General features: G+C 46.4%; 1 protein-coding gene across 1 annotated transcript; it reads right to left on the bottom strand.

The window, feature by feature from the left end:
* Window positions 1–24,109: 24,109 nt before the first annotated feature.
* Window positions 24,110–132,276, bottom strand: HAUS3 (HAUS augmin like complex subunit 3). The gene is made up of 6 exons (XM_078678604.1): window positions 131,894–132,276; window positions 94,220–94,352; window positions 90,567–91,585; window positions 89,304–89,746; window positions 45,648–45,876; window positions 24,110–24,553 (listed from the first exon to the last, which is right to left on the bottom strand). Exons 3-6 carry the CDS (start codon window positions 91,485–91,487, stop codon window positions 24,329–24,331), a joined length of 1,818 nt encoding a protein of 605 aa, XP_078534730.1. The 5' UTR covers window positions 91,488–91,585; window positions 94,220–94,352; window positions 131,894–132,276; the 3' UTR covers window positions 24,110–24,328.
* Between the last annotated feature and the right edge of the window lie 11,903 nt (window positions 132,277–144,179).

Raw genomic sequence — 144,179 nt, 5'->3', positions numbered from 1 at the left:
CTCGTACCTCCCGGTTTGTTTATGTAATGCATGGCCGTTGTGTTGCCCGTCCTGACCAGCACTGTTGCGTGTTGAACTTTCGGCCTGAAAGCTTGTAAGGCTAGGCGAACCGCTCCGAGTTCTAAGAGATTGGTATGAAGAAGACGCTCTTCTGCACTCCAGTGATTGCCGACTTGGAGGTCCTCTAAGACAGCGCCCCAACCTTCCACTGAGGCATCTGTGGTTAGAATTAGAGGAGATGGAGCCATTCTGAAAGAGACCTTTTGAGATGTTCTCCTTGATAGCCCACCAACCAGCAGCTTTTCTCATGAGAGGTGTGATCCTTATCTTGTCCTCCAAAGAACCTTCCACTTGGCGCCATTGTATGTCTAGCTGTTCTTGTAAGGGACGCATTCTCAGTCTGCAATGCGGAACTAATGGTATGAAAGATGAGATCGACCCTAGGAAAGACTTGTATTGACGAACTGTCAGGAATAGTCTTCTTCATAAATGGTTGGCAGACCAGATTAGCTTCTTTTTTTTTTCTTATCTAGGAAAAGCCTTGCAGCTTCTTGTATCCAGAATGGCACCCAGGAACCTGACCCTTCTGGATGGAACAAAGACTGATTTTTCCTTGTTGAGATTTAGACCCAGGTGATTGAAAAGTTGGATGCAACTTTCAACTGCCCTGGTCGTTGCTTGAGATGATGGAGCCTTTATTAACCAGTCGTCTAGGTAACTGAAAACCTCTAGCGATTGTTTTCTTAGGAATGCTGCTACCGGGGCCAACACCTTCGTGAATATCCGCGGCGCAGAACGGAGCCCGAACAGTAGTACTTGGAACCGAAAGCGGCTCTTAGCTACTGTGAAGCGTAAATATTTTCTGTGAGCTGGGTGGATCGGGACGTGGAAATATGCGTCCTGGAGATCCAGGGTCGCCATGTAATCCCCTGGATTTAGAAGACATAAGACGTCTTTAAGAGAGACCATTCGAAAAGAGAGTTTTATGAGATAGGTGTTGAGCTCCCTCAGATCTAAGATTGGGCGCCACTTTTCCTCCGTCTTGTGAATGAGGAAAAATCTGGAATAGAACCCTTCTCCTCTTTGAGAGAGTGGCACTGGTTCGATCGCTCCTTTGTTGAGCAGATGACAAACTTCGAGATGGAGAAGATGCAGATGTTTTGACTGTGGCGCGAGGGGCTCTAGGAGGTGGGAGGTTTTGCAATTCTAATGTGTGGCCAAATTGAACGATATTCAGGACCCACCGATCTGTTGATATGATCTTCCAGAAATCGAGACAATGTGTAATCCTGCCCCCTAACGATGTTACAAGGAGTGGAGGACCAGTAGGCAGAGCCAGGAAGCCGCTATTGGCGTTTTGAGGTGTCTCTCCCATGCCGTCCTTGTCTACCTCTGGAAGATTGGAGAGAGAAAGACGCCGATTGATTTTGCCGCTGAGAATATTGAGGTTTAAATGATTGAGAGGACTGTGAATAGGAAGAGTAGCGTTGATGATAACCTCCCCTATATGTAGAGAATCCTTTACCTCTCGCACCCCTGAAAGGTACTTTTCAATATTGAAGTGTGCCCAAAGATTTCGCTGTTTCTGTATCTTTTTAATGTCTTGTAAAGCATCATCTATATGCTTGCCAAACAGCATATCCCCATCGAAGGGCAGGTCCAGAATTTTATTCTGCTTCTCCGGGCGAAACCAGGTACATCTCAGCCAACCTTGACGCCTCAGGCCCGCTGAACCTGCTAAGGCGCGAAAAGCCGTTGTAGCAATGTCCATTGCACAATCTATAATCTCAGATGAAGATCGTTCACCTTCTTCTAGGATCTTCCTCGCTTCCGTCTTGGCGCTCTCAGGAAGCTGATCAATGAAAGGGGAACGATCGCACCACATTTGGCGATCATATCGTCCCAAACTCACTAGTGCGTTCGAGGCCCTAACCAGGAGGCTAGACAGAGGAGAACTTCTTGCCTGCATTGTCCAGGCGCCCGCCCTCTTGTCTGGTGCTGCTGTCAGGGGTGCCGTCTGGTTCCTTGACTTTCTTTGGGCTGCCTAAGAAATAACCGAGTCTGGTTTAGGTTGTCCAATAAGACAGGCAGGACTGTCGTCCAGAGCTTTATATTTTTACTCCAGGCACGGTCGAACCGGAGTTACAGTTGCTGAAGACTGCATTACCTTCTTGCCTTCATTCCAAACATGTTCTACAATGGGTATGGAACAAATTGATTTTTTGTAGGGCTCTTTAAAATCATAGAGAAAACAGTGTGATTGTAACACAGGAACAGGAAGGCCAAATCTTTTTGATGCCCTTTCCATCAGATTATGGAAACCTCCTATGTCCACAGGAGGCGAATCCACCGGGTCCGGAGATGGTGAAGCCGGATCTGGGATAACATAATCGTCCGATTCTGTGTTAGGATCTTGGGTCTGTTCCACATTCTGGTCCTCATCATCATCATCATCATCATCATCATCATCATCTACGGTCACTATATCATGCCCTTCTATCAAAGGTTGTTCTCCCTGCCTTTGAGAGGTTGATGCCACAGAAACAGGAGGTTGCTGATGTGGTGGCGGAGGAGGCTGTATGGTTCCGGAGGTTTCTGATGGGAACCTCCTCTTGTAATCCAACAACATTAGTTGTAGATCTTTTATTGAAGATGGCATGGCAACCATACCTTGTCCTGATGTTTCCTGATATGTCTCATGTGGAGTGAAATGAGTTTCTGGATGATGCTGATCCAGATAATAGTCCTCTGAGTCCGAGTCCTGGTACTTCACCTGAAGTTGTGAACGACTATAAGCATCTCCATATGGACTCATCCTCATCAGAATATTCCTCCTCCAGAAGAAGTGGCGGCGGCAATGGTATTACCCTAGGGGGTGATGTCTTTTCCTGGTGGAAATTTTCACTTTTTGGATCGTCGACTGTGTCGTCGATGAGGGAATCTTAGTCGTTGGAAGCGTCGTCGACGGCGGAGTAATAGTCGACGGAGGGCTGATCGTCGATGGTACCGCCGATGTCAGGATCATCGTCGCCGTAGCCATCGACTTTGTCCTCGTCGACAAGACTAACAACCTAGACGGTGATGTCGCCGGCGATAGTCTCGTCAACGTAGGATGTAACGTCGGAGTCATCGTCGATGATGTCATCGGCGAAGCTCCCGTCGACGGAGCAGAAATTGAAAGCACTTGAGTTTTTGAAGTCGACGTACCCGAGGAGATGGTCGTCGACGGTCGAATTTTCTTCTCGCCTTTTTGCTTCCTGAGGCGTACTCGGAGGTTTCTAGAAGATCTTCTCCTTTTCTGATGGCGAAAAGGCAACAGAAAGGCTTTGACTTGCCTTTTTTCCAGATGACGCCTCAGGAAGATGTTCCTCTTTCTCCTTTGGGTGGTGAGATTTTTTGGGACTATGCCTTTTAGACCTTTCAGAGGTCTTTTGAGAGGCTTTAGCAGGAGGTTCGCCTGAAGTAGAAGGGGAAGACCTGCCCCTTTTTGTAGACCTCCTCAAAGATGTAGCTGAGGAAGAATCTTCACTGTAAAGTAAAGTCCACATTTGTAAAGCGCACAATCACCCGTAAGGGTCTCTAGGCGCTGGGGGCCGTCGGGAAGATTAAGCGAGCTATTGCCCAGAGTCACATGGTGCTGGGCTAACCTGCCGGCGGAGCCGGGGATCGAACCGTGGTCCCCAGATTCCAGCGTCAGTCGCCCTGGCCGCGGCTCCACACCTCTTCCTCAGAACCTCCTTCCGAGACTTCATCTTCTGTAGCCAAGTCAGAAGTCTTCATTCTCGGTCTCTCAGAGTTTTGGTCGAGACGGTCCTGCAGATCTTACACTCAGTGGCTTTGTGATCTGGATATAAGCAATAAATGCAATCTTCATGCTTATCTTCGACATACAGCCTCTTCTTTGAGCAAGTAGCACAAGCTTTGAATAAAGCTTTCTTTTCAGTCATCCTGAAGAGAAAAAGATGTAGAAATCCAAAGTTGAAGAGAAACTCCCTTAGCACAACGTGCGGTAGAAAATCTGAGGCTCTCTCAGGAGGGTTCTATGGGGTGAGGCTAATCTGATTGGCTGTTGCAAAATGTTGGTCTCTTTTACAAAAAGAGGTAGATAGGCTACAAAATGAGATGCGGCCTAGGCCTTACTTTCTCTTTTGAACATACAAAGCATGGGAATCTATGAAAGTTCCAATACTGGGTCAATTTCCAGTTTTTTTAAAGCATTATGTTACAGAGGAGTCTATAGTGAATTAAAAGATGTTAAAATTATTTGCTCAAATAAACAAAGAAGAAAAATCTTGTCCACTATGGACACAGAATCAGCTGTATTATTAATGGTCTGAAGAAAAATGATCTGCCACATGGTCGCAACTGTCTACTTTCTCAAAATAACAAAGAATCCAATGATGGACAAAACTTTTTGGGTCAATTAACTCCTAGGAAAATCTAGAATAGTCTTGCAAAATATTTCATTTCATAGGTTAAACGAAGATAATTTGGTTTTCAAGAACTGAAAGGATTGGAGGTCAAAAGAAAAAATTATTTTCAACTTCTGAAGGTTGACCTGGTGCACTGGTGATTATGGGGAACTACGTGCAGTGAAACCTCTAACCTCAAAATGTTGATTTTTGGCAGCAACTGATCACTATAAGCTACTCCTAGTAAGACTTCACTTTAGTATACCCTCTCAGAAACTGACAGATGCAGTGGACCTGGGATCAGTAATTCTGAGTTAAAAAGTTCTAACCTAATACTAAGGAACACAAATTAAGCAGAACTAGAAGACACGTCACCAGATAGGTCCTTCAGAACTTTTGCATTGCTCTATGCAAGCAAGAAACATGATACATTGATTAGGGACTTTAAATACATCTCAATTCTTTTAAATCAGTTTTGAAAATATATCTTATATTTAGGTCAACAAAAGTCAAGGGAGGAAGACAGATGAGAACGTAAAAATTTCTTAGCTAATGCCAAGGAAAGCTAGGTTTATTAGGGACACATACACAGATTACTCATTAGTATAGTTACTGGAGTGCAACCAACATTTGGAATGAAACAATCAAACAGATTAACAATACAAACTCCAGAGTCTATGAAAGATTGGACTATCCATACTCCGCCTATTTATCTGCAAATTGACTAACTTTAAGGGAACTTCAGTCATTATCTATTTCCAAAGAACCTGCTCAGTTTTGCTTCAGATCAGTCCCTATGAGGACTGAGTAGGTCTGTGTGAGCTAGCCACCCCACATCTACAATGATCTCCACCTCTTGAGAACACATTAGGGATGGACAAAACAACTGTAGTGGGTTCCACAGCATGCTATATGACCCAAGTACTGAGAGTACAATCCAAGAATATTAAGTCTTCATACAGGTAAATATAAGGGTGCTCCCTCGTCCATCTTTAGTCAGAAAGAATGGATACCAGTCACCAGCAGTATTTGCAGTGCCATGAGTAATGCCTCTGGGAAATCTCCCTATGCATCCACCGTCTCAGAAGGGGAAGAAAAGGTTAAACCTGCTGAGGTCTTGGCCAAAACCTTCTCTTCAGGCTAGATAACCTCTGGTTGTCTCTGAAAGTTGCTGCAGCTCACTGGTCACCCAAGTGACTAAGTTACTACTTGGGCAGACATCTGTCCAGCTGCCTTTTCATGCACAGTGCAGTAGGGTTCAATGGCCAACTTAACTGTTCATATCAAAGGCAGGCAGAGTAAAAGGATGATCTCCCCAGAAAATAGAGTAAACCAGGATTATATTGGGCTACATAAATAATAGGATGCACTACACAAAATCAATATCTGTCCTCTCAGAAATAAAAACCCCAAAAAAACGAGAAAAGAAGTCTATGTGGGGACCGGAGGAGAGGATTATGCTCAAACTTTCTTTATTCCTCCTTCCAGCAGCTTTTAACTTTAGAACAAAAAACTAGCACTGCCATGGTGCGTTAGTAAGATCATGTACAGTCCACCAATAGACTCCATCATCCACAAGGGCGCGTGCTTCCTGTGTCAACTCCTCTTACTTTGCCTCTTGCTCGTCAGGGTTGTGGGGAACTTTTATTTTATCCTTTGTTTATTGCTGCTTGCTTAGGGATACTGCAACGCTAGGATTCTTTGTGCTGGTTTTATTAATGGTGTAGTGCGTATTCTTTTCAGTATGTTCGGGGCAGCGGAACTACCGTAGTAAGCTCTGCTTGCGGCCCCCTCACAGCCAGGCAAGCGGTGCAGTGTGCGTCGGGACTATCGGGAGGCGCATGTCTGACTCGTTGATCCGGACTGCTCCGGAAGGCGGAATCAGTGAGTTCAGTCACTTAGCACGCGTTTTCCCGGCATGCACGGAAGCCTGAAGAGTCTGGAAGCCCCGATGCCCACCCGACTATGGGTCCGTATATTAAACCGATCACAGCCAGATGCCCGCATCAAAGCGGATCTGTATTCACGCCATGAGGCACGCAAAGACACTGTAGGTGCTAAGAGGCGGCCCAGACTAGTGAGACACCCGCTAGAGTTAGAGTGAGTCGCCCCTTTTCCGGATACATTCCGGCTAGCTGCTTGGTGGCACAAAGCTTAGTGATTCATTCACAATAAAAAAATGGCAATATAATTCAAGAGGTTGGCCTACTAGCGCACAGAGCACTTGAAAGGGGGTTTAGCCTATAATTTTATCACAGCCACTCTAGTGTGTTTTCTAGTCATGGAGCAGGAGTATGCAGAGGAAGAGTCCCTGCAGGTTCCTCCCTTCGATGACGAATTTTGTGATGCAGTTGACGCATCCATTCACCAAGCAGTGGCAGAGGCTATGGGACCACTTGAGCACAGCATATGCTTGTCAGGCAGAACATCCCCAACGCGTCACGAAGTGCAAAAGCACCTCAGGCAAGGGCGTGGGTGCCTTTGAACATCTGAAGAAGGCCATCTTAGCAAAGCCAGCGGTAGGAGGGCAGGACATCCCAGAGACCCCAGGGTTTGTGCAGGATGACGAGGAAGAATCCTTGGGGGATTCGGCAGATCCCTCTAGACCCTGGCGCCCCATAGTGTCCCCTTCAGCACCCCCAAGAAGGCGGAGGAGCTCTCCGATATGTTGGTGCCGGAGGACCCTCGGAGTGGACACCCTCTCCCAACGTTTTGGTATTTGTTGCAGGAAGGAAAGAAAAGGAGGTACAGGCTTGCCTCAGAGCAGAGTGCCCTAGCCCTGCCCTTCCAGGCAAAGTAGCAACCATGCCGGAAGTCAAACCAAAAATGGCCACCTTCTTGCAAAAGTAAGTAAGAGACCCAAGAAAGGGGATAGATAGATGCTGGAAATCCTGCCAGGATAAACTTTTAGACATAACAGGATCCATCACAAAAATATTGGAGTTGGCGGATGAGGCCAAGATGGCAGGCACCAGTCTTTCCCTGGAGAGAATTTACAATTGGGCACAACGTGCAATAGTTTTTTTGGGCAATGCTAACTGCACCCTCTCTACAGAGAGGCGTTGCTCTTTTCTCCTGAAGGTGGACCCCACACCTGGGGACTTCGGACACGTGCACAGTAGCATAGGGTGGTCTCTTTGGAGACCCATACAAAGAGTTGACCAAGTTAGTCTCCACTTCTACGTCCTTAGATAAGGCGCAGTCATCCATTAAAAAGGATTTCCACCCTAGAGTTTTTGATGGGGCCGGTCGTGGCTGAGGGCGATTGACGCGTCGCTTTTACACCAAAGGCCCTCCATGGGGCAGCAAGAAAGCCACAGACTCAGGCAAGCAAGAGTTCTTCGAATCCCGAAGAGGCTACAGAGGCCACGTAGCCAGAGGCCAGCCCTTGGCCACGTCAGGTGAGCCTTTCTCCCTTTTACCATCTAAAAGGTGGGTGCCAGGTTGGCGGTTTTCGTGCACAATTGGAGGCCCGTTATCTCCGATGCTTGGGTACTTCAAACCATCAAAGCATTCCACGTAGAGTTTTACGGCACACCTATTCAGGCCTCCCGACCTAAACCTTAGCGGTACCCATCTTTCCCCCTCGCACAGGCGCTTAATGCAGTTTCAATGGAGAAGGCAGGTTTACGAGTTTGCATCTCATCCTTTCAGCCCCTCATCAGCCCTATGGTGCCTCAAGAAGGTTCCCAAACCGGTAGTGGATGTACTAAGAACGAGGGTCTCTTAGCAGTAGTGGAAGCACCAAGAACTAACCCTGGGCGAAGTACTATGCTACGCTCGCATAGTTTGCGCTACTTTGCACTACGCAAATTGCACATAGCACAGTGCAAACACGCATAGCGTAGCAGTCATTTTTGGCTTCCTTGCGGTCCTCAACGTCAAGTTGGTGACCACGAACGAGCAAAAGGACATCCTGGCGAGACTTTTTCCTCGTTCGCGATCAGCAACATCAAGTTGCCGATCGCGAGCGGAGAAAATAAAACTCCCGGCGAGATTCTCAACGCGGGTACGTCAGGTTTCTCATTGCGAGTGGTTGCGTATGCTCGCAACCGCTCGCGATGAGAAACTACCAGCCCGTGTTGAGAAAGCTGCAGTTCGAGTAGAAATCTACTCGAGCGGCAGAAAATGACTGCTTGCACTGTGCAAGCTGCAGTTTGCGCAGTACGGACAAGCATCCGGCACTGTGCAATCAGTGCGAACAGCATTTTGCACAGTGCACTAAGCAGTTCGCGTAGCTCTCGAAGTGCACTACGCAGTTCGCGAAGTGCACTACGCAGTTCGCGAAGTGCACTACGCAGTTCGCGAAGTGCACTACGCAGTTCGCGAAGTGCACTACGCAGTTCGCGAAGTGCACTACGCAGTTCGCGAAGTGCACTACGCAGTTCGCGTAGCTCGCAAAGTGCAGTTCGCGTAGCGCTACTACGCCCAGGGTTACTAAGAACCAGGGGTCTCGGCTCAGTTTCTTTAGACTATATCCTACTCTTAGAACAATGCCCGTTGAGCCTCTCACACCGATTGCAGGAAACAATGGATTTCCTTCAGAATCTGGGGTTCATGATGAACACCAAAAAGTCTCTTCCGACCCCATTCAGACAGGTGACCTTCTTAGGGTTTACCATAGATTTGGTGGCCCGCACTCCGTCTTCCAGTGAAAAAGATCACCAAGATCCGCAGGGAACTGAGGAGAATGTTAGCACTTTTCTCCCCTTCACTGAGGCAGATAGCTCGGTTGGTGGGTCTTCTCGCCTCTTCAATTCAAGCGATCTTCCCCGGGCAGTTCTATTAAAAGAACATTACAACGTTTGAAGGCCTCTCACCTCTGCAGGGGCCTGCAGTACTCAGATCAGGTTCCCATTACAGAGGAGGTCCGCATGGAAATGAGATGGTGGCTGGACCAGATGGAAGCCTGGAACAGCAGGTGGATCTTTGGCGGCAATCCAGATTTGGTAATAGAGTTAGACGCCAGGAAGCTGGGCTGGGGGGGCCTGTTTACGGGGACTCCTTTACAGGATGAAAGAGGTCCGCCAAAGAAGGCCAGCTCCACATCAATTGCCTAGAGTTGATGGCGGGCTCCTACAGCGATCCAGTGCTGAACGAAGGACCGTGTCCTGCAGTGTACTCTTGAAAATGAACAATGTTTCGGCTGTCCATTACATCCACCACCTTGGAGGTATAACGTCCAAGGAGCTAGAGGATCTGGCAAAGAACCTTTGGACTTTTTGCCAATCCAGCAACATCTCGGTAAAGGCGGAATACCTTTCAGGAGCCTCCAATGTGGTGGAAGTGGTGTTCCAGGAGCTGGTCAGACATGAGTTTGTGGCAACTGCACCCAGACATTTCAGAGACTGCACAACCAGTTGGGCCCGTTTTCAGTAGACCTCTTTACGTCCCAGTAAGACCATAAGCTACCAAAATTCTTCAGCTGGAAACCAGACCCTCTAACAGCCGCAACAGCACTTTTCTCCAGAACTGGTCCACAGAGGTGGGCTATGCCTTCACCCGTTCGTGATAATGAGACTCACGACGCATTTCCACAGGCAGCAAAGAAGGGGGTATTGATCATGCCATATTCAAGGTCTCAAGTGTGGTTTCCAGTTTTTCTGGAACTTTCCTGGGATTCTCCAATCCTTCTACCCACCAATCCTTTCCTTCTGAGGGATCCCCGGGCAATACCCATCCTCTAGTCCAACACAGGTAAATGCCCTTAGTGGCCTGGCGGATTTCAGGCAGTATCTGGACTTTCGAATGAGGCTCAAAAGCTGCTGGGAGCAGCTTGGGTGGGCAGCACAAATAAACTATATACAACAGCATGGTCCAGATGGGTCAGTTGGTGTGTTCGGAATGACCAGGATCCCATGGGGTGCGAAGTGGTAGCCATTATGAACTTCTTGGCATCAGCAGTCCAGGGACTGGCATACCGCATGGTTACTCTTACAGGTCCGCGATTTCAGCAGGCCATGCACCAGTCCAGGGTTGACCAGTCGGACAGCACCAGATGGTCTGTAAGTTGATGTGGGGAATCTGCCTCACGCTTCCTCCAGATCCCAGGTATTCATCATAAGGTCTTGCATCTGTTCCAATCTTGGCAACCCAATAAGTACTCGTCTCGTAAATAACTATTGGCTATTCTGGATATGCTTTTATGCCTGATTTATTGCCGAAGAGTGTAGGACGTTAGGGCACTGAACATTTCAGGACTGGTTTTCACCCCGTATGGAGTTACGCTCCGTACTGTTCGCAGGACTAAGTCAGACTATAGAGTGATATCTTATCCGTTTTTTTTTTTTTTTAAATGTTTTTATTAATAACATTAGCAGGGCATACGACAGACATAAGGTACACATAATGGATACGACTGTGCATTGTAATCAACAGTGGCAGTACATACTTTACGATAATAAAAACGTCAGAATTGCATGGAGATTCAATGGCAGGACCGGAGGCTTCAGATTATGCTTCTCAATCTTTACTAGAAGCTCACAGCAGCCAATGAAAATGCTTGCTTTTCATTCAATATAAAGTTAAACTACATATCCCATCATGTCTCACACATAGGCACGCCCCCCTAGTCCATAAGAGGCCTCAGCCTGCCGCCATCTTCCTCTTTCTTTGCTGCTCACAGAGCTAAGTGCACCTTCGTTTACTCCCTCTGATGTTATTTGCGCTAGATGTGTATGATTACTATATGATTGTTACGGTATTGAGCACTGTTTTTACCGGTATTGTGATTACTATATGATTATTACGGTATTGAGCACTGTTTTACCGGTATTGTATGCCTTAGGGTGATTGACTGTTTAAGGGGAGTAGCGGTGCTTCGGCGCCCGCCGTTTCTGTTCTTTGTTTTCCTCGATTGTGGCAGAGAGCGCGCCTAGGCGGCGCGAGGGTAGCTTCGGTCACTGACCGGAGGCAGACGGACGCCTTACTTCTTTTGAGCCTGTGTGTCTTGATCCCGGTGTTTCCCCACGACGAGCGCGTCTAGCGCATGCGCAGCTGGCATCCCTAATCGCTGCTGACGCAGGTACAGGCCGGGTGGCTCTCGGCCGCGGCGGGCGCCCAAGCGCGCTGAATTTGGGCTGCCTTTTGGTAGAATTCAGTCGCGTTTGGGCTGCACGTCGCGGCGCGACCCGCGAAGTTAGTTTCAATTACGATTTGCACTCGGAGTAGTTAGGAAGGTGTCCCTCTGCCTCTGTATCGCCTGGTGAGGTTGTAAATACAAGAAAGGCCGTTTGGAGTGCGCACACGCTCGAGGTATTGTGGAGGCCTGGGTCCCTGACCCATTTTGATTACAGCTTGGCTGAGGGGGTTGATGGTTGTAGAGGTTTAGTGTGCTGTGTGGGCTGACCCCCCCCCTTGACCCTCCTTGTGCCTGACCCTAGGTGTCAGCAGCCTATGGTGTGAGAATACATCACGCTGTCAGATGAACAGTGTAATGAGGATTGTAATGAGGAGGAGAACTTTGAGACCAGGCAGTCGGCTGCCTTGGGGGACAACTTGGTTAGTGCCTTGGACGTCTCGGTCCAGTCCTCCGTTAATAGGGCGATGGAGACTACGGTCCCACAGACGGTGCAGCAGGCACTTGCTTCAGCCCTTCGTCCCATATGACGACAACTAGTGGGTTTCGCCAAGCGACATGGCTTCACCAAACCGTGGAAAAAGAGAGACGAGGCTTCAGCCTCGGGTCATCCTTCGGGTGTCGCTGCCACTTGGCCTCTCTCGCAGGCCTTAGCTACCTTGCCGGCTATGGCGGACTGTTCATACACAGGGGGCTAGGCCTCCGCTGAGCGTAGGGTCCATGATACTGACACAGACACGGACACTGGTACCGGCACGGATACAGCCAACTATGAGGATCGCAACCCTCCTAAGAAAGCGTAATCGGCGCGGCCCAAGAGCCTTGCGCCGGCTCATACCCCTTTACCATTGTCCCGACAGCAATAGTACATCCCAGGTCACAGGACTGGGCGCCGCCTACGGCTGTGACAGCCTATATTCATGTGCATTTACGCATGGGTTTCCCCAGGGTAGTGCGGAATGGTTTGCGGTCGGAATGCCCTAGACCCGGCATCCCGTATCAAGTGGCGGAAACGCCGGAGATAGACCCCAACCTTCTCACCTTTCTGGAGAAGTTCACGGAGCAGGCTTTGACAGGGCTTGGAAAGGGTGTCAGGACAAGATGCTGGATGCCGTCGGCCCCTTGGCTAAGATCTTGGAGATGGCCTTAGTGGCCAAAGGGACCTCTGTCATCATGATTTCAGACCTGCTTGCCGGATGGGCCCAAAGAGCCATCTGCCTTTTAGGCAACGCTAATTGTGCCGTTTCGGCGGAGGGGAGACAGTCGTTGCTCATGAAACTGGATTCCAATCTAACAGAGCTCGCGGACGCGGAGCCGGGACCCTTGCAGAGGGCCTTCTGTTTGATGACAGGTTCTTCAAGTATGCCTCCAAGTACGTAGGTACCTTTACGGCACTGGACAATGCCCAATCGGGCATCAAACGCGCTTGAACCAGGGTGTTTTTCCCATAGAGGCGATTCGGAAGGGGCAGAAAGGACGTTGACTCCACCCGTGGAGGGACCTTCTACCCCTCCCGTAGGAGGTTCAGCGAGACCGGATACCAATTCGGTGGACTTACACAGGACGCCTGGGTCTTGCAGACGGTTCAAGGCTTTTACTGGGAGTTTTACTCACATCCTGTTCAGTCAGGCATACGCTTATCTCTCTATTCCGATTTTTTCCCCCCCATCGCAGGTTTCTGCAGTTCAGGTGGAGGAACCAATGGTACGAAGATTTGGTTCTGCCGTTCGGGCTCTCCTCGGCTCCTTGGTGCTTCCCCACAGTGACGGAGCCGGTAGTGGCGTATCTCCGAGAGAGGGGTATTCGCCTCATTATATACCTAGACGGTATACTGATAGTGGTCCAGTGCCAGCGGACTCTTTTGCGGCACCTCCAGCTGACCATGCCTTTTTTGCAGGATCTGAGTTTTGTGATAAGCTCCAAGAAGTCGGTCATGATTCCCTCTCAGGTTATGGATTTCCTAGGGTTCACGGTGAAATCGGTGATAGCCCAGTTGTGCCTTCCGAAGGACAAGCTGAAGGATCTAAAGAGGGAGATCAGGAAGCTGCTCAGCCACACTGTCTCTCTCAGGGCCCTGACAAGAATGGTAGGGATTCTAGCGTCCTCAGTTCAGGCGATTTTTCCGGGCCCGTTGCATTACAGGGCCCTGCAGCAATTGAAGATCAGACATCTTCAGAAGGGTCTCTCGTATTCAAACAGCATTCCACTCACGCAGGAGATGAGGACGGAATTGCAATGGTGGTTGGGACACGTCGATGCTTGGAACGGTCGAGCAATCTTAGGTTGCCTTCCGGAAATCACGATAGAATCCGACACCAGCCGTTGGGTCTGGAGCGCGCGTTGTGGCGACATCTCCACAGGAGGGAGATTGTCCCCGGAAGAACTTTCCTTTCATATCACCTGTCAGGAGCTGCTCGCGGGGTCGTTCGCGGGGAGAACGTGGTCCCTGAAGCAGACAGCCTGTTGTCTCCACCTGCGTCTGGAGAATGTCCCGGCAGGGGGATACATCATCAAGTTGGGAGGCACAAGGTCGTCCATGCTTGTGCAGATGGCCAAGGACTTTGGCATTACTGCCTTCGCGACCAGATATCGGTCATTGCGGAATGTCTCCCGGGTCAGTCCACTCAGGTAGCGGATTGGTACCCGAGGTACCTCAGGGACTTCAGCGACTGGAAGTTGATCCCGAGGATGTTCAGGTGACTAGAGGGGATTTGGGGTCCGTTCGAGACGGATCTATTCACGTCGAGGCTGCCGTTCCGAATCCCTCGCTTCTGCGGTTGGAAGCCGGATCCGTTGGCGCACGCGACGGACGCTTTTCTCCAGGACTGGTCACAGGGGGTGCATTATGATTTTTTTTCCCCCTTCTTGCTGATCCCCAGAGCGATGCCGCAGGTGTTCAGGCGGAACGCAGAGGTGGTCATGATGACGCCTTGGTGGACGTCGCAATCTTGGTTCCACAAGCTGAGGCTGTGGCGCTGCGACCTACCCAGACTCCTCCCGGAGTCGATGACGTTGTTGCTGGGCCCTCCTCAGGAGAGGCACCCTCTGGTAGCGGAGGGTAGACTTCGGCTGATAGCCTGGTGGCTTTCAAGCAACAGTGGCAAGTGCCAGGGATTTGAGCTAGGCTGCAGATTTCATCAAGCAGGCCTGGGCACCTTCCACGAGGAAACGATATTCCTCGGCCTGGAAAAGGTTGGGTGGCTTGGTGCGTGGAACGACATCTGGATCCCGTGGGGGCCGAATTACCCCATATGCTAAATTTCCTGACGGATGGGGCATCACAGGGTTTGGCCTATAGGTCGGTCAACAACTTCAGATCTGCCATTTCGGCTGGCCATGTCCAGCTGGATGGGAGGCCGATTGGTATGCACCCGATCGTTTGCATATTGCTGGCAGGCATTAGAGTGGAAAATCCTCCTAGACCGATATATTCCGGTTTGCGGGACGTTATTCGGGTTTTGGACCTTTTGTCAGATGGCCAGCGAATTCGCTTCTATCCAGAAAGCAGTGGTCGGCCAGGCTGGCCATGTTACTTTATCTCTAGGCTCGCAGGAGATCATCGGATGTACGGGCGCTGGCTGTAACAGGTAGAGTATTTTCTCCGGAAGGAGTTTCTTTTTCAGATTGTTAGGCACACTCAGACATTATCTACACATGTTTCTTATAATGCATTTCAGGAGATTGAAAAGTTGTGTGTTGTGCAATGTCTAATGACTATGAGGAATGTACTGCGGCTATTAGGCCTCAGGGCTGTTCGCAGCTCTTGATCGCATTACGAAGGCCTTTCAAAGCAGTGGCTGCGGCCACCACTGCCAGATGGCTTCGCTGGGCTATGAGTGAAGCAGGCATTGACATCACCATTTTGGTGCGCATTCTGTCAGGAGTGCCATGGCATCGAAGTCGTTCATGTTGGGTTCCAGCATTCATGATATATTGCATTGTGCAGATTGGTCGTCAGAATCGACCTTCAAAACGTTTTATTATGAGCCGGTGGGGGATATTACCTCTGTAGTCTTTAATAAGCGTTAAACTAGCATAATCTGAAGCCTCCGGTCCTGCCATAGAATCACAAATTTGCTAGCATTCGCGACAAGAATTTGCAATTCTATTAAGGACACGGAGGCGAGGATTATCCCACCCGGCATTTATATGTGTATATAAATGCTTGCCCACCCAATGGTTACGGTGGTTACGGTCTCATATCCTTTCTTTCAGATTCTGATAAAAAGAGCGACTGAGGCTCAAAGGAGGCCAGGATATTTCGCCTGATGATGTTGTTTCTTCCCGTTGGAAGAGTTGAGGAGTTAATCCACGTTTTCGTTGGAGCTGTTCGCCGAAAGAAAGAGGAAGATGGCGGCAGGCTGAGGCCTCTTATGGACTAGGGGGGCGTGCCTATGTGTGAGACATGATGGGATATGTAGTTTAACTTTATATTGAATGAAAAGCAAGCATTTTCATTGGCTGCTGTGAGCTTCTAGTAAAGATTGAGAAGCATAATCCTCGCCTCCGTGTCCTTAATAGAATTGCAAATTCTTGTCGCGAATGCTAGCAAATTTGTGATTGGTACATAACTCGATGCCCCGTACCCTCCCACCCCCTAATCAGAGTCACTTTCCCCATCTGGCAATGGTGGATCACACAGATAACCCCTATATTCATTCCAAGCCCCCCAGATTTTGTCCCATTTCCGGGGACACCCCCGGTTTAAGTACACCACTCTCTCTGCCAGCATCGCTGCATCAAGATCCTTATACCAGTCAGTAAGCACAGGCACCTCCCCGGATCCCCAGTATTTGGCTATATTTCGTTTGGCGTACATTACCCCCAGTGTCACCCAGTCCTGAGCTGGGTGGGTAAGGTTGTTTGGTTCCCATATGTTCAACAAACAGCGTCTCGGCTCCAGAACCACAGATTCCTTCACCACCTGTGACATTCTTCTCCTGACCGTAGCCCAATATGCCACTATCCCAGGGCACTGCCATATGGTGTGAAAAAATGTTCCCTCCTCCCCGCAACCTCTCAAGCATGGTGTGCAAAGTAACCCTGGTGTAATACACCCTATGAAGTATCTTCAGCGGTACCAGACGTAATCTAGAGGGTATGGCCACCTCCCGTGGGGAGGACAGTGCTGTCCGACAATCTGCCTCATCGAAGTCCCCCAAATCATTAGACCAACTGTGCTTTAGTTTTAGTGTTGGGTCCGGCAAGTTATTGATTAATTTACGGTATGTGAAGGAGGCCGCCTTTTTGGGCATGTGCTCAGTGAGTAATCAGTCCTCCAATGGGGTGGCTTCAGGCACATTAGTGCCTTGCGGGATGACAGATCCCAGGGCATGGCTGATCTGGAGGTATCTGAATCTCTCGACGGGCGCTAAATCGTACTGGACCTGGAGCTGATCAAATTATATTACTGCACCTTTCTTCCATAGGTCACCCACCGTAGAGATACCTATCAGGTCCCACTCCCTGAAGCCCTTGCTATTGCGAAGTTTACCCAGCTGTTGTGTGGACCAAATCGGTGTCATTTGGGTAATAATGTCCTTGCATTTAAGACGATCCTGGGCTTTGTACCAAATACCCACTGTGTGTGCCGTAGGGCCCAGGAGGGATGAAGTGCTTCTTTTATCATATAGCGCAGAAATAACTCCTGCCTCCCCCAGCTCATACCTGTCCGCCTGAAATGCCGGTTCCGTTTGGGGTGCGTGCAACCATTGGTTTATTATTTTAAGTGGGCAGCCCAGTAATATAACTGGATATCCGGAAGAGCAATGCCTCCGTCATACCAGCTCCTGATTAACTTGCCATGCGATATACGCGCTGGTTTACTACAACCCAGAGCAGGCTCGAGACCAATGTTTCTATGCTTTTAAAATATTTCAAGGGGACCGGAAATGGGGCATTTTCCAAGATGTACAACAATCGGGGAAGTGTCATCATTTTATAAAGGGCCGCCTTGCCCAGTAGGGTCAGGGGCAGGTTATGCCAGTGCTGCACATCATTCCGGAACCGCTCTAGAGGGGGATCTAAGTTTTTAAGAATGAAGGCACCCGGTTTAGGTGTCACCCACACACCCAGATATTTAAAAGACTCTTCCGTAACCCTTAAGTCTGCCGGGAGCAGCGGGGGCGGGCCCCTTAAAACAAACCAGATAGATTTGGACCAATTGTTGGTATAGCTAGACGCCTGTCCAAAAATTTCACAGATATTCAAGAGCACTATTATAGACCGTCTGGGAGAAGTCAAATATAAAAGGAAGTCATCCGCATATAAAGAGATGCGGTCCTCCCATGATGCATTCCAATTCAGTCCTCTAATCATGGGGTCCCATCAAACCCAGGCCGCCAGTGGCTCCAATGCCAACGCAAAAAGCAAGGGAGACAGCGGACAACCCTGGTGCGTCCCACGATTCAACTGGAAGTCCCTAGACCACGTGTGCCAGGGGATGCGAATATAACAATTTCACCCAGGCACAAAATTTGGGACCAAAATCCAGATGTCTGAGGACCGCGAACAAATAGGGCCACTCCACCATATCAAACGACATGCGGGCATCTAAAGAGGAGGCCTGCAGGCTCCTGGATACATGGCATGCGAGCCATCACTGCGTGCACCCTTCGTAGGTTAAGTGCGGTGTTCCTATTGGGCATAAACCCAGATTGGTCCGGGTGGATCAGAGTACTGAGATGAGGTGTTAATCGGACGGCAATCATTTTAGCAAGGATCTTGGCTTCGGCGTGGAGCAAGGATATTGGACGGTATGACGAACATTCATCTAGGGGTTTGCCCGGTTTAGGCAGCACAACTATAGTAGCCATACGCTGGTCTCGCGGCAGTTCCCCGGCTTCCAGGCTATCGAGATACATCGCCAGAAGATGTGGGGCTGTTAAGTCAGATGCACGTTTGTATAGTTCAATGGGTATCCCATTAGGCCCCACTGCTTTTCCCGACTGCAGAGAATGGATGGCAGACAGAACCTCATCTGTCGTGAAGTCCGCCTCTAGAGACATAGGCGCATCAGACAGTCAGCATTTGGATATCTTTGATGTATGTTTGCGCCTCCTTCATCGTCATACGAGTCAGAGGTATAAACCTGCTTAAAATTATCAGCTAGGGTGTCTAATATTTCTTCAGGGGCAGTAACGACTGTGCCAGCCAAGGTACGAAGCTGAGCTATTGTTCTCTGCACTCTTTCCCTCCTGTCCAACCACGCCAAAAGCCTGCCCGCCTTGTCTCCCACCTCATAGACCCTATGCCGCGTGGCCTGGAGTCGAAGTTTAACCTGTTCACTCTGGCATTCTCTGAGTGTGCTCGGTTTAAGATGCAAAGAATGCGCCGTCTCTGGAGATGGGTTTTGTTCATGCTGCGCTTGAAGCTCGGCCAGTTCAGTCTCAAGTATATTTAACTCTCCTCTTGCCGCACACCTATGGCCCGCTATATAGGCAATTGCCTGCCCCCTTACCACAGTCTTGTATGCATCCCATAGAACACCAGGGGATTGCACAGAGTTCACATTTTCCTGAAAATAGTGTTTATTAGCCACAACTATTTCTTTGCGGATCTTGGGGACCTGCAGGTAGCCTGGAGCGATAGGGAAAATTCTCTTTCTCACCTTTATGTGCACTGTGTAGGTCAGGATAACTGGTGAGTGGTCAGATATGCCCCGAGGACATATCTCCACCTCAGTCAAGTGGGATAAGCTTTCTGCAGAGAGGAGAAAATAATCTATACGGGAGAGGCTATTGTGCACACCTGACTGGAAAGTGTAATGTTGCTCCGTAGGGTGTCTGTATCTCCAAGCGTCTGTGAGACCCAATGCGTCAAGAAACCCCGTCAGACGGGAGCTGCCTGCACCCACTGTTCTACTTGGGTAGCGGTCCCTGGCGCCATCCACAACTGCATTAAAGTCGCCCCCCATAAGTAGTTCTCCCTCCGGGAGTCCCAGTAGGAACGTGCTAAGCGCCGGAAAGGCCACAGATTGCAGGGCAGGAGGGATGTACACAGACACAACATTAAACCTCTTCCCCTCCCATTGACAAGATATGGCTGCAAACCTCCCCTGAGTATCTGTCCATGTGTTATGTATAATCAGGGGGAATTGTTTACGAATCAAAATGCCCACCCCTCTAGAGCCCGATGAGAACTCAGAGTGCACAACCATTTTGTACCCCAACGATCCATGGCTTTACAAGCCGAAACCATCAGGTGCGTTTCTTGTAACAGTGCCACCACCGGTGCAGTACGCCTCAGGTATTGCAGCACCAGTCCTCGTTTGATCCTATCCCACAGGCCGTGCACATTCCAGGTAAGCAACGTTCAGGGAGACACCGGGGACGCCAACGGGACATCAGTACCAATACTAGAGCATGTCAACACTGTCTCCAACGCCATGAGTAATATATCTGACCACACCTCTCCTAATGCAGCGCACCCTTACAATGCTATCGTGCTTAATGTCCTTCAACCCAAACAGAAAACCTTTAAACTTTTAACAAACCGTAGAAACCCGCTCGCCCCAACCACCCCCCACCCTGCTCGACGGGAATACAACCCGCCACCCCAACAAAGCAGAGTGCTTAGTACCCATTCCCATTCTTCAACGATGCGGGGGGGGTATGATGGGGGGGGGACACTTCATTGACGAAAGCTTAAGAGGAATAGTCTTGTAAATGTCCACAGTCAGCATCTCGGCAAGACTTCCCCACAAAATTTAGCAAAAAGTACCTTAGAGCGACTTCTCAGCGTGACTACAACTACATCTCTTCGTAACCCACTGTCCAAAGTTATCAAAGCAGGCACATTCGAAAATAGGCGGATTACAGTTCCTTTCAACCACTACAATGTCGGCTCTTCATCTACAGCATAACAGAGTCCAGGGACCTGTCCTTACTACTACTCCACGTCGCCTTGATGCTCCTTCCCTCGCGATTCACAATGACCATGGCGACCCTGCCTCGACACCTTATGCCATCCCTCCAACCAGTCTTGTGCCTCCTCAAGTGTGAGGAAGAACCACACCTTTCCATCATCTTCCACTCTCAACTTGGCTGGAAATAACATGGAGTATTTTATCTCCCGTTCCTAGGGCCTCCTTCACTTCTATGAACCCCCTGCGTTGCTTCAAGACTGCCGCTGTATAGCCTGGAAAGATGGTAATGACGGCATTGTCAATACGGATCGGCGGAGCCTTCAGAGCCGCTTGTAAGAATGCATCCCGGTCTCGAAAATTGAAGATGCGCGCCAGAACATGGCGCGGGGGCGCCCCAGGTTTCGGTCGTCCACCCGGGACCCGATGTGCTCTTTCCACAGAAAAGAAATTGGATAACCCTCGCGGTTGGAGAAGGGTCGTCACCAATTCTTCCACAGAGAGGTCCAGGGCCGGTTCCCCCATCCCCTCCGGCACACCAATTAGGCGAATGTTATTCCATCTACAGCGCCCTTCTTGATCATCCAGGCGGGCCTTCAAGAACTTGTCCTCTTCCAGCTGATGCATTTGTTTCTTGAGTATTGAAGTGTCTGAGGAAAGGACCTCCGTTGTAGTCTCAACGTCTGATATCTTGGCAGACATTTTGTTGAAATCCGCTTGAATTAAGGCCAGGTCAATTGCGAGGGTCCCAATTCTGGAATCCAAGTTGTTCAGTGTTGCCATAATATCCTGCAGAGTGACCTCCTGCGTGGCCCCCACGGACGTCCCTGTAGACAAAGGGATCTCCTTGTCATGTGCCTCACCCTGCGATTTGGTGAAGGCAAATTTGTCCAACTTTATCTGGTTCACCCCCTTTATATTCCTGCCAGCGGTTGATGGGAGAACCGCACGTGGAATTGGATTCAAACAGTAGGCGCCCACAGGATAGAGCACAGTATCCCTCAAACCAGTAAACCCGGCGCAGGAGGGAGGTTGGTGTCTCCTAATGGCGCCCAGCGGTTGACAAAGGCGCGTCCCCTCAGTGGAAAAGGTGGGTGGCTAGACGTGAGGGTGTCGCACTCAACACGGTTTGCGCCCCTGGACCAAAACGACATGCAGAAGGCGGCCACAGAATGGTTCAGCTGTCCAGGGGGGGGGGCAAAATGTCAGCCCAGTGGTGATTTGCGCCGTTAGTCCTCACTGAACGAGCGTTTAGGAGGCCCGGACCGCTCCACCCAACTCCCCACAAACGCCCTCTCCAATTCAGGCGCTCCGGTCAGGCCCACACTCACTTCGCCACAATAGCGGTTGGGTGGGGAGGGGGGCCCCAACACGTTGCCGCTCCGGTCAATCACCGCTGATACTTGGGCCCCGTCGTCTGAATGCCGTCAGTGCTGCACCCCGCCAGCCAGGCCGCCTCTCACTATTTTACACGCACCACAGCCACTAGGACCAGAGGAGGGAGGGGGAGCGCCCTGCTTTCTCCCACAGCCGCTCTCCGTGGGGCCGGTCCTCGGCGCGGCTCTCACCACCCCAACATCAGCTTTCACTCAGCAGTATAGAGCGCGTAGTCCTCAGCGCTCCTAATAATGGCGGCCGGGGGCTTTCACAGTTCCCGCCCCTGCCGCGAAATAAATCAGGGACTTCACCAGGCTCCGCACAGGTCCGCTGGGTCTGCCACACATCACCCTTATTCACCAACCTCCAAAGGATAAACAGGGGGGGGGGGGCGGGGGGAGAAGCTTTCTGACCACCGGCACTTCCGCCCCCCTCCAGTCCAGCACCGGGCACTCTCCGCACTGTGGGTCCCGGCTATTGCACACCCGCAGGCCGCAGATTTCCGCCATCCGCCACAGGAACGATGATGGGACACCGTATTCGGCCACAGACGATGCCGCTCACTTTCCGCCACAGTCCTAAGATCCTTGGGTCTAGCGAGATCAAGGATTAATGCACGGATGGATTGGGCCCTCGTTTGGGAGCCCGGAGCCTCTCTAGGCTGCGGCCATGTTCTTCGGCTGCTAGCCACGCCCCCCGTCTTATCCGGCTTTTGATAACTCACCTAAGCGGTGTGTGATCCGATGTCTCAAAGAGTAGGACGGAGGAAACTCACCCCCCTGGGGAGCGCCAATTGTTGATTTCCTTAAGGAAGCCCTTCAAAGCGGTTACGCCACCAACTATACCCCGTTGGATCCGATTGGTAATGTAGGAAGCGGGGATAAACATCACACAATTTGGCGCCCATTCGGTACGAGGAGGCATGGCTTCAAAAGCTCTCTCCCTGGGGGCCAGGTTTGAAGGTATTTTGAACGCCGCAGACTAGTTGTCAGACTCTAGGTTCAAGAGATTCTACTTTAAACCAGTCATGGACATGGCATCACTGGTGGTGGATAAGCTTTGAACAAGTATAATCCTTGTCTCCGGTTCGGACATAGAATGAAAGATTTCCAAGTAAGCATGACAGAAAGTTTTAATTCTACTAAGGATGCGGAGGTGAGGATTACTCCCGTCCACGGTGCCCGTCAGGTTAGAAGTCTGCAGTAAGGTATAAGTATATACGTTAAGTTTGTTTTAATGTAGTGACAAATCTAGTTAGGAATGCAAAGGAAGGCACAGTGTCACTGTTCATATTGAGGTGTTCTCGCACTATGTTTGAAGGATATGTTAAGCATTTTTATTGGTTGTGTATAGAGATCAGAGTCATGGATATTGTCGTTTGACCTCTTACAGGTCCTGAAGGTTCCAAAACTGACTGACAGGACTCAAGGATTCAGTGATTACAGTCAAGAAAGAGGAGTGGACACAGGAAGCACACGCCGTTGTGGTTGATGGAGACATTCTATTGGTGGACTGTACATGACCTTACTAAGGCACCATGGGAGTGCTAGTTTTTTGCTATAAAGTTAAAAGCTTCTGGAAGGAGGAATAAAGAAAGTTTGAGCATAATCCTTGCCTCTGTGTCCTTAATAGAAATAAAACATTCAGTCATGCTTACTAGGAAATTTTTCATCCAGCTTACTTGAAGGCTGCTGAACAACACAAAGACAAGGAGTCTGGACAATCAAGGCACTTGCAACGAATGAGGAGCATTCTATTGGTGGTCACCAAGTCATATGTTTGGTACTTTCATTCTCAGGTGTTTGTTTTGGTATTGTAGGTTTTGTTTTGGTTACTGTTGTGATGTTATAGACACAAAGTATACACTAAGCCTTTGGTCCTGCCATATATTCTTCTTAAAAACGCCTTTATCAATCCTGGTATTATCCAAATTCACACCTGTTCCAACCACAGCTAAATTTAAAGTACATTGAGAGACGCAAGCAATATGGGTTTGTATTCAGGACAATCATGCAATGACAGATAATCATGCCCACAAAAAAAAAAAAAAAAAAAAAAAAAAAAGTAAAAGCTCAAATAGTAGGGGAAAAAAGCCACATCGTACCCAATACAGGACTCTAGTTTGATGACCCTTGGTGAGTGAAAATCGTTCTTAGATATGCACCCAATAAGCATCTCGGAGCGAAAGAGTTTGCTGATAGAAGATTATAACGATAGTGCAATGCTTAAACAGCAACGTAGACAGCAGTGGTTTTATTACCATGCATATATAGAAGCAAGGCCTAGTAATAGATTTGCTGGTTCTCAGTTTGGTGTTTATTAATAAAGAGCTTAACCTATAAATAGGCATGTTGCCTATGAACTCAGCCAATAAATATGTAAAGGAAGACCTGTTTATTTGAACATCATACATTTAAAACGGTGTATTTACCATGTGTGATATACAACCTCATGTTATTGTCAATATGTTAAATCCAATAAAAAAATTTTTTTTAAAAAGCTATCCAAAATTTGTAAAATTTTTAAAGTTTGCTGAAATTCCAGGGAATGGAATAAAAATCAGTGTTCTTAAAAATGTCACAAGCGATTAAGATCTAGCTATAAAGTTTCATGAACATTTGCTTTTGCTTCCACCTGTTCAAGAACTTTTTTCAGACAGCCAGCGTCTTGATAAAAATACACATACAGTTGTTTTTCCATCTTATGCAGTTTGTTGGTCTCCAAAATCTTTTTCTTGTTTTTCAGATCTCCCAGAAATTCTTTCATGAGCTGGTTTAAGCTGTTCATCTGTATCTCCAGTTTCTGAAACTGTTCGGTGAGCTCCTACGAAGAATGTAAAATAGTTTATTACAACTGAAGCACTGAATGGAAAGAAATGAACCACACTCAAATAATTCTTCGATGTGACTGCCACATGTTCAGAATATGCTATTCTCCCTCGCATGTTTTTTTTTAATAATTCATAAGAATTCACATATTTTTCCCCATTTGTAACATCTTAAGAGTAAATTAACAAATGCCCTACAGTTCATCAATTTCAGAAAGCCCCGAAAATAGAGAGAGCAATCTTGCTTTTTCAATTACATTCAAGTTGAAGCTAGGTTTGTACAAGCTCTTTGTCTGAAAATAAAGGATTTCAACTCTCCTTAATAATGTAGCACAAACTCGTCACAGATAATATTTGGCATTGTCACTCGAAAACCACAAAGAGGCCTACTATAAAGGAATGGAGGAGTGTCTGTTAGGGTCGTTCATATTGACATTCAATTCAAAATGAAGATCAAACTTCGCAGTCTCAGTTATGTTACCGTTTTTTTGGGGGGGGGGTAATTTTGGATGCAGATTTCAAAAAGCAAATGACATCCAAAAATACACATGCAAGTAGTGTTTCCTTCTCCATCATGGCATCTTGCTGCATATTCATAATATTGGACTTGGACCTTTCTGCAGGGTCATCCCCAAACTTTGTCTTCACCCTCCAGTTTTCTGAACCCATTTTTGTTGGCTTTCAGGACTGCGCAATTTAGCACTGCTAACCCTGGTAACATGTTTGTGCTCTTTCCTTTAAACATTGTAACATTGGCTTACACCCAAAAGGAACATTTAATTTACTGGTAAGATCCTAGTAAAGTTGTACGACTTACCCAGGACCTGCAAATTAAATACTACTAGTTGGCCTGAAGCACTAATTGTGCCACCCACTTATGTGCCCTTTTAAACAGGTCTCAGGCCTGCCACTGCAGCCTGTGTGCCGTTTTAAGCTGCCATTTCGACATGACAAAGAAAACATTTTGCCAGGCCTAAACATTCCTTTTTGCTACATATAAATCACCCCTAAGGTAGGCCCGTCATAAACGCCACATAGGGCAGGGTGCAATGTATTAAAACAATTTGGACAAGTATTTTGATAGCTGCCAAGGTTTCAGATTCCTATGAATTACATTCTAAATTTCTGTGTGATTATGAGTGATATTTCAACGAATTGGAGCAATACGATCTTGAGAGCTATATCGAGCAATGAAGACTAGGAAAGCAAATAAGTATCAGGCATTACACCCATTTGAGCTTCGAGAAGGTCTTTAGAATGATGTGTTTAAACACACGTAGTTAAGCTAAAGGTGTGCGCTGCAGCAGGTTTCTCGTCGGACTGGGGAAATAGCCATCCACGGAGCTAGAAGGCGATTTGCACAATGGTTCTAACTAACACACACCCCGGCGCAAAAACGAGTTGTGCACTAACGCAGCAGCAGAAAAAAACTGGGTGCTTTTTGCATCTAGGCACAGTTTTCACTCAACTCTTTAAAACTGCATATCTCCAGTTCCACGGATTAGATTTTTGTTGTTTTGATCTCAAATAATGTTCATAAATAATATTCTATTTTTCTAAATTGATGTGGATTTTTTCTTGTGTTGCGTTTTCAATTCATTACGATATGTAGTGCTGCAAAAATATTTTATACATTGCCTCGAAGTTAAGCATGATTGCTTTTGTGCCAAGCTACCAGAGGGTTAAGTACAGTTAATATGGGGTTGCTTGTAATTTCATTCTGACAAATTGTGGTTGCTGCTCGATTAGGGTTTCACCTCCCCTCAACTAGTAACCCAATTTACAACACGGAATAGAGATTATCAGTGCAGTAAGAAAGGTGTTAAACAGATTGTACAGAGAGGCTTGACCCACCAGGTATTCAGTCCTGGGGTCTGAATAGATGCATGAGTTTTTGGCGTCATTTGGTCTCCATGTGCCTGCTTTGCAGTTCTCAGTGATTATGAAATTCATAAGAGCAGCAGTAGCTCCTTTACCTCTAGCGGAAGGAGCCCTGGGTTGCCCCAAAATGAGCGTATTAGACTATAAAACAGGCTGCGATGCAGGACACACCCACCTAGTTATAAATGGTTTGAGGACATCAAACCAGTAGGACCTAGTTATTCTCTTGCACTGATGGATCAGAATGAAAACCTTGAACAAAAGGAGAATGTCTAGAAAAGTGATGCCTAGCCTGAAAGAATTCCCTCCTAAATTAATCTCTGGAACATAGATGCAAAGTCATAAAATTGTGTCTGTTGCAGCAACAAACAGGTTTATGAAGTACTCTGCTACCTGAAGCAGCAGTTACCCTTTATGCCAGGGATATGAGACTGGCGGTTGTTGCTTCATAATTGTAATGAAGAGTGATCTTTTTACATGTACCCCGCAAGGGGCAATGCTTACTGTCCGTTTCCGTGTAAAAGGTCTATTAAGTTGCCCTTAACCAGGGTCCAAAAACGTAATCACATTTGGGATGTGTGTGACTGGTGTATGTATACATCTGTATGAACGTGGTTTAGGGGGGAGGTATACGGGTACATGGTGCATGTGCAATTCTCATTAAATGAATGAATGAGCAATCCATTAGACTCTTAAGTGAGGCTTTCAAAACAATGGCTGGCTTTGTGCAAATACTGCCCAGGTCTCTTCACTAACTACCTCCCTTCTAACTTAAAGTACAATTGTTCCGGTCCTCTGCAGTAGTCGCAGAGCTTTTGCAAGCGCTTTAGCAACCCCTTCCAATCTTCCTGAAGCAAGCTGCAACAGAGGAATCTAGTTCCATGTCCGGAATGGATATACTTTACCCTAACCAATCTGAATCATTCCACAAGACACTCCAGTTGCATACACCACGTGCATACCTGCATCACACAGTCGTCATGCCCATCTGAGACTGGATAAGCTTGCAAACACCCTACAGATAAATACTGCGTCTGTTTAACAGTACTTTGTTCGATGATCTAAGAAGTTGTTCACCAGTGTTGCTTGGAAGAACCTTTGATCCAGGAACAGGACTCTGCAAGTCGCTATTTGCCCTGATAAGCAGAGACCAAGCACGGATCAAAGATTTGAGAGGAGTACTGCTGGGACTGGCCTATGTAAAAAGAGACTGCTGTCTGTTGAGCATATGCTGGATTGCATCTTTCAGGAAGAGTACTTGCCATCCAATGAAGCCTGGAGGCCTGTTGACCAAAGGGTTAAGGTCCTGATTTGGTGAGCTTGCCAAAGGAGGTTGTCCTGGGTTTGAAACCTGAATCTTTCCATCCAAAAAGTTTCCAATGTTGTAGGCATTTAAACCCCTAGTGCATAACTGGCAAGGTAGACCGTCTTCAGCTTTTCCTTGTTGTTGCCTCTGACTCGTGCCAGAATATCTAGTCTTGTATAGACCCCTGGCACCAAAATTCATTGGACCTGGATGCCCCTAAAAAGTGCCCATTCTGGTGCGCTTTATAGTCTACAAAAAGGTTCAGTCGGGTAGCGCCCAATTCCTTTATCCGTACAATCATTACACAGTAATTTTACAACAAACATTACTTGTAGAACAAACAGCTGGGGGTCACGTAACTAGTTAGCATGGAGGAGTCTCATTCTTTATCGGAATTAACCAAACAAATTGCTCCACCAACTAAAAACGGCCATGCACCACCACCCACAGAATCGAGAAAGAGCTATCACTCTGTCAATCCTTTTCATGTCCGGGAGAGGTTTCCCGTGCACCAGCATAAGAATCAGCCACCCCCCCCCTGACCGACTCATATGGCTAGTTGTTTCCAACGGACTGCTCAGACACCAAAAGCTGTCGCTGCATCCCAGAAAGACTGTTTTGCTTAGCAGACTTGGGTGAGAACTATGCTGTTTTGAAGTAGGCAGCGGGCAGTTCTTTGGATATTGTGCAGGATCTTGTGGTAGGTGCATCAAAACCCAGCCACATTTGAGCTCCAGCACATGAAACCAAATTCACTGCTGTGCAAAGTAGAAGTTTACCCTTTGAAGTCCAAGAATAGGATATTGGAATTCTGGTGGTACTGTTAACCTGGTCCTTTCACAAATCCAACAGACTGCTGTTCAGAGGTTGAGGACAACTCTGGCTTCTCAAACATTAAATTAATCTTTTTATAGCACCTAGCACGTTTAACAGAGTTTGGATAATATTTCTGGCAAGGAAGGAACCATCAGGTTTGTTATTATTTTACAAGTTGTACATTATTGTGCATATTAAAGGCTTTTCTTTTACACAGTAAACTACATCAGATCCTTGAGTACGCCTTGGAAGGTTATTTTTCAGTACCCTGAGGCATTTAAGTGCTAAAAGGAAGTACTTGGTTATCCAGTTTCTGGTTCAATAGTACTGTCCTCTAGTATACCATTGCAAAACAACTCCAATTGGTACAAATAAGATCACAGTAACCAAGAACTGCCTCAAGACCAGAGTGGCCGCTTTCAATAAGTAACTAAACGTTGTTTGAATTTTAGGCCTAGTGATCTGTTGCAAAAGTATATTGATCATAACATGTGTAAAACCTGAACTTTGGGTTCTGCTTAGAATTCCCATTTTTGCCCGCAAACACAATTTAAACTGATGTTTTGCAAACTATAATTTTTTTGGAAGAGGGAGTTGCTTACTACATTGAAGAACTGGAGCGGGAAATGTCTGCGAAGAGGGTGAATGTAGTTAATTCCAGAAAAGGATTACATCTCGACCTAAAAATCATTTAAAGGGATAAAGTATGTTGTATACCCTGCCTGACGGGAGGGCACCACTTCAATAGTCTAAAAACATAAATGGCCTCCTGGAAGGTTCAACGCTAGAAGAGTACAAAACTATTCTGGCTTATGGTCACTCCTTCGATTATATATTGCGCCAGTAAGGTGAGAGACCCATTGTTCTAATGTGGAAAAGTACATTTTGCCATGTTCTGTGTCCCTACGTGTCCTCCATCATATGTTATGTGTGCATGATTAATATGCATATGTATTCCCCATGTTCGATTTAAGACGCAATTACAGTTGTGTCCATCTCTAGTATGCCAGTTTCCAGTTCTCGTGAATACTACGAATATCAGGCCTATGTAAAGCTACGTTGCCACGTTTCTCAGTGTGCACGTTATTTCATTGTAAAGTCCCCGTTTTCTAGGCCTCAAAAGGGCCCGGACACCAGATTCTGCTTCTGTCTCCTGAGCCCTCGCTGAGGAGCGATACAGCCCCCACCTGTATCCCTGACCCTTCACTTACTTCCTGCCTCACAGTGCCCGGCTCAGCCTGGCTCTGCCTCTGAGTCTGCCAAGAGTATGTTATGATTCTATTTATCAGTCCAGCCCTCCTTCTCTGCATTCCTAAGCTACTGAATCGCATCAATAGTTCCCGTCATTGTCTAGCCTTTACGTCTCCATGTAAGAGAAATACTGTATTTATGGTCATTTAATATTCTTCATCACGCACTACATATAGAATAATGCATGCTCCAGTCTTAGAGTCTGTTAGCCTTTACCCCGATAACTTTTGGATTCTATCAACATGTTCTCTAAACATCAGATACTAGATATTGTTTAGGCACATGTCGCCCTGACTCTCCAGACTTCAGTCTCTGCTCCTAGCACAGAGTTCATAGCCCCCAGCTTCTCCTGGTAACACGTCATTGTCAGTTTGCGCGCACCATTAGGTTAGAGGTCCCGGCTCCTTAGGTAGCCCCCTCCATGTTTCCGCCCCATTTATGACATATTCTGTTACGTTTACATCACATGTCTATGTATACGCCTTGTTACACCCACTTTCACCCTTATCTTTCGCGACTGCTATTGACCACACCCACTGCTCCGCCTATTGTATTCACTGTAATGCAACTGTTTTAGTATATATGCTTGTGTACTGTTATTAAATGTTAGCGCGCTCATTCCCTGTCCCCCCTGCAGGGCCCTGCCATCCTGTTCCCGTGCAGGTTGTCCTGTTCCTGTCCTTTATGCTGTATTAAACCTGCAAACTCCTACTACCTCGAATCTTGACTCTTATTTATTGAGCTATCTGTTATTACTATGTCCAGACAAACCTAGATCCGGTATTATTTATTTATATACCACATAATGGCGCCCGAATAGGGACTTGCCCTTTCCCCACGCGCCGGTGAAGCCACGTATGCCCCCTGACCCTCTGCAGCCGTGACGGAACTCTTCTGCGCACCGGCAGATATTTCTGCTTCAAGTATCCCTCAGGCCCACGGAGGAGACGGAGGTTGCGGTCCAGCATCCAGACGAGGCGGTGGAGGAACGCGGCGAGTCCCGACCAGAGCCCAAGCCGAGAGTTCAAGGTCCGAGGTATCCGGAGGCCCACCCGTAACAGAAGTCCGAAGTTCGTCCGTCCGGTGTCGAAGCAGTCCAGTCCAGTCCAGTCCGAGGCCTTCCGTTCTTGCTGCCCGGTGAGTACCGTTGCTGGGGAGTATCTAGACAGGGTCAATCTTATTGTCTCTGGTCCGTGGGGTTTGGTGGTACACAGATCCCAAAACGAAGTGTCCACTTTGGTGGATGCGGGTTCTGACGTGTCTCTTTATGAGACCGGTGAGTTTCGTACTGTTTTAGCAGTGCATCTAGTTTCTGTTCTAGTCAGTTCTGTTCTCAAGAGAAAATTCATGTATTCTGTTTTCCGTATTCCAGGTAGTATTCTGTTCGAACTGTTATTTTAAATGTTCTTCATGTATTTTAATGTCGTGGTATGAATGTGGAGTAATTATCGTGTGTATTGTAATTGCGTATTGTGTCTAGGTTACAGTTCAGTCATGCCCTTATTTTCTAAACTACGTCAGTTAAAAACCAGAAAAGGTCTGCTAGAAGCAGCAGTTCCTGTCCCGCCTAGGGACAGTCCAGGTCATTTTATGTATCAAAAGCATGGCATAAGTGCCATATTGTATCTAGATTTATGGGTAGAGTATACCAAACAGTTAGAAGAAAAGTATAGATGGCCCGTATCAGGTACGTGGGATGCCGAGTGCATCATGCGAGTAGAAGAAGCATTATGGAAAAAGAAAGCCAGACAGTCACAGAAAGATGCCATCGAGTTATGGCGCAAAGAATCTCATAAAAGAACCGAAAAAGAAATCAGAAAGTCAGAATTAAGTAGAGAATCCTTAGAACGAGCCCAAGAAAGAGAGTATGTACAAGAAAATCCGTAAAGAAATAATAAAGTTACACGAACAACGTAAAGCAGCACAAGTAAGCGAGAAAGAGAATGACTCTCCTACGGAAGAGGTAGAGGACGAGAATCCCGCCAGAATAGCGTATGTAGGAAAATCTAGATTTCCAGATCGCCATTTACGCCTAGAACACAAGTCAGTTTTTCATCATCCAGCACCAGAACAAGGTTCTCTAGAACAAGTATTTCAAGCTACCGATCACATTCTGAAATCACGAATCGGTTACAGTGAGTTAAGTACTATGCATGAACAAGAACTAGTCCGATCAGCAGTCCGATGGATTACTGATTCCACCACTTTTCCAGATGAAATAGTGGCACAAATGTTTCTAAAACTGCCCCCAGCCGAGCAGCGACTGGTGGGTATGTATATGATCCAGCACCTCATTACATTGTATGAGGGTCAACATTCTGATCCAGGTCCGTTACACGATGTCCTGAACGAGTTACTCCAGTATAGATGGAAAGGTTTAGGTACCGATTTAATTAGTGTCATTTTAGAACAGCGTCACAAATATAGAACGTTTTTGAACCCGCATTTTGTTCATGTCTCACCCCCAGAAAGTAAACCCTTTTACATAGACAGACAGAATCCGTTACGAGAAGTACACCCAGTCAGGACAGCAGATGGTGAAATGCAACGAGTGTTTGTTTACACTCCGATTACAAAGATGGAACTCTTAGAGATGAAGAAATTAATTCCTTGTCACGACAAAGATCCAGCAGGGTTCCACCGAGAATTAAAAGACATGCTCCGTATGGGAGAATACACGTATCCAGATATTATTAAAATGTTAAAGGTCCTGTTGCCCGCAGGGGTATATGAGAAACTCAAGGAAAAAGAATGGGAGGTGGGAGAGAAAAAGATCGATTGGGCAGTTCTAGAAGCTGAAGATACGAGTACCAGGTACCGGTCTTGGAGAGAAATGTAAAGAATTACCAGAATTGTTAATACAAGTTTTGCCCAGATTACTAGCCACTAAAAAGGAAGACTGGGATGCAATCTCAGCCTGTAAACAGAAACAAGACGAAGACACTAGTGATTTTTATTCTAGATTTGAGAAATGTTTTATTATAAACAGTGGCCTCAAGACGAGTAGCGAGTCATACCCTCATCTTTTTGTTACCAAATTAGTCGAGAATTCAAGTCCACAAGTTAAGAATCGAGTTTTGAAAGTCGAAAGTACATGGCAAGCTAGTACCCCGTCCCAGATGTTACAGATGCTTCAGTACCACCAGAATAGAATCAGAGAAGAGCAAGAACACGAGAGAAAACGTACGAAAGACACGAAAATGAAAGTACTAGTTGCACAATCTGTTCCACAAGACAGTCAGAAGAGGGGTACGAATCAAGCCAGTCATCCTGCAGTTCCCGTTAAAGGGACATGCAATTATTGTAAACAGCCAGGTCATTATATAAACGAGTGTGCAGTTCTGAAACACAACATAGCTACCGGTAAGACTAAAGAAAGACCACGTCCGCCTAGACAAGAACAAGTTTCACAGACTTCTCAGCCACAGAATGCACAACAGACAGTTACAGCACCGCAGCCTATCGCTGCAACACAGCATGTTACACAGCAGATGTACCAGTATGCACAGTCTGAGTATCCAGAGTATCAGCCATATTCATGAAACAGCCTAGAGAGGGAGGTAGGCTTGCCTCTCATCGAGATTCCTGTAGATCAAGAAGGTCCCTATGTTCATAGTCAAGTACTAGGGAAAGACAGAAAGTTTCTGATTGATACAGGGGCAAGTAGGACGACCATCAGTCACGCCGAAGTTCCAGGGGCTCCGCTCTCAGGCTCTAGAAATGTTTCCCTTGGTTTTTCAGGAAAGCCTATTGTAAACGAGATTTCAAAGCCAGTTACTCTAGAAGTAGGTCCATTGTCCCGCACTACTGATCTGTTACTTACGAAGTCATGCCCAGAAAATCTGTTAGGTATTAAAACACTGAAAGAATTAGGTGCAGTTATTTGCTGCTCCCCAGAGGGAATACGATTGTTCCTACGTGACTTCAAGGGTCACTATGTATTACGAGATTTTGATCCAAGATTGTCTAATGTTCCGCAGCATCTATGGGCGCAAGGTCCAACTGATGTTGGTTATATGCAAATCACACCCCATCGTGTGACTCTCAAGCCAGGTGTAGTGTTACCACGAATCAGACAGTACAGATTGCCACCTGAGGCTGTAGCAGCCTTATCCAAAATTATTGACGAGCTCATCGCTCAAGGAGTAGTTGTAGAAACTGACTCCAACGTATGTAATTCTCCGATCATTCCCGTCATGAAACGTACTGATCCAAAAGCACCCCCAGTATATCGATTAGTGATTGACCTTCGAGAACTCAATAAATGTATTATTCCCCAGTACCCAGTTGTCCCAGATATTTCATCCCTATTGACAGCCATTGATTCCGAAGCTTCATTTTTTACAGTCATAGACCTCAAGAACGCGTTTTTCAGTGTCCCCATTCATCCAGACAGCCAGTTTCTTTTTGGATTTTGTTTAAATGGAAGGAGCTATATGTTCACACGAGCTCCTCAAGGTTTCACAGAAAGTCCTAGTATTTACAGTCAAGCACTTAAGAGACAACTAGACAACATTCACATGCCAACAGACACTGCCCTGCTCCAGTATGTCGATGATCTACTGATCACAGCCCGTTCTGAACGTGCTTGCGAGCGAGCATCACTTACAGTCTTGTATTTCCTTGCCGAGATGGGGCACAAGGTGTCCCCTTCTAAGCTTCAATTCTGTGTACAGCAAGTGATCTACCTAGGCCACTTACTGTCCAAGTGGGGTAGGCAGTTGACACCAGACCGTATCCAGTTAATAGCGAGTCTTCCACAGCCCAAGACACAGAAGGAGGTACGTGCTTTTATCGGCCTCACTTCTTATTGTAGACAATGGATTCCTCAGTATGCATTTCTAGCTAAACCACTGATACAGTTAACGACACAGGAGGCAGCCGTATCGACTGTCCTCCCTTGGTCATCTGAACATACACTTAGTTTCAATGAGTTAAAGAAAGCTTTATGCCAGTTCTAGTTAAGCTCCAGTTCTAGCTACACCGAACTACAGTAAGCCTTTTACACTTTTTGTCACTAAACGTGAAGGTACAGCATTATCTGTTCTCACACAAGATCAAGCAGGACAGTACAAGCCTTGTGCTTATTTTTCAAGCACATTAGATCCTGTAGCCCAGGCTCTGCCTGCGTGCCTCAAGTCAGTTGCAGCCACAGCACTAGCTATCAGACAAAGTGATTCCATAGTATTAGGACATTCCTTGACAGTACAAGTTCCACACTCCGTGGAAGTTCTATTAAACCGAACACAAACTCAGCACTTGACAATTGCACGTTTAACCCCTTCGACGCTCATGACGAGCTGGGCTCGTCATGAAGCAGGGCGCTCACACGCTCATGACGAGCCCAGCTCGTCATGAATGCACTGAATCCCCCATACCCCCAGCACAGCAGGGGAATGTGCAGAGCGGCGAAGGTGTTAACAGGTTATGAATTGACACTGTTCCAGCCACACATAGAAATCAGACGCTGCAACGTTTTAAATCCTGCTACCCTGTTACCGTCAGTTATTTCAAATTCTGCCACACACGACTGTGTGGAAATAGTTAACATTATGACTAAGCCAAGACAAGATCTGACAGATATTCCATTACCAGATCCCGACCTGACACTTTATGTGGATGGTTCATGTATGAGAACAAGTACAGGAGAACTAGTAGCCGCGTATGCAGTGACTACAGACACTGAAGTTATTGAAACACACCGTATTGACACCCTGTCTGCTCAAGCAGCAGAGCTAGTTGCTCTGACACAAGCCTGCATACACGCTAAGAACCTGAAAGTTAATGTTTACACAGATTCACGTTATGCATTTGGAGTCGTACACGACTTTGGAGTGCTCTGGCAGGAGAGAGGTTTCATGACTTCTCATGGAACCAAGATTCAGCATGGTCTCCTTATTCAAGCTCTGTTAGATGCCATACATTTACCGACATCTATTGCTATCATGAAATGCAAAGCACATACGAAAGTTACTGACACTATTTCCCAGGGTAATGATCTAGCAGATCGCACAGCCAAGCTTACAGCACAGACTCCAGACATTCCAGTTAACCCGACACCGACACACACTCCAGATCCGACTACCTGTATGACAGTGAAGGACCCTACTCAAGACGTCATAGATATCCAGTCACATGCTACTCCCGATGAAATCAAGAAATGGTCCGAACAAGGAGGGGTCCAGACAGATCAGGGATGGGTAACGAAGGGTAGAGCCACATGGTTTCTCCCCGACTCTATGGTTCAAGTCATTATCAATACCGCACATAGTCCAGCACATTTAGGAGAAAAAGCTATGTTAGACAGTATCCAGAACATTTGGTTCAACAAGCATTTACGAGCTGCAGCCAAGCAGAAAGTCCGTACCTGTATGATATGTTGCCAGTTTAATCCAGGTAAAAGTGTCCCGGTGGAACAAGGTGGATTCCAGCCCCCTGACCACCCTTTTGAAGTCCTCCAGATGGATTATATTCAGATGGAGCGATGTCGAGGTTTCAAGTATGTCCTTGTAGTTGTATGCGCTTTGTCCAGGTGGACAGAGGCATATCCAGTCCCAGATTACACAGCCGCGACCACTGCCAAGCAGTTGGTTCGTGAATTCTTCCCCCGTTATGGACTCCCTAGAGTCGTATATTCTGATAACGGCCAGCCATTCTCATCTGAGCTTATGAAACATATTTCCCTTTTGTTAGGGTACCAGTGGAAGTTCCATTGTGTACGCCATCCTGAAGCAGCTGGTCTAGTAGAGAGACATAATCAGACCCTGAAAATTCGAATTGCAAAAGTATGTAAAGAGAAAGGTGTGGACTGGTTAGTAGCTCTGCCAGTCGCTTTATTTTATATGCGCATGGTCGCACATTCCAGATCAGGTCTGTCCCCGTATGAGGTCGTATTCGGCCGCCCCCCTAACATGTGGGGTACACCTAGACCCCGAAGTATTACAGATGTTTCAAGTAATATGCTGACAGATTACCTAGCTTCCTTGATGTCTGCCCTCAACTCTTGTCGTTCACAGGTTGCTGCCGCATTTCCAGACAATACCGAGGTGGCACCGCATGAAATCGTTCCGGATGCATGGTTCTTGTCCGGAACTTTGATCGTTCAAGTCCGCTGGAGCCCCGCTGGAAGGAGCCCAAACAGGTCCTCCTGGCCACCCGTACTGCCGTCAAGCTGGAAGGCAGGAAGGGCTGGGTCCATTTGTCACATGTGAAAAGATTTTTTGGATTGAAGCCTGTTACCAAGAACATTTCCGAGGATTTGAAAGACTGCCAAAGTACTATTCTTAAGGACTGTCCCGCAAAAGACAATGATACTGAACCCTCCCTGTTAGAGAAAACTCCGCAACAGGAGTATAAGCTAAAATTAAGATCTAGTAAAATAAGTCAGCCAGTTTGATTGTCTAAGTCCTCCCCTAGGTGAAACGGTTAGACCGGTTTCTGACATGTATAAAATAGACCCCCATAGTGAGAGAGTTAGTCAAAACTCAATCCGATGTATCGTTTTTCTAAGTTTCATATTGTTTTTCAGCCTTATGTTTACCTGCACAGGTTATGCATTTTATTTGTATTTTCCAGTCTCTCATGTAAATAAGTCTTCTATTGCTACAGTAGAGCACACGTTTAGTGATCTGCCTCCTCATGAACTATCTTATCGTCTTGCTATGCGTAATAATTCCTTTATCCGCATGTTACATTATTCACACCAGGCCAGCAATGCCACTAATTGTTGGGTGTGTGGTCGACTCCCCCCTTTCCAGACACCGAAGGGAGTTCTGCCACTCTTTCCTTATCCATTTTCACATAATGGTTCGTGTGGAGCATGGTCCACGTTAACGTCATCCTCAACAGATATGTCTTTTCTTAACAGTACATGTTTTCCTGACAAGCAAGGTCTTCCCCACAGAACAGGGTTAGATCTAGAGAATGAAGTTTATAATCTAGGTAATTATTCTTCGAATTTTATGGTCCTGAATGTTCAGTCTGATACTACTCCAGACTTACCTGCTATGTCAGTACTACCAGTCAAAGGCGAATTATGTGTCCGAAATAATGGTTCCGTACATGTAGGACATAGTGATTGTACTACTATTGTCAAGTATAGTGACAGTAGGAAATCTATTTTCAAAGCTTCACGTCATTCCTATTTTGTTTGTGGTCAGACCGCATATGTTCGTCTGCCCCTCGATTGGGAGGGAACCTGTTACATTGCCTTCCTACTGCCACCAGTTTTCCTAGCCCCATCTGATTATCACAGAAACACACATCTAGTACAAATTAGACATAGAAGGGAGATCGAGTCCCCGATTGTCGATTATACTGAAACTGCTCTAGAACAGTATACAGATTTCAATAAAGGTTTCTTCTTCTTTATAGGACCTGTCCAGAATAGTAAGTTAATCCGTAGGTTAACCAGAACTCTTGAAGCAGTAGTGAATGAGACTGCCTCTGCCCTAGGTAACTTAACTGAAGAACAATCTGCTATGAGATTTGTCGTGCTCCAGAATCGTCTCGTCCTTGACGTCATACTGGCCGATAGGGGCGGGGCCTGTAGAGTCATCGGATCTAGTTGCTGCATTTTCATTCCTAATAACGCGCCGTCTGTTTATTCAGCTATAACCAGACTCCATAAAATTGCCCATATGTTACACCAAGATCCAGGCACCTGGACATGGTCCGGTTGGTTCTGGAATATGATTTCCGCCTGGGGATGGAAAGTATTGTCTTTTCTAGGTATTGCAGTAGCGATCATATTCAGTTGCTGCCTCTGTATACAATGTGGCCCTGTGATTTGTGGCATTTGTGCTACCTCTTGTATTCCTAGTCCCAAGTCCCGTTCTAAATCCCGTTCCAAGAAAATTCGAGACGAGCAAATGATACTGTATGAAATGATAGATGGTATCATGAATATTGATGTTTCCTGATGGAAACGTAGTGACAAGGAGGGAATGTGGAAAAGTAAATTTTGCCATGTTCTGTGTCCCTATGTGTCCTCCATCATATGTTATGTGTGCATGATTAATATGCATATGTATTCCCCATGTTCGATTTAAGACGCAATTACAGTTGTGTCCATCTCTAGTATGCCAGTTTCCAGTTCTCGTGAATACTACGAATATCAGGCCTATGTAAAGCTACGTTGCCACGTTTCTCAGTGTGCACGTTATTTCATTGTAAAGTCCCCGTTTTCTAGGCCTCAAAAGGGCCCGGACACCAGATTCTGCTTCTGTCTCCTGAGCCCTCGCTGAGGAGCGATACAGCCCCCACCTGTATCCCTGACCCTTCACTTACTTCCTGCCTCACAGTGCCCGGCTCAGCCTGGCTCTGCCTCTGAGTCTGCCAAGAGTATGTTATGATTCTAGTTATCAGTCCAGCCCTCCTTCTCTGCATTCCTAAGCTACTGAATCGCATCAATAGTTCCCGTCATTGTCTAGCCTTTACGTCTCCATGTAAGATAAATACTGTATTTATGGTCATTTAATATTCTTCATCACGCACTACATATAGAATAATGCATGCTCCAGTCTTAGAGTCTGTTAGCCTTTACCCCGATAACTTTTGGATTCTATCAACATGTTCTCTAAACATCAGATACTAGATATTGTTTAGGCACATGTCGCCCTGACTCTCCAGACTTCAGTCTCTGCTCCTAGCACAGAGTTCATAGCCCCCAGCTTCTCCTGGTAACACGTCATTGTCAGTTTGCGCGCACCATTAGGTTAGAGGTCCCGGCTCCTTAGGTAGCCCCCTCCATGTTTCCGCCCCATTTATGACATATTCTGTTACGTTTACATCACATGTCTATGTATACGCCTTGTTACACCCACTTTCACCCTTATCTTTCGCGACTGCTATTGACCACACCCACTGCTCCGCCTATTGTATTCACTGTAATGCAACTGTTTTAGTATATATGCTTGTGTACTGTTATTAAATGTTAGCGCGCTCATTCCCTGTCCCCCCTGCAGGGCCCTGCCATCCTGTTCCCGTGCAGGTTGTCCTGTTCCTGTCCTTTATGCTGTATTAAACCTGCAAACTCCTACTACCTCGAATCTTGACTCTTATTTATTGAGCTATCTGTTATTACTATGTCCAGACAAACCTAGATCCGGTATTATTTATTTATATACCACACTAAATTGCATCCAACAAAATTGGCATACAGTGCATTCTTGAAATTTGCAACAGCGGCCAAGGTGCTCCTCATAAGAAGATATGAGCTATACCAAGCGTAGTCTAGCTGATATCACTGTCACTTGGATCATTTTCACCTCCATCGGCTATACGTAGTAAGTTTAGCTTTTAATGAGCTAAACTCAGGAAGGGAGGTGTTGGCTCCTCAATATGTATCAAGTTCATAATATAATCATTAAAACTGACTGCAGCACAAAGTCTGCCCTTAAATCAACAGAGGTTTTTATGTGGTTACATGTGCATAAATCCCCTAATTTCAATATGCTCATCAGGTCCCATGATGGAAGTTCCATCAGTGCTGCGGTCTGAGCCAACTAAATCCCACGCTGCAAGGTCTCCAGTAAACAACAAGCATTGGCATTGCCAATAGGTCTCGCTTGTGGGACCTTATAAGTATTTAGTTTTGCAGCACAATATCCTTGTTGCATAATCGGATATTGTGCTGCAAAAGTAAATACTTATAAGGTCCCACAAGCGAGACCTATTGGCAATGCCAATGCTTGTTTGGTGGGGGAATGAGTGCGTGGTTGGTTAATGGTATTTGTTAGCAGAGATGAGTTGCATGCAATTTAGCGAAAGCAGCAGGGTCTGAATGGGATGTTGAGGTGTAAGGCGCTGCTCAGCTGCCCTACCAGAACCAAAGTAATTGGCTTTGTAAAGAAACGCCCCCGCAATAAATTGTGAAGTGTCAGTTTATGGGAATTAAGATGCAAAAATCGTAAAATACGCTCTTGCCATCAGTGCATGCCGCCAATGCACATACCCCTTGATATACCTATTGCGGTCAGGAGCAGGCTTGCAGGGCAGTCGCTATTAAGCACGTGCAGCGCTGGGGTAAAACGTGCTTGGCGGGGTTGGCTGCAGGCTGTGGCGCGGAGCGGCTCTGTGATGTGTTTGAAACTTCAAAGGCACATCTTATCTCTGAAAGGAATGAACTGAGGGCCTTCTTTCTCCCACCCTAACCGGGAACCTAATTGTTGTGAAGCGAGTTTATTGGCGTTTCTTTCTCTCAGTGGTGCCGCTGATCTTTTATATAGGTGTGGTGTAATGTCGGGATGTACAAAGGCTGCACTCCCTTTATCTATAAATGAATCTTTAAATCACAAGGTAGCAGTGGAGCAGGCAGCTGTGTGGCTAAGTCACTGAAATGATGCGGTAACCAGATGTGCACTCTAAAATTCTAATATTCCATTTTATTGTGAGTTGGAAGCACGACTATTGTGTAACTAGTGCCTCGTCGGTTCCATGGCGTGTATCCCACCTGACATAAGGTGTACAGCCTTGCACTTCAGAGACGGTAAAACTCAATCCGGTTACGGTCCAGTTTCCAGGAAATTATGCATTCAGGAGGAGGGCTGGAGCGTGTTTTGTGCAAATTATGTAAATCTATGGGCATGGTTGAAAGTATGTGATTTCACAATCACGATGAAAGAGACGAGATTTAGATGCAAAATGAAAGGTTCTTTGAAACATCCACTGCATTTTTTTTAATTGGGTAAGCACAGTGATTGCAACAGTCCTAGTGTTCAAAGGGAAGATGTTTACGCATGGAAACATGAAGGCAGGAAAGTTAGAGAAAGAGGGGTGAGGGGTGGCGAGGTCTGGCAGGGAACAGATGGCCTGGCCGTGAAGCAGGGGGCGGGGCAGCGCTGGGGAAGCCTGTGGGACGGTGATTGATGCCTTTGATGTGGGGAGGGAGGAGAGCCTTTTGCGAGCAGATGTCTGGGAGGAGTGCCTGATGCGCGTTCACGTGGTTCACGTGAACTGCATGAAAACGCCAGCAAAAAGCTGGTGGTTTCATGATGTTTTCGCTACTTGAATTCTCGCTCCGCTCGATGCGCATGCGCGCATCGATAGGTCGCGAGACCTAAAAATCTGCCATCTGAGCAATCAAACCGCTCACAAGAACAATCCAACAACAAAGTATAGGAGCCAGAGATTGGATTTGTGCACAACTCGATTCTGATCTGGCTGAACTATGGTTGAGACCACCCTTACACATGTATCATCGAGGGTCTTGGCTAGAATTTTGCTCTCTATGTTAAAGGGAGAAAATTAACACATGCACTACTTTAATTGTTGGTGTTTGAAGGACGTCAGCAAAGCCAGAGATGGTCACTTCCACTTGAGAAGCACCATTTTAACAAATTTATGAAACCAGGGATGGAAAAATTCGCCAGTTTCATAAGTGGGAGATCTCGGTTTTCTAACATAATAATGTCAGTTATGGCATACAATATTTCCTGTTAAAGGGAATTTGACGGCTGCATAATCACTGGCACCAAATATTTGTACTGGAAGATCACACACCAATTTCACTGCTGGTTCTTCGAAGCACTATGGTGTATAACTCAGCATTTCCCGACTAAATGCAGTAACAACTGATGGCCTACAAATCAATATTTGTAATATTTATTGACAATTTACTTTTCACTTTTACCCAAGGAGAAGTTCTTTACACGTCTTGTTGCAAGTACTTCTGTGACTTGATATCATGCTTCATTGCTTACTATGCTTTCTTCAGACTTGGTTCTTTCCAGTTTAGCGCACCTAAAATGGCGCATTCACATTTGGAATATTTAAGTTTGATACCTCCTTTCCTTGAACTCTGTAGGCATTCAAGCGAACTAGTACTGGAGATGGTCAGCTAAACCTGGATGCTGGTTTAATGGATCTAAATTGATGCCTGCCCTATCCAGCAGCAAAATGCTGCTGCATAACAGTAGTGATCTACTGACAGCCAGGTGAGGAAACACAGAAATGCTCACCAGCAGTATGAACACCACAGAGCAGTTTCTATTGATCTTCTATGGTTTCTCCGAGCCTGCACAGCATAGTCGTTCCAGTGTTGCTCCAGAACTTGTGTGGCATCAACAGTGAAGGCAATGAATTATGGCACATTGGCTTTAGTCCCTGGGGTAGAATTAGGGCTAAAGAGCTCCCTCCCTTTGACAAATGTTAAGCAGGGACATGGGAATGCGATGATATATGTTTGGAGGTCGTCGTTTTGCTTTTCTTGCCCCCAGGCTCTGGAACTCCCTTCCTCTGACTATTAAATCCAGCAACTCTCTTTTTCAGTTCAGGAAACTCCTTAAGACTTTTTTGTTTACCCTTTCTGAATAATTTTTTTTTCTGCTCATTCACATGTCTTCCCAGTTAGCGCCAAGAAACCTTCGGGTGTTAGTGCGCTCAATAAGCCTCAATTAACATAACATAACATATGTTGGGAGCATTTCAGCATAAGCAAAGGAACAAAGCTGCTCAGGTTTTGAACAATGCTCTGCCTGTAGTCCCATACCTCCAGATGGTCAAACAAGTTATTGTCTCATGGTGAGGATGATTAGGCAGGTCGGCTACTGAGATCTCCAAAGTTGACCCCCTAATGCTACTACGAAAGTGTCCTGGCACTTGGGTTATGCTCAATATGTACCACTGTCCCGAATGCTACTTGATTTCTAGTGGTATCTGTGGTTGCTACTAGAAGATTAGAAGATGCACAAAGCCTTAACCAGATTCCCTTATATGCCTCTTCAGGGTGATAGAACAAGTGCGAGGGTGTGTGAAGTGCACACTCGTGAGTAATGGGGATAGGGAAGAAGGGGGCTTTCTTGTGCATACAGCTCTATTGCAAATTCAAGAGAAACATCAGAGGTCAGTGGCAGGGATGAAGCAACAATACTGCAGGTCTCTTCAAAAGCCTCCAAATGCCTTCAGTATGGTGCAGTACACTTTTTATTGAATGTTCTTTTTGATTTTGTTTTCGATTTGGGATTTCTACCTAGCACCTGCGATTGTAGGCCAGGGAGGAGGAGAGGAAGAAGTTATAGTGAACAAACTCCGGACAGCCACGCAGCACACAAGGACGCCGTCTGCAACCATCACCACCTCATCAGGGCTGCCAAGAAGACCTCCTTCAAAGACCCCCTCGACAACAACGCACACGACAGCAAGCTCTTCAACATCGTGAAGGCACTCTCCAACCCCAGCGCCAAAACTAACGACATCTCGCCGTCGCAAGCCCTGTGCGACTCCCTCGCCACCTTCTTCCACCGCAAGATAGCAGACAGCCACAGGGATCCGAGACAAGGCTCTGGAATGGACCACCTCCTTCCTCTCCGGCAGAACCCAGAGCGTCCGCCTCCCCCCATTTCGAAACCTCAGAGATAATCTGCGGCATACCCCAAGGATCCTCCCTCAGCCAGACACTGTTCAACATTTACATGGCCCTGCTTGCACACGTCGCCCGACAGCATGACCTCAACATAATCTCCTACGCCGACGACACTCAACTGATCCTCTCCCTCACCAAGGACCCCATTACCGCCAAAGCCAACCTCCATGAAGGAATGAAGGCCGTCGCCAACTGGATGAAGATCAGCCGTCTGAAGCTGAACTCTGACAAGACGATGTTACTCATACTCGGCTCCAACCAGTCAGCCTGGGACTACTCCTGGTGGCCAACGGCACTGGGGGCAGCCCCGACCCCCACCGACCACGCAAGCAACCTGGGAATCGTACTTGGCTCAACGCTCTCAATGACCAAGCAAGTCAACGCAGTCTCCTCCTCCTGCTTCAACACCCTCTGCATGCTCCGCAAGATCTACAGATGGATCCCGACAGATACAAGAAAGACCTTCACCCAGTCCCTCGTCAGCAGCAGACTCGAATACGGAAACGCCCTCTACGCGGGAGTCCTGACTAAGCTCATCAATCGACTACAACGCATCCAAAACGCCTCGGCACGACTGATCCTCGATGTACCACGACACGGCCACATCACCCCCCCACCTGAGAAACCTGCACTGGCTCCCCGTCAACAAGAGGATATCCTTCAAGCTCCTCATCCAAGCACACAAGGCACTCCACAAGACCGGCCCAGCCTACCTCAACAGACGGCTCTCCTTCTACACCCCCAACCGCCATCTACGCTCCCCCGACCTCTCACTCGCCACCATCCCACGCATCCGAAGAACAACCACCGGCGGGAGATCCTTCTCCCACCTCGCCGCCAAGACATGGAACACCATCCCACTGCGCCTACGACAGACCCAAGACCTGCAGGAGGATACTAAAGACCTGGCTGTTCGATCAGTAGTGGCCCTCATCGCGCCCCCTCCAGCGCCTTGAGGCCCTCGCGGGTATGTAGTGCGCTTAACAAATGACTGATTGATTGTTAGTTCCCTCAAGGTAGATCTTGTAGATGGGGTTACATCAGAGGTTTCTTTTAATGTTTTTTTACAGGGACTTGGACTGTGTGATTTGCCTCTTTAGTATAAGCAATTCAATTAAAACTTCCATGACAGTGAGGTTGAACAAACAGCAAGGAAGGAGGAGTCACTGTTTTGCTTGGGAAGGCATTACTGCTGCAACGTAAAACCGTTGACCCCATCTACCTTTTGGATTTCTTCTGCATTATACCTATTTCTGTTATTGCTGAAACTGCCCTTGATGAAGTCAGGCAGGGATTTAGACTCTTAGGGTTATAACCTTAACAAAAATAAGTTAACACACAGAAATGTTTCCAAAGACATAAAGAACATCTCTCAAAACAGTAGCACATAAAAGAAAAGCTTTGTACAAAATAAACTTTCGATTAATATTTGAAGAGTCATTAAAATGCAAGCAATTTCTATATAAAAACTTACCTTGGCACTAAGCAAGGGACAACCCTCTCCGTAATACATTGAATCATGTAAAGTCTTTACATCAGCATCCATCTTAGACATGATTAAAGATTGTTCTTGACTCGAAACTGCGAACTGATCTTGATATGAAAGGATATTGTGCATTAGTTTCTTTGCAACTTCCTCTAAGCCTTCATATGTTTTGAACAGCTGCTGCTTCTCATTTTTTCCTTCGATGAGCTGATAAATCCTGAAAGAAAAATTTGCAACACGGCAAACACTTTCAAAAATGTTAAAAATATAATTAGATTAGTCCAAATCGATTTTTCCTATACAGAGCAGCGCTAATAGAAATAGCAAATGAGATGGGAGATTAACTGATAAATTGAAAGAAAGAAAATACAATTAAAATAAAGAAGTCCAGTTGATAAAAGAATTACTTTTGAGACAAATGGAGAGTAAGTCCAAGGTGACAGATATCCACATGGAGAATAGTCAGTTTCTCAAAAGAATTGCTTCCCTTATATAGGCATTTTTGGGGCTGCTTGAGAACTTAGGTCCTTAATGCACAAGTTACTTAGCTTTGGTAACAATATATCTGTAAAAAACAGAAGTTAGTATTAGATTCCTTACCTTAGAATATCCCCAGGTGTCAGACTGGATCCGGAAAATTTTGCGTAGCAGTACCCCTGCGCGTCGGTAGGAGTATGCAGCTCCGCGTCCGTCGTCGCTGGCGCCGGGATGACGCGGAGTACTTAGACGCCACCCTCGCGCGCTGACGTCAGTTCTTATAAACAGCTTTTCCGCGCCAGAAACGCAGAGCCATGATAAAAACCAATACTGGTGCCATAAAGACTAGGGCCCTGAAAGGGGATGACCTTCACTCTAGATATCGGATCGCACAACAGGGAGGATGGGTGGGGCGGTAAGGAATCTAATAGTAACTACTGTTTCTTACAGATATATCGTTACCGAAGGTAAGTAACTTGTGCATCTGAAAGAAACCGGTTAGTATTAGATTCCTTACCTTAGAATAGATACCACAGCAATACCAACCCCGGTGGTGGGACTGCGAACCAATGATCACACCAGAAAGTCCTGGAGAACGTAATGGCTGAAAAAGCCATCTCTCCGGATTTGGCTGTCCAAGCAGTAGTGTCTTGCGAACGTGTGCAGCGAGGCCCACGTAGCTGCCTGACAGATGTCCTGCAAGGGGACTCCCCGACCCAGGGCAGTAGTAGCCGCCGTGGCCCGAGTGGAATGGGCACGTAGCCCCACAGGAGGCTCTTTTTTAGCCAGAGAGTAACAAGCTTTGATGCACAAGACGACCCATCGAGAAATGGTCCATTTGTGCACTGCCCGTCCTTTCTTAGCGCCCACGTAACCAACAAAGACTTGGTTATCCACCCGGAATTAGCGTGTGCGATCCAAATAATATGAGTGTGCACGTTTTGGGTCCAGACGGTGGAGCCTCTCTTCCTCTTTCGAGGGATGCGGAGGTGGAAAGAAGGTGGGCAAGGTGATGGACTGCTCGATGTGGAAGGCTGTGACTACCTTGGAAAGGAAAGAGGGTCGCGTCCGCAACACAACTTTGTCCGGATGGACAGAAAGGAAAGGAGGTTGTGAAGAAAGAGCCTGGAGCTCACTCACTCTCTCCTGGCAGAGGTGATGGCAACCAGGAATGCAGTCTTCAGAGTAAGGAGACGAAGAGGACAGTTATGAAGTGGCTCGAAGGGAGCGCACATCAGATAAGTCGGAACAAGGTTCAAGTCCCACTGAGGCATCACGAAAGGAACAGGAGGAAACATGAGTGATGCCCTTCAAAAACCTATTTACAACGGGGGTCTTGAACAAAGAGGGCTGATCAGGGAGCCTTAAGAAGGCGAAATGGCAGAGAGGTAGCCCTTTAGAGAGCCCAGAGCAGAGCCCTGCTGGGCAAGAGAAAGAAGAAAGAGGAGAACCCCTGAAAGAGGGGAAGAAAGGGGATCCACAGCCTTTGCTTTGCACCATGCCACAAATTTGTTCCACCTGCAGGCGTATACCGATTTTGTGGAGGGACGCCTGGCTGCCAGAATCACATTACAGACTTCAGGAGGCAAGTCAAATGGCCTCAACTGCCGCCGCTCAATCTCCACGCATGTAAGTGTAGACTGGACTGGTTCGGGTGGAGGACCGTCCCCTGCTGCTGCAACAGAAGGTCCTCCTGAAGAGGCAGACGAATCGGGGGATCGACTGACATGCTGAGTAGCTCGGGATACCAGTATCTTCGTGCCCAGTCCGGAGCCACAAGTCTTCAGTACTCTGGGCAGAAGTGGTATAGGCGGAAAGGCGTACAACAAACCGCAACTCCACTCGCGAGGAAAAGCGTCTCTCAGCAAGTGCCGCCTTGGAAATTCCAACGCGCAGAACTGATGACATTGCGCGTTCTCTTCTGTGGCGCATAGATCTAACCAAAGCTCTCCCCACTGCTGAAAGAGGCCTTGTGCCACGTCCGAGTTCAGACGCCATTCGTGATCCATCATGCACCGACGGCGGAGTTTGTCTGCCCTGGCGTTCAGGGAACCTGCCAGGTGTTGAACCACCAGGGTCACGCCCTAATGTTCCAGCCACTGCCAGAGGCGCAGAGCCTCCTAAAAAAGGGTTCACGACCCCACCACGCCCGGTTTGTTGCAGTACCCCATGACGGTGGTATTGTCCGGGAACACCTGCACTACACTCACCCGGACAGAGGGGAGGAATGCCTTCAGTGCAAACCGGATCGCCCGCAGCTCCAGAAGGTTGATGTGGAGCCGGGACTCCGCCGGAGACCAGAGGCCTCTGATCTCCGCCTCTCCCATGTGGCCCCCCCAGCCCCGGAGGGACACGTCCATCACAACTATGTGCTCCGGTTGGGCTAGGGAGAGGGATCTGCCACTGACCCAATCGCGGTCTGTGAGCCACCACTGCAACTGTCTTGCAGTGCCCTCCGAGATCAAGACATGGTCGGACAAGTTGCCCTGATGCTGGGCCCACTGAAACTTCAGGTCCCACTGCAGAGCCCGCATCCGCCACCTGGCGTGATGCACCAGAAGGATGCAGGAGGCCATCAGCCCCAGAAGCCGCAGCGTCAACCTGACCGAGACTCAGGGTAAAGGCTGAAAGATCAGAATAAGAGCCTGAATATCCCGAACCCGCTGTTCGGGAGGATAAACCCGAAACTGCGCCGAGTCTAGAACCGCTCCGATGAAGAGGAGCTTCTGAGCGGGACACAGGTGCGACTTCGGCACATTGATGGAGAACCCCAGCAGGTGCAGGAGGTCGGCCGTAGTCTGGAGGTGGCTGACGATTGTCTGGGGCGAGCCTGCCTTCAACAACCAGTCGTTGAGGTAGGGGAAGAATGAAACCCCTAACCTGCGCAGATGAGCTGCGACCACCGCCATCACTTTTGTGAACACCAGTGGGGCGCTGGTAAGGCCGAAGGGGAGCACAGTAAACTGAAAGTGCTCGTGGCCTATCGTGAACCGCAGGTAACGCCGGTGGGCCGGCAGGACGGGGTTGTGGAAATAGCTACCATCCAGTCTCCTGGGTTTAGGGCAGCTAAGACCTGAGCCAAAGTCAGCATCTTGAACTTCTCCTTCCGGAGGAAGCCGTTGACGTTCCGGAGGTCCAAGATAGGGCGTAGGCCCCCTTTGCCCTTCTTGGGAACCAGAAAGTAGTGGGGAGTAACAACCACACCCTACTTCTGGCCCAGGAACGCGCTCGATGGCCCCCTTGGCCAAGAGGGCCAGAACTTCCTCTTGCAGAAGTTGCAAGTGATCCCCCGACATGCGGTGGTACTGCGGTGGCATGGCTGGAGGGGTCGCCTCGAAGGGGAAGGAGTAGCCCCTTCGGACAATTTGTTGCACCCACCTGTCCGATGTGATGGAGCGCCAGTGGAGGAGGTGATGGCGAACCCTGCCCCCCACTGGCATCAAATGGGCCTGAAAGCGCGGACTAGGAAGGCTTTGAGGCGGATGCTGCGGGCGTGGATGTGGACTGGCCGCGCCGTTGTCCCCTGTTAGCGCCGCGACGGTAACCACGTCCGCCACCTCGCTGGATGTTAGTCTGCGGCCCGTGGCTGGCAGGACGTGTGGAAGCACCCTTTCCGTGGCCACGAAAGGAGCGCTGGGCAGAAGATTGCTGGCACGGGCCGACAGGCTCAAGGAGTCCTTAAAGCGTTCCAGCGCATGATCTGCTTTGCCACCAAAGAGGTGGCTGCCATCGAACGGCATGTCCATAAGGGTTTTGGACATCAGCCGAAAAGTTGACGGACCTCAGCCAGGCGTGGCGGTGAACCGCCACAGATGTGGAAATCACTCTTACTAGCGAGTTCGTGGTATCCAGTCCACATCTAATAGAGTACCGCGCTGCGTCTCTCGCTTGAGCGAGTTTCGCCCGGGCTCCCTCCGGGCACTCGGGCAGCACGGCCGCAACCGTATCCCACAGAGAGTGGGCGTAATGGCCCAAGAGGCACGCGGTGTTGACTGACCGCAACCCCAAACTAAGGGAGGAGAACATCTTTCCGAACTGTTCATACCTCTTGGATTCCCGGTCTGGTGGTGCCGTCGGGAATGCCGATTGGGAGGTAGAGGCCTGGATAACCAGACTCTCGGGGGTTGGGTGGGTGGACAAGAAACTAGGGTCGCCCGGAGCTGGCGCCTAGCGACGTTCCTATCTACAGGAGGGCCTGTAGTGGGCCTGGACCAAGTGCCCAACAGGACGTCTGTGAGAGCCTCATTAAACGGCAGTAGAGGCTCTGGGGAGCTTACCTGCGGGTTTAAGGACCTCTGTGAGGATGTTGGACCTCACTGTTGCGACGGGGAGCTCAAGAGCCAAGGCCTTGGCTGCCCTCATCAGCAACACACTATAAGCTGCCCCCTCCTCCGTAGCCACAGTATGAGGGGAGACATAACCAGTGTCTGGGGAGGTATCCAGCCCACTTGCTTCCCCTAGTGCCTGTGTCCAGTCCTCATATGACTGGCACTCACATGTCAGGGGGTCCTCAGACCACCCCCAGTCTCCCTTGTCGTCCATGTCCTGAAATTCAGGGACAAAGGATGGACCCAGATCCTCAAAGAATTGCTCTTAGGCCGGCGTCTAATGCGGCGTCGAGCGACGCCGCTCCGACGCCAGATCCGGCCCGAGGGTCGGACCAGGGACGGCGTTGTCAGAGGACGGCGCCGGGGCGACACCCAAGGGGTCGACGCCGGCGGGGTCGTAAGGTCGACCAGCGGCGACCCGGATCCAGAACCAGATCCAGTGGGGCCTTGCGGCGTTGGGACCGAAGTAGCCGACGGTGCCGGGGCCGAGCACCCGGCCCGCTTGGGCTCCCAGTCGGGTCCGCTGGGCCCAAAGGCGCCGCGGAACCCGACGGAGGAGAAAGCGACCTCATGGCCATGAGGAAGGCATCCATCTCCTACGGCGTCGCGTCCTGCCCAGGGACCGGAGGGTAGGGAGCAGGCCGAGACGCCTGCGGCTCCGGCGGAGCCACTTGGGCGGTGTCACCTGAACCCCCGGCCGCGTCGCGCAAGCGTCGGGGGGAGTCAGAAGAGCGATGTCGCCTCTTCGACTTCTTGTGCCTCTTGCCGGAGGACTTGGAGCCCGACGAGTGGTGTCGACTCGCCGAGCTGTGATGACTCCAGCCCCTCGACTGGTCCCTCGACCTCCTTCCGGACCGGGACCTCTAGCGGCGCAGGGCCGACTACCGGAGCTCGAGACGCGTACGGGACCGCTCCTGCCTAGCCTTCGACGTCAAGGCCCCGCAGTCGGGGCACGACTTGTCATTGTGGTCGGGCCCCAGGCAATGCAAATTTGTCCCCCCTTCTGAAACTTATGTTACACCTCCGTTTTTCTAAACATGAAACAAACCCCCCCCCGTACCTCCCATTTCCTGATTTATTCCACACCCAGATTCCATAGTGTGTCCCAGGGCTTAGGCAATCCGCCTTTTTGATACCTGCCCCTCAGCACGTCACAGCAGGGCTTGGCCCTCCCTTTTAAACCAGAGCGTCCCCGTGACGTCGATAGACACCTACTACGCATGCGGTAGAGATCAGCGAGAGTTAGAACGCCGACGGATTTCTACGCGGCTCCCGAAAAGTTACTTGTCCCGGTAAGTCAAACTCCTGATCGGTCCTGCCTTGAAGCATGACTGTTTTCACCGCTGTTAATCCGTGTCTAATCACCCTGCTTCCTTATATTGCAGCGGTGGGACTGCTTCATTCATTTACACTCAAGCCGGACCCTCCACAGCTTGACTCAAGTCACCATTCACAGTCCGCGGTCCCGGGACCTCCCGGTAAGATCTCTTTGCACCGCTCTGTATTTCGAGCGCTTTTCCTGCCTATAAACAACTCGACATTAATTATGCACATTGTCCTTTAGGTCCCCCGGCAGCTACTTACTTACCACTTCCGGCCATCTAGGACACGCTGCTTTCACCAAGAGGTAACCCTCACAGACTATCCTTCATGATTCAAAAATGAGCTTTCATTTAGGTCAAATTATTGATCGATTCTTTTTACACCACTTTTTCTCTCTTTTCTCTTTTTTTCCTTTGATTTTGTGACTGCAGGACTCTTCTGTTAGGACTTCTCTGTTAGGAACATGTTCCTTTGGATCCACTGATTGTGGTAAGCTGTGTGACTAGAGGTGTTGTAGTGCTCCCTAGTGTTCTTATGTCACAAAATTGTTTTACATAGGTTTTCTTTTCCTCTTCTTTCAGAGTTGCTCGGCCCTGAGGGGAATCCCCAAGAGTGCTGGGGATTCGAAACGCGTAGGCCTTCCCTTGGTCTGCTATTGTTATTCTGGTGTTTAATTGTGTGACACCGTGATCTATAAACTACACATTCACTTCTGTTGAACCCCTAAAAAGTTGATCTAATGGAATTGTAAGAAGTGTATTGTCCAAACAAAAACCTATTTTTTTGATTTTTCGCTGAATATATAGCAGATCTTTTACTTTTCACACTGGTGCATTGAACCCCCTAGTTGTGCGAAGTATTCTGTATGAATGCGTGAATGTAAGTGGGATGATCGTGATATGCATGATTAATGATTGTATGATTGAGATTTTATCTTGTTTCGTGTCCTTTTTTAGGTCTCGGCTAAGCGCGCGCACGGAAGCGCGTTCTCGCCGAGAACCTTTTGTCGCCGTGTCTGCTTCCCAGGAGACAATCCTGGCCGCGCGCATCGCCTTGGAGGCGATTTGAAACTGTCCACGCGCACGCGAACCCGCGCTTGTGGCCAGCCGCTGTCTCCTGGGAAGCTCGAAACACCACACACGCATGCGCATACACACACGAGCGCCCATGCACGCACGCAGACACACACACCCCCCGCACACATTCACACACGCGCGCGCGCACACACACACACACGTGCACCCAGCCTCCCCCCCCCCCCCCGCCGTCGCACACATGCATACACACACGAGTGCACCGAGACCCCCCCAGCCCTTTTCAACTTACAGGGCCAATTTTGGGGGACTCCGCTCTCCGCACGCGGCAGGCACCGGGCTTGTGCAACACTTGCGCAACCTCCTTCTGGCAGCCCCGGGGCTCTCCACCGGTCACAGGAGCCCCGGGCCGCAAGACGCTTTCACTCCGCCTGCCTCCTCTTCCGGTCCGGACGCGGCCCCGCCCCCGTCACAGGCGACTTTGCCTGACTTCCGGTGAGGCTGCGCATCGTTCGTGGCGCTTCAACTCTGTGCCTTCAAAATAACCCCTCATTCTCCCTCCCATTGTCCGTGCCTTCCCCACCCACGCGCCCTTATCCATGCCTTCTCCGCCCGCCCTCCCGTTGTCCGTGATGTTATTTCTTTTATTTTGTATTTTTTTTTTGTTTTCTTTATTTTCTTTCTATGGCTTTAAATGACTTCCTATATATGCCAAGGCCCACAGATAGTGGGTTGCTAGGGGAAGGTGGTAGAGATGCTGTCACGCCTCATGGGTCTGGCACGGCCAATGCCGGTGCATTGCATGCACGACGTGTATTATTTCGGCTACCGAATGTGGCTTTCACCGAGCTTCACACAGAAATCCTTTGAATTGCTGCCAAATGCTGCAGCGTGGCAACACCCAAAAACCCACCAAGGGCCACGACAGAGCAGTCAAAAGGATCGAGGACAAGCGGAAGGCGAGAAAGAGCATTCATATTATTTCACAGTGCTTCAAACCAGCCTCTATGTGAACTGCAATCATGGGGAGGCTGTGAAACACTGTGCACGGTGGAACCTGACAGCACAGGCCAACAACGTCTTATTCATCTTTTCAATATCACACTGGCCTCCCACTGAAAAGATCATAATGGCATAACCAGTTGCTTACAGCTATGTCAAGGGACAATGCGCGTATCTAGATTTCATTGGATATTCCCAAATGTCGCTCTGCTTTTCCAGGCTTAAGAAAATAATGCTGGGCTGGTGAGTGAGTAACAGTGACTTACTTGGAGTACTCTGAAATTCCTTTTTTTTTCTTTTCTTTTTTTGGTTGTGGGTGATTGAATTTGTGATGTAGTTCCCCGTTTATACGAAAAGGTGACTAGCCTAACTAAGCTGGTGAACAAATGAATGATAGCATAGCACTAGTGAACTTGGGGTCAAAAGCGTTTGCGAAGATGCTGCTAACATGGTTGCTAAAACAGATTGATCAAAAATCCATCGTAAGTAAGAGACAGGGTTTTTGCTGGATGCTTTATGATGCGCAGTTGAATAGCCTGCTTCTTTATTAGTTAGCCATGAAGGCACTGAAGAAGGAAAATCCACTGCAGTTCTTAGGTCTTGCATGTGAGAGTTATTGTATATAACAAGGGACCTGAAGCAAGCTCATTGCTTGCATTTGTTGGCTTCATTGTCACTCTTACTATTTGTGGCATTCTAATTGGCCAGCGCGTGAAGGCTTCACTTCCTCTTCTTTCAGCAGGAGCATGGACCAAGTACTGACCTAAGTATACGTATTAGTGCTTCTCCTCCTACCGCCTTATCCATGTTGCTGCTTTCCCTGCCACCCCATTGTCTGTGTTGCTTCTTTCCTCTACCATTCCTCTTTGTCCATGCTACGTCTTCCCCTCCTACCCCTCACCCTCCTGTTGTCCGTACTACCCAACCCCCCGCCATTAGAAAAAAATTATATAACACAGCCAGTGCTGTCCTGTTGCCCTTTCCCTTCCACCCTGTCTCTTACTATCAGTATTGTTCAGAATCCTGTTGTCCGTGTTGCCACATGCATCTGCCATAAGAAAAAAAACATATTCAAAAGAAGTGGGTGACCCAATAAACCCTTGCAAGCATCCTAGGACCGGTTTCTGGCTATCAGCCATCTTCAGCCAGGATAGCTTGACTCTAGTGGCTTAGTGAGCAAGGGACCCACGTTTGGGCATATACCCTTCCCATGAGGCACAGGGTCCAGGCTGATTTGCATATGGCCATGTCTGAACTGGGGTGGTGTGGAGTGCAAAAAAACAATGGATTTAGGCCCAGATCTCTGTACTGGGGTGAATGTATGACATTGTTTTGCATTCTGTCCATCAACTGTTGTGTTGGGCTATGTGTGTGGCTCTGTGTGGGTAGCTTTTTAGGTCGAGCGACCTATCTCAATGCGCATGCGCATTGAGCGGGAGCGAGATATAAAGGGGCTTAAACAGAGGTTTAACTAGCTGGCAATTTGGTGCTGTGCCCGTGCGCTTTTAGGTCAATGCGCAAGCGCATTGACCTAAAATGTGCGTGCACAGCATCAAATCGTCAGCCATCTGTTGCCCAGCTTGGTGCCGCTCCACCCCCTGCGGCATCAAAGGCTTTCACGGCCGGCCGGCCGGCCGTGCTTTCAGTTTCAGGAGCGCTGCATTGTTTTCACGGCCGGCCTCCGGCCGTGACTCGCATTTCTCCTTCCTTCCAGCGCTGCCTTGTTTGCTATAACACTCCATTTATTTTGGTACACTTCATAGTTGTTTGCTTATCGGACACTTTCTATCTGGTACCTTTACATGTTCAGCCCCGTTTTTCAGTTTTTAGGATTGACTTTAACGTAACTTTATGCATGTGTTTTTCTTTGGACACAAAGCACCCATAGTCTTTCTTCTATGATCACTTCATTACGGTCTGTCACGCCTACCCGGGTTATTCAACATCACTTTGCGATGATATTGTTGGAAATGAGCTCGGTCTCCCGTATCACGCTTACGGTAAGCGCTCCATACCCACTTAACTTTGGGTATCGCACTACGTGCGCAATTGTTTAATCTACCGTTCACACGGACGTTGAATATACCCTTCACTGACCGCACTCACTGTGTTAGATGTTTCAAAGTTCTTGAAATCACTCGAAAGCTTATCTTCTGTGACGAAACTGGTGCTCATGTAAAGCGCTCTGATACCAGACGTCTCCGGTCCAGCTCTCCAGTCTAGCTCGCGCTATATAAAACTAAAAAAATAAAATAAAAAGAGCTGTTTGTTACATGTAGGGTTTCTGCCCCTAACATGCATGTCTTAGCTACAACTTCATGCTCTTTAATTTAAATATCTTTCCGTGTCACACGCGTTTGTCACTCTCTTTCTAGTTTAATGCAGGAGCCTATGACCTATGCCCTTTGCAACCCTCCCATTCCTTGTCTCATGTAACGTTCGTGTGTTTTTGTGCTCGGAAGCACACAAGTGCTTCACACCCTTCTGGGTGGAAGGGAACGCCCGCGGGTGGCTTCCTGGCAAACATTCAGTGCGCAGGCATCTCTGTTCAGCAGCTCACCTCTGACATTACTTTCAATCTCCTATCCTTCTGTTTGCAACCCCTGACCTTCTGCCTCTATTCTCTGCCCATCGCTCTTCTCTCTGCCCTTCCATCTCCCTCCCTTGAACTCTACACTCTCATCCCACTTACATTCTCTCTGCCTTTGCGCTCTCACTTCTATATTTCTGCACTGCACTTCTCATCTATCCTCATTTGACTTTTTTATTCTCTCTTTTTCCTCACTTCTCTCTCTCTCTACCTCCTTTCTGCACTTTCTTATTCTCTTCAATATGCCCAGTCGTGCTCTTTGCCTTCTACATTTGGTCTACGTTGTCATCTTACATGCATGCCTTTTTCCAGGTAACAGTGGTTATGCTTTCATTCTCAGACACATTTTAATGATTTGTTTTGTAGTTTCGGATGTTTGCTCAGTACCAGAATCTCAAGAGAAGTCGTTGCTTTGGCCTGTTCGTCTCATCCAAAGGCCTCGTTCACTTAGTCCTTGCAGCATGCATGGGATGTCTTCTCCTCCACTTGTGTGTGGCAAACCCAGCTGCGAGCCTGGGCAGGCCTGGCCCCCTGATCATCACCAACTCCTTTAGACCTGAGCTGACTTTCGAGGAAACCTGTATGTCGGCTTTAAAAATAAACAAGCATTTGCAATGCAATAGGTCTCGCAGTTGTGAGAGTTTGAGCTATTGGCATTTTAAATGCCAGTGCCTTTTATAATGCCAATATCATGTGTAAATTACAAGAACTTTTATTTAACTATTAATTATTTAAAACAATTAAAAGCCATTTGTGTTTGTTATATGAATACATGTAAGTCACGTACATACAAAACATGTGGCATTACAAATGCTATAGGTGTCACATTTGAAAAAGTTAAAAGTATTGGCATTGTAAATGACAAAGCAATTAATTTTGCTATTTTCAAGACCAACACATAAAAAAAGTTGTCATTTACGAAACCAAAGCTCCAAATTTTCTAATGCGAGACCTATTGCATTTCCAATGCTTGTTTTGTAGGTGGCTCTATGTGTGGGTGGCTCTGTGTGTGTGGGTGGCTCTGTGTGGGTGGCTGTGTGTGTGTGGGGGTGGCTCTATGTCAATGACTGAGTGCCTCTGTGTGGGTGGCTCTGTGTGTGTGTGTGTGGCTTTGTGTGTGTGGGTGCAAATGCAATAGGTCTCGCATTTGCGAGAGAATAAGCTATTGGCATTGTAAATGACAATGCCATTTATTTATAGGTTTTAAAAACAAAAACATAATGTCATGAGCAATGCCAATAGCTCTAACTTTTCCAATGCTGAGACCATTGCATTGTAAATGCTTGTTCATTATTGTTATCAATTCACAATTGTCATGATGTACTAAAGTTAATCCAATGTACCTTGCAGCAAACTTTGCTTAATAAATAGCATTTCCCAATCTCGAATAGAATTCTTTATCTGGATGATATATTGTTATACGAGTTAAAGTATCAGTACTGGCTTCTTTCTTCTGTTGTACCCAGGCAATGTAGGCACCGGTACAGGGGTTGAGATTCTAATTACAGCACTCCTGATAGTTAATATTGTAACAGTCTGGGCATAAGGCCCTAGATATGACATACTCTAGTTGTCATAGAAAATACCACAAGGGACAAAAACCACAGTTCTATTCAGTGGGGGATTCAAACAAATCAATAGAAGTTCAAGTATAGTCCAATTTTTTGGTTTCTTCAATCTTTTCTTTATTGGTATTCAAATTTCATAAAACATTCTCCCAGCACGTAAGTCGCCAACACTTGTTTCGTCCTACACAAGGACTTCATCAAGGCTGGAAAATTTGAATACAAAGTATCAATATACAGTCAAATATATACATTTATACATATTTACAGATTGCCATGCTACATTACTATGTGGGATAACAGTAGACCTCATACATTGTAATGCAATTGGTGTGATAATAGATTCCCCTGTATACATACACAAAATGTATTATATTTACAATCCTGATCACACACCATCTTAAAATCAGAGCACATGGGCATCGTGCATGATCAGAAACCCAAATGAATACAGATAAGCACACATTCCATATATCTGATTCAGACAAACAGTGTCACTGTGTAAAATTAAAATCTACACCTACCATACATGGGGTGAAGTGGAGTTTTATTCGTTCATCAAGGTAAGAAACGCGAACTGTGATGTATTTGAAGCAAAATACCTAAAAAGATGGAACATAGTTGTCATATCTACAATGGCATTAATAATCCAAAGGTTAGAACAACTGGTGGTATTGAGGAGAAAATGTAACACAAATCAATAGCGGAAAACATATTGTAGGATGGTAAGTGAATCCTCAAAGAGACATTGGACAGCATCAACATCTACATTAAATACAAGAGGAGCAAGAACAAACAGGAATATTCAGGCTACGGCGGTGTGAAAAAATATAGTCCACAATATACTATTTTAAACAGGACGGTTATGATGTCAATAAACTATGATTACGTAGAAGGAACACCTATCATCAAACTCACCAAACAATAAAATGATCGAGTAGACACCAGCAGTATAGCGTAAGGAACGGATTCAAATCTGTCAATCGTATCAACAGTCAGGTACGAAGAGGCTAATGTATTACTACGAATTAAAGAAAAAGAGACAATATGTATCAGTCAAACAAAAATTTATAACAGGTCTGTGATTCACAAGTTGAAGTTGATAAAATATATATATTTCGATAAGAATCTATAGCACGACCAGCAAACTAAGAATAAAGAAGTATTTATTCTGCTCGATATGGTACATGTCAACCATCATTACCCCACTCAAAGATCAAATTAGTTAATGTTCTCCATGTATCCTACTATAATAACAGAAGTCAATATACAAACGTATAAAGATGCATACAGGTCTAATTAAATATAATAAAAAGCAGCAAGATTATATGAGAACAGTAGCCGAGACACTACCTTGCTCCCAGTCAAACGAACCAAATACCGATTACTGTACTATTTGGTACTAGACTAGTACCAGATTTGTATCATAAGTAGGATTCACCAGATTCCACACAGAATGTAACAAAGGGTCCAGACAAGACGAGATATTCTAATGGCTCGCATAACTGACCGGTGAGTTTGTCCATGAGTGACTGGCCTTACTAACCATACATGTACAGATACATCAAATGTCCCAATAAGAAACATAACCCAGATTTAGGAGATTAGTGAGCGAACTCACCTCACTGTATACAGATCATTCTGACATTAGTACATATCCTGTGCAGTGGAGACCCAGGTAAATGGTCAGTGGCTCAACCGTTTTCGTAAGCTACTCGTTTTCGCAACCCTGATAAGTTGCTTCGCTAAAAAAAATATAATTTATACATGAAATGGTAAGTGAAAGGGCCAACAGTTACAACCGAGCCAGCTACCGCTACTGTTAGCGGTCCCCTATCCACTTACCCGTAGATTAAAGAGTAGCGTTTCCACACAGGTCTGTTCACGCAGCAGAAAACCTAGTGCATACCACGGCGGCATTGTATATACTGGCTGCTAAGTATCGCAAGCCGCCGTGTACGGCATCGACCACTCGGCATAAAAATAAAAGAGGGACTAGCCCTATCATAGATACCCAGCAATGATTGTGTCGGCGTCCATCTTGGAGTGTCTCAGATCTTATCGAATACGCGGCATTAATATCGTTTGTACATGATAAGTCAGAATCTTCTAAAGCCAAATATTCACTGTAAGCGCTCGTTCCTGCATTAATATATCGTTGATGCGTATCTGCTACAACTCAGCCTCATATTATATGAGGACGGGAAACATCAAATTTCACAAAAGCTTTTGGCAGACATGTTGGAACGGGCAAAGAAAGCTTGGCCGAAAATAAGCCCGAAAACTAACCTAATAATACAGTACGTTTCATGATCATAAGAGATTTGATCATATGCATAGGACACATAAGACATACAGCTTGTACATGAGAAGAAAACATTTTCAAACAATATGTGCAAAACCCAAAGAAGTAGATATTATTCAGTTAGCACTAGGTTTGCAGTGGACGGGGAGAGCGTTTAATTCCATAAATCAGTCTTTCAGGAAGACATGAAGTTCTCGATCAATATTAAGTCCTCTATCCACCGCCCTTAATTTTATTAACCATTGCGATTCACATTTTCTCAGTGCAGTGACTATCACCTCCTCTAGGATTGGCTCTTACCTCAGTGATGCCATGGAATTTTATCACAATTATTTGAGATCCTGCATGGGCCGTGTTATAGTGGACTGCCAGGGGATAACTTTTATTGTGATTGCGAATAGCTCCTACATGTTCCTGGATTCTTTCTTTGAGAGGTCTGGTGGAGCTCCCAACATAAATCTGACCACATTGGTAAACAATACAGTACACAGTGAACTTGGTGTTGCAGTTTATGAATTGATCAATGTGGTGGGTTTGTTGAGTGTTGTATTTAAAGCTCTTCTTTTTGTCGTCAGCAAACTGACATACACAGCATTGAGTGCATTTAAAGAAGCCTTTGGGTTTGTTAGGGAACCATTTGTTGATATTGCCGACTTGTACATGCTCATTAACTATAGAGGGACTTATGATATTTCTCAGAGTTCGTCCTCGTCTATACACGACCTTAGGTTTGTTGGTTAGATAAGTTTCCAAATCAGAATCCATTCTGAGAATACTCCAGTGTTTATTGATTGTCTTATACACATGATTGCTATGGGAGTTAAATTGGGTAATAGAGGGAATTTTATCATCCCTCTTATCCAATATTTTTTTAGGTTTACGTTTCAAGGTTTCAGTTCTAGGTATCTTATTGATACGATTATGGGCTTTGTCTAATATTGACTTATCGTATCCTCTTATGGAGAAACGTTCCTTTAGGTTGTCTATCTCATGTTGAAACTCAATTTCCGAGCTGCAATTGCGGCGCAATCTAGTCATTTCCCCAAATGGAATGGATGTAATCTGTGATGATGGATGAGCACTGCTCGCGTGTAAAACTGCATTGCAGGCAGTACTTTTTCTGAATAATTTACTCTCTAGTTTGCCATTGTTGACATATAGAGTAGTGTCTAAAAAGTCTACACTGTTTTTGCTGTAGTGTGAGGTGAAGCTTAGGTTGTATGTATTCTCATTTATGTACGTAACAAATTGGTTACGTACATAAATGAGAATACATACAACCTATCACAGATTACATCCATTCCATTTGGGGAACCAACAAACCTAAGGTTGTGTATAGACGAGGACGAACTCTGAGAAATATCATAAGTAATAAGTCCCTCTATAGTTAATGAGCATGTACAAGTCAGCAATATCAACAAATGGTTCCCTAACAAACCCAAAGGCTTCTTTAAATGCACTCAAGGCTGTGTATGTCAGTTTGCTGACAACAAAAAGAAGAGCTTTAAATACAACACTCAACAAACCCACCACATTGATCAATTCATAAACTGCAACACCAAGTTCACTGTGTACTGTATCGTTTGCCAATGTGGTCAGATTTATGTTGGGAGCTCCACCAGACCTCTCAAAGAAAGAATCCAGGAACATGTACGAGCGATTCGCAATCACAATAAAAGTTATCCCCTGGCAGTCCACTATAACACGGCCATGCAGGATCTGAAATAATTGCGATAAAATTCCATGGCATCACTGAGGTAAGAGCCAATCCTAGAGGAGGTGATAGAGTCACTGCACTGAGAAAATGTGAAGCGCAATGGTTAATAAAATTAAGGGCGGTGGATAGAGGACTTAATATTGATCGAGAACTTCATGTCTTCCTGAAGTGGAGAAGTGTGGCTCAATGGTTAGAGCAGCAGACCCTGATGCAGAGGTCTGGCCTGGGACCAGGGTTCAATTCCTGCCTCGGCGGGTCTTGGGCTCAAAAATTCCCCGGACCTGATAATTCTTGCCTCGGTGCCTAGTCCAATCATGGTTCCCACTCTGTGACTCTGGGCAATAGCTTGCTTAATCTCCACAACGGCCCCCACAACGCTAAGGATGCCTGGCCTACACCTTGGGGGTTCCCAGGAGTGGACACCTCACAGGGAAAGCCAGGATGGGTTCCACAGCGGTATTCGTACAGCGCCTTGAGACCCTTGCGGGTGAGTAGTGCGCTATACAAGTATCAATTTACATTTACAAAGACTGATTTATGGAATTAAATGCTCTCCCCGTCCACTGCAAACCTAGTGCTAACTGAATAATATCTACTTCTTTGGGTTTTGCACATATTGTTTGAAAATGTTTTCTTCTCATGTACAAGCTGTAGGTCTTATGTGTCCTATGCATATGATCAAATCTCTTATGATCATGAAACGTGCTGTATTATTAGGTTAGTTTTCGGGCTTATTTTCGGCCAAGCTTTCTCTGCCCGTTCCAACATGTCTGCCAAAAGTTTTTGTGAAATTTGATGTTTCCGTCCTCATATAATATGAGGCCGAGTTGTAGCAGATACGCATCAACGATATATTAATGCAGGAACGAGCGCTTACAGTGAATATTTGGCTTTAGAAGGTTCTGACTTATCATGTACAAACGATATTAATGCCGCGTATTCGATAAGATCTGAGACACTCCAAGATGGACGCCGATACAATCATTGCTGGGTATCTATGATAGGGCTAGTCCCTCTTATTTTTATGCCGAGTGGTCGATGCCGTACACGGCGGCTGGCGATACTTAGCAGCCAGTATATAAAATGCCGCCGTGGTATGCACTAGGTTTTCTGCTGCGTGAACAGACCTGTGGGGAAACGCTACTCTTTAATCTACGGGTAAGTGGATAGGGGACCGCTAACAGTAGCGGTAGCTGGCTCGGTTGTAACTGTTGGCCCTTTCACTTACCATTTCATGTATAAATTATATTTTTTTTAGCGAAGCAACTTATCAGGGTTGCGAAAACGAGTAGCTTACGAAAACGGTTGAGCCACTGACCATTTACCTGGGTCTCCACTGCACAGGATATGTACTAATGTCAGAATGATCTGTATACAGTGACGTGAGTTCGCTCACTAATCGCCTAAATCTGGGTTATGTTTCTTATTGGGACATTTGATGTATCTGTACATGTATGGTTAGTAAGGCCAGTCACTCATGGACACACTCACCGGTCAGTTATGCGAGCCATTAGAATATCTCGTCTTGTCTGGACCCTTTGTTACATTCTGTGGGGAATCTGGTGAATCCTACTTATGATACCAATCTGGTACTAGTCTATTACCAAATAGTACAGTAATCGGTATTTGGTTCGTTTGACTGGGAGCAAGGTAGTGTCTCGGCTACTGTTCTCATATAATCTTGCTGCTTTTTATTATATTTAATTAGACCTGTATGCATCTTTATACGTTTGTATATTGACTTCTGTTATTATAGTAGGATACATGGAGAACATTAACTAATTTGATCTTTGAGTGGGGTAATGATGGTTGACATGTACCATATCGAGCAGAATACTTCTTTATTCTTAGTTTGCTGGTCGTGCTATAGGTTCTTATCGAAATATATATATTTTATCAACTTCAACTTGTGAATCACAGACCGGTTATAAATTTTTGTTTGACTGATACATATTGTCTCTTTTTCATTAATTCGTAGTAATACAATAGCCTCTTCGTACCTGACTGTTGATACGATTGATTGACAGATTTGAATCAGTTCCTTACGCTATACTGCTGGTGTCTACTCGATCATTTTATTGTTTGGTGAGTTTGAGGATAGGTGTTCCTTCTATGTAATCATAGTTTATTGACATCATAACCGTCCTCTTTAAAATAGTATATTGTGGACTATATTTTTTCACACCGCCGTAGCCTGAATATTCCTGTTTGTTCTTGCTCCTCTTGTATTTAATGTAGATGTTGATGCTGTCCAATGTCTCTTTGAGGATTCACTTACCATCCTACAATATGTTTTCCGCTATTGATTTGTGTTTCATTTTCTCCTCAATACCACCAGTTGTTCTAACCTTTGGATTATTAATGCCATTGTAGATAGGACAACTATGTTCCATCTTTTTAGGTATTTTGCTTCAAATACATCACAGTTCGCGTTTCTTACCTTGATGAACGAATAAAACTCCACTTCACCCCATGTATGGTGGGTGTAGATTTTAATTTTACACAGTGACACTGTTTGTCTGAATCAGATATATGGAATGTTTGCTTATCTGTATTCATTTGGGTTTTTGATCATGCACGATGCCCATGTGCTCTGATTTTAAGATGGTGTGTGATCAGGATTGTAAATATAATACATTTTGTGTATGTATACATGGGAATCTATTATCACACCAATTGCATTACAATGTATGAGGTCTACTGTTATCCCACATAGTAATGTAGCATGGCAATCTGTAAATATGTATAAATGTATATATTTGACTGTATATTGATACTTTGTATTATTTAAATTTTCCAGCCTTGATGAAGTCCTTGTGTAGGACGAAACACGTGTTGGCGACTTACGTGCTGGGAGAATGTTTTATGAAATTTGAATACCAATAAAGAAAAGATTGAAGAAACCAAAAAATTGGACTATACTTGAACCTCTATTGATTTGTTTGAATCCCCCACTGAATAGAACTGTGGTTTTTGTCCCTTGTGGTATTTTCTATGACAACTAGAGTAGGTCATATCTAGGGCCTTATGCACTTTATGCCCAGACTGTTACAATATTAACTATCAGGAGTGCTGTAATTAGAATCTCCATCCCCTGTAGCTTATATGACACACATTTCCATGTATGTCAATAGCACCTTGAGGTAGTAGGTGCCCAGAGTTTCTTTAGCACCCTTTTCCTATAAACTTTATCTTGTGTGAACCAGACTGTAAAAGTGTACAAATTGCATATTGAATAACATTATCGTTTGGAGAGTTGTGCGGACGTTTCCCTATGGGAACACTACTACCTATTCTTTTTGTAATGTAGGCACCGGTGGTGGGGATCGGTAACGGACATCAGTCGTTGCAGTCGGCACAGGGCTTGAACCTGGGCATCCCTACCTGCACCGATGGAGTCGTAGACTCGAAACGGATCCAAAAAGGATCGATAAAGCTTAGTCAAAAAGTGACTAAAGGGTACCACATTATCCGGACCTGCGCTTGCTGGTGCGGAAAAAAGAACTGACGTCAGCGCGCGAGGGCGGCGTCTAAGTACTCCAACGACGTCATCCCGGCGCCATCGACTGACACGGAGCCGCAGACGACGCCTACCGACGCGCAGGAGTACTGCTACGCATAATTTTCCGGATCCAGTCTGACGCCTGGGGATATTCTAAGGTAAGGAACCTAATACCAACCTGTTGCTTTCAGGTTCAGTTCTTCACACTCGGGATTTTTCCCCCCCAAATAAAGCGGAATTCTAAAATGTGTGAAACACAATGGACAGCATGGCAGTGGCAATGGTCGCTTACCACAAGCAGATTTGTTAGCCTTTTCTTAATGTACTCTTCATATAGGAAAAACCGTCTGGAAAAATATTTATATATTATTAACTGTAGTTGTATAGCATTATTATGCTACATACCTATGTATGCTTTAAATATGGTCTATCAGGCTTTAATTTCCAGTACATAAATACATAAAAGTTTAGAGTGAACAGGAACATCACAGCTGCCTGTTTTCTGCGTATTCCTTTTTCGGACAGTGAAATAAATCTGTTTCAAGCTCCTCCTTGGAAGGCGAATTCATTGATTTAAAACTTCGAATGAAAGACATTCTAATGTCTTTCATTCGGAAGTGAAGGGTATGCTCAGACATGAGCATGTATGAGCATACCCTTCCACAGTGTGGAAGGGTATGCTCAGATGTGAGTCCCTTGCTCACTGCACCATCAGGATTCAAGCAAGCCGGGCCGAAGACTGCTGTAATGCCAGAAACCGGTCCCCGGAAGCTTGTTTCCTTTCCAGTAAAGAATTGGCTTGGTAGTTTGGTCTGCCCTGTTCCCATGATGCACTGGGCCAGGGACAGACTAATTTGCATGTAGCCAGGTTCTGAACTGGGATGGTGCAGGGAGCTAAAAAACGGTGATGGATCAAGCCCTGATCTTTTGACTGGGTAGGAGTGTTCTGCTTAATTCAGATACTCTGTCCATCACCACCCCCTGTTATGAATCGTTTTGGCAGATGTCAACCAGCGAAACTCCACACCCCAATGCAGATGGGGCTGCCGTCGCCATGGTAGAGTGGGTGCGCAGTCTTACTAGAGGTTCCTGTTTTGCCAAAGAATAGCAGATCTTGATGCATAGGACAACCCAGCGAGAAATGGTACGTTTGTGTACGGCCCGGCCTTTCTTGGTGCCCACATAACCCACGAAGAGTTGATCGTCCACCCGGAAATCTTTAGTGTGGTCAAGGTAGACGGACAGCGCACATTCTGGGTCCAGACATTGGAGTCTCTCCTCCTACTTGGAGGGGTGCAGGCGAGAAGAAGGTGAGCAATGTGAAGGTCTGACCCATGCGGAAAGAGTTAACCCATTTGTGCAGAAAAGAGGGCCTAGTACAAAGGACCACTTTGTCCGGATGGACAGCAAGAAAGGTAGGTCAGAGCCAGAAGCTCACTCGCCCTGCAAGCAGTGGTGATGGCAAGCAGGAAAGCAGTCTTTAAAGTAAGAAGATGTAGAGGACAATTATGTTGTGACTCAAAGGGAATACACATAAGATAAGTAATCACAAGATTCAAGTCCCACTGGGGTATTACGAATGCAGGAGGAGGAAAGAGATGAGTAACGCCCTTCAGAAATCTGTTTACAACAGGGGACTTCTAAAGAGGAAGCCGATCAGGGAGGCAAAGAAAGGTCGAAATGGCCGAAAGTTAGTATTTAAGGATGCCCAGGGAGGAGCCAAGATGGCGATCGGAACAGTCGCATAAACGCCTCGCTCCGAGATCCCTTCCTCCCCGCCACCTATCCTGTCTTTCATCCTGTTCGGGGTGTTCCGAATTCGGTTACCAAGGAAGTGCCTTCACTTACCGTCCTTTTCCGGGGCTCTGGCGTGCAGTGGTTTCTGCGTTCTGCCCTTGTCGCCTCGCTGGCCTTCCCGGCCCTGACGCCGGGGCCTCGAGTGCTGTGCCTGCCCGGAGGTGTTCGGAGTGCCGGCGGTCCGGAACCGGTGGAGAGACCCGATTGTGGGAGCCTGAGAGCCGCGAGCCGGAAGCGCCGGAGCGGACCCACCCCCGATGGTGGGCCACCCCGCATGCCCGATTGCCTGCCGGCCCGAAGAAGAGAAGCCGCGCTGTCCGGCACCCCTCGAGTGAGACGCCCACTCCTGTTGATTGTCCCGCCTGGGATCCGGTGCAGGGCTCCCCCGAGTGTTGTGGGGAGCACGCCCGTTCTTCTGGTGACTCTCCTTTCTCCGCCGAGCGCCATCCGCCGCGGATCGGCTGTGTGTCCCGGGGCCTCCGGTGCTCCTGGTGGACTTGGAGGCGGCTACGACAATGGCGGCGGGCGATGTGCTCAAGATGGCGGATGGCCCCTCGGAGTGTCTTTCTCCTGGAGACAGGGACGTTGCTACATTTGCTCTCTCCAAACCTCGTTTGATCCGGGCGGCCCCTACTCGGAGTGCCGTCTTGTTTGCCCTGGCTGCTCTGCGGATCGACCTGTCCTTGAAATGCCGGGACTTGGAGTTGCGGATCGCCGCCATGGTTGCTCCGCCATTTTGTGACGCGGTGTCGTCTCCCCGAGTTGTTATGGTTGAAACTTCTCCAGCTACTGTGCTGGGATCTCCGGCTGGGTGTTCGATTCTATGGGATCAAGTGGACCCGATGCTGCAGTGTTTCCTACATCCTGATTTCTTTGCTTCGTGCTTGACAGCCCAGATATTGTGCTTGGCCACGTGGATCTTTGAGGTACTTTTGCATTCTGACTGCTGCCGAGTTTTCCTGGTTGCTTCTTGTTGGCTGGGACGGTGTTCCGCGGAGATCCCACTTGCTTCCCCTGAATGGTATGGACCCACTGTAACATGCTGTTTCTTGGCCGTGGCGGGGTCTGGCAGCTCGACTCTTCATAGAAGTGGACAGGGGTGATCGTGCCTGGTTGCCTGCGGGACCTTTGTTTTGTTAAACGGCATCTCCGGGCCTCATTATTTGGACAGTTCCTGTCTCCATCCTTGTGTAGGCTTTTCTCAATATCCTTTTTGACCTCGATTAGTGATCCGTTGTTGCGGGGGGGGGGTGGTGTTCTGTACTTCGATCGCCGGCTCCTCTCCTCTCTCTTCCTTCTTTTTTCTCTCCTTCTTTCCCTTTCTCCTTTCTCTTTCTTTGTTATTATTCCCTTTCTCTTTCTTCTATATTTCGGGTGACTCTGGGCGACAGGCACGCTGTCTAGTGGGGTAGGCCATAGCCATTACAGTGATGTAGGGTGGGGGGGGTGTTTGTTATTTTAGTTTGTTTTATTCTATGGTCCCTTTTTGCCTTTTTCTAGGGGGTGGGCTATGTCCCTTTGTTTTTACTCCTTCGTTTCGTATGTGTCTGCACTTTCTCCTTTTTCGGGGCGGGAGGGCTGTCTATGTGGCGTCCGATTTGTTTGCTATGATTTGTCCTTTATTTTTGAACCTTTGATGGGCGTGGGATGTCTCTGGGCCTCGCCCTACGGTGGTTATCTGATTGCGTGGGGGGCTGTATCCCTCCCGCCCCCCCCCCCTCTTTTTCTGTATATGTTGCATGACGCCCTGGTAGATATGGTTGCTGCCTCCTCTATATAACATAAAATGAAACCTTTCTTATCCTGGCGCTGACTGTGTAACGACTTTATTCCACGTCTATCCTGTATTCATTCTATCGTACACATTGATGTTGCTCCTTTGTGCATCTCCTGATCTTGCGGCCGGCCCCTGTGGTTGTAGGCCTGCGCTTGTACTTATACGTGTCTCTCAATAAAGGTTTTAAAAAAAAAAAAAAAAAAAAAAAAAGGATGCCCAGTGCAGAGCCCTGTTGGGCAAAAGAGAATAAAGAGGAGAACCTCTGAAAGAAGGGCAGGAAGGGGATCCACAGCCTTTGCTGTGCACCATGTCACAAATTTGTTTCATCTACAGGCATATACAGTTTAGCGGAAGGGCGCCTGGCTGCCAAGATGACATTACAGACTTCGGGAGGAAGGTCGGAAGCCGTCAACTGTTGCCCCTCAATCTCCACGCAAGTAGGTGGAGGCTGGACAGGTTCGGGTGGAGGACCGTCCCCTGCTGCTGCAACAGAAGATATTCCCGAAGAGGCAGCTGATCGGAGGATCGATGGCCATGCTCAAGAGCTCAGGGTACTAAACTCTGAATGCCCAGTCCGGAGCCACAAGAAGGACCTGGGCCTGGTTGTGCTTAATCTTCTTCAGCACTCTGGATAGAAGTGGTACAGGTGGAGAAGCGTACAGGAGGGCGCAATTCCACTCACGACGAAAGGAGTCGCCAAGCGAGTGCCGTCTTGGAATCTCCAACATTCAGAACTGCTGACATTGCGTGTTGTCTTGGGTGGTGAATAGATCTAACCAAGGTTCTCCCCTCAGCTGAAAGAGACCTTACACCACCTCCAAGTGAAGACGCCATTCGTGATCCATCATGCACTGGCGGCTGAGGTGGTCTGCCCTGGCGTTCAGGGAACCTGCCAGGTGTTGAACATCCAGAAATATGCACTGATGTTCCAGCCATGTCCAAAGGCAAAGAGCCTCATGACATTGGGTCCACGACCCCACCCCACCCTGTTTGTTGCAATACCACATGAATGTGGTGTCATGAACACAGGCACTACTCTTCCTCTGACAGAAGGAAGGAATGCTTTCTGTGCGAGATGGATCGCCCGGAATTCCAGAAGGTTGATGTGGAGCCCGACTCCGCCGGAGACCAGAGACCCCCCCCCCCCCACCCCCCTCCATATCCACCTCTCCCATGTGGCTGGCCCATCCCAGGAGTGACGAATCGGTCACCACTGTGAACTCTGGTTGGGGAAGGGAGAGGGATCTGCCATTGATCTAATCCTGGGTTGTGAGCCGCCACTAATATCGACGTGCAGTCCCTCCAAGTTGAGGACGACATTAGAAAGATTCCCCATGATGCTACGCTCACTGGAACTTCAGGTCCAACTGCAGAGCCTGCATATGCCATCTAGCATGGAGGACCAGCAGCCTCTGGGGCATTCTCACCGAAATCCGGGATAGAGGCTGAAACATTGGTATCATAGCCCAAATATCCCGAACTCGCTGCTCGGAAGGATAAGCCCAAAACTGCACTCTATTCACAAATGCTTCGATGAAAAGGAGCGTCTGAGAGGGAATCGGGTGCAACTTCGGCACGCTGATAGTGAACCCCACCGAATACAGGTTGTCTGCCGTAGCCTTGAGGTGGGAGGCAACAGCCTGAGGCGAACCCGCCTTCATCAGCCAGTCTTCGAGATAGGAGAAGACTGGAATCCCTGATCTGCCCAGTTGAGCTGCGACCACTGTCATCACTTTTTTAAACACCCGAATGACTTTGGTAAGGCCAAAAGGGGAGAACTGTAAACTGGAAATGCTCGTTGCCTACCTTGAACCATAGGTAACGCCGTGGGCTGGCAGGACGGGAATGTGGAAATAGGCGTCCTACAAGTCCAACGCTACCATCCAGTCTCTGGGATCAAGGGCAGAGAGGACCGGAGCCAACGTGAGCATTTTGAACTTCTCCTTCTGGAGGAAGCGGTTGAGTGCCCTGAGATCTAAAATAGGACGCAGGCCTTTGTCCTTCTTGGGTACCAGAAAGTAGTGGGAATAGCAACCACAACCTACTTCTGGCACAGGGACGTGTTTGATAACTACCTTGACCAAGAGAGCCGTAACTTCCTGCTGGAGAAGGGCCAAGTGATCCTCCGACATGCAATTGATTGTTGGTGGCATGTAGGGAGGGGTATTCTCGAAGGAGAGGGAGTAGCCCCTTCGGGCTATCTGCAAAACCCACCTTTCCAACGTTTTGGTTTGTCAGTGGGTAAGGTGATGGCGAATCCTGCCACCCACTGGAATCTGGTGGCCCTGAAAGGTCGGTTTAAGAAGGTTTGGAGGCTGCTGCAGGGGGGGGGGGGGGGGGGGGGGGATTGACCCTTCTGCTGGTCCCCAGGTCTGAATCGCTGGGTCCCACATGCACGGTCACACACAGACTGGGTAGCTTGCGTGGTCCTGTGGCTCACTTGGGTGGAATGTGGTGGGGCACCCCTTCCGTAGCTACAAAAAGGGACAAAAAGCAAACTGAGTGGGGCAAGAGGCTGCCACGAGCCCCAAGGATCTGGCCGTAGCCCTAGAATCCTTGAAGAGCTTGAGCACCGAGTCCGCCTTACCACCAAAGAGGCGACGGCCATCAAAGGGCTTGTCCAGAAGGGTGGATTTGACATTCCCTGAAAAACCAGAGGTCTTCAACCAGGCGTAGCGCCTCAGTGCTACCGACCTGGAAACAGTTCTATCCAGAGTCGGCGGTAACCAGCCCACACCGAACTTTGCTGCATCTTAACACACAGCCACTGTGCGGGTGAGCCTGGCCCAAGCCTCCTCCGGGCACTGTGACAGCACTTGCGCAACCGTATCCCACACTGTATGGGTATAACAGCCCAAGAGGCATGCAGTGTTCACCAACCGCAGCCCTAAGCTGGCAGATGAAAACCTCTTCCTCCCAAGGTGGTCCAGCTTCTTAGATTCTCTACATGGGGGAGCGGTAGGGAATGCATCTTTTGAGGACAAGGCTTGGACCACCATGCTCTCGGGGGTGGGGTGTTGTGAGAGGAAAAGTGGGCCGCCCAGGGCCGGGCAGTGGAGTCTGGCAATCATCCTGACCAGCCCCTGTGCTGGGCTTGGACCAAGGGCCCAGAAGGAGGTTGGTGAGAGTTTCATTATAAAGGTAGCAGGAGCTCCAAAGAGACCGCTGCCGGCTGAAGCACCTCTGTCAGGGGGTAAGTCCTGACTGCCACCGTAGGGGGGTGTGGACACATGCCAAGGTCTGGGGAGGTATCCAGACCACTGGCGTCACCAAACTCCTCTCGCCTGTCTGGTTCTTCTAGCTGGTCAGCTAGAGGGCCAATAGACCCCTCCCAGTCCTCCTCACCCTCCTCTGTATGCCACTCAGGGCAATAGGGAACACCAGGGATGAACAGCGATACAAAAGTACCCACTGGCGCTGGTACAGGCGTTGAATGATGTTGGTCCGGCACCAGGTTAAAGTCGGGGTGAGGCCGGGGTTGGCGCAGGTTGGGGGCACTGCAGGCGTCGGTTGCTTCATCACTGGAATCGGCACCGAGGAAGGTATCGTGAGGTCGACCGGCGCCAATCCGGATCCAGGCCTGGATCCATAGGGGCCCTCCAGCTCCGAAGCCAGAGCCGCCGGCATCGAAGGCCCAGGGCCCCCAGCGGAGTCCGTGGGGCCAAAGGTGCGCCTACAGAATCGGGCTGCCCAAAAATGCTATGGAGCACTTCCTTAAATCCACAAAGCTGGGCAGGGACTCTGTGGGAAGGCGAGAGAAGCGCATAGCCATCCCAGGGGGCTATGGAGCTGGAGAGCGATGGCGCTCTAGGTCATGCTTCGCGTCGGCCGACGAGAAGGCGAAGAGCGACGATGCTTTTTCCCCTCTACTTGTGCTTCAACTTACCAGGAGTGCGAAAACGTTGACGTTTGGTAGTGATTCCGCGATCAGTCCTGCGACCAGGACCTCGAATGACGCGGAGCAGACTCCCGGGCCTCCAAAAGCTTTCGGTACCGCTCCCACAAAGACTTCGGGTTCATGGCCCGGCAGTCGGAGCACAACTTCAGTTGGTGGTCGCGCTCCAAGTATCAAAGACACACAAGGTGCAGATCGGTGACCGACATCAACTTGTGACAGGAGTCTGAGGGCTTCAATCCGGTCCGACGATGGGGCATCCATCGTGCACCAGGAGTCGAACACTTGAAAAAGAAGTCGACAAAAGTCAAAAAACGTTTATAGTTAAAAACAGACCAAGGGGCACGCTCTCTCTGGATCTGCGCTGGCTGGCGCGGGGGGGGGGGGGGAGCGTCCAAGTAGACACTACAACGCCATCCCGGCACCCACAACGCCGACGACAGACACAGTCAACTGGCACCATCTACCAACATGCAGGAGTACTGCTACGAAAATATCTCTCCGGATCCAGTCGGACGCCTGGTGGTAATTCTAAGGTAAGGAATCTATAACTGCAGTCTCTTTCAGATTCTTAATTTGGCATGGCAGAAATGATAGGAAACAGTCTTGGACAGACAGCTGTCAGATAAGACATAGGAACTAAATTTACACTAATTTTTACTAATTTTGCAGGAGCACCATGTGGGGAAGGAGGCACCTTTTATAAACTAATATTGCAGTGTACAAAAGTAAAGCCAAGGGAATGGATGGGCGCAGGTCTAGTTGATGTTAAAGAAGATGTGGGGCAATGGGAGCATTACAACACATATCCTAAATTGATCTGTTACTGGCAAATGGTACTAACAGGACTGAACAGGATATAGGATGTATCCATATAAAAGACTCAGGAGGTGGCTCTTCTAAGAAATCCCAGTTCTGGAAGAATTCCTACTGCTCTTGGAAGAGGAAGGCAGATGACACCTCGTACTGGCAGCGTGCCAAGCCATATCCACCCAATGGGGAACACACATGGTTCAGACTACTACTAATAGGTTGGCCAAAGTGTGGTAACCCCTACTAATGAAGATATTGATGTTTCATTATTAAAGAGACATCCTTCACCTTGACCTGTGACGCTATCTTAAGATTTCTGGCAAGTGATTTTAGTCAGTGGTATTTAAATGCAGTAAGAACTATCCATGCAACCTGCTCAATTTCCAGATAGGTTTTACATGGAGTAGCTCGACCTCCTCTTCTGACGGCACAGAGACAGAACATCTAGCTGTACGGCCTCCAATTTACCAGTGGGTAGGACAGGGCAAGCAACAATGTTGATATTCCTCTTGGTTGTGGAAAGGGTTGGATTTTAAAAGGGGGCCTGTGGAAGGAGGGCCTAGGGGGTTACTGTGCAATTAAAAAATTACTGAATAAACAAGTGTTGGAATAGCCAATAGGTCTCGCCTTTGGAATGTTAGAAGTGTTTAGCCATGCAATACATCATCCTGGGTGCGGTGCGGCCAGGGGTTAAAGTGCTATACAATTACTACACACAGGGTCATGCTGTGTGATTCAGGAATAAATGGTTGCCTCAGTAACATTTATGGACACAAGCCAAGACCTTAACGCACAGACAAAAAGACAAGTACCTTGATGCAAGTCAACAGCATAACAACACTAACATTGTGTGTGTGACTGCATCACTAGAGTATTGAACAGCCTATGAAAAGAAAAAAGCATAAAAGTACTTTTCAATGGCGGAGATCAGGCACCCATCTCTAGAGTTTTCCATTCAAAACACTGCTAGCACCATTAGATTCCTAGCAACCCCACGGCCTCGCCCTCTGACCCAGCCCCCTGGGTATAGGAGTACTGGAAATAACAAAATGCTACCATTTGTCAGGTAGAGGGGAAATAATGAATAAACACCACTTAAAATCTTTGTGCACCTAAAATAAAACAATTAAACTGACCGTGTGTAATTTAACTGGCGCTTTTGTAAAGTGCTTCCATACCTTTGGGTCAGTAGAGTTTGTGCTCTATAAAAATGCCCCAAAAATAAATCCGACATTTCATACCATAACTAGTGCTCATGTAAAGTGTGAAAATGTGACAGTTGCCCATGCCTTCCCCTTAACTGTGCAGCAAGATGGGGCTGCTGAAGGTCCAGTTACAGAGGCTTGGTAAAGCAACAAGCAGCGAGGCAGAAGGGATTTCGCGGAAAAAAAACACACTATCAGAAAAAAAAATAAAAAAGGTTATTTCAAACACAGCGTCTGACGAGTCTGACATTTTATCTCAGTATTTGAACGGAGAGATTAATGACAGGTGCCAAAGCTGAACCACCCAAGACTAGCAAACAGTGACACTAGCAAGAATCAAAGGAAAAACAGCCTCCCAAATCAACAAACACCGTAATGTTAACAGAAATTGGGCGGTGCTTTGTGGTAAGAAACCTAAACACAAGGAGGGATAAAAAGGAAGGATTAACCACAAGCAAGTATGCATTTTTGAACGACAATCGAAGGGGCGAATAAAAAGGCAATTGGTGGGCTGTAAGTCCACAGAGTGAATACAGCATGTCTCGAATAGACAGCGCAGGCGCTGCCTAGGCTCGACCTAAAGAAATTAAATCAATAAACAAGATGATTCACTCAGACTTCTTTGCAGGGCAACAAACTTTCTAGGTATTACTTCCTCATGCCACAAATATGAAATCATACTTCTGTTTAATACTTATCTAGTACAAAAGCAAAGAATGGTTTCTTAACTGTAATACTAGTTCTCCCTCAGGGGAATCTCCACTGAAATCATAAGCATCGAATAGTCCCGCCCAAATGCAGGAATCCAAGAGCACTTCTTAAAAATACAACTTCTTAAATGTAAACATTGGCCTTACTTCAGGAAGGTCAAGAATAGGGCATAGTTTGTTTAAAATGTTTTACAGCCTATAAAAGAAAGAAAGCTATATTGGCCAATAACTCATTTATATTTTAAAAAGTCAAAAAATCATTAATAAAAAAAAAAAAAATTCCAGGAGCAGGTTAATTTCTTCTTATAAATATCCTTCACAAACCGTTTTCTTGAAGAAAATGAAGAAGGTGGAATAGGGTAATGTAGACATATAGGCTGCAGAACTTTAGTCATAAAAACTGACCCTGCATCTTTAAGGCCCACAGACATCCAGTGTCCCATCATGCCCCGCAAATAGCAGTTATTTCAGTATTTTTTTTCCTGGAGTACAACTAATCAAAACAGAATGTGCATTAAATAATTTTGTCTCTGCCACTGGAGAGGAGGGCGGGTTGCTAATGATTTCAATGGAGATTCCCCTGTAAGAGAGCTAGTATTACAGGTAAGAAACCATTCCTTCTCTCGAGGAGGGAGGGGGAGTGGGAGAGGAGGGGATCTCCATTCATACCCATAAGCATTGAACAAAGTAGCAAGCCCATCACTACCAACAACAGTGGAAAAGAAAAAAGTTGATTCAACAAAGCAGCCAAGCAAAGAGATTCCTTAGGGTAGCTGGTACTCTTGAACATCTGTTCTAGCAGACAAGTCTAAGCAATAATGTCTCGTAGAAGTATGAGCAGTCCTCCGTGCAGCTGCTTTACAGATATCTGTAATAGGAATGTTACAGATTAAAACAGCTGTGGCTGCTTTCCCTGTAGTAGAATGAACCTCCAGTTTACCAGTCAGGGTTTCGTTTGCTTTCTGAACAAAAGAATTGTTTAGAAGAGGCTAGACCTATATGTAAAGGACCATAATTTACAGACCATTGCTTAGATTTGTGTTTTTTTTGCCTAGACAAACCTTCAACACCGGTCTCACATCTAAAGCGTGTAGGGATTATTCCGCTGGAGTTGACGGATTATGAAAGAATGTTGGCGGGGTAATAGTTTGATTAATGTGAAAATCTAAAACTACTTGCGACACAAATTTTCGATGAGTGCTCATAATTACTTTGTTGCTATGAACTGTGTACAGTACATGGAAGCATAAAGCTTGAATCTCACTAACCCTACATGCTGATATAATGGAAACTAGAAAAGCCGTTTTCCAAGATGCTATAATGAAGCTTTATGGGTAAGTTTGAAATGGTCCGTCATGTGATGTGAAAGTACGACATTCAACTCCCAGTGAGAAGGACAGCATACAGGGGAAAAGACTTTTATGCCTTCTAAGAAGTCGTTAATAGCAGACTTTGAAAAGAAAAAAAGTTTTGTGAATGACATTTTCTGTAGGCAGTAATAGCTACCAAATAGACTTTAATAGAAGACTGTAAACCAGATTTCGCCAAATAAAGTCAGTATGGAAAGTAAAGCTTCTTCTTAGCAAGTGGTAAATTAATGTTCATGTCACAGCACCAGATACAGAATTTCTTCCATTTGCAAACTTAAGATGTATGTGTTGATGGACGTTTTGCCTCTTTTAGAATGTCCATGCAATCTTACGGTAAATTCAATTGTCCATATTGTACGATGGACCCTCCTGATGAAAGGGCATCCATTGAAGGAGATTTTTCTGTTGAAACCACCATTTGAGAGACTGTCTCGCTGGTGATCTGGGTCTTCCCAATTACCAGAGTACTGACTACACTAGTCTTCCGGACACCCTTGTATTGGCCTCATATGAAGATAGGCATTTGGTATCAGAAATATGCTGGATGCCACTGGCTCAGAAGAGAAGACACTGGTCTCACCGCTGGATGGAATACTTTCATGAGAGATTAATATGTCAGACATATGAGATAAAAGACTCCTCTGAAGGATATACTTTTGCCTTTATGGAGTCGATATTTTCTCCTAGATAATAAAGAGACTGAACTGGTGAGGTCGATTTTTTGTTATTGATGTGTGAACCCTTCGACAGAGTAGACACAGCGAGTTAATAAAGCTAGTCACCTAGATAGGGATAGACTAATATTCAAAGTTTCCCGAAACATGGACAGTCCCTGCCATGCACTTTGAGAAAGTTCTGGAAGATGATTTGAGGCCAAAAGAAAGTACTTTGTACTGGAAATGGTTGCCTCATTATACACATATTAAGAATTTTCTGTGCCTACTGGCTACTGGGATACGAATGTACCCATCTTGAAGGTATACGGAACAGAGACGGTGCCCTTGATGGATGTGAGGATACATTAATGTATTGCAAGCATTCAAATTTTTCTCTCCGTATCCATTTTTTTGTGATTTACACCTCTTGCATGGGTCTGTATTTGATGTCTGGACCTTTCTTTTTCAACAAACATTAAACAGGATAAATTACTTTTCCTCTTTGGTGGAAGGGTACAGGTTTCAACGTATATATTTGCAGAAGACATTTCACTTCTGATTGGAGCATCTCTAGAGGTTAATTGATGATTTAGCTTGACTGTTTGGTGGAGGAACTGTAAACCTGAAACATTAACAATTCTATACAATATTCAACACCTAATCACCTATACAATATTCATGAGCACTTGCTTCTCCCACCAGCCAATATATAAGTTGGCATAACTGGGGGCGAAGTAGGTGCCAATGGCAGTACCCCTGACTTGTCTGTGTCTTTTCCAAACGTGAAGAAATTATTCTGGAGACACCACTCATTATTAAGAGATGGCTCTGTGCTGGTGTAAAGGTCATCAACGTAGAACCTGCTTCACACCCAGTTATGCCAATTTACATATGGGCTGGTGGGAGGAGCAAGTGATCATGATGGATAAGTTACTTACCTGTAATCCTAGTTCTCTTCCAGGGGTATACTCAAAGTCATAAGCACTGAATAGTCCCGGCCACGTGCGGGACCCCGGAGCAATAGCCAATAATATGCATATATCTACATATCTATACTACTATTATAAAGAGAGAACACAACCCTTTGAGCCAGGTAAACTCGGGAACCACAGCGCCAATCCACACACCTGATACATCCTTGAAATTGTCAGGGTGTGTAGATGGACATAGGCTACATATAATTAAAAAAACGTAAATTAAAAAAAATTAACTTTAAAAACAAAGTAGTCCCCTGAAAGAAGCGCCGAGAGGAGCGGCGTTCAGGAGCAACAGGAAGAGCGGAGGACATGATCGCGGGGAGGAGCGGCGGACAGGCGGGGAGGAGCGGCGGACTAGCGGTAATGACCAGCGAGAAGCGGAGGAGCAGTGGAACGGTAAAATCAGCAGCGCGAGGAGGAGCGGCGTGTAAGGTAAGTGAACCATCCAAGAGCCGCGGTAAGTGAACCATCCAAGAGCCGCGGGTGCGCAACGAGGGGCGGGAGGGACAGGCGGGAGCCATGGGTGCACGCAAGCCTGAAATGCTGCCCCCAGCCCCCTTCTGCCCCGGGCAACGCTGGGGCGGGCTGCTAGTATATATATAGTCCAGCACTGTATTTTGCACTTTATTTTGAACCCACCCTAAACAATATGGTGAAATCTTACTATGGAGTTTAAACGTTCTTTTGGCCTCTTTTTTTGAATTTATCCTGGTATATTGCATTCTTCAGATGTATATATATATATATATATATATATATATATATATATATATATATATATATATATATATACATATACACACACACACATCAAAAAAGGCACTTCCGCCGAAACGCGTCTGTTTGCTGTAATAAACTAGACATTTGCAATCACAGCTGCCCGGAGTGCGGTTTCCTTTGTGCACGTCAAGTGCGATTTTGGATTTGAGAGAGATATATAGATATATATATATATATATATATATATATATATATATATATATATATATGAGAATTTTGTATATATATGAATTGCAATTTAAAATAGTGTACATAAAACTATTTTTATGAATGAAATGATAAATGCCATCTGTCAGGAACTAACTGACAAAAGTTTAATTATGCCAGACGTTTTTTTGCGTATTTGCACAGTGAATAACCTTTACTTCTTAGTAGATGTTGTCTACGGTCATGTGACCAGGAGAAGGGCGGTGTTTAAACTGGTCACTTGAGCATTATAAAAATCAAAAAGCTGCACTAGTTCTTTGCATGTGAACAAGGGCTCTTGAAGCCCGAAACGCGCATTGGCCTCCTGTTTTTACCAGATGCAATAAAGTGAAGAGCCTGTGAAGTACGTGGTCCGCCTCCTACTTTGCCTCGCCGGTCCTGGGTGGATCAGGAAGTGGCGTTTGTGGATATATATATCATATCACATAAACATTATATATATATATATATATATATATATATATATATATATATATATATATATATATACAGCCTGAAAAACATACTAGGCTCAAAACTGCCATTATTGCATGTAAAACGTTTACATTTGCTAGATAAAGACATATACATTACATTATAAGATAATGTAAAGAAGAAACACTGCCCTGGGTTTCTTTGAAACACACAACCTTTATTTTCAAAGGTAAAAACAGGCAGGATCATAGAGGCAGATTTAGCCAAGATAGGTTGCATAGTAACAACTGAAAAACTTGGCGCCGTGCCTTTAAGACCTCCATGAGCCTCCAGGCTCCCATCATGCACCACAGGTGAGTTAGGTCAGTTCTTTTGGACGGCGTATAACAGTGTGATAACAGCATGGGTAACATGTAAAATAGACAGTTCTGGTATTCGCCCGGTGAGGAGGGTGTGTTGCTTATGACTTTGATGAGTATACCCCTGGAAGAGAACTAGGATCACAGGTAAGTAACTTATCCTTCTCTTCCAGGGGATACTCATCAATAGTCATAAGCACTGAATAGAATAGCAAGCCCATCCCATACCCTGCGGACGAATAACAGTCTCTCTAAACAGTATACTAATATATATTACCCAAACAAATTTCTCAGGGATGTTTGACCAACTTGAGCATTCGCCGGAGTATCAGAATCAAGGCAGTAATGGCGTGCAAAGGAATGAACCGAAAGCCACATAGCTGCCTTACAAATTTCATGAATAGGAACTTTTTTAAGCATTGCTATCGTAGCAGCTTTTACTCTAGTTGAATGCGCTCTCGGCTTGCCCGGGAGCTGTTTCCGTGCCAACTGGTAAGATAACATAAAACAAGACACAATCCATCTAGAAATGGACCTCTTAGATGCAGACAAGCCTGTATTCAGAGGGCCGTAGTTCACAAACAAAATGATCAACTATCGAACACTCTTGGTTTGATCAAGATAAAATTTCAAAACTCTTTTTAAGTCCAAAGAGTGTAAAGCTTTCTCAGCTGGAGTGTTCGGATTAGCAAAAAACGTAGGCAGTGTAACTGACTGGTTAATGTGAAAGTCCGAGACTACCTTAGGAAGGAATCTCGGATGAGTCCGAAGCACCACTCTATTCGCATGGAAAACGAGATACGGTTCTGTAGAACAAAGGTTCTCGCTCACCCTGCGCGCAGAAGTGATAGCTACTAGGAAGGCCACCTTCCATGACAGATGTTGAAGGGACGCCTTATGAATAGGTTCGAATGGAGGGCCCATCAATTTGGATAAAACCACATTAAGCTCCCAAGGAGGAGAGGGAGCCCTCACCGGAGGATACACTTTGAGACCCTCCAGAAAATCCTTCACAACTGGCATTTGAAAGAAAGAAACCCGAGTGGAGGACTTTCGATATGCTGTAATTGCTGCCAGATGGACCTTTATAGAGGAATACTGTAAACCTGCTTTGGCCAAAGAAAGTAAACATGGTAACAGTACTTGTTCTTGACCTCGAATAGGGTCATGACCTTCAGCAGCACACCACATGAAAAAACGCTTCCACTTGAAAGCATACGACTTTCTTGTAGAAGCTCTCCTCGCCTTTCTCAAAATGTGCATACAGTCCTGCGAGAGGCCTAAATGTACATATTGTATGAACTCAGGAGCCACACTGCCAGCTTCAGGGACGGCAGGTTGGGGTGGAACACCCTGCCGTTCTCTCTGGTCAGCAGATCCGGACAGCAAGGCAGCCTCCTGTGCGGTACTTTGAACAGATACAGGAGATCCGGGTACCACCATTGGCGAGGCCAATCTGGAGCCACAAGGATGATCTCCGTCTTGGACTTGTACAGTTTCTTGATCACCAAGGGAAGGAGTGGAATCGGTGGAAAAGCGTAGAGTAATGTCTCTGAGCAGTCCATCCAGAGCATTCCCCTTGGATCCTCGTTGTGGGTATCTGGACGCGAAGACACGGCATTTTGCGTTTTCGGCGTCCGCAAAGAGATCGATTTCTGGTGTCCCCCAGGCCTGGATGACCTCTCTTATCACTTCTTCTTTTAAGACCCAGACGTGCGCTTCTGCGAAGTGTCTGCTTAGGTCGTCTGCTTGGATGTTGAGGACACCCGGCAGATGGACCGCCGATATTTTCATACCTCGAGCCAGAAGCCATTTCCAGATTGCTTGCGCTTCGAGCGAAAGAGGTCTGGATCTCGTTCCGCCCTGCTTGTTTAGATAGTACATCGTTGTTGTGTTGTCCGTTTGAACAAGAAGGGAGGATGTCTTGATCGCGGGAAAGAAAGCCTTGAGAGCTAGGTAGAGAGCTCAGAGTTCCAACATGTTTATATGATACAGTCTTTTTCGGACCACACTCTTTGAACTTGAAGCGATCCCAGATGATCGCCCCATCCCTGAAGGGACGCATCTGTCACCAGCGATTGTCTGGGCATGTCCTCTTGGAAAGGCACTCCCACTACCAGAAGACTCCGCTGCATCCACCATCGAATGGAGATCCGTACTGACAAGGATAGTGACAGTTTGTCCTCCCAACGATTTGAAAACTGGGACCACTGATCCTCCAGAGACTGCTGCAGAGGTCTCATGTGCAGCCTGGCGTTTAGAACGAGGAAAATACAATAAGCCATGGACCCTAGAAGAGACGAGATCTGTCTGGCTGTGGGTCGAGGAGTCTTCAGTAGAGTTTGACACTTGAGGAGAATGGAGGATAGTCTCTCCTCCGAAGGATACGCTTTTGCGTCCTTTGAATCCAGAAGTGCGCCCAGATAGTGTATCCTCTGCGCGGGATGGATGATAGACTTTTTGAAGTTTACGTGTAGGCCAAGTCTCCGCAGCTGATGTATGCAGAACTTGAGATGTTGCTGAAGCAAAATCGGAGACGCACTCTTTAGCAGCCAATCGTCTAGGTAGGGGTAGACGAAAATGTGCCTCTTCCTCAGGAAAGCCGCTACGACTGCGATGCACTTTGAAAAGGTGCAAGGAGCGGACTTTAGCCCGAAGGGCAAAAGTGTGAATTGGAAATGGCTGGTTTGGATGCAAAACCGTAGAAACATCCGATGCTTTGGGGCGATGGGGATGTGAAAATAAGCATCTTGAAGATCTATGGAGCACATCCAGTCCCCTTGATACAAAGTGTAATTATTTGATGTAACGCCAGCATTCTGAACTTTTCTCGCCGAATGAATAGGTTGAGACGCCTGAGATCTAGTATGGGCCTGAACTCCTTGTTTGGACCTTTCTCTGGAACTAGAAAGTATCGGAGTAAATGCCTTGTCGACGCTGTGTCTTTGGGACCTCCTCGATGGCATTCTTTAGGATTAAGGCAGACACCTCTTGTCTCAAAAGATGAATTCGATGGGTTACAGTCTTTTGAGGAGGAATGGAAGGTGGAGGGGACTTGAATCTGATGGAATATCCATTCTTTACAATATTCAGAACCCATTTGTCCAGTGTGATGTTTGTCCACTCTTCCAGGCAAAAACAAACACTTCTCCCCACCGGAGTGGGTAACGGGCTCAGGGGAAGCAAAAACTCACTGCTTTTGTTGCGGTTGCTTGTTTCCAGGTGCAGACTGCCTGGAAATGCCACCTCTTCCTTTACCAGGAGGACGCTGGGAGAACTGAGATCTTCCCGGATTCTGCTGAGACGACCATTGAGGGGTTTGAACCCTCTGCTGGTTCTGTCTCTTGTCGTATGGACGGTATTTTTTCTTAAAATCCTTCCTTTTCTCAAGACCAAAAGCTATCACTGTATCAAGCTCCGTCTTCATTCGCGACATCTCATCGTCAGCATGAGATCCGAAGAGCGATGTTCCATTAAAAGGCAGATTAAGAATCCGGTGTTGTGCCTCAGGCTTAAGACCTGTGAGCCTCAACCAAGCTGAGCGCCTGGCGCAGAGTCCATGTGCGTAGCCATGCGTAGATAAATCAGAAGCAACAGCGGCTGCACTAATCACCTGGTTAGCCACTAGCCCACCTTCGTGTAAGATCAAGAAAGTCGTGTTTGTCTTCTTTAGGAAGCTTTTCTGCGAAACGAGACATGGAGTCCCATAGTGCGCGGTCATAGCGACCCAGCAAAGCAGAAGCGCTGGCGACTTTCATGTAGGAAGCAGAGGTGGCACACATTCTCTTCCCTACTGAGTCCATAGCCTTACTGTCCTTATCTGGCGGCACAGAAGATGATGCCGCTCCTGTTTGATTTTTGCACGACGCCGCTCCCGTTTGATTTTTGCATGCCGCTGAGACAATCACAGAATCCGGTTTTGGCTCAGCCCTCAGAAAGAACGGATCATTGTCCGGTGCTTTATACTTCTTAGCGATCCGAGAAGGAACCACTCCCAAAGCTGCTGGAGTCAAGAACTTGTGCTGCGCAGGCTCCAACAGACCTGGTATCAGAGGATGTAAGGGCCTTGACATTAGCTTTTGATGCAACATTTCGAAAATGACCGTTGTCTTGGTGGTAGAGACAAGCATTTCGATATTAAGCTTAGCCGCTCCACGACAGAGAACCTCATTAAAGGTAATCACATCATCAATCGGTGATATCCTACTCGGAGGAGTTGACGACAGTGTCGGTGAATATCCCCTCTTCGAATTTGTAGACCTCGTTGAGGGTGAAGAACGCCTCCACACCAACGGGGTTTTCTCGGAGGAGTACGCTCACGTCTTTTTAGAGAACGCACCAACTGTCTTGGGGGCGATATTGATCTCGAAGCAGGTCTTGCCGACACAGGCGACCTGGAATACGATCTTGGAAGATTAATCCTCCTTATATTATCTTATAATAATCTCCCCCAGCCATCGTGGCGAGATATTAGTCGCTGGCTGAATAGGTGAAGGTGCTCTTGAGGGCGCTGGAGAGATCTGCACAATCTGTAGTCCAGGGGAGGAAGAAGAACTCCCAGAAAACACAGTAGGAACCTTAGACCGGTCTTTAGACACCGTCCTAGGCCTCTTAGCTGCAGGAGACACCGACTGAGACCTCCTCGACGGCGATCTCCTCGACGGCGATCTCGACGACGACCTCCTAGGTGTCGACCTCCTTGACGGCGATAGTCTCAGCGGCGACTTCCTCGGCGACGACGATGGTCTCTTAGGCGTCGACGCCGTGCGCCTCGACGGCGATGGTCTTCTCAGCGTCGTGTGTCTCAACGCCAAATGACTTGGGCTCTGACGTTGAAACCTCTGCTGGTCGGTTCGAAGTCATGGCACCCCTCGACGGCGACCTTGACTTATGTTCCGAGCCTCTCGGCAGCGACCGTCGACGTCGAGTCCCGCCCTCTTGCAGTCGTAGGCGAGCCAGACCTGGACCGCCTACGCCTTTTCTCACCTTGCTTCGACGGCAAAATCTTCTTCGACGGTGTGGGATGTTTCGACGTAGACGGTCGTCGCGACGGTGATTTCGATGCCGAATTAGAACACAGAGGTACCTTAGAAGAAGATCTGGTAGGAGATCGATGTTTTCTCTGCTCCCCTTTGTCTTAGCGCTCTTTGTGCTGAGAAGAAGGCTTCTTGGAATAAAATTCTTCTCTTCCACTCACAGTATCTCCTATATCATACAGGGACTGAAGGCTGCTCTTCTCTCTCTCCCTGAGAATTCTGTTAGGCAACTTACTACAGTGGTAGCAGAGTTCTGGCTTGTGAGAAGATGGTAGACAAGCTACACAGACCGAATGAGGGTCTGTCTTGGCCATTTTTTTTTACCACAGGCCGGACACTTAACAAATAAGGCCGGCATTATGACTGGAAAAATAGTCAAAAACCAAGAAAAAATTGTTGAATTAGTTAAACAATGACTAAAGACGTCGAGTAAAGACGAAAAAATTTGAGTAATACCAGAAGAAAGTGATAAAATATCACAAACTGGCGAGCTCAATGCTCCAGGATCCTCACAGAAGGAGCCGGAAAAAAGAACTAACCTAACTGTGGTGCATGATGGGAGCCTGGAGGCTCATGGAGGTCTTAAAGGCACGGCGCAGTTTTTCAGTTGTTACTATGCAGCCTATCTAGGCTAAATCTGCCTCTATGATCCTGCCTGTTTTTACCTTTGAAAATAAAGGTTGTGTGTTTCAAAGAAACCCAGGGCAGTGTTTCTTCTTTACATTATCTTATAATGTAATGTATATGTCTTTATTTAGCAAATGTAAACGTTTTACATGCAATAATGGCAGTTTTGAGACTAGCCTGGTGTTTTTCAGGCTGCATATGTATAAATATATATATATATATATATATATATATATATATATATATATATATATATATATATATATATATATATATATATATTTTATGTGTATTTATATGTATTTGTAGATATATGCATATTATTGGCTATTGCTCCGGGGTCCCGCACGTGGGCGGGACCATTCAGTGCTTATGACTATTGAGGAGTATCCCCTGGAAGAGAAGCAGTATGCCACAGAGTGGGTGGAGAACATGGTCCTTTGTACAAGTTTTATTGACAATATATCTATTCTCTGGAATGGAACCCCTGAATCTGCGGAGGCATTTGTACAAAAACTGAATTTAAATCTGAATTTTACCTCCAATATTAGTACCACAGAGAAATGCATTCTTGGTTTCGTTACGTTTGTAAAAAACAATAAAATACACACAAACACACAAAGCCAACCGTAGAAAAATCCATTTTGCACTCGATGAGGTTTCAATCGGAGTAAATTAAAACAAAGCATTCCATACGCTGAACATCTTCGGATGAAGAGTAATTGCAGTGAAGAAACTATATAGAGGGAGGCACAGATAGAAATTAAGAACAGACCTGCTGAAAGAGGGTATAGTACTCTGGTATTAAGTTAAGCAAAAAGTAAAGCTAAGAGGGTGTCAAGGGAATCTGCACAAAATGGAACAGGAAAAAATATATAATAATCAGGTGACAAAAATGATCTAAGGATGATCACAGGGTACCACACATCACCAGAAATTGAGAGATATTCTAACTAGGCATTGGAACCTTATTAAGAGTGATCCTGTGATTGGCCATGTGGTTCTCAAAAAGGCCCTCTTCGTGTTCAGACGTGCAAAGTCTTTGCGCCAGAAATTGGTAATCAATAGTCCAGACACAACAATCGGACACCTGGCTCAGAGGTAATGCCGGGTTCCAAAAATGTCATCATGTAAACATGGCCTGAATATAAAAGAAGTCCCATCACCATTATTGAAAACTCTGCTCAAGATACGCAACCCATATAATTGCAGGAGTGATCATGTGGTCTACATATTACAGTATTACATATTACAGTGCCCCTGCCCTAAGATGTATGGAGGGAGTACCATACATATGGTGCATGTGAGGATTCAGCAGCATTTGAAAGCGGTAAAAAATGAAGACCGAGGTTATCCACTTGCTCCACATTTGCATGAATCCCACAATGGAAGATGTAGTGCATTACTGTATTTTGTAATGGATTTGGTTCCTAAAGGTAAGAGGATAAAAGGATTGAGGCAGTTGGAGTCCAAATATATCGTCATCCTTAATACAAAGATTCCAAACTGATTGAATTTGATAAAGATTTATACTTTCATCTATGAATTTAACATTTAAGACTGTGATCAATCTTCCCTGTTCTGTAGAAGACCAGCTTTAGATGAATGAATCTACTAGTACAATTTAGTTTCAGAAATAGTATGCACTGGTTTTGCACTTTATGGTTAGAGTGAGTGTTTATGTACTATACTGTGATTATGTGTACATTTCGTTCGGCTTATTTAATGACATTTGATAGATATAGAAGTGTTTATTAACAGATTAGAAAATTGGTATTATGTATTTAGAACTACAGTAATAGAAGAGGTAGAGTCGTGGTGGAAATTTGACCAAGAAACGTATTCCCCTTGAAGTGAGCTATGTTAGAAGAGGGCGGGGAAGTGCAATTCAAAATCCCACTGGGGGAGGACTTGCCCCAACTTAACTCTTTTAATGAATGCATCCCACTTGGGACTTAGAAAGATTGTTTTCCTTGTACAGACTTGGACTTCGGTTTTATTATAGATAGAGTGTTAAGATTCATTTAAACTAATGTTGATCTATTCCATCATATTTTAAAGAGGTTAACTTTTTTTATGTAATTAATCTCTAGTTTGCATTTATGCACCTTTGTATAATGAAGGATCTAATTTTGCACTTTCATAGCTCTTGCACTTTGAAGTGATAAGAGCATTACATGTATTAGAAAGAAAAGAAAGAAAATGAAATAAGAAAAATAATATTTCACTAGGCAGGCACGGAAAAATATTTTAACAGAAAAATATTCAACAGTCTCACTTTATGCACAGCGTGGCTACGTGTAAATAAGGGTGTAAAAATGGTGTCCATATTGTGTGAGCAAGGCAGTGGAGATTGCCAAAACGCATAACGCCAGATATCTGAATAAATAAAAATTATTAATAAGACTCAAGTGGTGTCAGTACTTGTTTTTATAGAAGCAGGAGGTGGAAGGGATCTGGCGGCGATTTATGCCGGACTCGGCTGAACCGACACACCCTCGCCTTGGTGCAACGCGGATCCCAGCAGTTATGGGAAATCGAGGAAGTACATCTATATCTCTTGCCTCGTGTGAAGTCGAAGGGAATTGGGGCTGTTCTCGTAAACACTATAGGATATAGCTATATATGTGTGAAGGACATTTATAAGAAAGTTACTCTGCTCCCAAAGCCTTTTCGGAGTTTTTTTAATGATATTTTAGTCTTTATTCAAATATAAATGAAAGTAAGCGAGCAACAGTCTTTATAGCTGCAAAATATTTTTAACAAATTAGGTCCTAGTCTTTCTGAAGTAAGGCAAAGGTCTTCATTTATGAAGATGTGTTTTAAAGAAGATGTATTTTAAAGAAGTGCTCCGGGATCCCTGCACATGGGCGGGACTATTCGGGCTTATTATCAATGAAAATCCCCCAAGAGAGACTAATATTTCATAGCCATTTAAACATCAAAGACAAAATAATACATTTGGTTTATTTATTGCTTTAAGTCAATAATCCTTGGAGTACATTTTTTTTTTAAATATGATGCAAATTGGTTACTAAATGAAAGAGTGAGAGATAAACAGAAAAGTGATTGAAACTAAGCATGAGTTTAGAACGTGTCAGGAGCACAAAGTTGTGCTTGATAATGATAATAATCAAAATGGGGTGAGGGTTCAATGTCTATCCAAAGCAATACATACCCAGTAGAAGTTCCATCTTTGGAGTCAATGGAGTGTTTAGCTTTTGAAAACCGAGAGATGGTTGGGTCTTTCAGCATTTCCAGACTTTGATACAATGATTTGCTGCATTGCTTCAAATTTTCAAGGACTGCCTCCAGTTGGCGGTGAATATCCCTGTGTTTTCGCAACTCAATTTCATAAGCTAGATGAAGCAGCTCAAAAGAGGATTTTTGTTTCATCAACTGGCTGCACACCAAATCTTGCCTAGATGTATAATAATCTTGCCGTGCAATCTGAAGATCAAAATCCCCTTTTACAATTGGCATATTTAAGAGCTGTGCATTCTCTTTAACTAAATCAGGAAGAGTTTCACTTTGTATGCGTTTCACTTGATTTCTCAGTTGCAGGAGTTCATTTTCCAAGCTAGCATTTCTAGCCTCAATGATTTCTTCTTTTTCATTTGTCTGTAGTAAGAAACGTAGTGTCAATATGTGTTACCTTAGCGCATTCCTAAATATAACAACCAAAACGGGTTAAGCCACTAGGATTTAACAAAATGGTAAAGATTGGGCACAATATACCTCAGCTAAAGTGACACTTTTTTGAATCAACATGGCATATCAGAACTATCACAATTCATATCATAATGCTCAAATATCTGCCATTAAAACTTCTCTGGATAATGTTCATTGTGATGATATTGGATAAGGTGTTTTGACTGATATAAAAGCTAACCTATCGTACATTTCATGACTGTACTGGATTTCTTTGCATGCTGCAAATCTTTATAAATAACACATCATTTGACCCTCCAACTTGAAGAATCATGAGGAATCGAAGAACAAATGAATATTATGAAGGGTGTTTTCCAAATTAGACTTCACATTCTGCTATAGTAATACAAATTAAAACCTTGTCATTGGTCAGAATTTACAAAAGGGGAGAGGCTAAACATAGTACATTGTAGTAAGTGTGTGGTAGAAGCAAAATGAGATGGCTAATCAAACATTTTATCCTCCTCCATTTAATGGCAACATAGTATTTCTAGTAAAATATTTTAAAACTGCACAGTGGGGGTGAGGATAGGTTTAAACTAACTTACTAAATAGCAATTTTGAATGTTAACTACTTAGCATTTTACGGACTAGACTTTTTAAACCGATATATAATGCTGCAGAAACTCATATGTACTTTAAAAAAAAAAAATCACAAAAAAAAAAAAATCAGAGAATGCAACTTTGGTTATACATACCAAGGTCTTTTTGAACAACAATGTTCACTCACCTTATTTCTTAATGAAAGAAGCTGCTCCTTTGCACATTCTAGACCAGCCTCCAGACTATTGTCATTAGCTTTTAGCTGAACCAAATGTTGTTTCGCACAAATATATGCCAGCTGCAGCCGGGCCATCTCACTTGTTCTCTGTTCATATAGCTCACTGCTTTCATCATGAATGCATGACCGGCTCTCATCCAACTCGAGAAGTTGAAAATTCTCTTCATTTGAACTGTCAATCAACTCTGAGATCCCTTCAAAAAATTGCTTTTTTGTGTATGAAGTGAGGGCAGACGTTCTTTGTTCTTCTTGAGACAAGTAGCTCTCAAGAGAAAGTTGTGATAGTAAAACTGCTGGTAATCCAGATCCAAGAACCACACTAGAAGCAGCGAAAAATGAGATCATCGTTGTAACTGCTTCAATTAGTTTCTTCAGTTCCATATCCATCTTATTGTTCTCAGCACTTAAAGCTTCTTGAACAGCTTGTAGATGTGTTGTTCCCACTTCCTCTTCATCCCTTAATTTTAATGACATGTGGCTATTGGCTGAAGCCATTACTTGAAGCTTGTTACATCGATTAACTTTTATATTTGTTATCTTTTGCAAGAACCGAAGTTCTTCCTGTAGTTTCTCAAGTTCTACCTCATCTTCAGAAGTGTGCCTTGATTCAGCAGCTTTACATGTTTTCAAAACTTCCTCAAGATCATTTTCGTCCAAAATATGCTTTCCTGACTCCTTGAGAGAGGTGAACGATTTCAGAGTATCTCCAGACAAGACTTGTTGCTCAGTAACATGTCCACAAAACCACTCTAGGAAGGACTTAGTGTCAGTTGTCTCAAAAAGCCAGTCAAAATCTTCACCATTCAGTTTTTCAGCATTGACATAACCAAGTTTCTTTAGTTTTTCAACAAATGTCTTTCCGCAATTCATGATTACAATATTATATGTTGCAGGTAAAATATTTTTTTAAAAATCTAAAAATAAAAAAAACTTACATTCCAGAGATGCCACCACAGGATATGCAGAGCCTGCCGTTTTCCAATAGGAAACAAAATTAAAAAAATATTTAATACTATTGCAAATGTTCAGTCAAAACAACACTAAAGGAAGCATAACGTGTTCACTTCCTCAACACTTGCACACATTAGATTCCGCCACATCCAACGGTGAACCGAGGATAAATCTGTAGGTAACCCACAGCAGAGAGCGCTTCGTTTTCACCCTTAGAACTGCACCATCCTGCCTAGTAAGATAAAAGCGATCCCCGGTTGTCTGAAACTGAACTGCTCTTCAAGTGGCTGTGCTAAACTGCACTTCAACACAGAAATACCAAGATGTATCAATCCACTATCCTCCAGCACAGGCTAATTGCTAAATCTTAAATATGGAGGCCCCATGGAATTCTGTAGCAGGTGTCTCAAAGACGCTTTCTGTGCAATCCGGAATCGAATATGTTATGGGTCAATACACTTTATCTTAACAGAGTACAAAGATGCTAGTCGGACGGAGGTTGGTTATTAAAAGTCTTTGAGCAAAAAAATGTAGCTTACCACCTGTAGACATGCCCACCCCTAACCCTTCGCATACAAAGCATGTCTCCAGTTGTAACATCCTCTACTCTATTTAAAACAATATGGAATCGCGAAATAAGTACACTACTCTGCCTCCTTCCTTTCACAATATTGGCATTTCAAGCTAATAAGACCTGTCTGGAGACCACAGCAAGACACTTACCAGTGCAGAGCCCCATCACAATCCAATCGTACAATATAGATTTAAACAAAACACCAATTGTGAATAACAAAATCTACTTTACCCAAGCCACTGAAAACATGCAGCTTGCTGCCTAATACTGGAGTAAAAACGAGACAAGCAAAGCGAACTAGAGATCGGAGAAGAGAGAAAACAAATGGAAAAGGTAAAGTAGTAAAAGAATAACTGCATTAAAAAAAGTATAACTTTTGGCTCATATTCGCAAATTCCAGGCACCCAAGTTCTAATCAAGTGAGCAAAATGCATCAAAGTTACTGTTCCAAGCAAATTTACAAGCGTTTAAGCGGTTAACCTGAAAAGGTAAGTGAGCATCAAACTTTTGTAGGGGTAATATTTACAAATCCATCCAAATAACTAAAGAGCCAAACATAAATGGCATTAAAAATCATAAAATCTAGATAAGATCAAACGTTACCACTGACAGAGGGACAGCTTGACAGACAAGTTTACTTTTTTACTAAGTACAAATGTCATACCTTTACAGTTGCAAGATAACTAGTATCTACTGGAGTCTCATGAGGAAGTCAACATTTGGTCCTAATCTCCTTTTCTGATCCTCTTTGCCTTTAAGAGTAAGAGCTTCAACTGCAACGTTTTATCTTTTGTGAAACGGTTCATATGATTATCTGTATTATAATTTGCTAAATTAACTCATAACTTACAACTGAGCAGCGGGGGTGGGGGGTGGGGTGCTGACTTGCTAAGTAAAAAAGCACAGGAAGTGATCACAAATAGATCACGAGAATTCATACATTTGAGTGGACTATAAAACAGTAACAATAATAAACAAATGTTTAGCCAGGAATTCTATCAGACTAAAATGGAGACCTTAGGTATTATTTCATAATGTCCTTGCAAGGCTGTAGGGTAAGGAAAAATTGCTTTAGAGAGCTTGAAGCCGTAGTCTCGTAGGAGATGTGATGAGGAATGCCATGGGAGGCTTTCTGTGACCTACATTTAAAAAGCACACCTTTTTGTTGAAGTAAGCATTTAATACCTTCAATATGAAATAATGAACGTATTGGTTAGCAGAAATTAATTATATTTTGTGACTAAATGCCAGCCAGTCAAAAAAAATTAAGTGAAAAGCACATCCTGCCCACCCACAGTAATCGGAATCATCCGAAGTAAATGGCGAAGAAATAAATGCAGACACCTACAGCTGTAATATGGTGATCTTCCCCTCCCATAAAAAGGATGAAACACCAATACACCCTCGAAACTTCTTCTAATTTAGTAGCTTAGGAAATGGCTTTGTGGAAGATCCTATTATACAACAATGTGGGATTCCCTGATTTAATGTTATACTCGATTTGATTAACAAAAGTCTAGGCAACTTCACCGGGCTTGTCGAACCCAATTAGAGCCAGATAAGTGTAGGCTGCTTTAGGTTATTTTATAAACTACACATTTGTCACCTGGAAATGAGGGAATGAATCCACCAAGCAGATTAAAAGTAAATCCTGTAAAGACACAGTTTTGATCTCTTGCTAGCAATGTGTGAGCTTCGTAGATGTTAGAAACGCATTCATGAGTAGGACATTGGAGCGCGGGCTGATTAAAAATCAAGTCGATCTGTCTTTTCAGCATGTATATATGTTTTACTATAATGCCAATAGAAACTAAGTTAAACATTTTATATGACATCAGGAAGACCCAACATATAGAACATTAAAAAGTGTACTCTTTGTAGTGTACCAGTATGAATCTGAACTTGGCAGTCTACACAAAGTTTAGTAGCTCCCCGCCTCTATTATGAGGCTCCACTCCCAAAGCAATATGATAGTGAGAAACACTGTTCAAAGACTTCAAAAAAAGTCTATTACGGAGCAATATTTATCACTGCAAGATTCAGACAGGAAGGCAGAATATACTAGTCAGCGACATACCTGAACAGAGACTTCAAGCACAGTAGACAATCAACAGTAGCAAGACTTCCCTGAATACAAAATTCCGATTCCTTCCTTTTGTGGGGCTGTGATCTTTTAAGGCAGGTTTCAGTTTGGTTTCTTGTTTGCCAACCTGGGTAAAACAGATCCTGTTAGTTGGTCAAGATACCACTGTGTCAATTTCTCTCCTCTAATCATATTTGCTGTGAAGAATAAGCAGAGTCAGGGCTTCTCACACTGTTGGATTCCCAAGCGAATGGCGACCTCAATTCTGTTACTATCTGATAACCATAATAGAGGAGCAGTACCCATCTAGGATGGGGATTCTTAACTTTGACTTCAGTGGGCCGCCACTTAATCGTTACTGGAGCTCAGAGACCCCCACTGAATAATTAGAATCCATTGACCCATCTCACCTCCCCACACTCGCAGTACTTAGCCTGGGACCCTGTCCTAAGCATTTTCCCCAAATTAAAATGCAAAACAAAAATTTTGAAATAAGCATTCAAACAAATGCACAAATGAAACATTAATATTTAACTTGCAAACATATATTTATTGACAACAATTTTAATACGATGGTTGGAGGTTTTGTTTTTAGTTTTTTTTATTCAATGGAGACCATTCATCGTCATACTATATTCCGTTTGATACACTTGCACTGCTCCCACAAATCAATTTGAGGGTACAAATTTACCCTCAAATTTACGTTTTTGCATCCTAGTTCAAATCCCTTCACATTTACAGGATGTTCTAAAATGTTCAACTGTACATTTTGCTTATTCATCAACATATACTTTATTCATCTGTTAATATTTAGTTTTCTAACCCCCTGAGTAGACACTGCAGACCCACAGAGGTCCCCGGACCACAGGTTAAGAAGCACTGTTGCAGGATGTCAACTGATAACAAATCAACACTATCTACAACAAAGTGACATCACTCCCTTCACTTCAGACCCTACAGGGCAGAGCAATTTTGCATTATGTGCACAAAGAAACCCACACACAAAATATGTGCTTTTGAACGAAAAGTTCAGTTTGTTAGTGGTCCACATTTTTGTCAACCATAGCTGTAAAGATATCGGACACTGTGATTTCCACATTTGCAATATCATACGTCTAGCCACTACATGCATGAAAGTAATCAAAGAGCTTCATCTAAACAAAGAAAATTCACCATCATCACATGTAAAACATAGCAGTAATAGTAAGAGATCAAGTAAAATCATTCCAGTCATCTTTCATACAAATAGAACTACTTAAGAATTTTTTAGCTGAACATGGAAATAGGGCTATCATATATGTTCTAATGTGCTCTTTTGTCCACAACCACTAATTACTGCTGTACGTAATTCACAGGAAATATACCATCACATCAAAAGTTTGCAGGACTTTTCTTAAAATCTCACAGAAAGATGTATTTGCTGCTCTGTTCCGTTTAAGGACCCATGTATCTGCAGAGATTACAAGACATAATTCTATGTCAGGACCGGAGGCGAGGATTATTCTCTTCTCTCTCCACTTTATTAACATAGCAGCTTCATTTATTTATTTCTCTTTTTTCAACTTTACATTTGAAGGCGAACTAGTAGTTCCATGAGTCACTGGGAATATTGCTCAAAACATAACCAATCACAATGCAACTGTAGTCGGTTCAAAAACTTTATTCGATTCATACAACGAATCATAAAAGTACATTTAAAAATTTACAGAACGCAATTTGTCCATATAAAAAGAAACCATCTATTATTACACATTTTTTTAAAAAAGATAAAACATATTTGATGCAACTGTAGTCAATAGGGTAGCCAATCAGGATGAAGTTGAACCTGTAATAGTCCTCTCTCTGCTCTGATCGCCCTCTTTCTTCGCTGCCAGCAGCACTCAGATAAGTCACATTTTTTGGTCTCTTGAGATGTAGGTATACGTGTGTTCGCTTAAACTCCACGTGGAGCTGCGCATGTATAACGCATAGCGCGGACCTTGACACGGCCGTGTTTCGCGGCATATATCTACTTGGTGCAGCACGCTCAAGCCAGAGGCGCTGCCTAGCAACACATGATTCCTGTCCGCTTCAAATCTGATAGGATCGCACTTCCGTAGAGCACAGTAACCACCGAATCTAAAGCCTGGAGAAAGATGCCTCGTTTACAGGGTCTGTGCTGTAAATTAGTGTACAAATTTCGCCTTGACGTCCGAGTTGGGTCGGGTCGGTATTGCCTGTTTGACGCCCCCAGGTGTCTGTACTATTTACAGTGATCAACTAGGTCCCATCAGGGAACACACTCCCAGGTGCTGAGCCCCTTCCATGCCTTTAACACCAAAGGCAAAGTGTTCCCAGGGCCCAGAACCATCCCCAGTGCGGCTTTGCCCACAAATAAACATTTGACTGCATCTCCCCAGTCCCTAAAGTGCAGCCACCTGTCTGCCCATATTCCCTGCCTGTGGGGGGGTGCTGCATTAGTAGCATTTAACAGAATATATTGCTAAGATACACTACCTTGTTTAAGTGCAGCTCCTGCTATTCCCACAGAGACCTCAGGAGATGTGTACCAGGACCCTTTAACTTATCTCCCTTGGGATTAAGAGTTTGTAACAGGCGATGGATGTCTATCCACCACGCAGTAGATGAAGCTATGGGCCCGATGGAAGAGTGCCTCGCTCAGCTTCTTGCACAGAGTGTGGCAAGATACTCCAGTCTGCGCCAAACCTACCCCTGGCCCAGCCTGCTCCAATACCAGCAGTTAACCTGAATGCCTTTGAACAACTGCAACACGCCTTTATAGTGCAGTCTCCCTGCAATGCCTCTCCACACCCCAGAGCCCCTGCAGGAGACTCCAGCTCCGCTATCCCTGCAGTTGCAGGATGATGATGCATCAGATGAGGCAGGGCCCTCTAAACCCTGGCGTCCATCTCCCCCAGCCAGTGAGATCGGGGCAATAGTAAGATATGTTAGACCCCGATCAAAATCTGCATTCACAATCAGCGGAGGGGGTCCCATGAGACAAGGTGGGTCAATATGTGGCCCATCACCTACACAGGTTTTTTGAGAAAGTGGCACATAGCTGTCTCAGAGCGGAATGCAACAGGCCCACATTAGAGAGTTAGGTAGGTAAAACACCCAAGTTAGATCCCAAGATGGGCACATTTTCAGCCAAGTTTAAGGATCCAAAAAAGGGGATTGATGGGTCTTGGCGAAATAGCCAAGACAAGGTCTTGGACGCCATAGGTTCTTTGACCAAGATCCTAGATATGGTGGAAGACACTAAGGTTTCGGGTGGCCAGATTTCCCCCTAAGGGTCTGTCTGGGTGGGCACCATGGGCGGTTATCTTTTTGGGTAATGCCAACTATGCCCTCGCTACAGAGCACAGATGATCATTGCTGATCAAAGTGGATCCGAAATTTAGGGATCTAGCAGTCTTGAAGGGGTGGGGGGGGTGAGAAGAGCGGTTCTCAAAGAACTTGGGAAGTTCATGAACACGTTCATATTCCTAGACAAAGACGAAACATCAATAAAGAAGAGGTTTTCAAGGGGCCAGTCGCTTTGCTTCCCAATCCTATGCCAGAAGGCAAGGCTCCAGGCGAGGCTATGGTACCAGGACCAAACCCGCTTCACAAACGTCTACCTCACCTAGGTTCAGTGATTCAGTGGCCGAGGTTCCCGTTCGGGTGAATTCCGGTCGATCAAGCGACAGAGTTAACAGTCAAAGACACACAGACTCTGGGTGGTACAACCAAGTTTTAAAGTTCAACCTTAAGGCGGGTGCTGTGAAAAGATATATGACGGCTCAACACAGAGTCAGAAAAGGGAAGTGGTTCGTTACAGATCAGATCTTACTCACAAAGACCTACATAAGTAAGGAATTGAAAACAATGAAAATACTGTTATGAGAGCGGTTAGTCTGGTTCAGAGCTAGATGACCCCATTAGTTGGGCCACATGACCTCAGTCTCTCCTCTGCAAAAAAGGCATCACAAGACATAATTTGACATAATGAAAGTGCTTGAAATTGGTGAACAGTGCTATACAGATTTCAAACTTGAGAATAATCCACCTATTAAGAAATTTCTTGACCCAATGAAAATGAAAAAAACTAAAAACCTTCACTAACCTGTCCAAGAAGAAAGAAGGCAATGTACAGCAATGGCGTGCACAGCAATGGAATGACACTCATCATGAAAGCAGACAAAACACTATCTGGTCGAATATTTGTGACAGCACTGAAGCTGAACCATCAAAAAGCGGATGTACTCATCCCTTGGGACCTTTACCATGGGCTTAAGCAAATCTAGGTCTGCTGTGAAAGACAAACAAAGTTGTTTTAGCAACAAACTTGCAGAAAAAAGTTTTCCCTGCTGAGGAAATATCTGGAAATTCAGCCAGGCTGATCGTAAGGAGAATAAAAGACGAGGAATCAAACTTTGGTGAGGTGGCTAGGTGTCTTGAAATAGGATATAGGAGTCAAAGAATTGGATGTGGTGTTTGATATGTAAAATGAAATGCCTATTAGGAACAGCGAAAGCACAATATGAAGGGAAGAACTCTGGCACCAACTACAGAGCATCTCACCTCCCGAGATTGTTACAGCGGAGTATATCCCTAAGTCACACAAGGAATAAAACTACTATCATCGCATTTCTTGTAAACAAAGGGAGGAAACCAGAGTATTTTGTAGAACTTGAGAATAAAACACTCTTCGCGAATGTGAAGATAAATGCTACAAAATCACATCTGAAAGGAGCCACGAAGTGCCCAGTTTCAACAGTATACACGAAGAAGCAGATGGTTGTTTGTTGCTTCATGCTGCACGAGCTGCTAGGAGGATTATGAGGCAGCACTAATAAGCAGTGTTTCAGGGCTCGAAAAATCCACTCGCCTGCTCGCATTTGCGAGTCAGATTCAATAAGGACAAGCTATTTTTAGGTCCTACGTGCCCTTTCTGGCGAGTAGGAAGACAAACTTGACCTCTGCCTCTGGAAGCAGAGCAAATGTGACACTATAGCAAGATGTAAAGGCATCTTTATTGCTCACAAAGTGAATGAGGAATAAAAATGCTTTTAGGGGGCGTGGCTTCACTGCAAAACGCAATGGCCACCAACTGAACTAGCTCCGTAGAAAACCCGACCGCCTTCCACAAATCCGCTTACTAATCAGTCGTCCGTGCAGTGGAGGGGCCGAGTAACCACCACGGAGGCTGGAGAACCGAAAAACAGCGTTGTGCTGCAGCCAGATTGTGCAGAAATCTGCATCCAATGCTGTGGGATTCGAGACCGGGAGCTGTTGCATCGAAGAGTTGGGCGTGGCACACGGTCTGGTCCAGCCCCTCATGAACGCGAGGCCGCAGCGTGCCAGCTGTCGGACCGGAGGCTGTAGGAGAGGCAGTCCGGGTCCTGAAATCCTGTCCCCGACGCGGGTGGCCATGGCATGATAGTCCACGATTGGCGGGGAGGTGCTCCTGCTAGAAGCACGTGATCGGAGCCCGCGGAGGCGGCTGCAGTGGGGTATGCCGTCTGGGGCCCGACCGGAGTTCCCAGCCTTGCGGTGTCCTGGGCACGAGTTTTCTGACCGATCAACTGCAGTGAAGGAAGGATGCGGCCTGTTATGGGACACTGAGCGACAAAGAGGCGGCAGAGCGCCTAGTACGGACTTGGGCCGCTGGCACTTAGAGTTGAGGCAGGGCCCGCGAGACAAAGCCGATTGGGTCTTCCCGAACACTGTGGGGGGCCAAAGACTGGCTGGGTGGCCCAGTGGAGTAAACTAACACAGAAACAGTACTGTAACTGCTATTGTTACGGTGGAGAGGGAAAGAGGATGCATTGGCCCCCACCAACCGATAATACGCACTTGACCAGGTGTCTGGTGCCCCTTTAAACACCCCCCCACCCCAACCCCACAGCCTCCGATGCTGGTGATAGAGAAACATCACAAGTGAACCTTAAGACAAGGCTGGGCGTTGAGGGGCGGAGGGAATTGCCACTGAGGAGGGGATGACCTGGAGTCTACTGGAGGGCTGATCCTAGCTGCACCAGTGAGAAAATGTCGACTGCCAAGGGTGCGAAAGGGACGCAACAGACTAAATTAGATAAATATGCGCTGCCAAAGCAGGCTGACCCATACCACGGTGACAAAGGGAAACGGATGACTGGTTCTGAAGGGGAGCTTCCGGACCAGGCATTAAAATAGGTCATGGACGCCATCTCAGGTGTACGCTCCTCCCTTGAACAGAGGATGGACACCATTACGTCTGAAGTGATGCTGATCCGAGCAGGATAGAAAGTGAAGCAGTTGGAAATAGTCAGTGCCAGCCTCATAGGAGAAGAGACGCAAATACAGCTGCATTTCAAGGACCTGTAGGCCTTTCGTAAATTTGCAGAGGCTAAGTTGGAGGATTATGAAGGACGCACCAGAAGGAATAACGTAAGAATGATAGGTCTGCTGCAGCGGTCAGAGGGCCCTGCGGCGGACTTATTCGGGGAAGAACTCATACTTAAGCTTCTTCAGCCTAAGGGATCGTCCAAATTCTTTTTGGTAGAAAGGGCGCATAGAGTTCCCGGAGGACTGCCCAAACCAGGGCGCATCTCCGCCCTATGTTGGCAAAACTTTTAAATTTCAGGGACAGGGATGTCATATTGCAGACCTCTTGTATGGGCCCCCCTTCAAGTATGATAGCTCAGAGATATCCTTTGGTCCAAATTTCATCTTCAATGTACAGTGACAACTGCAATCCTTTTTGGAGGTAAAGATGTGACTTTGAGACAAAGGACTCAAGTATGCCATGTTATTTCCTGCACAACTCCGCGTCGAAGCAGATGGCAGGATCTGGTTCTTTGATGCCCCTGAGGCGGCTGCGGCCTGGCTGAAGGTTGGAGAGCTGCGAGAGACCACTAAGTGGCGGACCGGGCCGGTTCATCTAACGGCTCAGACTGAGGAGTGTGGTGCTGGAGGTTGATCGCTGCACCTCGCCGGGCAGTGCCTTCGAACGGATGCGGTGGCTGAACTTATTTGGCAGACAATGGCTTGACATCATTGATTGATTGTCTTGTATATCCTTTTTGGTGTTGGGTGGGCCCCTCTTAGCAGGGCACATCGCTTTTTGGACTTCAGGAGGTGGTTCGGGGACTCCGCTTACACCCCCGATTCTATTCTAGTTTTAGTTCTAAGTTTGAGCGACAGGCACTCTGTATAGTTAAAATATGGGCAGTCCCCCCCGTACCATCAGTCCCTCACAGAAATATGGGCTGTCCCCCCCCGTGTGGAAAAGTAAATTTTGCCATGTTATATGTGCCTACGTGTTCCCCATCTTATGTTATATGTGCATGATTAATATGCACATGTATTCCCTTCTGATCGATTAAAGACGCAATTACAGTTGTGTCCATCTCTAGTATGCCAGTTTCCAGTTATCGTGAATACAACGAATATCAGGCCTATGTAAAGCTACGTTGCCACGTTTTACAGTGTACACGTTAATTCATTGAAATATCCCCGTTTCTAGGCCTCAAAAGGGCCCGGACTCAGATTCAGCTCCGGTTTCCTGAACCCTCTCCGAGGAGCGATACAGCCCCCACCTGTATCCCTGACCCTTCACTTACTTTCATGCCTCGCAGTGCCCGGCTCGGCCTGGCTCTGCCTCCTAGTCTGCCAAGAGTATGTTATGATTCTAGTTATCAGTCCAGTCCTCCTTCTCTGCATTCCTAAGCTACTGAATCACATCAATAGTTTCCATCATGGTCTAGCCTTTATGTCTCCATGTAAGAGAAATACTGTATTTATATTCATAGAATATTCCTCGCACACACAATACATATAGAATTATGCATGCACCAGTCTTAATGTCTGTTAGCCTTTGCCCTGATAACTTTTGGATTCTATCAACATGTTCTCTAAACACCAGATACTAGATAGGCTTTAGGTACATGTCGCTCTGACACTCCAGACTTTTCGTCTCCTCTTCTAGCGCAGAAGTCATAGCCCCCAGTTCTCCCTAGTAACACGTCATTGTCAGTTTGCGCGCACCACTAGGTTAGAGGTCCCAGCTGCTCAGGTAGCCCCCTCCATGTTTCCGCCCCTTTTATGACATATTCTGTTACGTTTACATCACATGTCTATGTATACGCCCTGTACACACCTCTTGTTACACCCACTTTATGCCTTATCTTTCGCGACTGCTACAAACTCCGCCTACTGCTACGCCTACTGTATTGAATGCCATGTATTTGTTTAACTATATATATTGATGTTCTGTTATTAAAAGTGGTGCGCTCCTTTGTCCCTGCCCCAGGCAGCTGCCATCTCATCCCCGTACAGGCTGTCCTGTTCCAGTCCTTTATGCTTAATTAAAGCCTGTCAACTCTAGCTACCTCGTATCTTGACTCTTATTTATTGAGCTATCTATTTGTATGAGTATCCTGAAAAATAGTACCGGTAATTAATTATTTATTTACCACACCCGTACCATCAGTCCCTCACAGAATTGGCTCCCAGACTTCATTGAAGCCATTGGCCTTGTGGATGCGTGGAGAATGTTCCACCCAGGACGTATCCAACACACTTTCCATTCCAGGGCTCACAATAGCTTCTCTCGTATAGACTACCTTCTCACTCCGGCGCCCCAAGCGGGGAACATTAGGGAAGTCAGACACCTTGCCCGAGGCACATCTGATCACTACCCACTATGGGCAGAAGGGGTCATTGGCGAGAGGAGAGTGGCACATATCAACCCATGATACTTCAGAAAGCCAGTGGTTAACGACAAGGTAGTAACAGCTATGAAACACTCCTTTCTAGAGAATAAGGAATCTGCTGGTTTATCCCAAACCATGTATGAAGCCTTTAAAACCGTAGTACGTGGTCAGGCACTCTCGCTAGTCGAAGGACCTAACCCGTTTGGAAGACTAAATCCTCCTCATGGAAGAAGATGGCAGGGAACTAATGACAAGACAGACTGCATGGCCTGAAACTACACGAACAGAATATAAATCCATAGCAACGGACAAGGCTAAGTCACAGGGTAGAGACAGAGGGTAGGCTCTATGACCTAGGGGACAAGGCTGGTAAGCTACTGGCATGGCTGGATGAAAAAAAGAACAGGCGAGCAGACTGGTTCCGGAACTGCTGAAGGGATATGGGGAAGTTATAACTCACCCACAAGAGATCGCTAATGAGTTTGCGGATCATTATCGCTCCATATACAGCACGAGCACTTACTTTACAGAAGAGGACTCGCAAGCTCTGACCAGGGACATAAAACTTCCCTCCCAAGACGCAGAGGACAGAGACCTGCTAGACCGCGATCTTACCAACAACGAGGTTGCCCAAGCGATTAGAAGCCTCCAATCTGGTATGGCTCTAGGCCCTAAAGGCCTGCCAATTGAGCTTTACAAGTTGAAGCCGGATTTGCTTGTCTCATACATGCGAGCCATGTTGGAGGAAAGCCGGGAATCGGGGCTTCTCCCTCTAGATCGAGTTGCCACATTGGTCACTATACATAAGACTGGCAAGCCCAGAGGTTCACGCTCGTCCTACAGGCCCATCTCACCATTTAATGTTGAGCCCAAAATACTCGCTAAAATACTAGCCAGATATCTGGTCCAGGTAGTGGGCAATCTAGCACACCCAGACCAGTCGGGCTTCATGCCCCACCGCGATACAGCGTTGAACCCAAGGAGACTGCATGGTGTGTTGGGGTGCCGGGGCACGATTTAGGAAGCTGCGGTCATGGTCTTGCTTGATGCCGCGATGGCTTTTGATACCATAGAGTGGCCATATTTGTTTGCAGTCTTTAGCAAGATGGGATTTAAGCCTAATTTTATCGGGTGGGTACGCCTTTTGTATGCAGAGCCCTTATCGCAAGTGGTCGTTAATAAGAAATCGGAGGTATTCAAACTAAGCCGGGGACACGACAGGGTGTCCACTATCTCCCCTCCTCTTTGCTCTTACCCTGGGGCCACTGCGGCGTGGATTCGGGGAGACCCAGTAATCCGGGGACTAAAGTGGGCAAACACGTGGGATGGCCGCATTTCTCTGTGTGTGGACAACATCCTGCTTTATTTTATTTATTTATTTGAGGTATTCGAACTAAGCCGGGGACGCGACAGGGTGTCCACTATCTCCCCTCCTCTTTGCTCTTACCCTGGGGCCACTGCGGCGTGGATTCAGGGAGACCCAGTAATCCGGGGACTAAAGTGGGCAAACACGTGGGATGACCGCATTTCTCTATGTGCGGACAACATCCTGCTTTATTTTATTTATTTATTTGAGGTTTGATATAGCAAGAACATGACCCATAAGGGTATCAGAGTGCTTTACAGGAATAAACACGTTGCATACAGTATAGGTATAGGCAAAATACAAGGATGGGGTTAGGGAATCGACTACAGTGGGATAAAAGTCAGAGCAATATACAATACCCAGTACAGCACCAAAATCAGCGAACGACATGTCAGCAATAAAACAAGGAGAACAATTTATACATGAACAATTCATGGACGAAGTTGAACCACCTTTGGCTAAAACTATCTATCTCCAATATAGATATGGGGTTCTTCAAATAAATGCTAATACTTGCCGGTGGGGAAACAGTAACTCCAGTGGGGAAGATGCATACTGTAAACTGTGTGAATTGAAACAAAATGAAGACGAGGCACACATTCTATTCTTCTGCCCATTATATGAACCACAACGCAGGAAATGGATCAAACCTCTTTGTAGAAATTTGGGTACACGTTCTTACAAAGAGGCTGAAAGATTACTTAGATCTTCGTCTGTTCGGTTGATAACCTTTGGGGTCAGTCGGTACCTCCATAGTATCTGCTTTATTAGGAAAAAATATGGACTAAAAATATGAATTTTAGCATTTTTTTACTTCTGGCATTTTTTAAATTATTTAAATGATGTAAATAGCCGTTCTTTTTTATGATCAGGTCTTAAAAATTAATTACAAACTGGAACAATCCCCTTTTTTTGAATGATGTTAAATTAATGAATCCCAATGCAAACTGCAAATAATTGTATAATACTATATGTACATACTGAATTTTGTAACAAGTGATATTCTTTGTTTTAATAACTATTATGTTTATAAATGTATTCTATGTGTTGGCTTTATGGCATGCATGTCGAATAAAAGCTTTACAAACACATGGAGAGGGCCAAGCAAAACAGGAGATTATGCACAGAAACATAGGCCATGAGAAGGGGAATGTGCAATAAAGGTGTTAATGGATGAATTCTCTCATTAGGAAGGTTTTCGCTTCCTTTTTGAAGAGCGACAACGTAGGAATTCTTCTGGTGGAGGGAGGTAGCGAGTTCCAGATTCTTGGTGCGGCCCCAGAGAATGCTTGGTTATCTGCTTTTGCATTACGGAAGCGGGGTGGCTGGAGCACACAGTCTCTGGCGGACCGGGAGTCTCTGGTTCTCCCAGATAACACAATTCCTGGGCGAGACACTTTGGAGTGTTCGTGTAGAAGACTGAGCGATGCAGGACAGCTTGAGGTGGATTCTGCCTTCAAGAGGAAGCCATTTCAAGGCCTTCAGATGTGGTGAAATGTGGTCACATTTTTTTGAGCCACATAAGTCTAGCTGATGCGTTGAGGCAAGCTTTTACCAGGACCATCTAAGTCTTTGGTAGGCCAGATAGGGTGGAGCAGCCGTATTCAATTCTGGAGATAACCAAAGGCCGAACTGTGGTTTTTAGGTCTGCAGTAAGGAAGGGTTTTAGTTTTCTCAAGTAGCTCAGATAGAACCTGGCGGTTTTTGGCCATTGAGTTGATGTGTTCACGCATTTTCAGGTTGCTGTCCAAGGTGATCCCAAGTGATTTGGCAGAATCCACTATGGTCGGGGTGCAGTTGAGTGCGGTGATCGAGTTAATCCATTCAGGGATGTCATTGGATTTTTGTTGGGGGGTGGGGGGGATAGATGAGAAGGGAATCCGTTTTTTGGGCATTCAATTTGAGCAGGTTGTTGGCGAGCAATTCAACAGTCAGAATCAGGGCATTGTTCAGACAGATAATCTCCTCAAGAGAAAAGAGATTTTTAAGAATATCTGAGTCATCGGCTTACATGTGGAAGGAGATGTTGGCCTGGCCGTGCGAAGAATGTCAGCTAGTGGTTCAAGGTAGAGATTAAAGAGGGTTTATCTTGCATCCCCCAAGCCATCGCTCTATGGAGTACTGGATATATTCACCACCAATGGGAAACACTCTGGGTATACGATCAACTGGAGCAAGTCCCTGATGTATGTCCTTCATGGTGAGCCACCTCCACTACCTAGAGGGTGTCCGATGAAGGAAGCGAAAGAGGGCTTTCAGTATTTGGGGATCTTTATCACCGTAGACCCCAAAATTAGCTAAGATTGAAACCTATCCCCCGCTACCGAGACTAAAAGAAGATGGAGCCAATTGGAAGACCCTACCACTCATTCATGGGGAGGGCGGCATTATTCAAAATGTCTCTGCCATGTTTTCTGTATGCGCTCCAGAACTTCCCAAATCCGGTCCCGCCGACATATTTTAAAGAGGTGGAAAGTCTCCAGAGGGAGCTGATTTGGGATGGTCGCCTACGCATAGCTCTTCCCAAGCTAGTTCTAAGTTGGTATAATGGGGGATAGGGCTACCAGGCATTAGGAAGTATTACTGGGCAGCCCACCTAGCATCTATAAATCAATGATAGTCAGTGGGACGATCCAGGTTACAGAATGGATAAATGGTTATTGCCGGGGGGTAACTACAATATGGCCCAAGAGATTTTCATTAACGGGACCAACCGGACATTCGGTACACGTATGGCACACAGTAAAAAGAAGCCTGGGGTGGGAACGAAAGCTCACAATGGTGACTCCTTAGTGGCATTCTGAACAATTGGGCGCCTCGAGAAGTTCGAACGGGTTTGTTAAGTGGGACCTGAAAGGGAACACGAAAATAGGGGACCTGTGGCACAAGGGAGAAATGATCCCCTTCGCCACCTTGCAACAAGAATACGAACTGGTCAGCACCGAATACTTTCGGTATTTACAGGTGAGGCATGCACTAACCTCGCACTTGCAGAAGGGGGAATCCCCCCCATGATGCCTCGCCTCACGAAGGCAGGTTGCTCGATGGTACCTACAAATGAAAGCAGTATCCCTGACATAAGAAACTGATCAATAATGCACCAGACCCTCTCAAAGTGATCCGGGAGCGCTAGGGGAATGGTGGGTTGGAACTTGATGACGAAGAGTGGCTCGAGGCAGTGGCCTCCCCCGCGGAAAGTTGCAATCTCCTCCAGTTGCGTCTGGTCCAATTGAAAATCCTCCATAGAATCAATGTCACGGGGACTCAGCTCGTCAGTATGGGAAGAGCAGATGAGGCCATGTATAAGAGGCACTGTGGTCAAGAGGGCACATTTATGCATACCTTGTGGGAGTGTGTGTATATACAGAAGTATTGGAAGGGGATACACGCCTGTCTGGAGGAGGTTCTCGGACTGGTGGTGGGGATCGAGGCTAAGAGATGTCTTTTAAATGTATGGGAGCCCACAGATTTAGGTAGAAAAGACGGTATATGGGTCACGCTGGGACTGATGGTCGCTAAAATAAACCTGGCAAGATTGTGGGTAAAAGTAAAAAGTCCACATTTGTAAAGCGCACAATCACCCGTTAGGGTCTCTAGGCGCTGGGGGCCATCGGGAAGATTAAGCGAGCTATTGCCCAGAGTAGCATGGTGCTGGGCTAACCTGCCGCCGGAACCGGGGATCGAACCGTGGTCCCCAGATACTAGCGTCAGTCGCCCCGCCCGCGGCGCCACACCTCTCCCCTAGATGGGGCACCGTCCAAAGTTGTAGAGTGGAAAGCAGACATGGATTGGTGTAGGCTATGGGGAAAAAACTGTAGGTTTCTAGAGGGTTTCAAAACCAAATGGGAGAGTAAGGGTATTTAAACAAGATATAAGGTAGGAACTCCTGGTCCCCTGCTTCAATATTAAACAAATGGAAGAGTACCCCCTGGAAGAGTGACAGAGAAAATCTCTACACCCGGAGCTTAAGGCTCAATGGAGCACAGTGTGTCCAACCTTTTGTCAGGACAAAGCATGTCCTTTTTGAAGACCCCTCACTCACCAACCTGGTTGGTGACATGCTTCATCATCGGGGTCCCACCCCGAAGGCCGAGTGCCAACAGGGTGTGCTGCGACACCTGATTACAGTGGAGCGGGTTTTCTTTATCTTTTATATGTACAATGATTATAAAAGGTGAATAGGTGGATTAAAAAGGGAACAATACTACTCACTGCAAGACTTTATTCTTGAGTGATTGTACCCCCATAAAATTAAAGTGTGACACCTGTGTCTAATTAGGTAGACTTTGATGTAGAGATTTTCTGTCACTCTTCCAGGGGGTACTCCTCCATTTGTTGTTTAATATTGAAGCAGGGGACCAGGAGTTCCTACCTTATACCTTGTTTAAATACCCTTACTCTCCCATTTGGTTTTGAAATACTTTAGGCAGCGCACAGCTGCGAGAGTTTCACATAATTATTCCACATAGCTACTACACTCACCTTTTTGGCACTCTCCGCAACCATGAGCGAGAACCAAGGCCTCTCTTACACCTGAGAAGAGGTTGAGGAAATCATGGGCGATCTGTCTATATTTGCGGACGCAAGTATAGCACAGAGTATCTCACAGACGACCGAGTGGGAGAATTTGACAGAGCTTAAACGGAACAGGATTAGAACTATCCTTCATGGTACTATTTTAAAACAATATCTAAATAACAATATGGCACCCAAAGGCTTGTTGGTAACAAATGCACCTTGTATTTTTCTGGAAGATGCTACCTTTCGCAAGGACTGGGCTTCCATAGCGTGGCACTGCACGCATGACTGGATAGTCCTCATATTAAAAACTGCTTTGAGACTATCCGAAAAAATCCAAGTGGAAATCCAAGTAGCAGAAAGCCATATAAAAGCCACAATCACTGGCTACAAGAAAAAATTGGACGAGTTAAACAGAGAAATGAATGATTATAAGGACAATCTAACAGCAGAAAGTGCAAAAATTCCAGAAAGACCTTAAGAAATTCTCGATGGTAAAGGCTTACCCTTACTCGGATCCCGAATATGCACCACCATCAAAACCTGATGATAACTCCGATGCCTCTAGTAATGCCTCCAGCAACGCTTCCAATGCTAGCAGCAGTTCAAGCACTGGAAGCACAAAGCAAAGAGGAAGAGGACGGGGAAGGATGCAAACGAACTGGCCATCCTTTAACCCAATGCAAGGCTACCCAGGCCCTTTTGAGTATCCTCAAAACTTCCCTATGTATGGATGGCAGCCGCCATTTCAACAACCCTTCTACCCACCTAATACCTACAGACCGCCTTTTTTAGCCAGGGGCGGAAGGGGAAGAGGCAGACGCAAGAACGGCAACCAGGGCAATCAAGTACACTGGGCAGCGGAAGATCCGAATGCAGGTGAAGCACGGACCAAGACTCCACAAGCAGGTACCAGCAACCGGAAAACCTAGTTACCAACCTATCCACAAGACCCCTTACTGAGGATGAGGATCGAGTCTTGAATAAAGGACTTGGCTATGTACTAACTGCGAACCTGGATAAATTCAAGCTTCATTGCGAGCTTTCCTCCTTCTTTAGGAAACTAAAGCTGAAGGCTTTTTTTGATAAAAGAAATGATACAGACTCGAATGATGACCTGAACGAAACAGGGCTGCGGCCTAAGTCAGCCTTTATACCACCTCCGCATACAGTCCCAGTAGAGGTAACTACATTTGAGCAAGCTGTTTTCAATGAGGTTGAGTCACTTACCCCAAAGAAACCATTTATGAACCTGACTAAAAGAGAAAGGATCGCTTTGGACCAACTGAGAAACTGCGACAACATCATAATAAAACCCGCGGACAAAGGCGGTGGGTTAGTGGTGCAAGATAAATCAGCATATCAAACAGAATGCCAGAGACTACTGTCTGATGTAACAAACTACCGCAGACTACCTGTGGATCCTACAGAAGATCTACATAGCAAAATTAAGTCGCTTGTGGAATACGGAGAAACTGAGGGGTATATCTGTAAACAAGAGGCAGACTTCCTGTGTAAGAGTGAAGGGAAAATACCTTACTTTTATACAATACCGAAGATGCATAAAAACAAAACCCCCCCACCAGGTAGACCAATAGTCTCCGGTCTAGGATCCCTGTTGGAACCTCTCCTTTTTTTGCGATACTTTCCTGAAAAAACTGGTCCAAAAAACCAGTACGTATCTTCAGGACACGAAAAGCCTGTTACAACTTTTGGATGGACTCAATATGGAAGATGACACCATTCTGGTAAGTTTCGACATTGAGAGCCTATACACTAGCATTCCACAAGATGCGACTCTAGAAGTACTAAAAAAGGCTCTGGAGAAAGAGGAATGGACCTATAGAACTCCCAGGGAATTCATACTGGAATGTGCTAGGCTGGCTCTCAAACAAAACTATTTTGAATTTGAAGGAACAATATACCTCCCAACTGGGGGTACATCGATGGGGAGCACTTTTGCCCCCAGTGTGGCAGGGCTCTATGTCCATGATTTCGAAGAAAAATTTGTATTAAATGACAGGAACCCCTACAGCTCAAATGTCATTTTGTGGAAGCGAAACATCGACGATGTGTTGGCCATCTGGAAGGGACCTGAGGATCTACTAGTCTCCTTCTTCAATTGGTTGAATACTTGCGATGACAATCTCAAGTTCACCTACGTTAAAGATCACAACACCTTGGTGTTTCTGGATCTCACAATCAAAAAAGAAAATGGTAAGTTCAAGACATTGACACATTACAAACCAACGGCAAAAAACAACCTGCTCAGTTTCGTAAGCTTTCACCCCAGACCGTTACGGGAGAACTTACCCTACAGACAATATTTACGCATACGTAGAAACTGCAGTGAACTGACTGACTACAGGAAACAGGCTTGTGACCTCACCAATAAACTCAAGGATCGAGGTTATCCTGTAGGGATCCTACAAAAAAGTCAGAAACGCACTCGCAACCAGCCGAGGCAAGCCCTTTTGATGAATTCTGAAAAAACAACTGAGAACATTCCCCTAACCTGTGTTACTACGTACAACACGATCTCCAATGAGGTTGCCAGAATAATTAATAAACATTGGTCCATTTTGAATTCTGGCAAGATGAGATGGGAAAACCCTCTTTTTCCCTACAAAAAAGCAAGGAGTATAAAAGACGCAGTAGTGAACACCAGACCGATCCAAAGAGCAGCAGAAACAGAATCAGTGCTGAATGCATGGGGCTTACCAAGAGTGACGGGCCACTACAAATGCGGCAGTTGCAGTGTGTGTCCCTTCACTACCAACACTAAGACATTACAACTTGAACCAGGAAAAACCTGGATTATTCGAGGATATACAAATTGCAACGGCGTAAATGTAGTGTATATGATAACCTGCCCCTGCAACCTACATTACGTAGGTATGACCAACCGAAAGGTCAAATTGAGAATCGGCGAACACAGAAGCACCATCAGGTGCAAGAAGTCAATGACAAGACTCACAGAACACTATCTGACAGCCGGGCACACGCCCGAAGACATACAATGGACAATCATTGAGCAGATCAGTGCAGGCAATAATCAAAACCAACGCCTCTTTGAAAAGGAACAGAGATGGGTGTATAGGCTGGGCACCCATAGGACTGGTCTGAATGACAATATTCCATGGAATTCTATCATGGGATGAGTCCGACACCCCCTTTCTGTGTGCATTAAGATTACCTTTAAAAATATCTGGGCGATATATACATATATATATGTGCAAAAATATATATATCATGTTGCCATCGAAAACCCAACATAGAAGCAGCCTGCCTCAAATCAATTGCAAACATTGTAAAACTACTGCTTCTTTATATTTATTTTTATTTTGCACCATTGACTCATGTAATTGTGAAAACTGTCAACCGACAACTAAACCTTGGTATGACTCTCACCAGACAACTACTCCCATTACATTCAGCACTCCGTGCTTATGGAGTTTGCCAGCACGAATAAAGATAATTTACAACTCTTCCTGAGATACATACAATATGGATCTCTAGTGATTAAATTTCCCTAAGCCAACGGGTCATGTATAACCTATCCAACTGTTTTCTGTCTTTTTCTCCCCTCGGTCACTCATGTTATATAGGTGTCGCCAACTGGGATACACCTCCCTGTGTCTCACGCGTCTGTCACATTGTGCAATGAATGCAATCTCTACCGAGACTGTTTGCCACGATGTTTCCGTGGCAACCATCACCAAGCCTCGTTCACACATGTGGAACGGGGATTGGCTCCCTGTCCCACGTGACGATGGCCACGCCCCCCTCCCGCCCCGAATCTAGGAAGTACAGAGAACTAGATATACTTCTACACGAGCACGGGCAGTCAGGGACTTCCACGGGGTGTACCGATTTGGAACCAAGTAGGTTTCCGGTCCGATGAGCAGAAGCCACGAGTAAGTTGCTTTTTCTTGGTATTTCGGGACTCGGCCGAAACACGCATTATGGATACAAGCCTCCTCATGCCGGTATGTACTCGCTTCTGTTTTTATCTCAATCCAGGTGACGTGAGCATGACTCTTGGAACCAGGACACCCATGTAGCGGCTTACACCGCTGTCTCAGTAAGCCGAATGCGCCCTTACTGGGCCACTTTTTCGAACAATCGTCCGAATTACTGGATAGATTTAGCTCTGTGTGTATGTTAGACATATACTATATTCCACGAGTCTGTAATATCGTGGCACGTCCCTGAGCGCACTCTCAACTTTTCGCCCACACTTTCCCTCTCTTGGATAGCCAACCTCTCTAGGCGGCATGCTAGACCCTGTGTTTTTAAGTTGCCCAGGGGTAAAATCCACCGATGCACTGCGAAGTATACCACTGCACTTCCACTCGGCATCGATGTATGTTCTGTTGGCACACCTGCAACAAGCATGGGCCACCATCAAGGCAGCTATTTTTGCTACCCACTTTATGAGCACAATATATGTTAAGTGTACAAACAATTGTCTGTCTACTTATGTACGTGATCCCAACCCCAATTTTTCCCTTTACAGGTTTTTCTTCCGGAGTGGGGAGAAGACTTTTGTATTTTTGTGTAGGTCCATAATTTTGTGGACCAACTTTTCTCACGTGATCGAGGACTGGGCGCACCTTAGCGTGTGCGTACCACCCAGATCACTACCTTCGGTCCTGACGAAAACCCACAATCGCAAGATGGTTGAAACATGTAGACCTCATTTTAATATCACATAGCACACGTCGCTATTTAATTAAACACTACACGTCTCTGACATCAAAGTCTACCTAATTAGACACAGGTGTCACACTTTAATTTTATGGGGGTGCAATCATTCAAGAATAAAGTCTTGCAGTGAGTAGTATAGTTCCCTTTTTAATCCACCTATTCACCTTTTATAATCATTGTACATATAAAAGATAAAGAAAACCCGCTCCACTGTAATCAGGTGTCGCAGCACACCCTGTTGGCACTCGGCCTTCGGGGTGGGACCCCGATGATGAAGCATGTCACCAACCAGGTTGGTGAGTGAGGGGTCTTCAAAAAGGACATGCTTTGTCCTGACAAAAGGTTGAACACACTGTGCTCCATTGAGCCTTAAGCTCCGGGTGTAGAGATTTTCTCTGTCACTCTTCCAGGGGGTACTCCTCCATTTGTTGTTTAATAAGGTTTCTAGAGGGTGCCTCAAAAAGTGGATTGGCATATAGTGCAAATGGAATAGCTACCGTGGTAATATATATGTGAACCTCCAGTTGTTTTCTCTTTGGAAGATCCTGTAACGCCATAGAGAATCGCTACATTATTATTTTATACGATATATTGTACAACGGTGTCAATTGTGATTAAAACCGTGTAACGCGACTCATCTCATCAAGTAAATGAAAAGGTTGCCTTTTAGTTATTTATTTAATAATAAAAAAAGCTTTTAAAATCTTCTTGTTAACTTGTCATATTTGCTCAGCGTTTAGAGTCGGAGGTCAAATGCATTTCAGTTGGCGAGAGTAGATGTTTCAGGTTACTAGATCTGCAGGTCTAGTGCAATTTTTGTGATTTTTCAAGCCCCATGTTTATTATGTATATAACGTTGACTGGAAGAATTAAGATTTATTTTTCCATATATTATGATGAATTTGTATGCCATTTATCAAAAACGTGAAAACCATTCTTTTTTTGGCTATTGCTGCTAATCCAATAATATCAGACAAAAAGCAAAGAGTGATGACTTGCTATCACATATTTTCAATCTGTAGGCATCCAAACTTTGCAAAAAAAATCTTGTTAGTACCCCTCCCCTAGGAAGTGGTACCACTGGCCTAAATTTGGGGTCCTGGCTCATGGCATAGTAATGAAGATCCTTATTTTAATTCAGCCAATCACAAAGATGTATTGTTATCATGACTACGCACATTATTAAACACATAGGACTAGTTATCCTAGAGAAATTTACAATTACACACAGTGGGAACATTGTGAGGCTCCGCCTCCTGACAGTCACAATAATTTCTTTAAAAAATGTCCTTATTTTCAGAGTGCTGACAGATCACACCATTCAGCTTTAGTTTTTATGAAGCCACAACAGCTTTCAAAGAATCTAAATCACTACCAACACACTGATTTAGTCCACTGAGTTTAGTTGAAATCTGGTTATCCAGGGATGGGAGTATTGGAAAGCAATATTGACAAAGTATTTAGGGAATCAAATCTTGGCAGATCCATGGCAAAGAAGCCTTATTTCAGACTTGCGTAAAACCGAAAGAATGGATTTTTTTTAACAAACTATGCAGTAGACTACCTGTCTGGGACTTGGGACAATGAAGGACTTACAGAAACCTTCCATACCAAAAGTCAATTTAACAGTATAGCGATTGGCAATTCCAAATGAACAAGTCATACTCAAAAGTAAATGATATACTACGAAATGGAACCTATAATTCAACTCAGTTCTCTACTGAGGGTTTAGCCAAATGACTATATGACTCACCTGTTTGCATGGTTTTCTTTACAACTCCTGGACCTAAAGCTAATAATTCAGACTCACAGTATAATACAGACACTTGTAGTAATTCGATGTCAGGAATGGAGGCGAGGATTATTCCTTCTTTCTTCACTTAATTCTCATAGCAGCGAAAGGTTAACAAAGACTACGTTTCCCATGAACCATAGGGAAAGGTAGCAAGAAAAACAACATAGCAATATCTAATCACAACAAGGTATCAAAGTTCAATCAGGGGCCCTTGAGTCCAACATAGTCCTTTGCTAGGGTCACCTCCTCATTTGCTGCTACGCAGCTAAATAAGTACTCTTCAGTTATTTTACTGTTTATTGCTTTGTATGCGAATTGTCTGTTTCGTGCTGTGTTGACATTTATGCCAATTTCCATTTGTGGGTGCTTGTGCTGGGTTTTTTGCCTAAATTGTTGAGGATTAATTAGGCACGATCGCGATGTGTCCTTTACTTGATTCGGTCTAGGCAGCTTGTGTTCATGATTGCGCTGCATCCTTTGATTTCTGTTGATTTCATTTACAGTGCGTATCTGCGCTTGCAGTTTCTGTGGTGCCGTAGGAACGGGTTTCCCCGTCGCTAAGCAGCGCCTTGCTAGCTTGTGCTCTGCGGTCCTCCCACCGCCAGGAGGTCGTTCCCAGCGCGTCACAGTGTCTGATTTCGGGGATTCAAACACCACGCGCGCTTACAGCAGGGTCTCTGGTCTGAGGGGAATGCCCGGTTTTGGGTCGGTAAGCGGCGGTGGCGGATATTAATACTACGCTGATTACCACTTTGCATTTTTACGCTCGGTTTCCCTGCCAGACCGTTTTAAACAGAAGGGATTTAGAGTCCGGATTGGTTGGCAGAACGCCTCGTGGGGGTCTTGTATGAACCAGTGACAGCCTTAAAGGGTACACGGCCCAGACATGTAATAATCCCTCAAGATTGGGGATTTGGAAGTCCACTATATTTGATATTGCAGCCAGCAGCTTTGTCCACTGGGGCTTGAACGCTGAATAAATTGTGGTATATCCGCCCAGAGTGTAGGCTGACACCCAGCCCTTAACATCTTAGCCCGCATTGTCGGCGGGGGGGGGTTCACCACTTTAATAATTAGTCTTTCCCCCATTTTGACCAATACCATGGAGTACTATGACTAGTTCCAAGAGGATGAAGACCCCCTTGCAGAGATACCTGGGGGGAAGGGGGGGGGGGGGGGGAACTTGAGGGGGTAGATTCTTCTATCTACCAGGCAGTGGGCCAAGCTATCACTCCCTTGGAGGACAGGCTCTCGCGAAGATCAACTAGGTATTTGAACATCTTGAACAGCGGATGGCTGCACCCCCTACGGCCACAGTCCCTTCGGACCCAGATACCCGTGGCTCTTCACCATCTAAACACCCCCGAGTACCTGGGGTTGATTCGAACACTTTTGAACGTTTGATGCCGGCTTTTGTGGATAGCCAGGCAGCGCTGCCTGCAGGAAATCCCCCACCCACAACAACATCAGAGCCGCCTCCAATGCCCACCACCAACTCATCAGAACAATGAGGAAAAAGAGATTGAAGACAGAATCTCCACACATGCACACAACAGGAAAGAACTCAAACATCATCAAGGAGTGCGCCCAACCCACCAGCGAGTCCACCAACATCCCTCCCTCACAAGACCTCAGCGACAAACTCAGCACCTTTTTCCACCACAAAATCAAGGGCATCTACGACAACTGGACAGCCCTCACCACTGAAGACCCAATGAAGACGATGAAGTCAATCCACTCCGGGGCCCCCACAGACCCCTGCCCCCACCACATTTTCAACAGAGCTGCCGACACCATCGCACCCATGCTCTGCCACACCATCAACCGCTCCCTGGCAACCGCCTCGTTCCCCGACGACTGGAAACACGCCGAGATCAACCCCCGTTCCTGAAGAAACCCTCGGCGGACGCCACCGACCTCAAAAACTACAGACCAATCTCCCTGCTCCCGTTCCCAGCGAAAGTCATCGAGAAAGCCATCAACAACCAATTCACCACATTCATCAAAGAGCACAACATCCTCGACTCCTCCCAATCCGGCGTCAGAAAAACACAGTACGAAACCCAACTCCTTGCCGCAACAGACGACATCCGTACCTTACTGTACAAAGGAGAAACAGCAGCCCTCATCCTCCTCGACCTCTCAGCGGCGTTCGACACAGTCTTATCACCGCCCCCTAATACGCAGACTCCATGACGCAGGGATCCAAGACAAGGCCCTCAACTAGATCCGCTCCTTCCTCTCCAGCAGAACGGAGCAGGTCAGACTCCCCCTTTCCTCTCAGACGCTATACCTACCGAGTCCCCCAGGGGTCCTCCCTCAGCCTTATGCTCTTCAACGTCTATATGGCTCCGCTCACCCCCATCTCCAGAGCCTATGGACTCTGGATTGTGTCATACGCAGACAATACCCAACTCATCCTCCCCCTATCCAACAAACTCAACACCGCCAGACAACTTTCGAGAAGGCATGGAAGCAGTCGCCAAATGGATGAAAAAGAGCTGCCTACAACTAAACACAAACAAAACGGAAGTACTCATCATGGGCCCAAACCAAGACGCCTGGAACAACACCTGGTGGCCCCCGCCCTCTGAAGCCCGCCTACCCCAACGGACCACACACCAACCTGGGAATCATCCTGGACTCAGCTCAAAATGGACCGCCAGATCAACTCAGTCTCGTCCTCCTGCTTCCACACCCTCTGCCTCCTACGTAAATGTAAATGTAGATTGTGCTTATATAGCGCACGGCTACCCGCAGTGGGTGTCCCGGCGCTTGCATAGGGAACCCGTCCTGATATTCCCTTGTGAGATAGCAGGGTATCCACAAGGTGAAAGTCAGGCATCCCGCCGCGAGGGGCCGTTGTGGAGATTAAGCAAGCTATTGCCCAGAGTCGCAGAGTGTGAACCCGTGAGTCGAGGAGGCACCGGGGTGAGAATTATCGAGTCCGTGGAATTTTTAGTCCAAGACCCGCCGAGGCGGGGAATTGAACCCTGGTCCAGGACCGATCTCAGCTTCCGGGTCTGCCGCCTCTAACCCCCGAGCCACACTTCTCCACAAGACCTTCAAATGGATCTACCACACACATTCTGATGCCACTGCCCTGATTACAGACCTTTCTAACTTAGGTCTTGAATTACAAAATCATGGACCCACCCACAAAGGAGGACATATGCTAGATTTACTTTTTTGTAATTGTGCCAAAGTAATCTGCTCCCCGGCAAAAGAAATTTCATGGACAGACCACTCCATGCTTGAATTTCTTTTAGTAACTCCTGTAAGAACTGTTAAGAGTGCTCCTCTTCCCCCCACTTGGCGACGACAGTGGCATAAAGTCACTGCCAATAAAATTCAGGAATTCTGGACAAATCCGGAAATTTCAGCAACTGACACCGCTGATATGGCCTTAACTAAGCTCAATGTCTCTATTAAGCAAGCTATTGACATTGTAGCCCCATTAAAAAAACACAAACAGTATCCTGTGCCTAAACAAGATAGCTAGTATACCCACGAACTGAGGGTAGCAAAACAAAACTGCAGACGAGCTGAGAAGGCTTGGAGGAAAGGGAAGACTGAGAGCAGCAGAGTAGCTTTCTTAGATACTCAATCCAAGTATTATAAAAATATAAAGCAAGCCAGGAAACAACATCTAACGCAGCAGATAGCACAGGCAGGCAACTGCTCTAAGGAGCTTTTTAACATCCTGCAGAATTTTATTAAGCCGACTGCTTGTGATAGCTCTGAGGACTTCTCACAAGACCTATGTGATGAAGTCTCGACATATTTTGAGGACAAAATAAACAACATCTATGAAAAAATAGTAGCAGCCAATGGCGCTATAAAAATTACTAACAAAGGCCATCCCCATCCTCATTTTCCGGTATCTAGCAACAAACCCACCCTTTCTATTTTTCCCTCCGATCACCAACACAGAGCTCCTCTCTTTCTGCAGTCACATTTAATCTGGGTCGCCTAATGACCTTATTCCAACTAAAATGGTTGGCCCCATGATCTCTTTTTTGGGACCTCACATGTTGGATGTGATTAACATCTCCTTAACGAAAGGCCAGGTCCCTGCAGACTGGAAAAGGGCGGTGGTGAACCCGATTAGAAAAAAAGCATCTTCCCCTTGGACAGACCTCTCCAACTTACGACCTATCTCCCTCCTACCCTACCTGGGCAAGGTTACGGAGAGGCACGTGAACACCTATCTCTCTCAACATCTTGAAGCGACGGATGGCCTGGACTATTCACAATTTGGTTTCAGGCCAAACCACAGCACAGAATCAGCCCTTCAGACAGTGACCAATAACATCAGAATGGCACTGGATGATGGCAGCTCTATGATTCTGGTGCTGTTGGACCTTTCCGCCGCTTTCGATACGGTGTCTCACACGGTGCTTCTTGACCGCCTAGGTGAGGTGGGTGTGGAGGGAGAGGCTCTGACATGGATGAAGAGCTTTTTGACTGGTCGTGTCCAAGAAGTTAGGCTGGGCTCCCACAAATCCACACTAAGGGAGCTCAATAAGGGAGTGCCACAAGGCTCATGCCTTAGTCCTACACTCTTCAATGTGTATGTGGCCCCCCTAGCCAACTTAGCTAGATCTTTCGGGTTCACCCCGGTGTCGTATGCCGACGACACCCAACTCCTTTTCCCTTTCAAAACTCTCATCTGCAATAAAAAGATCTTTTGCAGATGGCATGAGAGCCATTGCAGACTGGATGTCAACTAACTGTCTGCAGTGTAATGTGGGGAAAACGGAGGTCATGTGTTTTGGACAAGCGGCAACATATTGGTCATCTGACTGGTGGCCCGTGGAGCTAGGTCCTGTCCCCACCCCCAAGAGTTCTGTTAGGAACCTGGGAGTGCTCTTTGATCAGCAACTTACCTTTAAGGGACATGTAAATCAGGTTGCTGGTACCTGCTTCCGGGCTATTGGGATGTTGAGACGAGTCTTCCCCTACATACCAGACCATCACAGAAAAACGCTTGTGCAGGCTCTGGTCATCAGCAGGGTGGATTACTGCAATGGGTTGCTCCTCGGAGCTAACGAGGAGCAACTCAGTAAATTGCAAGTAATCCAAAATACAGCAGCAAGGATTGTCCTGAATGTTCCATCAAGGACTCCTTCCGTTCCCCTGCTGGTGAGACTCCACTGGCTTCCAGTAAGGAAATGAGTCCAATTCAAAACTCTATGCACTATTCATAAGAGTATGATAGGGGAGGGCCCTAAATACATGACCGAAATCTTTCAGTCCTACATCCCTGGGCGACCTCTGCGCTCCAGTCATCAGCAGTTCTTGCAGATACCAAGAGTAAAAAAGGCCAGACAAGGCGGCCGTGCATTAGCTTATGCCGGACCAGCACTCTGGAATTCTCTGCCCCCAGAACTCAGATCTATTTCCAGTCATCTGAGTTTTCGGAAAACTTTAAAAACGTATCTGTATCCTGATAAATAATTGCCTTCCAGCTCTTGCACCCTTTTACTGGACATACTCTCAGAATTAGTACACTCTTGTGTTGCAGCAATAGCGCGGAGATACCCCTTCGGGGGTCTAGTCTGGCGCTTTATAAGAATATAAAATAAATAAATAAATGAATAAATCCCCCTCGAACACAGAAAGACTGTCACTCACACCCTGGTCACCAGCAGGCTCGACTACGGCAACGCACTCTATGCCGGAATAATCAAAAACCTCACTGCAAGCTACAGGACATCCAAAACGCTACCGCAAGACTGGTACTCAACCTGCCAAGCCACTGCCACATCTCCAAGCACCTGCGCACACTCCACTTGCTCCCCATCGAAGCTAGAGTCACCTTCAAGATGCTAACCCACGCTCACAAGGCCATCCACGACACGGGACCAGCATACCTTAACAGCTGACTCAATTTCCACGTGCCCCAAAGGACCCTGCGATCAGCCCAGCTCTCCTATGCTGTGGTCCCCCGCACCAGCAAGACAAGATCGGGAGGCCGCTCCTTTTCCTTCCACGCGGCCAGAGCCTGAACAGACCTTCTGCTCCACCTCAGAGAGATAACATCGCTCCCCATCTTTGCAAGAAACCTCAAAACCTGGCTCTTCGACAGACCCCCTCCTTGATACACACACACACACACACACACACACACAGACAGAGCCACGCACACACACACACAGACCGAGCCACAGAGACACACACACAGACCGAGCCACAGACACAGACAGAGCCACGCACACAGAGAGCCACGCGCACACACACACAGAGCCACGCACACAGAGAGCCACGCGCACACACACACAGAGCCACGCGCACACACAGAGAGCCACGCGCACACACAGACACGCGCACACACAGACACGCACACACACAGACAGAGCCACAGACACAGACAGAGCCACGCACACAGAGAGCCACGCGCACACACACACAGAGCCACGCACACAGAGAGCCACGCGCACACACACACAGAGCCACGCGCACACACAGAGAGCCACGCGCACACACAGAGAGCCACGCGCACACACAGACACGCGCACACACAGACACGCACACACACAGACAGAGCCACGCGCACACACAGACACGCACACACAGACAGAGCCACGCACACAGACAGACAGAGCCACACACACGCACACACAGAGCCAAACACACGCACACACAGAGAGCCAAACACGCACGCACAGAGCCACGCACACACACAGCCACGCACACACAGCCACGCACGCACACACACACACACAGCCACGCACACACACACACACAGCCACGCACACACACACACACAGCCACGCACACACACACACACAGCCACGCACACACACACACACAGCCACACACACACACACACACAGCCACACACACACACACACACAGCCACGCACACACACACACACACAGCCACGCACACACACACACACACAGCCACGCACACACACACACACACAGCCACGCACACACACACACACACAGCCACGCACACACACACACACAGCCACGCACACACACACACACACAGCCAGAGCCACGCACACACACACAGCCAGAGCCACGCACACACACACAGCCAGAGCCACACAGACAGAGCCACGCACACAGACAGAGCCACGCACGCACACACAGAGCCACGCACAGAGCCACACACACACACAGAGCCACACACACAGCCACGCACACACACACACAGCCACGCACGCAGAGCCACGCACACACACACAGAGCCACAGAGCCACACACAGAGCCACACACACACACAGAGCCACACACACACACACAGAGCCACACACACACAGAGCCACACACACACACAGAGCCACACACACAGAGCCACGCACGCACACACAGAGCCACGCACGCACACAGAGCCACGCACGCACACAGAGCCACGCACGCACACAGAGCCACGCACGCACACAGCCACGCACACACACACAGCCGCGCACACACACAGCCGCGCACACACAGCCACGCGCACACACACAGAGCCACACACAGAGCCACACACACAGAGCCACACACAGAGCCACACACACAGAGCCACACACACACAGAGCCACACACACACAGAGCCACACACACACAGAGCCACACACACACACAGAGCCACACACACACACAGAGCCACACACAGAGCCACACACACACACAGAGCCACACACACACACAGAGCCACACACACACACAGAGCCACACACACACACAGAGCCACACACACACACACACAGAGCCACACACACACACACACAGAGCCACACACACACACACACAGAGCCACACACACACACACACAGAGCCACACACACACACACACAGAGCCACACACACACACACACAGAGCCACACACACACACAGAGCCACACACACACACACACACAGAGCCACACACACACACAGAGCCACACACACACAGAGCCACACACACACAGAGCCACACACACACAGAGCCACACACACACAGAGCCACACACACACACACACACACAGAGCCGCACACACACACAGAGCCGCACACACACACAGAGCCGCACACACACACAGAGCCGCACATACACACACAGAGCCGCACACACACACAGAGCCGCACATACACACACAGAGCCGCACACACACACACAGAGCCACACACACACACACAGAGCCACACACACACACACAGAGCCACACACACACACACACAGCCGCACACACACAGCCACACACACACACACAGCCACGCACACAGCCACGCGCACACACACACACACAGCCACACACACACCCACAGCCACAGCCACGCACACACACACACACACACACACACACACACACAGCCACAGCCACAGCCACGCACACACAGCCACGCGCACACACACAGAGCCACACACACAGAGCCACACACACAGAGCCACACACACAGAGCCACACACACAGAGCCACACACACAGAGCCACACACACAGAGCCACACACACACACACACACAGAGCCACACACACACAGAGCCACACACACAGAGCCACACACACAGAGCCACACACACAGAGCCACACACACACAGAGCCACACACACACAGAGCCACACACACACAGAGCCACACACACACAGAGCCACACACACACAGAGCCACACACACACAGAGCCACACACACACAGAGCCACACACACACAGAGCCACACACACACAGAGCCACACACACACAGAGCCACACACACACAGAGCCACACACACACAGAGCCCCACACACACAGAGCCCCACACACACAGAGCCCCACACACACAGAGCCCCACACACACAGAGCCCCACACACACAGAGCCACATACACACACAGAGCCACACACACACACAGAGGCACACACACACACAGAGCCGCACACACACACACAGAGCCGCACACACACACACAGAGCCGCACACACACACACAGAGCCACACACACACAGAGCCACACACACACAGAGCCACACACACACAGAGCCACACATACACAGAGCCACACATACACAGAGCCACACATACACACATACACACATACACACATACACACACAGAGCCGCACACACACACAGAGCCACATACACACACAGAGCCACACATACACACACAGAGCCGCACACACACAGAGCCACACACACACAGAGCCACACACACACACAGAGCCACACACACACACAGAGCCACACACACACAGAGCCACACACACACAGAGCCACACACACACAGAGCCACACACACACAGAGCCACACACACACAGAGCCACACACACACAGAGCCACACACACACAGAGCCACACACACACAGAGCCACACACACACACACAGAGCCACACACACACACACACAGAGCCCCACACACACACACACAGAGCCCCACACACACAGAGCCCCACACACACAGAGCCCCACACACACACACAGCCACGCACACACACACACACAGCCACAGCCACGCACACACACACACACACAGCCACAGCCACGCACACAGCCACAGCCACACACAGAGCCACACACACAGAGCCACACACACAGAGCCACACCACACACACAGAGCCACACACACACAGAGCCACACACACACAGAGCCACACACACACAGAGCCACACACACACAGAGCCACACACACACACAGAGCCACACACACACACAGAGCCACACACACACACAGAGCCACACACACACACAGAGCCACACACACACACACAGAGCCACACACACACACAGAGCCACACACACACACACAGAGCCACACACACAGAGCCCCACACACACAGAGCCCCACACACACAGAGCCCCACACACACAGAGCCCCACACACACAGAGCCCCACACACACAGAGCCACACACACACAGAGCCACACACACACAGAGCCACACACACACAGAGCCACACACACACAGAGCCACACACACACAGAGCCACACACACACAGAGCCACACACACACAGAGCCACACACACACAGCCACGCGCACACACAGCCACGCACACACACACACACAGCCACAGCCACGCACACACACACACACAGCCACAGCCACAGCCACGCGCACACACACAGAGCCACACACACAGAGCCACACACACACAGAGCCACACACACACAGAGCCACACACACACAGAGCCACACACACACAGAGCCACACACACACAGAGCCACACACACACACAGAGCCACACACACACACAGAGCCACACACACACACAGAGCCACACACACACAGAGCCACACACACACACACAGAGCCACACACACACAGAGCCACACACACACAGAGCCACACACACACAGAGCCACACACACACACACAGAGCCACACACACACACACACAGAGCCCCACACACACAGAGCCCCACACACACAGAGCCCCACACACACAGAGCCACACATACACAGAGCCACACACACACAGAGCCACACACACACAGAGCCACACACACACAGAGCCACACACACACAGAGCCACACACACACAGAGCCACACACACACAGAGCCACACACACACAGAGCCACACATACACACACACAGAGCCACACACACACACACAGAGCCACACACACACACACAGAGCCACACACACACACACACAGAGCCACACACACACAGAGCCACACACACAGCCACACACACAGCCGCACACACAGCCACGCACACACACACAGCCGCACACACACACACAGTCACGCACACACACACACAGTCACGCACACACAGTCACGCACACACACGCACACAGCCACACACACGCACACACACAGCCAGAGCCACGCACACACACAGCCAGAGCCACGCACACACACAGCCAGAGCCACGCACACACACAGAGCCACACACGCACAGAGCCACACACACACACACAGCCACGCACACACAGCCACGCACACACACACAGCCACGCACACACACACAGCCACGCACACACACACAGCCACGCACACACACACAGCCACGCACACACACACAGCCACGCACACACACACAGCCACACACACAAACACAGCCACATACACAAACACAGCCACACACAGCCACGCACACACAGCCACGCACACACACACAGCCACGCACACACAGCCACAGCCACGCACACGCACACACAGCCAGAGCCACGCACACACACAGCCAGAGCCACGCACACACACAGACAGAGCCACGCACACACACAGACAGAGCCACGCACACACACAGACAGAGCCACGCACACACACAGACAGAGCCACGCACACACACAGACAGAGCCACGCACACACACACACACACACACACACAGCCACACACGCACACAGAGCCACACACGCACAGAGCCACACACGCACACACACAGAGCCACACACGCACACACACAGAGCCACACACGCACACACACAGAGCCACACACGCACACAGAGCCACGCACACACACACAGAGCCACGCACACACACACAGAGCCACACACGCACACACACAGAGCCACACAGCCACGCACACAGAGCCACGCACACACACACAGAGCCACGCGCACACACACAGAGCCACGCGCACACACACAGAGCCACGCACACACACACAGAGCCACGCACACACACACACACAGAGCCACGCACACACACACACACAGAGCCACGCGCACACACACAGAGAGCCACGCGCACACACACAGAGAGCCACGCGCACACACACAGAGAGCCACGCACACACACACAGAGAGCCACGCACACACACACAGAGAGCCACGCACACACACACAGAGCCACGCACACACACACAGAGCCACGCACACACACACAGAGCCACACACACACACACACACAGAGCCACACACACACACAGAGAGCCACACACGCACACACAGAGAGCCACACACACACACACACACACAGAGCCACACACGCACACACACACAGAGCCACACACGCACACACACACAGAGCCACACACGCACACACACACAGAGCCACACACGCACACAGAGCCACACACACAGAGCCACACACACAGAGCCACACACACAGAGCCACACACACAGAGCCACACACACAGAGCCACACACACAGAGCCACACACACAGAGCCACACACACAGAGCCACACACACAGAGCCACACACACAGAGCCACACACACAGAGCCACACACACACAGAGCCACACACACACAGAGCCACACACACACAGAGCCACACACACACAGAGCCACACACACACAGAGCCACACACACACAGAGCCACACACACACAGAGCCCCACACACACACAGAGCCCCACACACACACACACAGCCCCACACACACACACACAGCCCCACACACACACACAGAGCCCCACACACACACACAGAGCCACACACACACACACAGAGCCACACACACACACACAGAGCCACACACACACACAGACAGAGCCACACACACACACACAGACAGAGCCACACACACAGACAGAGCCACACACACAGACAGAGCCACACACACAGACAGAGCCACACACAGAGCCACACACACACACACAGAGCCACACACACAGACAGAGCCACACACACACAGACAGAGCCACACACAGACAGAGCCACACACACACAGAGCCACACACACACAGAGCCACACACACACAGAGCCACACACACACAGACAGAGCCACACACACACAGACAGAGCCACACACAGACAGAGCCACACACACACAGACAGAGCCACACACACACAGACAGAGCCACACACACACAGACAGAGCCACACACACACAGACAGAGCCACACACACACAGACAGAGCCACACACACAGACAGGCCGAGACGAGGTAGGAAGGGGGGGGTCTCGGTGTGTGCGTGCATGCGCTGCGGCGGGGGGGGTTCTGTGAGTGAGAGTGCGTGTATGCGCGGCGAGGGGGGGGGTCTGTATGTGTGTGCGAGTCTGCTTCCAAGGAGCCATGGGAGACAGGAAGCGCGCGCGACCTGATCCCAGTTCCAAGGTTGCGCGTGCACCTCACTTGTCTCCTGTCTCCCTTGACTCCTGGAAAGCAAGAATGATTGCAATAGTGTCTCGGAACGACAGATCGCTTCGCGATCTGTTCGCAGTTCCTAGACCTAAAAAGGGAACAAATCAGAAGCTAAATATTACTGTCCCAGTTCCCTCTTAGACTTCAATAAAAGTGATGAGTAGAGTTTTATTAGCAAGACATGAGGAGTGGGTAACAGATAACGTGATTTTATCACTGGCACAACATGGTTTTAGAAGAGGGTTAGGTACGACAGAGCAATACATTAACTTACAGCTTTTCATAGGTAAATATACGTGTGCAAAACAAGGGAGTCTATATTTATGTTTTGCAGATTTCAGTAGTGCTTTTGATCTGGTTGACCATGCTATCCTTTGGCCAGTTCTGCTTAACCTTGGAGCTCCAGAACCGATTATTTTATCGCGAGGTTGTACAAATAATAAACAACCAGAGTCTGGTATGGTCAACGCGGTGAGTGCACCCCAAATTTTTAGGTCAAACGAGGCATCCGCCAAGGCTGTGCCAAGCACTGTTGCTTTTTAATTTCTTTATAAATAAAGTCGACACAGCCCTCAAGTCAGTGCAGGCGGATGCACCTCAGCTGCAGGTCATGCTATACCGGTCCTGCTTTATGGAGATGATGCTGTGCTTTTGTCTATAACTCCGGTTGGCCTACAGCGACTACTAGATAAGTTTGAAGCTTTTACTATCAGTAGGAAGTTATTAATCAACAAAGCAAAAACATGTTTCTAAAAAAAAAAATTACAAAAAGTTTTTTTTTTTTTTAAACAAAGCAAAAACATTTACTATGGTATGCAGCCTAAAACCCAAGGAAACTAAAAACATTTTTATAGATAGCACCAGAGTGGAAACTGTTAACAATTTTTGCTATTTGGGGATAACTTTTTCAGGCAAGGGAAATTGGTCGCATGAATTAACAAATGTCCGTTCAAAGATGCTAAAGAGTGCACATGGGGTCTTCTGTTTTGTATCTAAATTGGGAGACCGCTGTATTAAGGACATTATAGATATTTATAAAGCTAGATGTGCTTTAATTGCATTATATGGTGCCGCGTGTGGGGCCATAACACCAGCCACGCACTACAAACAGAGGAAAATGCTTTCCTAAAACATATCTTATGCCTGCCCGCATCTTCAGAGATAGTACACCGAGAAGTGGGAATAAGATATTTATCGAACTTGATTGCTATGCGACCCTTAATGCTCTGGAGATCCATTTGGGCCAAGAACAAGACAAAATTTACCCAAACCCTCATCCAGGATTGCCTGCAACTGAACAACAGTTTATCTATCCCTTGGATAAAATATATCTTGGAAGTAAACAACAAATTATTTAAGATTAAGATCCATGAAAATCCAGCATATGTGATAGGCATGTCCAAGCTGGAAATAAAGAGTATGTTCCTGCCACACAAAAATGGGATCCGTATGAGAACAGTTGGGAAGCAAACTACATATCTGTTTTACAAAACAATTGTAGATAGTGATGGCTTTCAAAGCTATTTGTCTTTAGTTACAAAGCCTTCACATCGTTTTGTATTAACAAGGCTGAGGTTGGGAATGGCTCATCACCTAGTTGCGTGCCCCGAAATGAAAATAAGGTCTATAACCCTATGCCCATGTGATGAGCATTCCAAACAGAGCACTATGCCCTTTCTACTTTTCTGTGATTTTTATCTGCACTTTAATGAGTTACTTATTCAAAGCCATTGCTAAAAAAAAAATACATTGTAAGAACAACTAACGCTGCTATGAATCTATTAATTGCACTAAAGGATTGTGGGATATGTTTTTATGTTGCGACATTTATTTTAAAATCAATTTATGTGAGAAAAAGTATCCTGATTTTAATTTGAATGTAATTAATTAATTGGACCATTTCTGTGTAATTGGATTTAACTGTTTGTATACATATATCTGTTGCTTTTCTGGTTGTAATACATACTGAATAAAGCTTGCTGAACCGAACCGACTAAGGAAATTTTCAATGTGCATTGGATTACAGTCCTGTTGTCATATCACAGTTTGCAAACGGAGTTTAGCCCAACTGCAAGTTTTGCAATCTTGGCAGGAAACTAGAACCAAGGAATGAGCTTGAAAATGATTGTCAAAGATCATCTAATTTTGTCACATGGAAAAACTAGGATTCTAACTTGCCTACTTGGCCACATCCAGAGGAGAAGCTCTAATGAAGAAGCCGTGGGTTGCAATCCCAACAGTAATGCACCTGGTCTGGGACTTGCTTAGATTTTTAGTGCATTATCTATTGCCAGCATAATTTGGTAAAGTGGCAAAAAACAGCCACTCGATGTCAATTTAACTAGATCCTTGGCTAAAATTACCTATTATCGCACATCTAGTGGTGATGTCTGCCCCTCCCCCAGAATTAGCAGATAAGGGAATAACGACTGAAGGCAATTAAGAGAACTTTTCTAGGTGGATAACATGGTATATCGGGTCCATACTATTTTAGTATTTTGAATAAGGTAATGCAGTTACCCTCTTCATACTCTCGACTCTGCCAGGCTAGCGAAACAGAGCATTGAAGTCCAACTCCAGCATATGGTATAGTGAAGAGATCACAGATAAAATGTCAAACAGTAACAGACTAAATAAGCTACACACAGGGTCAGTTCTTTAAAAGAGATGCTAGTGCTAAATTAAAGGAGGGTAGTATGTATTGTTACCACCTGGTATGTATTATACCAGCATAAAAATATCGGTTATGTCCTGCCGGTACAAAAATGTGCATAATTACCTAAATCCAGTATTTTTTCCACTTATCGGTACATACTTGAAACAGTATATGTAAAAGTAAACCACTTTAAAATGTGTTCCTTAATGACCAAAATGGATAATTAAATGTTAAAAATTATTACAGACCATGCCACAAAGTTCTACTTCTGAATCATGTCCGGGTCTTTGCAGAATGTTAAAACCCTAGCGGTATAAAATTAAACTCTACGAATCCCCACCGTGACTCGGAACCAAAGTGCCAAACCCCCAATAAATGGATTCAGATACCCCTGCACCACGCTGACCAACAGTATGTTACTTACACCAATTCTCCGTATCATGCCCGTTGCTGTTCTTGGCACTAATGTCACTTATTCTGTCATTGTATCATTTCCGGGTCGCAAACACAAAAGAACCAATCCCGCAGCTAAACAAATTTCAATAATAGTCTGGGAGTGGGCGGTACTGCTGAATATATATATATATATATATATATATATATATATCTATCTCTCAGGTGGCCTATGATTGGATTAGTCGTGAAGATTAGCCAATCCTGGTGCGCCATGCATAATTCCGACGTGCTGATTGGCTGCTGTGGGATCTCTGTATGCCTTCACGATCTATTCTTTAAGCACACAGCGGTGCGTGCATGAGCTGAAAACCAGTTGGAATTGGAAAGGAGTTAGGCGCTGACCTGGCAGTGGAAAAGTGGTTATGGCTGTGTAGGGTGTGTTACGTTTCTGCCGCCTGCCGTTTTGGATAGGGTGGCTGGCGATGGGGAGAAGGAAGAGAAGGAGCTCAAGTTACAACCAAAATTACTGGTCTGTGCACATAGTGTGAAATCCGTGGAATGTCTTAGCAGTTTACACTAAATTACAGCAAGAGAAAAACCCACCTCGCCTGTCAAGTTCCCAAAATCCAGCTGGTGGCAGCGCGAAGTATCATCCGTATGTTACTCTTCAAAAGTTGACTGGGATAGTGCCACCGCAAAGTGATGAACGCGCGACGCCTCAGCGCCCGTTTGCGTGGGAAGCCTTCCTGACGGGTAATGCACCGCAAACGGCCCCGCTTTCAGTCTGGTCTTCTCAGCAGCTTCACGAGCCGATCCTGCCTTGAGAACACCGAGACTCGGCCATGCGAAGGCGACGGATGCTAGCGAACAGCAGGAGCCTCAACGTCAAAGCGATTTCCCGCCCATCGGTGAAATAAACGGACTTCTTTAACGACAGCCCCAGCCTATCCGCTGCGTCACGAGCGCTCTATATTCTGTTTGGTTCCCACATGGCGCACGCGCCTCTCTCTATGCCCCGCATTGCTAGAGTGTACACTTCCGCCGAGGGAAGCACCTGCTTAACGTCTCACGTTTCAGTCGTTTCGTGTACAGCCTCCTCCCTTGTTTCCCGTTTCTTTTACTCCAGTCTTGTCCCGTCCACATATTCACTCCTCGAACCCATGATTTGGGAGTTAACGTGTGGCGGAGAAATGGGATGAAGTCACGAAAAGCAAGGCAAAACTGTCAAATTACACATTTATGGTTTAAAAAAAAAAAGAAATTGGTAACATGAACAAAGCTGACAGTAAATGAGTTCTAACTTAATTGGTCACCAGACAGGACCTATATTTCAAATATCTCGCAAGGTTTAGAGTAGGTACCTGCCGCTGTGCTGCCCAGAATTGTTCACAGAATTATAATAATGGCAAGATAATTCTGGTCCTAAATGTAGTTCCAGGAGAGTTCCGTGATTTGCCAGTCACAGTTTTGAGAGGTTAATGTGATAGAGCGCGCGAGGCCACCCGACCAATAGTTTCGCCGTTTCCGGCTTCAGGGCCCATATACTTTTCAAATCACCATATACATCGCTCAGGTGACTTCACGAGCTCTACCAAGTTGGTGTGTGTGTGTTCCCTGCTACCAATTTTCGGTGCACCCGACTTACCATCCACCGATGCGGGTGCCTAATGACCACAATGAATCAGGGAGCTAGCTGTAAAAGAAAGGCAGCAAAATACAAACCCAACCAATAACATTCAAATACTGTTTAAAATGACCACGGACAACTGGAAGTTTTAAAATGTTTATCTAAAGTTCATTATTTTCTTGCATGAGGTACAATAAAACAAGGCAATCAATAATCAAGATAACGTAAATCACATAGGCATAAAGAAATAATGACAGAGTAATCATCAAAGTACTAATAAAATGTAACGAGAAAAGATACTATGCAAGTCAGTATTATCTAAACAGGGATAGCCTAAGTGTGGGTGACTATAGGAGAGCTTATAATGAATAACACGCTTCACTTAAGGTGAATGGGCCTTTGAACAATCTAGGCAATGAAGTTCTAGACCATATCAGGAAATGACACACTGCTATGCAAAATATAATTTCTAACAAATGAGAAGACATAGGAATAAACTTATGGAAAAATATAAATGACTTTCAATAGTTGCAGAAAGGCATGGAAAATATCACATATGCAATGTTGAACTTTATTAAAGCAAAAGTTAGAAATTTAGAAGGTGCAAGATTTAAAGAGTTTTCAGAGCAATATTTACCTAGAAAGGTGTGGAAACCAAACCCTGGCCACGGGTCAGTTAAGGACAGGAAACCCTCAAGGAAGGATACCCCTCAAAGGACAGCAGGTGCAGAATGGACACCCAGGATAGGACAGGATACCCTCGGAATAGGAATCAGAACAGGACCCTCAGGACAGGACAGCAAACCCTCAGGACAGGACCCTCTTCAGGACAGGACCGGAACCCACAGTTCGGAAGCAACGCCTGCGCTCCACCCGCTCTGCAGCTATCGATCAAGACCCCGATTGGGTCAGCGAACTCCCAGCTAAGTGCTTTGCCAGCACTTTAAGGTTCAGTAGAACCTTAGCCTATGGTCAAATTCGGACAGAGTGCTCCGCAGCGCTCTGTATCTTCAGTCACCTATTGAGTGCGTTGGGTCAGTGACAGGTCAGCTAAACCAGACAAGTCGGACGGTTCACTAGGTGAACCCAGGGTAGATATACAGTTTGGGGACAGTGTACCACCCCCCAATGTTGCAAAGTGTCAGAATCCCTCAATTTCGATTGGTCCTAAGGTAGGATTTGGGTAACACACCAATCACAATACAAGACTTGAAGCCTTCATTAACATATTTGGGTACCGCCTAGCAGGTTTGGGGTTCTCATGAGAACTGTGCAGGAAATTAACATTGTAACACATGAGGAGCAACATTCGCCGTTCTCGTAGCGCAGAGGTGGCTTTCCCAGGCGCATCTTGACTGTGGCTGCCAGCTGGCTGAGTTCCACTGTCCAAAGTGGCCACCTTTCCATGCTCCCTGGTCATGCGCAGAAGAGACCGTCAATATGGCTCCCAATCAGTTTGGACCCCCATTCCCCGCGGTACATGAAAAGTAAGCGAAAACAAGTTAATACATAATAATGTCATTATGAAAATACATCATAGGGTTTGTACTTTTAACTCATCATCAAGAAATAAAATTATTGCATTAAATGTTAGCTACATTGACACAATCACAAGAGCAGTGGCACGAGCAGTACCACATGATAAGCACAGCTATGAATTACGCATGCGCATAACTTTCCCTCCACTTCTGCAGACGCGTCAGGACACGTGAGTGTGGCTGACGCATGCGCAGTAACTAAAATACAAGCGGCGGCCATTTTTAAAGGACACGGATTAAATTCATTAGAAATACACATAGGCAAGCTTCGGGAACTTCGCCTAAACAAAATAAATGTTAGTAAAACATACGCTTTGTTACCTTATTACACATAAACGAGGTTCTTGACTTCGGCAAGCCGCAAAATGTGCGAAGCTTTGCTTCATCAATCCCCTCTTTGATGATATTTACTATCATCACAAAATATAATGGAACCAGATGCCAACTTTCTTTCATACTTTATAAAGTTCTATTTCTTCCAGCAGCCGTTCTAACTTTTCTCTCTCAGTTTTAGCAGGGTGAGAAGTCTTCACCTTTGTGTATATCTGATCATTCACTTCCTCTAATTCAATCTCATCCACACTTCGTTTCACTCCTCTTGCATTTACCTCGTGCTTTTTGGTGCGCTTGCGGCATTTACAGCATATGAAAATGGAAAGTATAATAAGACCTATAATACCAATTGGCATCAGAATTTTGAATAATAAGCTTTTACCTATGCTAGCAAGCCAATGACCTACATTTGAGAGACCATCTACCAGTCTCTTCCAGGCACTATCAACCTCGAGTGGTTTGAGTTCCTTTGCCAAATTAGTAATGTTTTTCACATATCTTTTGATCTGTACACTTTTATCCGGAATATAAGTGCAACAATGTTGCGCCTTCAACATCCGGCAGACTCCGCCCTCTTTCGCTAATAAGGTGTCAAGAGCAAGTCGATTTTGTAAAACCATTGATCTGATCGCAACCATTTCGGTATTGACCAGCAGAAATCCATGAGCTGTTTCAGTAGACAGCACATCTACTATAGTAGACAATTTGCAAATTCTGTGAGTGTTCAGAACCACTCCCACTCCAGGTATCAGTGCACTGAAAATACTACCCATAATTTCACCTATACTTTCTCTTTTACTACGCACTAAGCCATTAGTATCTTCATTGCTTCCAGCTTTTCCATTCACATGGTATATTTTCGGGAAGACAATGCCAAAGTAGCAGCTTCCATACCAGTGATCCGGCAATTTGAAATAAGCCTTGTCCCCACAAATATAATAAATTCCAGGAAACACAGGCTCTGACCCATTTTTGAAACCCCAACCTCCAATTACCTTGTAATTATGTTCGCATTCACTGGAACCAATGAAAACATTATTATAATAGCTAGTCTTCTCGCGGTGAAGACATAGCTTGCCTTTCTTTTCAAAATCCAGCAACAGAGCAGGACCCGCTCCACCAGATGAGGTGCCTTCCATGTTCTCTGCCCACTTTGGCTTTTTCTGACTTTCGTCATTAGCCTTCTTTTGAATTTTAATTCTCCTTTTCTCTGCCATGTTCAGGAACATCTTTTCCTGCTCACGCAAAGAACAAGTCAAGTTATCTCTGTGTGCGTCTGCTATGTCAATGTTACCTATAGTCAGAAAGTAGTCTCCCATATATCTTATGGTGTCAGTTTTGGTATGTACAGGATTCAAGTTCCCACGTATAGGAAGTTCAGAAAAGATCACGTCATTGTTAGAATAATAATACTGTAACGGTCCCCTTTTGTAAAATAAACTAGCTAAAATGCTACAGGAGATTCCATATGTCAATGGCAGGTGATGGTATGTCACGCCTTCAGCCACAGAAGTAGGTAGCTTCATGCAGACATAGCAATCTTCAATTTCCATAGTCTCTACATAGTGTATTAATAAGTTTGCGAAAACGTTTAAGTGTGTCTTGTTCTTAACTCCATGATAATGTAGTCCTCCCTCATCTGATGCTTCTAAGTTCTGTTTTGTTTGTCTCAAAGCTCTTTCATGTCGTGCTACACTCTGTGTTGTTAGCTCCTCATTGTCAGTATTTACAACTTCAGTAGGGACAATGTTAGTATCTTTACTTACAGCAAAGGGAATGAAAATTGTTAATCCTATCCAGATAACTATCAGTACTACTACACTACATATACACACCTTGCAACACGTCTTAAAACGGCTGCAACTAGGTCTACCATTCACTGTTGAATCAGACATTTTGGCTCAGAAGGAGTTTCTCGAACCCCTCTTTTTGGCTTTACACAACTAGCTTACTTTGTGCAAATTCACGGTGGTTCGTCTTCTTCTTCAGCTGAGTACTCAGGGACGGGCTCTCCGTCGCTCACGTCAGTTATATCAAGATCTTCAAGTTCTTCCAAAACCAGTGTCCATTCAGGAGACTTGTACTTTTTGTTTTGTCTTTTTATTCGTTCACTCCTTCTTTTGGAAGAGTCTTCTTCTTGCTCTGCTATCCGAGCACTTCTTCTTGCTTCTGCACGTTTTTCTTCCACTGTCTTTATCCTTAGTCTCAATCTTTTTACAAACCTAGGCTCAAGGTTGTTTCTTTTCTTTAGTCTCTTAGTCGGTACTTGGACTTCACTTTCTTTTCTTATTCTCTTGTTCTCTTTATCTTGTCGTAATTCTTCTCCACTTTCTTCTCCTACTTCCCTTATCTGGCTAGTTCCAGGGCTAGCATCAAATTCTTCTGCCTGGTTGCTAATCTGGCCTTGTTCAGGAATATTTTGTTTTTGGCTTTCGATTGTCTCTGTTTCTGTTTCTGTTTCCTGAACCCGTTCTTTTAACCCTCTCTGATCCTGTTCAAGCACTTCGATCTCCTTATTTTCTTCTGCTCGAACTATCACTCTATTTCTAGTCTCTCCCTTATCTGCATCAGGTGTTAGCGGTGGTGTATCGAATACCTGCTCTGTCCCTGTCTGACCTTCTCCTTCCTCAGTTTTGATGTGAATCTCAAGCGGCTGAGGTTCTTCGCCTGTGCCTTGCTTTTCCTGACTAGTCCACTCTCTACCTTCACTAAGTCGTTCTCTTGTTCTGATAGGATCTTCGGTCAGATCAATCATCGGTATCCATTCTTCTGGCCATATGCTTGGCAGCTCGTCTTCAGCTACTCCTGGCTCAGTTTCCTGGACCTCTTCCACAGGCTGGTTTCTTGGCAGTTCGTAGTCAACTACTCCTGGGCCAACGTCTGCTGTTCCTGCAACCTGACTGGTGCTGGGCTGCTCGTTGTCAGTTGTTTCTGGTCTGGCTCCTTCAGGGTCCTCTGCTGGTTGCCCTTCTTCTTCAAATCCTCTGTCTGGTAATACCTTCTGGGTGTGTCCAGCGTGGATCCACTGGGGAACACCTGCGACTTTCACTGCAGTGGTTGTTACCAGGATTACTTGGCGTTTCTTTCCCCACCTTGGTGCCAGACAGCTTGATCGAGTGTGCTTCTTTATTTTGACCCAGTCTCCTGGAACCAAGCTGTGGAGAGGAGTCGTTGGATTGAGGATGCCGTCGTCTCCAATCTGGCGAGAGATAGAACGCACTTGGTCACCCAATCTTCTGCAGTATTCAAGCACCAAATCATCAGTAATACTCAACAGTTTGCTTCCTGGCACCCATGCTTGTCTCATCACTCTTCCCATAATGATTTCATGGGGACTTAGGCCTGTCTTGCGGTCAGGAACACTTCTCAGTCCCATTAAGACCAGAGGCAGGGCCTTCACCCAGGTCATGCCAGTAGCATCTGTCAGTTTTGCTAATCTGTTTTTGATAGTTCCATTTACTTGTTCCACTATTCCAGAAGCCTCTGGGTGGTATGCACAATGAAGTTTCTGCCTTATTCCAAAGGCCTTACAGAGTTCAGCCAGTATGTCATTCTGGAAATGTCCACCCTTATCTGATTCAATAATGTATGGTATTCCGAATCTAGGTATCAGTTCTTTTAGTAAACACTTCGCTACTGTCAGTGCGTCACTTTGGGGAGTAGGGTAAGCTTCCACCCATTTGGAAAATACGCAAACAATGACAAGGACATATCGCTTCCCTTCACAACGGGGCATGGTGATGAAATCAATCTGTATCCTTACAAAGGGACCCCCTGATCTCCCAATCCTGCTCAGTTCAACCATTGTCCTCTTGCCTGGGTTCATCTGTTGACATGACAGGCACCTCTGGCAGAGGGACTCTGCTACCTTCCTGAACTTTTTACTGTACCAAGTCTGTTGAAATACCAGAATCATGGCATCCCTACCAATGTGTGATCCTTCATGTATTAATCTTGCCATTGTGCCAAGCAAGTGTCGGGGTAACACAGGCATACCAGTTGGGCCCAAAATCACACCATCCACACGTCTCGGTCTACACCCATCCTCCTTCCATTTCTCTCTTTCTTGCCAGGGAGCCGATTCCTGCCACTCTCTCACTTCATCCCACGTAGGCACTTCTTCAAACACCTGAAGCTGGCAGCTGGTTCCTGGCCCCCCTCGTTTTGGATTTACAATATACCGATCTTTGGCACACCATTGGGCCACTCGATCAGCATAATCGTTTCCCAGTGATACTTTGTCCATGCTCCTTTGATGAGCAGCACATTTTACCACTGCCAGTTCTTTGGGCAACTGGATGGCCTCTAAAAGGTCATGAACAACCTTTGCATTCCGAATGGGAGTACCTGAGGAAGTCATGAATTCTCTCTGTAGCCATAATTGGCCAAAGTCATGCACAACTCCATAACAGTACTGACTGTCAGTATACACTGTTATGCGTAAGTCCTTCCCAATTTTGCAAGCCTTTATCATGGCTATCAATTCGGCTACTTGTGCAGACTTGATGTTATATAGGTAACCTGCTTCTTCAATTTTTGTGAAAGACACTACTGCATAAGCAGCACTCAAGCCTCCTAGTTCATGTCTTAGACAGGAACCGTCCACAAATAGTTCTTTATCATGTTCAGGCAATGGCGTTTCTTTTATGTCTGGGCGTGGTTTAGTACTGAACTCTGTCAGGTCAATACAATCATGTTCATCATCATCCCCACCTTCTATTTCCAAGGGGTCGGGGAGTAAGGTGGCAGGGTTCAGAATACCGCACCTAACAATGCTTACATTTGCTGCACCCACAAGAATCCTCTCGTATTTAGTCAGCCGACTAGGGGTGAGATACTGTGTTTTAGTTCTGGTCAATAGAATTACCACTCCATGTGAGACATACACGGTCACAGGATGTCCCATGACAATGGACTCACTCTGTTCCAAACTTGCACAGGTAGCAGCTACTGCTTTCAGACAGCCTGGTAACCCAGCAGCTACTGGGTCCAAAGTGGCAGAGAAATAGGCCACAGGCCTTCTGGTCGTGCCATGTTCTTGAGTCAGGACTGACAATGCGCAATTATCGCGAGTGTCACAGAATAGGGCAAACTCTTTGGAATAATCTGGCATTCCCAACGCAGGGGCCGTACACAGACAGTTTTTCAGTCTTGTGAAAGCCATTAGACTTTCATCGTCCCACCCTACAACATCTGGCATTCCTCTCGTGGTCATTTTTATCAAGGGCCTGGCTAAGGCTGCAAATCCCAGAATCCACTGCCTGCAGTACCCTAATACACCCAGGAACATTCTGACATCTTTTTGAGTACGGGGCAACTGCATCTTTTGGATTATTCTCACTCTTTCTGATGTGACTTTTCTGACACCCTTTTCTATCTGGTGTCCTAGATATTTTACTGATTTCGCACAGAACTGTAGTTTGTCAGGGGCCACTTTATGCCCTTTCTCACACAGATGATTTAGGAGGGCAATGGTGTCAACTACACAGTCCCTGTGACTTTTAGACGCCAGTAGAAGGTCGTCTATGTACTGCACTAACACAGAGTTCCCAGGTAAGATCAGAGTCTCTAGACATTTTTTCAAGATCTGATTAAAGATAGAGGGGCTCTCTGTATACCCTTGAGGGACCCGGTTCCAACAATACACGTGACCTTCGAAGGCAAATGAGAAAAGAAATTTGCTGTCGGGGTGCAGGGGTATCGAAAAAAATGCATGACATAAATCAATCACAGTGAACCATTCAGCATCCCAAGGAATCTGGTACAATATCACTGCAGGGTTCGGGACAATAGGGCAGCAAGGAACTACAATTTTGTTAACCTTTCTCAGGTCCTGCACTACCCTATACTTGCCACTAGGCTTTTTGATGCCCATAATCGGTGAGTTGCATGGGCTGCTCATCACTTCCTGTATGATGTCTCCTTCTAATAATTTTCGTATTTCCAGAGTGACACCTGCTTTCACTTCAGCATTCATTCGGTAGGGCCTAGTGTTAGGATATACTGCATTGTCCTTGATGGCTATCAGTATGGGGTCCACATCTTTCATCAACCCCACATCTTTTCCAGTGAAATCCCACACCTCTGGCTTTACGGCTTCCTGGAGTTCTTGGGGCAAGTCCTGCAGGGTCAATCTTTTAATTTCTGAGTCAGGTCTAAGTAACAATAATTTATAAATGCCATCTTCATCTGGGGTCTGTATTTCAACACCTTTTGGTGTGCAAAAGATGGTACAGTTCATTTTGCACAGCAAATCACGACCCAGTAGATTCACTGGACTGGTGTCACAGACGACAAATCTATGCATCTGTTTAAAATTTCCAATTGAAATCTCCATTGGTTCGGTAACAGGAGTACTAATCAATTGATTAGATACACCCACTACTTGGATATTTTCTCCCGAGAGAGGTAGGTTTGGAACGTCCACTGTTCTTACAGTAGAACGGGTAGCGCCAGTGTCCAACAGAAAGGTGACATCATTTCCGTCAACCTTTCCTTCAATATATGGTCCAGACTGGTCTACCGGCAAGGAAGCGCCAAGTACGCACTCCTCGTCCTCCCCTCTCAGGCCCCGTCAGTCCTGATCATTACAAAGGAAGGTATCATTCAGCAGATACTGCGAAGTTGCTGTATTTCTGTTCTCCCTGCTTTCCCAAACCTCTATCTCTTCATCTTCTGCCTGTCTTCCCCTGTATACCTGCTTGGGTGCTCGAGGCACCTGAACTGTTTTTACCTGGGGTGGAGTCTTTCTTGGTCTTTCTTTCTGCGTCTGTGGAGTTAAATCAGGAGTTTTTTCATTAATATCTACTAATTGGGGACACTCGTTTCGCCAGTGTCCAATTTCGCCGCACTGATGGCAGGGAAATTTTTTCATAGCCTCTTCCCTGCTAAATTTGGGCCGGGGCTTTCCTCCACCCCCTCCCCCAGGACCTTTGTTCTCAGCATTTTTAACCATGTTACTCAATTGTTTTTCCTGCTGTTCTGCGAGCTTCACCTGAGCCCACATCACCTTTTCCTTGAGGGCCTTTTTCTTTTCTGCCATCTCATCCTCGCAGTACTTAGCGTACCGCAGGACCTCATCCATTTTCTTAGTATGCCAACAGATTTTATTATCTTTTATCCACTGACAAATTTCAGGTCTTAAACCATTTACAAACCTGTAAATAAAGTGCGTCATATCCTTCAGGTCGATGTTATCAATACCACTGTATGTTTTAAATACCTGCAATAACCTCTCATAGAAGGAGTGCACTGTCTCGTCCCTTTCCTGTGTTGTTCTATCTATTTTTGTCCAATCAGTTTCCTTTGCGGGCACCTTTTCTTTCAAGTGCTGAATTACCTGCTCATATTTTCGCATGACATCCTTTGATGGCTCCCCTGTTTCTTTATTTCTTGGGTACTCCTCACTCGGCCAGTCTATGTTTATTTTACACTGGGTCCATAAATCTACTGGAACCACAATGTCGAAAAACCCATCCAGGTCTTTCCACAGACATTTCTGTACCTTCACGAACCTTTCCACCTGCCTGTACCAGTCAACTGGTTTCTCTCGTAATTTTGGAAAATCGTTCGTGAAGGACACGATATCCTGCCTAGACCAGGGCACATGCACATATTTCCCTCCTGGAACTTCGCGCATGGGGCATAACTGCTCAGGTTTTTCTACCTCTCTTAAAGCAAACTCAGGAGTCACTTGTCGGGAGCGAACCTCTTCTCTCTTTTTCGCCCACCTGCTTCTCCATCTTTCCACATCTCCCCATTTCTGCAGTACCCCCATTAATTCTTTAATCTGCAACTTCTTCCCTGCCACATTCAGGTGTTCTATATCTTTGTCTGAGAAGTCTGCTCTGTACGGTTTTTGTAAGGGCTTGGATTTTGAGATATCTACTCCCATACTAACTACTGTTTCGGTCAGTTTTTCGTGGAGCACTCGGGTGTTCCTTGTAAAGCTTTTACATATGAACGACAATTCTTCTTCAGAGTAGGTATTCAATCGATCCAACCCCACATTTCCTGCCATTAATTCTTCTATTTCGACCCTCAGCTTGTAGAGGTCTAAAGGTTTTGTTTGCGGAGTCTGCTTCTCTAATTCACGACTCCAACTCTCAATTTCATCCGGAGTTACCAGAGAGACATTCCTAGTACCTGTTGCTGTCTCTAATTTAATTTCTTTTGTATTAAAAGGGTTATGCCTCTGCTGTATTCCCTTTCCAGTCTGTTTGTTTGGCAATTCCAAGAACGCAACTTCAGACTCGCACTCACTGGATTGATCATCTATGATGATCGGTTCCTGTCTCGGGGTTGCCATGACTGGGGTCATAACTGGAGTAATCGGATTTCCCTGACCATTTCCGTATAACGGGACCACCGGTCCAATAGTTACTGGAATAGTCAATGCCTCAGGACTGGTATTTAACTGGGAGATTTTCTGAATTATTTCTGTCCTTTGTCTAGCTAGAGCCTCTTGCTCCTTTTCCACTAGTACCCTTCTTAAAGTTGTGTCATGTAATATCTGTGGGGTCAACGGAGGAGTAAAACTCGGGGCAGTAGGATGCGTTTCACTTGGTCCTCCCCCATAATTAGGTTTCGGGAATAAAGTTCCAGTATTAAAGGACCTGCGCTCTTCCCCATATGGAGGTTGAACAAAAGGCAGTCCTGAATTCGATGGTTTCTCTTCGCTTTCATACAAGGGTCTGGGAAAAAAGATTTTTGTACGTGAATATTTTTCTTCCTGGCTCGCGGGCACTTTGGGATATATATCCCTTGTTTCCGTCGGTTCGGGTTTTTCAGGATAGGGCAATACTTGACCACCCCCTCCCAGTCCCAGGGACCTGTCTTCTTCCTTTAGGAAGTGGCGTCGGGGAACATCTCCTACACTGGAAGGTCGGGTTCCCTCATTGTAGGGTGGCGGACTTCTGGTACAGATGTCATCTATTAGTTCATCATCTGAATCCCCCATGGCCCCCCAATGCTTACATTTTTCAGTACTTTTCTCACCCGCTCCAATGTTATGACATGCCGGCATCATGGGAAACAGACCCTCAACAATCATGCTCTGCCTCCACTGTTTCATCCTTTTATCCCTGGATTCCTGTTTCTGCCTGGGGTACCACTTGGTCAAACCCTTGTCCATTCGGGGTCTTTCTCTTTCAAAAGCCTCAATCTCCCATTCCTCTAATGCCTCATACTGCGTTAGTCTCGGTCGGGGATGCAGTTCATTCATTCGGGTTCTTAAATTAAATAAGATCCTACCATTGAAAGTACCATCTAACGGAAAAGCCAATACTCCGTCATCTTTTGTGTACTTCACCCAATTCTCCAACCACACACAGGTATTGTACCCTCGGTCAAACATCATGAATGAGGCAGGAGTATTAGGTGGTGGGACAAG

This window comes from Lissotriton helveticus, chromosome 2_2, assembly GCF_964261635.1.
Source record: "Lissotriton helveticus chromosome 2_2, aLisHel1.1, whole genome shotgun sequence".
Classification (NCBI taxonomy): Eukaryota; Metazoa; Chordata; class Amphibia; order Caudata; family Salamandridae; genus Lissotriton; species Lissotriton helveticus.
Note: the sequence above shows the minus strand (reverse complement) of the source record. Positions and strands in the feature narration are given on the sequence as shown.

Coding starts and splice junctions, on each gene's coding strand:
- HAUS3 (XM_078678604.1), bottom strand. CDS start 91,487: ATGAATTGCGGAAAGACATTTGTTGAAAAACTAAAGAAACTTGGTTAT. Junction 89,747..90,566: donor TTCTTTCATTAAGAAATAAG/GTGAGTGAACAT, acceptor TTCTTACTACAG/ACAAATGAAAAAGAAGAAAT. Junction 45,877..89,303: donor AAAGATGGAACTTCTACTGG/GTATGTATTGCT, acceptor TTTTTCTTTCAG/GATTTATCAGCTCATCGAAG.